Source organism: Xenopus tropicalis, chromosome 4 (assembly GCF_000004195.4).
Source record: "Xenopus tropicalis strain Nigerian chromosome 4, UCB_Xtro_10.0, whole genome shotgun sequence".
Taxonomy (NCBI): Eukaryota; Metazoa; Chordata; class Amphibia; order Anura; family Pipidae; genus Xenopus; species Xenopus tropicalis.
In genome coordinates, this window is record NC_030680.2 from 24,063,911 (window position 1) to 24,208,089 (window position 144,179).

The following is a 144,179-nucleotide window of genomic DNA, read 5'->3' on the forward strand; positions in this document are numbered from 1 at the left end:
GGTATGAATCCCTGCTCCTCTGTCTGGGGGGATATGAATCCCTGCTCCTCTGTCTGGGGGGTATGAATCCCTGCTCCTCTGTCTGGGGGATATGAAACCCTGCTTCTCTGTCTGGGGGGATATGAATCCCTGCTCCTCTGTCTGGGGGGTATGAATCCCTGCTCCTCTGGGGGATATGAATCCCTGCTCCTCTGTCTGGGGGGTATGAATCCCTGCTCCTCTGTCTGGGGGGTATGAATCCCTGCTCCTCTGGGGGGTATGAACCCCTGCTCCTCTGTCTGGGGGATATGAATCCCTGCTCCTCTGTCTGGGGGGATATGAATCCCTGCTCCTCTGTCTGGGGGGATATGAATCCCTGCTCCTCTGTCTGGGGGGATATGAACCCCTGCTCCTCTGTCTGGGGGGATATGAATCCCTGCTCCTCTGTCTGGGGGGATATGAACCCCTGCTCCTCTGTCTGGGGGGATATGAATCCCTGCTCCTCTGTCTGGGGGGATATGAACCCCTGCTCCTCTGTCTGGGGGATATGAAACCCTGCTCCTCTGTCTGGGGGGTATGAATCCCTGCTTCTCTGTCTGGGGGGTATGAATCCCTGCTCCTCTGTCTGGGGGATATGAAACCCTGCTTCTCTGTCTGGGGGGTATGAATCCCTGCTCCTCTGTCTGGGGGATATGAATCCCTGCTCCTCTGTCTGGGGGATATGAAACCCTGCTCCTCTGTCTGGGGTGATATGAAACCCTGCTTCTCTGTCTGGGGGGATATGAATCCCCTGCTCCTCTGTCTGGGGGGTATGAATCCCTGCTCCTCTGTCTGGGGGATATGAATCCCTGCTCCTCTGTCTGGGGGGTATGAATCCCTGCTCCTCTGTCTGGGGGATATGAATCCCTGCTCCTCTGTCTGGGGGATATGAATCCCTGCTCCTCTGTCTGGGGGGTATGAATCCCTGCTCCTCTGTCTGGGGGATATGAATCCCTGCTCCTCTGTCTGGGGGATATGAATCCCTGCTCCTCTGTCTGGGGGGTATGAATCCCTGCTCCTCTGTCTGGGGGATATGAATCCCTGCTCCTCTGTCTGGGGGGATATGAATCCCTGCTCCTCTGTCTGGGGGATATGAATCCCTGCTCCTCTGTCTGGGGGATATGAATCCCTGCTCCTCTGTCTGGGGGATATGAATCCCTGCTCCTCTGTCTGGGGGGATATGAATCCCTGCTCCTCTGTCTGGGGGATATGAATCCCTGCTCCTCTGTCTGGGGGATATGAATCCCTGCTCCTCTGTCTGGGGGGTATGAATCCCTGCTCTCACGGACAGCCCCCCCCCCCCCCCCTGTAAGAGTCTAACAGCTGTGATCCACTAGGGGCCAGTGACAGCTCTCTTTTGCTCTTCTCTCAGGAGTTTCACAGCTCTGCTCATTCCTAGGGTCCTGCTGTGCAATAGCGGCCAGACTACATGGTACAGACTGACAGCTCCCATCCCCTGGTACAGACTGACAGCTCCCATCCCCTGGTACAGACTGACAGCTCCCATCCCCTGGTACAGACTGACAGCTCCCATCCCTGGTACAGACTGACAGCTCCCATCCCCTGGTACAGACTGACAGCTCCCATCCCCTGGTACAGACTGACAGCTCCCATCCCCTGGTACAGACTGACAGCTCCCATCCCCTGGTACAGACTGACAGCAGTTCTGCTCTTGGGAAATTCACCTCCCTGCCTCTCTAAGTAGAAGAGATGTACAATAGGAGTTTAATAGGTTTTATCTCCTGGAGTTCTCTGTTTCACTAAGGGGGATTATCACAGCTCTATTCCCCAAAAGGAATACAATAGTTCACATTTTTCACAGATCATCTCTCCCCTCTCCTTCCCCACAGCTCCGCATCTCTCCCCCCTCCTTCACTACAGCTCTGCATCTCTCCCCCTCTCCTTCCCTACAGCTCCGCATCTCTCCCCCCTCCTTCACTACAGCTCTGCATCTCTCCCCCCTCCTTCCCTACAGCCCCGCATCTCTCCCCCCTCCTTCCCTACAGCCCTGCATCTCTCCCCCCTCCTTCCCTACAGCCCTGCATCTCTCCCCCTCTCCTTAACTACAGCCCCGCATCTCTCCCCAGCTCCTTCCCTACAGCCCTGCATCTCTCCCCCCTCCTTCCCTACAGCCCCGCATCTCTCCCCCCTCCTTCCCTACAGCCCCGCATCTCTCCCCAGCTCCTTCCCTACAGCCCCGCATCTCTCCCCAGCTCCTTCCCTACAGCCCTGCATCTCTCCCCCTCTCCTTCCCTACAGCCCCGCATCTCTCCCCAGCTCCTTCCCTACAGCCCCGCATCTCTCCCCCTCTCCTTCCCTACAGCCCTGCATCTCTCCCCCTCTCCTTCCCTACAGCCCTGCATCTCTCCCCAGCTCCTTCCCTACAGCCCTGCATCTCTCCCCAGCTCCTTCCCTACAGCCCTGCATCTCTCCCCCCTCCTTCCCTACAGCCCTGCATCTCTCCCCCCCTCCCCCTTCCCCCCTACAGCCCCGCATCTCTCCCCCCTCCTTCCTACAGCCCCGCATCTCTCCCCCCTCCTTCCCTACAGCCCCGCATCTCTCCCCAGCTCCTTCCCTACAGCCCCGCATCTCTCCCCCCTCCTTCCCTACAGCCCCGCATCTCTCCCCCCTCCTTCCCTACAGCCCTGCATCTCTCCCCCCTCCTTCCCTACAGCCCTGCATCTCTCCCCCTCCTTCCCTACAGCCCCGCATCTCTCCCCCCTCCTTCCCTACAGCCCTGCATCTCTCCCCCTCTCCTTCCCTACAGCCCCGCATCTCTCCCCAGCTCCTTCCCTACAGCCCCGCATCTCTCCCCAGCTCCTTCCCTACAGCCCCGCATCTCTCCCCAGCTCCTTCCCTACAGCCCTGCATCTCTCCCCCTCTCCTTCCCTACAGCCCCGCATCTCTCCCCAGCTCCTTCCCTACAGCCCCGCATCTCTCCCCCTCCTTCCCTACAGCCCGCATCTCTCCCCCCTCCTTCCCTACAGCCCTGCATCTCTCCCCCTCCTTCCCTACAGCCCTGCATCTCTCCCCCCTCCTTCCCTACAGCCCGCATCTCTCCCCCCTCCTTCCCTACAGCCCTGCATCTCTCCCCCCTCCTTCCCTACAGCCCTGCATCTCTCCCCCCTCCTTCCCTACAGCCCCGCATCTCTCCCCCCTCCTTCCCTACAGCCCCGCATCTCTCCCCCCTCCTTCCCTACAGCCCTGCATCTCTCCCCCCTCCTTCCCTACAGCCCTGCATCTCTCCCCCCTCCTTCCCTACAGCCCCCGCATCTCTCCCCCCTCCTTCCCTACAGCCCCGCATCTCTCCCCCCTCCTTCCCTACAGCCCCGCATCTCTCCCCCCTCCTTCCCTACAGCCCCGCATCTCTCCCCCTCTCCTTCCCTACAGCCCCGCATCTCTCCCCCTCCTTCCCTACAGCCCCGCATCTCTCCCCCCTCCTTCCCTACAGCCCCGCATCTCTCCCCCCCTCCTTCCCTACAGCCCTGCATCTCTCCCCAGCTCCTTCCCTACAGCCCTGCATCTCTCCCCCTCTCCTTCCCTACAGCCCCGCACCTCTCCCCCTCTCCTTCCCTACAGCCCCGCATCTCTCCCCCCTCCTTCCCTACAGCCCCGCATCTCTCCCCCTCCTTCCCTACAGCCCTGCATCTCTCCCCAGCTCCTTCCCTACAGCCCCACATCTCTCCCCCCTCCTTCCCTACAGCCCCGCATTTCTCCCCCCTCCTTCCCTACAGCCCTGCATTTCTCCCCTCTCCTTCCCTACAGCCCCGCATCTCTCCCCCCTCCTTCCCTACAGCCCCGCATTTCTCCCCTCTCCTTCCCTACAGCCCCGCATCTCTCCCCCCTCATTCCCTACAGCCCCGCATTTCTCCCCTCTCCTTCCCTACAGCCCCGCATTTCTCCCCTCTCCTTCCCTACAGCCCCGCATTTCTCCCCCCTCCTTCCCTACAGCCCCGCATTTCTCCCCTCTCCTTCCCTACAGCCCCGCATTTCTCCCCTCTCCTTCCCTACAGCCCCGCATTTCTCCCCTCTCCTTCCCTACAGCCCCGCATTTCTCCCCAGCTCCTTACCACATCTAGCAGCTCCAGCCCCTCCTCCGCCTCTCCAGTCCCTTCCTTGTCCCTCTCTGCTCATTTTCCCACCCTGTGGCGCTATAGCCTGGGCTCCCACTTCCGAACCCCACTTCTGTGCCCCCTGTACCCCGTTTCCTTTCACCCTCCCGCTCCAGTGTCACTGCCCGAACCCTGCGGATTCTCACTCCCCCTTCCCCTCCTACTGGGCCTCTCCCCATCACCCTCCTCCCCCGGCCTCTCCCCGGTTCCCTCCTTCCTCGCTGCCGCCTCTCACCCCCCTCCTGTCCGGGCAGGACTCGGAAGATGGCGGCGGATGATCGGTACCGGTCGGACGCGGCGAAGGTGAAGCGGAAGGAGCAGCTGAACCGATGGATGGGATCAGAGACCGAGAGATGTGGGGGTCCCGGTGTGTCCCGCCGCGCTGCCCGGGTCCGCTTTGCCCAGGGAGCTGTATTTATGGCTGCTTGTTCCGCCGGGGACCGGGACGAGGTTCGGGAATTGCTGGCTGCCGGGGCCCCGATCAACGGGACCAATGTGGATGGACTGACGGCTCTGCACCAGGTACTGTGGCTTCTCCGAGCACCCCCATCATAGCCCACTCACCCTAGCCCACTCACCCCTAGCCCACTCACCCTAGCCCACTCACCCCTAGCCCACTCACCCCTAGCCCACTCACCCCTAGCCCACTCACCCTAGCCCACTCACCCCTAGCCCACTCACCCTAGCCCATTCTCACATAGCCCACTCACCCTAACCCACTCACCCTAGCCCACTCACCCCAGTCCAGTCTCCCTAGCCCACTCACCCCTAGCCCACTCACCCCTAGCCCACTCACCCTAGCCCATTCTCCCATAGCCCATTCTCCCATAGCCCACTCACCCTAGCCCACTCACCCTAACCCAGTCTCCCTAGCCCACTCACCCTAGCCCATTCTCCCATAGCCCATTTTCCCATAGCCCACTCACCCTAGCCCACTCACCCTAGCCCACTCACCCATAGCCCACTCACCCTAGCCCACTCACCCTAACCCACTCACCCATAGCCCACTCACCCTAGCCCACTCACCCCTAGCCCACTCACCCTAGCCCACTCACCCATAGCCCACTCACCCATAGCCCACTCACCCATAGCCCACTCACCCTAGCCCACTCACCCTAGCCTACTCACCCCTAACCCACTCACCCTAGCCCACTCACCCCTAGCCCACTCACTCTAGTCCAGTCTCCCTAGCCCACTCACCCTAACCCACTCACCCTAGCCCACTCACTCTAGTCCAGTCTCCCTAGCCCACTCACCCTAGCCCACTCACCCTAGCCCATTCTCCCATAGCCCACTCACCCTAGCCCACTCACCCTAGCCCACTCACCCTAGCCCACTCACCCTAACCCCACTGTTTGAAGGATTAAAGTTTCCCTCTAAAACTATAGGAATGTATCAGTGAAGTCCTACCTGCCCACATTCAGCTGTTACTACAACTCCCATCAGCCCCTCAGAGTCCCACATACAGACTGGGCAGCCCTGCTTGGCTGCTTCACACCCTGGTACATTTATCTCAGCACCTGCAGCTACTCAGGCCCCCAAAGTCCCCCTGTAACTTTACATTATAGCTCCACATCCCACTCTTTATTCATTTCCAGTATTAAGGGAAATCACCTCAGCCTCCCAAATAATGAACAAACGGGAATGCCCCTAATTCTGTGCTTTGGCTCATAGTGAGAAACAACACGTGGGGGTTCATTTATAGGGGTACCCATGGTATTGACAAGGTTGGGGGGGAGTTGTTTATTTGAAAAAAGGCCATGCTAGATTAAACTAAAATTTCTAGCAAACTGTCTCCTGATCCTGTATCTCCTGCCCCAAGCCCAGCTATTCCCTAGCAAACTGTCTCCTGATCCTGTATCCCCTGCCCCAAGCCCAGCTATTCCCTAGCAAACTGTCTTCTCTGCTAAAGCTGCCATCTCAACCCCAACTATTCTATTCTATCATGGTTATTTCCTCTTCTTGGGGCTCCAATATCAAATGTAACTATTCCACTAGCAAACTGCCATCTCTTGAGTTAAAGTCTCAAGCTCAGCTCCTCACACCCCCCATCATCGCTCCCTTCTCCCCATTATCACTCCCTTCTCCCCATCATCACTCCCTTCTCCCCATTATCACTCCCTTCTCCCCATCATCACTCCCTTCTCTTCATTATCACTCCCTTCTCCCCATTATCACTCCCTTCTCCTCATTATCAGTCCCTTCTCCCCATTATCACTCCCTTCTCCTCATTATCAGTCCCTTCTCCCCATCATCACTCCCTTCTCTTCATTATCACTCCCTTCTCCTCATTATCAGTCCCTTCTCCCCATTATCACTCCCTTCTCCCCATTATCACTCCCTTCTCCTCATTATCAGTCCCTTCTCCCCATCATCACTCCCTTCTCTTCATTATCACTCCCTTCTCTTCATTATCACTCCCTTCTCCCCATTATCACTCCCTTCTCCTCATTATCAGTCCCTTCTCCCCATTATCACTCCCTTCTCCTCATTATCAGTCCCTTCTCCCCATCATCACTCCCTTCTCTTCATTATCACTCCCTTCTCCCCATTATCACTCCCTTCTCCTCATTATCAGTCCCTTCTCCCCATTATCACTCCCTTCTCCCCATTATCACTCCCTTCTCCTCATTATCAGTCCCTTCTCCCCATTATCACTCCCTTCTCCCCATTATCACTCCCTTCTCCCCATTATCACTCCCTTCTCCCCATCATCACTCCCTTCTCTTCATTATCACTCCCTTCTCTTCATTATCACTCCCTTCTCCCCATTATCACTCCCTTCTCTTCATTATCACTCCCTTCTCCCCATTATCACTCCCTTCTCCTCATTATCAGTCCCTTCTCCCCATTATCACTCCCTTCTCCTCATTATCAGTCCCTTCTCCCCATCATCACTCCCTTCTCTTCATTATCACTCCCTTCTCCCCATTATCACTCCCTTCTCCTCATTATCAGTCCCTTCTCCCCATTATCACTCCCTTCTCCCCATTATCACTCCCTTCTCCTCATTATCAGTCCCTTCTCCCCATTATCACTCCCTTCTCCTCATTATCAGTCCCTTCTCCCCATTATCACTCCCTTCTCCCCATTATCACTCCCTTCTCCCCATTATCAGTCCCTTCTCCCCATTATCACTCCCTTCTCCTCATTATCACTCCCTTCTCCCCATTATCACTCCCTTCTCCCCATTATCACTCCCTTCTCCCCATTATCACTCCCTTCCCATTATCACTCCCTTCTCCTCATTATCACTCCCTTCTCCCCATTATCACTCCCTTCTCCCCATTATCACTCCCTTCTCCCCATTATCACTCCCTTCTCCCCATTATCACTCCCTTCTCCCCATTATCACTCCCTTCTCCCCATTATCACTCCCTTCTCCCCATTATCACTCCCTTCTTCCCCATTATCACTCCCTTCTCCTCATTATCAGTCCCTTCTCCCCATTATCACTCCCTTCTCCCCATTATCACTCCCTTCTCCTCATTATCAGTCCCTTCTCCCCATTATCACTCCCTTCTCCCCATTATCACTCCCTTCTCCCCATTATCACTCCCTTCTCCCCATTATCACTCCCTTCTCCCCATTATCACTCCCTTCTCCCCATTATCACTCCCTTCTCCTCATTATCACTCCCTTCTCCCCATTATCACTCCCTTCTCCCCATTATCACTCCCTTCTCCCCATTATCACTCCCTTCTCCTCATTATCAGTCCCTTCTCCCCATTATCACTCCCTTCTGCTCATTATCACTCCCTTCTCCCCATTATCGCTCCCTTCTCCCCATCATCACTCCCTTCTCCCCATTATCACTCCCTTCTCCCCATTATCACTCCCTTCTCCCCATCATCGCTCCTTTCTCCCCATCATCGCTCCTTTCTCCCCATCATCGCTCCCTTCTCCCCATTATCGCTCCTTTCTCCCCATCATCGCTCCTTTCTCCCCATCATCGCTCCTTTCTCCCCATCATCGCTCCTTTCTCCCCATCATCGCTCCTTTCTCCCCATCATCGCTCCTTTCTCCCCATCATCACTCCCTTCTCCCCATCATCACTCCCTTCTCCCCATCATCACTCCCTTCTCCCCATCATCGCTCCCTTCTCCCCATCATCGTTCCCTCCTCCCCATTATCGCTCCCTTCTCCCCATTATCACTCCCTTCTCCCCATTATCACTCCCTTCTCCCCTTCTCCCCATCGTCACTCCCTTCTCCCCATTATCACTCCATTCCAGGGCCGTTTAAAGGTACCAGTGGGCCCAGGGCAAACATCTGATTGGTGGGCCCCCACAGCTACCCCAAGGTGTTTGTAAAATAACTACCCTGAAGCAGTAGAACTTGAATCTATTATGGCAAGGAATAGCCTATAGTCAGTGAAGCAGAGATGAGATCCAGGCGCTGTCCGGGACCAACAACATTGCAAGCAGGTAACCCATAATCACAAATACCTGCCACTTATTAATAAATAAAATCCATAAGGAACATTTGTTGTAATAGAAAATTAAAGTAAATGGTTATGTTGAGCTTTCCCAGCTGATATGCTTTAGTCAAAAGATATAGCGATGGAAAGGTTTAATGGAGGGCCCTGGACAATTTATTTATTGAAACAGCCCTGCCCCTTCTCCCCATTATCAATTCCTTCTCCCCACTCCTTTCCTTTCAGTTCTACTGTACTCCATCACTCACTGCTTAGTCCATTTGGCTGTACCCCAATCACTGCACCCCAACACTGCCTGCCCAGCAGTGACATACACTATATATATATATATATACATACATACACTATAAGTGCACCTCACTGATGCCTATGTCCTACACTATACACTATGTATATATATATATATATATATATATATATATAAACACTATAAGTGCACCTCACTGATGCTTCTCTCTGACCCGTCTGCCTACTTGTCTCATGTTTTGTCTGCAAAGTACAGTTTTCCCATCATAAAAGTGTTTGATCAGGGCTAGAGCTGCCCTCCGAGGTCAGGAGGAATTCTCCCTAATGATATGGTGAGACCTTGCTTCCGCCATGACTGTAGCCTCGCACATACATAGCCTCTCACTGGTCTGACCTCCCTGCCCCCCCCCAGGCCTGCATTGATGAGAATATAGAAATGGTGCAGTTCCTGGTGGAGAATGGATCGAACGTAAACCAGCCAGATAATGAAGGGTGGACGCCTCTCCATGCAGCAGCATCCTGCGGCTTCGTCAGTATTGCACAGTGAGTTCTTCCTAAACTAACCCTCCCCCCCCCCATTCCTGTCTGTGTGGCCTCTCTCAGCGTATCATTAGTGTCTGTACTGACTCCTGACACATCTGCTTCCATCGCAATTGCCCTGTTGCCTCTGTATTTACTGTAATGTCCCTCTGGCAGCAGCAGCATGAAAGAAATATCTGTAGCCCCCGTTGTCTGGAGTTGTACTTAAACATGTGGGGCTTGATTGAACCATTTTCTGCCCCCATTCTCAGTATAGGAGCCTCATTCTGCTGCACCTTTATGGTTCTGGCGCCCCCTGTAGGAATGTAGAACACCATAAATGCAGCTCCAGACACCAATGGATGTAGGGCCTGTTAACCCTCACACACAGCTGGGGGACTGGCCCCTGGAAAGGTTAAATTCATAATCATTTCACTCATATTCACTCTATATTTCTATTTAAATAAAAGAAAGCTGACAGAATGGAGCTTGCTAGATGCAAGCATTAGGGTAGCTCCCGCCCATTATTATTTCTATTATACATTTAACAGAGATGACATGTTGTGCCGCACTTTAAAGGGGTTGATCACATTTAAATTAACTTTTAGTATGTTAGTGGTATTCTGAGACAATTTGCAATTGGTCTTCTTTTTTTATTATTTGTGGATAATGAATTATTTAGCTCTTTATTGGGCGTGTTTACTAAGATTGGAGACAAATGTGATGTTGCCCATAGCAACCAATCAGCAATAAGATTTGAACAGTCACCTACAAGTTAGAAATCAAAGCAAAGACCTAATTGGTTGCTACAGGCGACATCACCGGTGATATTTATCTCCATTCTTAGTAAACATACCCCTATGTAGCATCTTTCTAGTTTGGAATTTCAGCAGTTATCTGGTTGCTAGGGTCCAAATTATCCTAGCAACCAGCCATTGGTTTGAATAAGAGAATGGAATATGAATAGAAGAGGGGCTGAATAGAAAGTTAAGTAATAGAAAAGGAACAGTAACAATAAAAATGTAGCCTCACAGAACAAAAGTTTTTTGACTGCCGGGGTCAGTGACCCCTATTTGAAAGCTGGAAAGAGGCTGAAGGTGAAGGCAAACTATAAAAAAAGAAAAATGAAGACCAGTTGAAAAGTTGCTTCGAATTAGCCTAAAACATACTAAAAGTTAACTTTAAAAGTTTAAAGGTGAACTACCCCTTTAAAAGGGTTACTTTAATTGCCCCTGGAGTAGCTTGCAGTCTGATTTCCCTGTTGTAGGTACACAAACATTCTTATATTACATATACAAATAAGCTGAGCAGGAATATTCTCTGCATGCAAAAACACAAGCTATTTACATGTATCTGGTTGTTTATATGGACAGCCGCCATAGCTGAAGTTCTTTCTATGTAAGAAAAGCCATTGTTCTGATACTGTCAATGGAGAATATTTTAGTATGGCAGCTCCAGTGTAAATACAGTTAGAGTGAAGACACACAGAGCTACTAGTAGCAGCTACAAAAACAGACAATGCTGATCATTTACTGATAATTGTCTCTGTGTGTTTTAGCAGAGGCAATTCTCAGTATTGTCTATGGCAGGGGATTTGCTGGCGTTTAGTAGCCATGGAAAAGTAGCTGCTACTAGTAGCTCTGTGTGTCTTAACCCTTAAGGAGGGGATTACGGATGAAGACACACAGAGCTACTTAGTAGCAGCTACTTGTCACAGCTACTAAATGCCAGAAAATACCCTGCCATAGACAATACTGAGAATTGCCTCTGCTAAAACACACATAGAGACAATTATCACTAAATGATCAGAATTTTTGTAGCTGCTACTAGTAGCTCAGTGTGTCTTCACCCTAAATGTTCTGTGCCCTTTGTTTAAGGAAAGATAGTCACTGCCTGTACCTGGGTCAGTAACCTCAGGTCGGTTGGTTGGAACAGATTTGCGAATGGCTGTCTGCTTACAGTACTGTCATGGCTTCCCCCCCTCTGTACAGATTTCTGATCACCAATGGGGCCAGTGTTGCTGCTGTGAATAGTGAAGGGGAGCTGCCTCTCGATGTGTCCCACGAGAGCGCTATGGAGAAGCTGCTGAAAAGCGAGGTCAAAAAGCAAGGTGAGAGTGCCGGCAATACATGGGTGTGTTGGTCACGTACCTAGGGTGGGGATCTGCAGTCCTGCGGCTGGTATGTACCTACAGCCCCCAGCATGCTTTTTAGTTTTCGGGTTCTACCTCAACTGGAGGCCTCAGGTTGAACCTTGCAGCTGGTATAGGTATGGGATCCGTTATATGGAAACCCATTATCTAGAAAGCTCTGAATTATGGAAAGGCCGTCTCCCATAGACTCCACTTTAATCAAATAATTCAGATTTTTAAATTTGATTTCCTTTTTCTCTGTAATAATAAAACAGTACCTGTACTTGATCCCAACTAAGATATAATTACCCCTTATTGGGGGCAGAACAGCCCTATTGGGTTTATTTCATGGTTAAATGATTCCCTTTTCTCTGTAATAATAAAACAGTACCTGTACTTGATCCCAACTAAGATATAATTACCCCTTATTCGGGCAGAACAGCCCTATTGGGTTTATTTAATGGTTAAATGATTCCCTTTTCTCTGTAATAATAAAACAGTACCTGTACTTGAGCCCAACTAAGATATAATTACCCCTTATTGGGGCAGAACAGCCCTATTGGGTTTATTTAATGGTTAAATGATTCCCTTTTCTCTGTAATAATAAAACAGTACCTGTACTTGATCCCAACTAAGATATAATTACCCCTTATTGGGGGCAGAACAGCCCTATTGGGTTTATTTAATGGTTAAATGATTCCCTTTTCTCTGTAATAATAAAACAGTACCTGTACTTGATCCCAACTAAGATATAATTATCCCTTATTGGGGGCAGAACAGCCCTATTGGGTTTATTTAATGGTTAAATGATTCCCTTTTCTCTGTAATAATAAAACAGTACCTGTACTTGATCCCAACTAAGATATAATTAATCCTTGTTAGAGTTGAAACAATTTGGAGATCCAAATTACGAAAAGACCCCTTATGCGGAAAACCCCAGGTCCCGAGCATTCTGGAAAATGGGTCCTATACCTGTCCCACCTTGCCTTAGCATGCACCCATCTTGCCTCACTATGCACTGTCCCACAGTAGCCACTTACCAGAAAAGCAATAAAGCAGTGTAACTGCTGCTCACAACTATTTGTTGCCCTTCATAGCGCTGGCCCTGGGGCCATAACTCCCTGCGTTTTGCTGCTAAATTTACCAGAAATACCTTTTCTCTTCTGCACATTAATGGGGTTAAAGAGGTGGTTGACCTTTAAGTTAATTTTTAGTATGTTATAGAATGCCCTATTTCTAGCAACTCTGCTATTTATTTTCATTACTTTTTTTTATTGTTTTTAAAATACTTGCCTTTTTCTTTTGCTCCTTTCCAGCTTTTAGATGGGGGTCACTGACCCCGGCAGCCAAATACTATTGCCCTGCGAGGCTACAATTTTATTGTTATTGTTACTTTTTATTACTTATCTCTCTATGCAGGCCCTTTCCTATTCATATTCCCATTTCTTGTTCCAACCACTGCCTGGTTGCTAGTGTAAATAAGACCCTAGCAACCAGATAGCTGCTAAAAATACCAAACTGGATAACTACTGGCCAAAAAAACTGGAAAGCCATAAAAAATTAAGTCCAGTTGATAATTGTTTGAATGTATCAATGTCTGCATCATACTGAAAGTTAATTTAAAGAAGAACTACCCCTTGAAGCGTTGTTCGCCGTGTGTGGCATTTGGATAAGCTGAGCTTGGCAAGGGGCACTGTTGCTGACTCCAGCTAGAATGAGGGGGCTGTGGGCTCCCTTGGCCTAACATGGTAGGAACAATCGCATTTTGTGCACTGCTGTCGGCAAAAAGTAGGTGATATGGGAACAATGAGGCAAAAGCATCTGCCTCAGGCGGGGACAGGTGTGTCTGACAAGTTTGTCTCCAGAAGACATTCTGCATTGAGGAGCAGGTAACATGACACCGCCATGTAATGGTATTTAACTCTTGGGAATGCTGTGATTCTGCTGGCTTTGTCACTCACATTTACCCATCTATTTTGCTCTAAGGCGTGGACGCAGATGTAGCGCGGAGGGAGGAGGAGGAGGTTATGCTGAGAGACGTGCGACATTGGCTAAACTGCGGGAAAGCCGAGGACGTCAGGCATCCAACGACCGGGGCCACCACTCTGCATGTGGCTTCAGCCAAGGGCTACAATGAGGTGATAAGGTGAGCCTGAGCCACTAGCCTTGGGGTTATACAGGTTCCAAACCATTTCCACTTCAGCTCTATTTATTTAGCGTTCTCTCAAGTTCAGCATTTAGGGAAATGGCACATTCAGGCATTTCAGGATTTTTTTTCACGTTGCCCAAGCACCAATCGGCAAAATGGCAAGAAATATGCAGTGCTGAGATGAGATTCAGCCTAAGAGTTTCTACAGTGTCTTAAAAGTGTTTCTCATGGTGGGCAAAATATCCTAAGGGTGAAGACACACAGAGCTACTAGAAGCAGCTACTTGTTGTGGCTACTAAAATAGACAATGCTGATCATTTACTGATAATTGTTTCTAGGTGTGTTTTAGCAGAGGCAATTCTCAGTATTGTCTATGGCAGGGTATTTTCTCACTTTTAGTAGCCATGAAAAAGTAGCTGCTACTAGTAGCTCAGTGTGTCTTCACTCTAAAGCTTGGCCATACACAGGCAGATTTAGCTGCTGAATAGTCACAGCCAGACTTAGTTGGCAGCTTATTTGCCCATGTATGGGCCCATTCCTAAACAAAATCTGCTCAAAGATAACCTGGACAGGTTTGAAAGTCCTGCTGGGTGAAGATCACATAGGTGAGTTGATAAGGTCCTCTCCTAACAAGCATAGCCATTATGATCCGATCGGTGCCCCAGTGGCTAAATGATCAGCCTGATTGGCACAGCATGTAGGTGGTCAAGTCAGCAAGAAACATATCTTTTGGGGTATAAAAAAAATCGTTAAAGGGGATCTCCAGCTTCCAAGCCAAAATTTGCTAGAGCCCCACACAACGCAGAAACCCCCACTATACCTATCGTTATCATCTGTTCTTTCAAAAAGTGTGAATAAATACCTTTTATATATGCTGAAATTCAGCTGCAAAACAGTTTTTCTCTTTCTACATCATTTGAAATCCTGGCAGGGGAGGAGGGACTAAAACATTGATGTTAAAAATTGTAACAACTTCTCCACAGCTTAGAGACAGCATGCAGGAACTACATAACCCACAATGCATTGCACTGTGACATTCCTTTCCTTACTGAAATTATATTTACTTTTCAAAAAGCTTAAGTTGTGATGGGTGGAGTTCCCCTTTAATTTAAAGGTGAACAACCACTTTGATTCATAGTATTTACTCTCATTCAACTCAGGTTGCTTCTACAACTGGGCTTTGACGTGGATGCCCGAGACTTTGATGGCTGGACACCTTTGCACGCGGCCGCTCACTGGGGCCAGGAGGAAGCATGTCGCCTGTTGGTTGAGGCTCTCTGTGACATGGAGATCATCAACAAAGTGGTAAGGGGGGGGGCGTGGTCAGTGGTTTTTATTCTTAATACAGAATTCAAGATGGCTGCGCCATTGCTGTGCCCTGTGCCTATAAGGGAATCTCATTGCAATAAATGGTTTGTGCCTTTTCTCTGTTGCAGGGCCAGACTGCCATGGATGTTGCTGATGACAGTTTAGAGTCAGTGCTGGAAAAATTAAAGGACAAACAGAGTGTGGTGAGAATACTGTGGGCTTTTCCTTGTATGTAGCAATTCTACTATTACTTCACTTTGCTTGCCATGTACAGATGGAGCGGGGGCTATTGCAATGCTGTATACTGATGCAGAGTGAGGGCACCATTCATTAACGTTAAAGGGAAACTCCAGCTTCCGAACCAAAATTCGTTTTAGAGCCCCACACGGCACAGAAACCCCTAATACACCTATCACTGTAATCTGTAGTATGAATAAATGCCATTGTTTTATGCTGAAATCCAGTTGCAGAACAGTTCTTCTATTTCTGCATAATTTGAAATCCTGGCAGGGGAGAAGGGACTAAAACACTGATGTTACAATTTGATGTATTCATTTAAATTGATGTATAATGCTTGAAATTATGTTTATTTTTCAAAAAACTTGTTGTGTTTGGGTGGAGTTCCCCTTTGACATATCCCTAACCTATCCAGGGTCAGACTGGGCCAACCCTGGTGGGAGCCTGGTGGGAGGAGGGGTTGGTGGTGGGGGTCCCAGCGTGAGCGCAGGGGGGGTGTGAAGCCCGCTGTGGGGGTCCCTGCGGGGGGGGGATGTGAAGGCCACTGTGGGGGTCCCTGCGGGGGGGGGGGATGTGAAGGCCACTGTGGGGGTCCCTGCGGGGGGGGATGTGAAGGCCGTTGCAGGGGGCCCTGCACCCTTCAGTCTGACCCTGAACCTATCCGTTCATATACATGGGAGTAGGTATGTTGCTATACCTTGAGCTCCATCTCTATCTCTCTGTTCATGATACCCTCAAGCCATTTGATTTTCCCATAACCCACTTTCCTCATTCCTGTTTTATATTCCTAATTCAGCTACGTTTGGAGAAGAAGAAAATGGCACCCCAAATTATGAACCAAACAAGCCTGAACCAGAATGCAGCGAACAAGAGCCGAAGGTTTGTGTGTGTCTGTGTGAGTGGGGGTATGGGGGTATGGCCTAGTGACTGAGCTGTTGTGCTTCTGATCATGCCACAGACTGGTTTTTGGGTTTTGCTGTGAGTTGCACATGGGATGATTTGTGGTTGGACGTCGCACTGTTTTATATCACGAGGGGAGTTTGTTGTGCACCGTGTGTATGCTTGGATTGCTTCACAGGGGAGTGTGAGTGACACATGGTGTGTTGGCCCCAGACACTTTTTGCACACCTTGCACTGATCCCTGCACGCTCCCCCTCCCTTGCCCCTTGTTTATCTAGGAGTTCTATTTCTCGTATGAGCAGCCAGGAGAAAGTGGCATTACGTGTCCAGGATAAGGAGCGTCGGGCGCAACCTCCCCCACCCGTTGGGCTTCCTTCTATCCCCACTGCTGTGGGATCTGATGCAGAGTCTGGGTCTGACACAGAGTCACGTGAGTGTGCCCTTTATTTCCACTCTCCCATGTCTGTCCCGGGTCATCTCTCTTGCCCTCTCTCCACTTTTACAGATAATTACTGCTAAAGTGACCGTGACAGATCTGGGCTCATTAAATGTCTGACACACTGTAACATTACTTAAAATTTACTGCTTGATTGACCAATTAGGACAGTGTGGAGGGTATATTGATAGTATACACAGAGCTGCCTGTTTCTGATTGGTCAACCATGATGTGAAGCAGTACCCCTTAATGAGCTACTACTGTATACTGCATTTTGTTCCCATACTTTTTCTTCTGTGTTGGCAGTGGCCCTTACGATTATCCACACCATTTCTTTTTCAGAGAAAGTAAAAGCTCAGGAAAGAATAAATAACTTAAACAATCAATTGCGGAATCTTCCGGAGCCAGCAGCAAAGAAGGTGAGAGAAGCCAGGGGCGGACTTTGTAAAGGAGATAAGCTTATATCATGTTTTCTTTGGCCTGTATGTTTCTATTACCTATTTCCCTTACATCTGTGCTCCTTTCATGGCTGATTGTTATTGTGGCCTGTGTGTTTTAGATAACTCTGTTTTCTGTATGCTGTGTAGACTAGCAGTTTGCAGGATCAGGAGAAGTCCGAGCCGGCCTCTGGTTCCTGGCGAGCCTCTCTGAGGAAGACTGGAAGCACTGGCGCACTGAGTACAGGAACTGCCCCTGAGGAAGGAAGAAGGGCGGCATTGCCAAAATCAGCCTCTAGTTCTCAGCTATCTGAGAGGGTATGTGCCTCTGGGGGTTTGCTTATCCCTTTCTCCTCCTTTGAATGTCATGATTTGTTATGCCACTGGTTGGGGACCACTTGCCCTAGCTGTACCTAGTGAAGGGTTCTCATTCTGACAGACTGATATCTTCCATAGGAGAAGGCTGGTTCTGAGCTTCGTCTGGCCCGTGTACCTCCAAACCAGAAGCTGTTTAGTAACCAGGAGAATGCTAGGTGAGTATTTGAACTGGCAGGGTATAAATGGCAGTTGCTCAGCATTTAAGGGAAGGATACCATTAAAATTAATCTCTTTTAATCATTTGGCAGAGACACAGTGCTGGGCCAAAGATCATACTTGCGGCAGCGTACCGATGGGGAGGATAGTATAAGCTCTTTGCGCAGACAGCGAGGTGAAACCCTCGCAAATAAAACTGAAAATTCCATCCCAAGGAGAGAGCTTTTGACACCCAAACCAGAAGCTCCTGTGCCAAACAAAACACCTATAGCTGCCAAAGAAGAGAACCAAATTTCTACACCTGATGCACTTGGAAGGTAGGGCAACCTGTAACTGTGTTGGGAGGTGTGGCGCCATACAGGTCACGCTCTTGCTTACTTTTGGGTTCATGGTGACCAGATGGCGTATGTTCAAGTAAAATGAGTGGAGCTATGGTACTAATCACTTCATCTCTTGCCTTTACGCACACAAGTGAAGCCACCAAAATTGAAACACCAAACTGGTTACAATGAAAGCAGATGAAAGTCTAGATACATATTTAGATTTCTTTCTTTGCTAGTTTGAGTAAGAACTGTTATCCTTTCCTATTCCAGACGAACTGGGACTACTAATGCTATCACCACTAATACAGTGCCAGTGGTCAACACTGAGACGAAGGAGAGGCGCAGGTGAGGGTGATATGGAGGAACAAGTGACATCACAATGGGAGTGGTCCTGGTCCGGATTAGGCACACAGAGGCCCAAACAGTCCCCACAGGTCCACTAAATAGTGACTGTCTATGGCATCTTATAGCAGCCCCTCTGGCATTTGTCAGAATCCACAGGTTGCCAGCCCAGGCTTGGTGGGGTCAGATTTTGGTGCAATAAGAAGGGATAGGTTGTTTCGGGAAGGGCAGAGGGATCCCCATCCCAGCAGTTACTGGAGCAGAGGGACAGGCCAGACATTGGTGCACCAAAGGAAGGGGACAGTTTTTAATTTGGGTGGGGTGGGTGCAGTTCTTGGTGCAGCAGGGGTAGGCTCCAGGTTTAGGGCAGCAGTAAGGGCATGCTGTTGGCATGGTGGCGGGGAGAAAGAAGAGAAGAAGCTACACATCACAGGAGGGTTAAAGAATTAATACATTATGAACTGCTGCTTGACTCACCTTCCCTATATTAACAGGTCTTATCTGACACCAGTGCGAGATGAGGAGGCTGAGGCTCAGCGTAAGGCAAGGTCTCGGCATGCACGACAGTCTCGAAGGTCCACTCAGGTGAGCTGCACTCTGCTCTCTCAGCATGTCTATTGCCTTACACTTATCTCTAGTGTGTCTTACATTCTCTGCTTTATTCATAACTTCTTTCATATAACTCTATATAAATATATGTAAAAATGCCCCCTTTATTAGGCATTGCCCTTTCTTTATATCCATCTTCCTTTTCCTTTGCTGTTCATCAGGGAGTGACTCTTACTGACCTGAAGGAGGCAGAAAAGGTTATGAAGGGTCAGCAGGACAATAAAGAGGCTGAGGCAACCCCAGAGCCAGTCAAGGCCCAAGAGGAGGAGACAAACAGAGAGAGCCAAGTAAAAGCCAGGACTGGCCGTGGAGCCAGCGAGGAAGGGGTGAGTAGATTGCTTTATAGTTAGGAATCTTATCTATGGGACCTAGATAAAAAAAAAAAAAAAAGATTTTAAAGTAATGTTTATCATATATATACTGGTTATATGGTTCTACTATAAATGATACAGAACAGGCGCCCACAGTGCAAGGAAACGCTGCAGTATTTTATGTTGGACTGATGCTCACCAGCCTGGTCAGACTGACTGTCAACAGTTAAAGACAGCTATTTTGACTGTGGGAAGGCCTACATGGAAGAATAAGGGTCAAGAGATAAGATGACAAATTCAGAAGAAAAATACTCAGACATAGTCTATTAAAGGGAAACTCCAATTTTTGAAAAGTAAACATAATTTCAAGCAACTTTGCAATATATATCAATTAAAATATGTAATAATATGTAATAATACGGTTCCCTGTTCCCTGATCTGGCTGACTACTTTAAGATTTAAGAAATGTAACAGTAGGCAACTGCCCTAAGCCTGCCTTCAGCCTGCATCCTCCCAATCCCACAATTCCCTGCACGTGTCAATAAGAAAAGTAACATCACAGTGCAATGCATTGTGGGTTATGTAGTTTCTACATGCTGTCTGTAAGCTGTGGAGAAGTTGTTACAGTTTGTAACATCAGTGTTTTAGTCCCTCCTCCCCTGCCAGAATTTCAAATGTTTCAGAAAGAGAACAAATGTTTTGCAGCTGGATTTCAGCATATAAAGATTGTATTTGTCCATGCTTTTTGAAGGAACAGATTACAGTGATAGGTATATTAGGGGTTTCTGTGTTGTGTGGGGCTCTTTAACAAATTTTGGTTTGGAAGCCAGAGTTCCCCTTTAAATGGTTTGAATAGTGGTTATTATCAGCCCCAGCATGCAGTCAAGTTAAAATCTATGGCCAATCACCAGATGGGGAACATTCAGGAACACAGAGTACAGGAATGCCACTTTCTTCACCTTTCAAGGACTTGGAGACTCGCTGCTTCTCCAAAATTCGACTAGAATAAAGACAAAAACCTGTATCAAAGTATTTCAAGATCTTATCTGCTCTCAAAGCAAAGTGTCTGGCCAATCTGTTATTTTATTTGCCCAGTGAATTTGAATTTGGAGCCAGTGTATGAACTTGTCGCATTGTTGTTACAGACGGAGGTCAGTTGGAGGGCTCGCATTGCCAGCTTGCAAAAATCTGACCTATTAGGGCTCACTACTCCAGACTCAGCACCCACCTCATCAGGGTCCCACAGGCGAACAACCGGAGGCCAGAGCTTAGAAAGCAAAGGTGAGACCTGCAGGAAAAGAAAAGGAAAGGTCATCTTTATAGATGATTTTTTTTTTGTTGGTTTGGTGACACTTCATTCTTTACAGAGATGCAAAAGTCACAGGAGGATGAGAAGGAGAGTGATGAGAAAGGTGGGAAAAATAAAGCAGGGGTGAAGGATAGGAGAAGACCACGAGGCAAGCGGAGATCTACAGGCGTTCCACTGACCACTAGAGATGTAAGAGCCTGCTTTGTGGTGGTGCTGCAGGGAAAAAGAGGGTCCTGTATCAGGGACTTTTTATATGTCATACCTATAGCGAGAGTGGAGACTGTCTCACAGATATAGATGGTTATGTAATAACATGGGCAGTTCAGCTGACTGCAGGTTCCTTGCTTTGGGTTACTGAGCTGAAACAAACTTGCTTGTGTTGCTGCACAAGGCCCATGGTGTATTTCCCTGTCCCCGCTAGGCGGGGACAGGAAAAATCAGACCTGCCCAATTGACATATAGCCAATTTTAGGTCAGATATATGTTGGGTAGGCCTGTCAGGGGTCCCCATATACGGGCAGATAAGCTGCCAAATCGGTCTGAAGGACCTGAATCGGCAGCTTAAATCAATCTGCCCATGTATGGCCCCCTTAAGGCTAATGTCTCACTGAGTTATTTAGTCACCTGCGATAGATCTCTGCTACCGCGGGTGACTTAATTGCTCCAACATGCCTTTCCACTGTCAACAAAGACATTCACCATAGGAAAGGCCTACTCATGGTTTCAGTTTTCCAAAGTCGCGCAAAGTTTCCTACAGGCATCATCGCACAATTACCAAGGTGATGTGCAGGCCTTGCCACCTATGTTTCCCTTTATTGACAATGGAAAGGTATTTAGAAGGGATTACTTGCCCGCAGTAGCAGAGATCTATTGAAAGCAATTAACCTCTGCATTGGAACATCAGTCTATGGCCTGGTATAATATGTGGGGCAAAAATCCTGCTGTACTGGGAGTTACTGTTATTCTTATGCTTTTACAGAGCGACGAGGAAGACTCTGAAGATGAAGAAGGAAATGGCGAAAGCACACAAACTCAGGTGCCTTGGCACAGACATGCAATCCTTCAGTTTGATAGAGTTCATGGGCATCATATAATAGTAGATGTGGTTAGGAAATGCTTCCTATATAAATGGCTGAATACAAGCTGTCCCTTTATTACTGTGTAATATTGGTTTTATTTTTCCATTTGCTGCCTGGCTGAGCACCTGTCTTGGTAAGTAACATAACTATGGCACGTGCAATCATACACCGGCTGTAAATCGTGGCTACTCCCACTGTGTCTGTGTCTTAAGCTGTGATTGGAGATATACACATTTGTCATTGTAGCCCTTTCTGCTATAAATATACAACTGATATATAGTTTGTGTAAAGAGATATATGGCAGTGGGACCACCCATGTTACTCCTATGTCACCGCTGCCTGATATGGGTCTGTACTGGCCTATCTATCACAGTTTGTAAAATGGTCAATAATGCCTGTTCCACCATCTGGCTGTGTGTACTAAAGAGGCTTTAGTCCGGTCACGGTATGGAACATTTATACATGTATCTGCTATAGAATTCATCTTTGTGTTGTGCTTAAGCCGCGCTTTCCGTTTGAGTTACGTGACACAATGCCTTTTGTTTTTTTTCCCTCCCAGGTAGACGGGCTTGTTTCTCGGTAAGAATATTTGATTGTCTGATGGCTATTGTGTTAATAAAGGTGTTGCGCCTGTGACACGCATAGTGCAACGTTCTGCAGCGCCTAAAATGTCACTGTGGGTTCTGAATAGAGACGTTTGTGGGATAGCAGATGTGCAGATTGGTGAGGGACGTGGGGAGTGGGTGTGAACATCAATGTCGTAATCAGGCACTGGATTTACACTGGCAGCAAAAGGAACATTGTAGCTGGAGCTGAAATCTATCAGACATGCCAGGAAATGATGCGGATAAAACACAAAGAGACTGATAAAATGTTATTTTTTTACTTAAATTGCACAGCTCTCTTATTGCCGGTTGGGCACAGCATGTCTGGTCAGCGTCCAAGAGAGGCTAAGGCAGTGGTTGTTGGACCTTTTAAGTTCAAGCCCCCTTGGACTCTGTGCCTTTGGTCAGGCTGACTATAGTTTATAACAAAATTACAGATAAGGGGAAAACATTGGAAACATAGGTGTATTTGTCATTTAGCCATAGTGTCAATAACAGCCACTCTCATTTACCTTCAAGCTGGGCTTTCGCCATAGCAGGCCTTTAGGCTGAGCCTCTTGTCACTAATCCAAGCCCCCAGGGGTTCAAGGGTATTGCTACTATTTACTTTTTTGTAAATTAAGGATATACCACCTATGGCTTATCTATCTATCTATCTATAATTGAATGCTGAGACACTGCAGAGAAAGACAGGACTTCTGCTTCACAGAAAACATTGTTACTTATGTAATAGAGATAACTAATATTATCTCATTTTGACCTCAGTAGATTCTGTTTTAAAGGAACAGTAACATCAAAAAATGAAAGTGAAGTGTATCAAAGTAATTAAAATATTATACAGGTTTGGGACCCATTATCCAGAATGCTCGGGACCTGGGGTTTTCCGTAATTTGGATCTCCTACCTAAAGTCTGCTAAAACCGTTATTTAAACAAAAAAGGATTGTTTTGCCTCTAATACGGATTCATTATATCTTAGTTGGGATCAAGTACAGGTACTGTTTTATTATTACAGAGAAAAGGGAATCATTTAACCATTAAATAAACCCAATAGGGCTGTTCTGCCCCAATAAGGGGTAATTATATCTTAGTTGGGATCAAGTACAACGTACTGTTTTATAATTACAGAGAAAAAGGAAATCATATTTAAAAATGTGAATTATTTGATTAAAATGGAGTCTATGGGAGATGGGCTTTCCGTAATTTGGAACTTTCTGGATGGTGGGTTTCCAGATAAGGGGTCCCATACCTGTATACTGTTGCCTTGTGATGGTAAAAGTTTATAAAAACAAAGCTGCTGTGTAGCCTTGGGGATAGCCAGTCATATTGAACTAGGGCTAAATAGCACAGGTTACATAACAGATAAACTCCGTAAAACACCATTGTATTTTACAGAGATCATATCATATCTGCTGTGTAACTTGTGCCTTTTCTCCCTTTTTCCAGCTTGAATGACTACCCCTGTGGCTACACAGCTGCTTATTTATATAATTTATAGTAGTCTCTCTGACGCAAACACACCAGTGCAGGGCATCAGTTTCACTGTATTTTAGTTTTAACCACTTTCATTTTTTGGTGTTACTGTTCCTTTAATTGTTGTTTGGCCTTTACTGAGAACTGGAGGGATACCTATTAAACTTCTTGTTAGTACAAGATAAATCTAACAATTATAAGGTCCATTTTTGGCCAAGGATCCCACTTCCCACCTTCCCCATTAGGCCAGTATTAGGAGGTTATGTGTGGGGCAGCGTGATTGGCACATACTGCTCTCCATCTAGAGCATTCTTCTCTTAGATTAAAAAAAAACATTATTTTACAAATGTCTCTTTAGGGCAGATAGTCGGTTCCATACACGCACTACAGTCCAAGGAGAGCCATCGCTAGCGTCTGAGTATCGGGATACAAGAGATTTTAAAAAAGTAAGTGTGTGGAGGTCTTTGATATTGCCTCACTGTTACTGGCACTTGATTGCCATGGCTGCCATCAGTAATTATGGGGTCCAATACTACTAAGTTAGTTAGCATCCCCACCAGGGGGGCCTTATTATAGCATGCTGGCCACCTGGGCCCCCTAAGAGCTGGCCCTTGCCAACAAGCAGAAGAGGGCCCCAGTGTAAAACAGCCACACTCCATTATGTCAAATCCCCACCAATCATCTGCAGTGGCGGCATTACATATAGACCCTGCGGTTATGGGGGGCATGGGCAACAGGGGGACCCGGATCGTGGGGGCTTATTCTTTTAAAGCTATAAAGTCTTCCCTCCCCACTCACAAGTAGTAGAGCAGCTGGGGAGGGAAGACTCGGGCAGGCAGAAGACACTTGCGGGGGGTGGGCAGATGACACCCACAGGTGGGAGGCCGCTTATGGATCATTGTGCACCAGGCTCCTCCTAAGATTTTTTTGTAAGGGGGCCTGCTGCATATTAGTTACGCCACAGATCATCTGCCAAATCTGTGCCACTTTTGCACCCCATGAACCCCACATTTGCCACTGTGTCCTGGGGCCCCTGACTGAAGTACCCTCCTGACGATTGCTTTGTTCAGAGGGAATGGAGCTCACAAATAGAACTCACAATCCCAACAAATCAGATAAAGTTTCATCTGTACTATTTCATATGTAAAGTTTCTGATATATATTTTAATGTGTGATCAGAACTCCCAGCATTCTTAGCTGGGCATTGTGTCATTCATATTATTACTTATTGGTTTGTCTTGCTACCATAGCTTTATGAGGAACTAATGAGGGACAATGGACGCCTACGCTCCCAGCTGCTAAATACCCAGAACTTGGTTAATGAGACCAAAGCTGAGCTTGAAAGAGCCCAACAGGTGAGGAAATAAAGTTACAGATGTTACAGGGGATTCAGGGCGTAACAGATAGACTTAAGTTACATATCCAGGTAACATAAGGCTTGTTTCATAACCATCATTAGAGGAAGCAAAATGAAATGGCCAGCTGGAGTAAATAAGATTTCTGAGCATTTTCATGGTTATTTGGCCACCTAAATTGATGTAGTATGTAAGTCTATTGCAAAATGTCATCTGGAGTCAGTCTGCACTCAAAACATGACCAATGTCCCAGTGCTTTAATGTAAACTCTTCTGTTTTTCAGAGACAAGAGAGAAGCGTTGATAGATCGTTTCTGATTGACACAGAGAAGAAGGTACATGTGCTGTATAATGATATTATTCTTAAATATTTCCTGCAGATTTGTGTTAACTACTACAGCCCTTTCCATTGGGCTGACCAAGCTCCTGAGAGAGTAATACCACCCCACTCCCCCTTTTGGCTTCTTGTAATGGAATTATAAACACAGAACAGGAGACTGGTGATAAGGAGCTTGTGGCCACCCTGTAGTGAGGCAGTGTCTGTTCAAGTAAGACCAGACCTGGACTGGGATTCAAAATAGGATACTAGAATACTTGCCTTCCCAGCCCCGTATAGAGACATCAGAGATGGGTGGATTGGGCACAGGTATAAGTGAAGATTGGCAGAAGGAAGGTTAGGGTCATCAGTTTGACGACCCATGTGTTATGAACCAGATGTGAGTGCCCCCACTGATAATTCCAAGCCACAGCAGGTTGAAGCAACCTGATGGAAATACTGTGCTCTCCTGATTTCCTGTAAATGATACTGGAATACCCTTATAAGGGCAACCTTTCCAGTTCACATAGTAAAACCTAGTTTCCCTTGATACAAATATTGTCCACTTGATACTGATTTGAGATCTAATTACACTGCTATGATTCTCATAGGAAAAGGTTATCTTGGAACGCAGACTGTCTGAGTTGCAGGAAGAGTTGAAGGTGAGAGCAATACCAAGCATACCTTTTGGCATCTGTCAGACCTATATATACTGTATATACATAATGGTCAGATCAGCCTTATGTGGCCAAACGGCCTGTTTTAGTTGCTACTGACTACCTTTTTTATGTTGGTAAAAGCACTGCTTTTGATTTCATATTATATATTCTTCTCATTAAAGGTTCTTGGGGACCTTAAGGCTGATAACCAGCGTCTGAAAGATGAGAATGGAGCACTGATCCGTGTCATCAGTAAATTGTCCAAATAGCACAGCTGCTACATTGGGGATACTTTCTCGCCCACCTGTCACTAGCATTGGGACCGTCCATTCGGGCATACATAGCATTTATGGAGGATGTGGGAGAATAGAGGATGTATCTATGTAACGTATTTACACTCAGCCACCCCTGAATTTGTCCAGGAATTGTCACATTGGAGGTTTGTTGGCACATAAAGGAAGGGATGGGGAAGCGTTTTCATGGTGTCTCCAGCTGAAGAAACACAGAGCGTATGTCTTGGACCATTTGCAACTTAACTGGGAACATATATTCTACCTATTTCACCTGTAAATTATATTATTTGTTCCATACACTATGGATTCATCTGCAGAAACCACCTCTGCTGGACCTGACCCAAAATCCATTTTCGAATTTATATTGGGTTGACGACGCGTGTCATGCAGACCTACCTAATGTCTGGTGAAGAACCCAAGTGCAAATGCACTGCAATGCAGACAAATGAGAACTTTCTGGAAAACCGACACTAGGTCAGCTTTTTGATGCCGTTCATTCTTATTCCCCTTGGGTCCAGTAGAATTGTGGGAGTTGCAGCTTGAGCTGTGGGAAAGACGGCTGGATTATTTGGCGCACTGTCAAGCTACTGGGACCTCGGATGTGAGGGGTGGATGATGTGTCCTGTCCTGACAAGTGTGTTCCACCCACAACGTGTGCACAGAAAGAAAGTCACAGAAGAAACACTGATTTTTGCGTGGGGCAAACACCGTCTGATCAACCGAAATTGAATCTTGGAAAGAGCACAAATTTGTACGGCCATTATACCCCCCATTCCCCCTTCCCAGTATATTTGTTTTCGCAATGGATGTCACTTTGCTGAAAGAGGCTGCAGGGTAGGGGTAGGTATCATACTATGTTGTCCAGTACTTGAGCACATTTTAGGCACCATAAAGAGGACGTTTTATGTCTTCTAATCACTATTTTTTTCTTTTGTTCCCACCCCCACCACCTGCACTGGTGTTTTGTTTGTTCCTATGGGAGAGAGATGCTATTTATTATTTGGAAAAAAATATATTTCCCCTTAATCGCGCCTTAATTCTAGATCATCCATTCTCCTCAGGGAAAGGTTGGTTGACTTTATCCAGTCCTGTGTGATACTCTCAGTGCAGTAGTTCATCTATAGTCAGGAATTAGCTTTCACATGTCTATGGCTGTCAGACTGCTGATTGGTTGTTATGTGTTGCTGCACTGATCAAGGTGTCTGTGCTCGTCCCAAATCCATTACTGCCAGAGTGGGAGTGCCTACTGTAATGGCTTTTTCCTCTGCTCGGCTGTGTCCAATAAGCTCACGCGGGCACCATTTAAACCCTTTTGTAGCCAGAGTGTTGAAATGTTCTGTACACTACCAAGGCATTAGAATTAGCAGCAAGATATGTGCGATGTGCACACACATGGTGCTCGGAGAGGGGGATTTGCAAATCCTGATATCCTGATATTTTGTTTACACTGGTTACAGCTATACCATGTAATATTGTCCAGACTGGGATTGATTTATAGGCCCTGGCATGTCAAATACACACAGCCCCCCACAGGCACAATAAATAGTAACTGTCTATCTTACAACAGCCCCTCTGGCATTTGCCAGAATCCATAGATTGCTAGTCTGGGCCTGCCTGTAAGTGGTTGGAGCATGTTCATTGAGAACATATGGACGGGCCAGTAAGAATGACTTATCAGGTGGGTTCAAACCTTTGGCAAAAACACTACAAATACATTAGTTCTAATAAGCTACATGATACAAACCCTTCACTTTACGAGTACCTATAAATAAGCTTTGAAACTATGAGCCAGAGAGGATACCCAAAGCATGTGGACATTTCTACAGTGCTGATCTCGCCTTTCCCACTACATCCCTATTCAAACCATCCCTTTAAGGGGTCCTGCACGCAAAAACTGAAAACGCCACTTTCCAGTGTAATTTTTTTTAAAACATTTTAATTGGTTTTAAAGTTATTTGTAGATTGCAATTGCTATGAAAGGGATAGTGATACCTTTCAGTTTTAGCAGGAATATATCAGTATGCCTATATAAAAGCATGTATACGCCACATTTGAAAGGTGCCCTCTGCCTTCCTCTACAGACCTGTGTTTGTACATTGCCTGATGTTATTCATTTTCTTGTTCTTGAAGGGGAATCATAGATTGACACAGACTAACGCATGGATGGGGGAGAGGCAGGGGGCCTTTTTTAAATGTAGGGTTAATGCTGACCACCTTTATATAGGCATAATGACACCTTGCTGATAAAATCTGGAACATGTGCCTGTAACTTTAAAACCAGCAGGGGCCATTTAGTACAACCAGTGCTCCCTACGTGTACGTCTAAATGACACACAATATAGGGACCTGGTAAGGGGCAAGACAGAGTATGCCCTTGTGCCACCCCCAACCCGCCCCTTATGATTACATCGCTGCTGAACGCAGGCAGCACTGTATTCATGGAGAGAACATAGGTCTTTGAACATGAGACCTGCAGAAATTCAGAGAAGTGCAAAACAGGGCACAAGAATTGAGCTCCTTTTAGCACTTTGTTCCCTGCCCTGCACTCTGTATGACTTATGTTCTCTTCTGCATCTGACTCCTGAAGCCACCAGATTAACAAACCCGAAGGAGCACTGACTTCTGCTACATGGTTTCGATAGTCAGGATAGTCAGATGCAGAGAGCAGAATAAACAAACACTGCTTTGTTTTCAACATGTACAAATGACCATAAAACCACTGACTTTGCTTAATTGATGTATAGCAGTAAGTTCCTTACAATTACACTTTGCAAAAATCAGTTCTTGGGTGGAGTTCCCCTTTACTAGTCTAAATAAATCTTGTGACAAAGTGTGTTATTATTTTTATCTGGCGGATTGGCGAGCAGTGACTGTACCACTGGCCTTATATAAAAACACAACAGTCCCCAGTCATTAAGGGCAAGGGTTTGCCGGCATCGTTGGCAAGCAAGGGGCTATCTTGTGACATGGCAGAATTCTGTCCTCGTTCCCAGACCTTACAGAGGAAAGGAATTCTTTACACTGCGGCAGGAAGCAGCACAGGGGAAAAAAAAGCAGGAGGCTGGAATCCAGTCCATTTCCTGGCAGGGACCCAGCTGAGGCATATCAGGGTCTGTAAAGTTGAGATCAGCTTGAGTTTATCCACTTATATACTGCCTGTTCCTCCTACAGCCCCATAACCAAACTCCTTCCCCCCAGGCGTGCACCCTATCTCCCTCTCCTGCCTTTGTGTTACCTTTTCACTCACGTTTTATTATTTTTGTGCAATATATAATATTTATAAATGGTTTTGCCAAACACTGCCTTCTGTTCAAGCTGCGGATCTGCCTTTATTTTTTGCTTTAATATTGTTTATATAATTTATAAATGCACTGTTTTTAAGGCACTAATTTGTGTGTGTGTATTTTGCTCTTTTTTGACTTTTTTCATGTTCTTATGTGTTATTTGGCAATTTGTCACCTCCTATCCACCTGTGTCAGGAATGTGGTTATTGTGTGCCATCCCTTCCCTCTTGAAACCATGTCTGTGTCTTCTCTGTTGCACACATTGCTGTGTGTCCTACAAATGATGGGATTCCCTCCTGTCACTCCAGACTTGCAAATAAAAACTCACTTTGAAAACATGGATCTTGTTCCCTGTGACTCCTGTTAGAAGTGTGATTTAAGGGACCTTGCACATGGTTTACAACAGTGACCCTGTGCGTGCCATTGCATCAAATGGCCATTGTAAACCCGCCGGCCTAATTGTGGCCCTTAGACCGATTTGGCAGCTTATCAACCCGTGTAGGGACACCCACGACGGGCCTGCCTGACCGACATCTGGTCTAAAATCAGGCAGATATCGATCGTGCAGGTTAAAAAATTTAGTAGGATCGGGGACCGCATCGGCTCGTTTATGCGGTCCCCGAACCGACTGCGCCTATTACCGCTGTTCTAATTCGATCCCCAGGGCCAAACGACTGAATTAGCCTGAATTCACCCGTAGGTGGGGGATATCGGGAGAAGATCCGCTCCAGAGCCCTAAAGCTCACTATGGAGTGAAGAACGCACAAAAAAGGCCATTGCACAGGGTCCCCATTGTAAACACCCTTGTTTAAGAGCCCTACAATGTGAATAAAATAAGGGTAATACTGCTGTAAATCATTCAGCCCAAACCAGATCTTGGTTGTTGGCCCAGATTTAACTAGGGACACCCAAAAATAAGATAAGAAACTTTAACATAGGACGCTAACTGGAAGATGTATGTTTCAGTTTCTAGTTGTCCTTTAAAAGTCTTGTTAAAGGTTTTTGTTTTTTTTTTGTTTTTTTTTAATTCGTGTTCTGTTTTTACTTTAAATGGCAGCTCTCTTTTGAGCAGGTAGTGACCTTCTATAAGCTGAGGTAGTTTGGTACCTGCTTCCTGTTGTGTAGAGCAGGAAGAGGAAGTTCTAAAAGTTCAAATATTGCTTCCATGGTAACAACAAATGGCATTTGTAACAAGGACTTGTGGGTTCATGCCTTATAACAGAGATTCCCAAACTGTGGGGCTTCCCCCTCCTTGTGTTGGCTGGGAGACCCAGACTAGAGGCCGGCCAGGAGAGAGCTATTAGATGTATTATGTATTCTCAGTTTGGGGCAATGGCACGCCTCACAGGTGGCAAAACAGTCGTTGCCCTTGAAGCCCAGGTCAATGAGAGTGGAGGTGATCCCTTATCTGCTCCCCTGATATTAATAAAAAAGTTATATAGAAAAAATGAATAGTTGATACGGTCATGTTTACATACATCTGGCGCTTTGTTGTGGATTAAGGGAGGGCCCTGCAAAAGGGAATTGTCACCTGAAAAAGTCTGGAAGCCGCTGCCTTAAAGGGAGAAACAAACAAATATTAGTTGCCTAGGTGCATGCATTAATGCTTACAGGATCTGGGTATTATTAATCAAGTATTCCCATTGTTTTGTGGAATTTTCCTCACTGACCAGGGCCTTATGGCACCCCATGTGCTATATTATACACAAGGGCCATGTTTAACCTGTCAGATATCACCTTTCATATAGTGCTTAGCGATGTGATGTAAAATATGAGGATATTAGAAGTCATCTTGGAGTGCCATGGTCAGTGTTCCCTTGAAGCTGTGCACTTGTGTGTGAAAACAAAAAATGTTGTATTTATTCTGACCTGAGCTCATAGTTAGCAAAATGTCCAGAAAATAATTTCTATGCACATGTAGCCAAGAAGGAATTAGAGGCAACAGTGGCCATGGCCTTTATAAAAGTGGTTGTCCTGCAGCCTCATTACTCTATGTGGTTATGGAACTCCCTAGTGACTTACCCTGTTATTATATTTTACAACAGTGGGGTACATAATGGAGTACATTGAGGGAAGATGTATGGCTGCTTTGCCCAGATGACTAAAATAGAGTTTTGCATTGGCTGCATTGTACATACCCACTGTGACAGGGATGGGCACGAGGGTGGAATTTGTGCACTGAGTGTGCATGGGATTGGCAGAATTTCTCCTGCCATGTGTTCTGGATTTATAAAATCTATCTATCTTGTAATGTGGCCTGGGGTATTTAGGGTCTGAATAGCCTGCCGGAGCATTGGAAGAAAACTGGTGGGCCACACCAGCCCTAGCGCATAGGCAGGCATTGGCAGTCATAGGCAGGCATTGCAGCAGTGAACGATAGGGGGGGTAGATTGTGTTGACAATAATAGCAGTGCTAACTATTGGTGCTGGAAATCATTGTGGTGGTGTTTAAGGTTATTTGGTGGGCCCTGGTCAGGGCTCCCCTGTCTGTTATGTATGAAACTGGCACTACATCTATTCTGCAAGGTGTTCTGGGTTATTATACTGATATATATATATGAAGGCATCTGTGCAGAAAATGTCTTTAATTTGCTTCCACATAGAAAAATGATTGCTTTACATAAATGTATTATTCTGATTTCATTTGCATGCTTTACAGGGCAAAAACTAATCTGCACTTGCATTAGCATTTTTATTTGATGTATCATTAGCAGAAATGAAAGGAGCGTATGGGAGTGTATCGGTATCACTTTTTGAAGTGGACTGGCAGCACTCGATTGCTAGGGGGAGCAATGTGGGTGAACCCCCCTCCTATTCCCTATTCACCCATTGTAAGTGGCAGTTCCGGTAAGTACAGGGCTAGCTGCGTCTCCTGAGACAGCACTCGTGATTGGCCACAGGATATTTCCATCTGGCGCTCAGTTCTTTAGGAATGAGCAAATTCCTGCGTCCCCCCAAGAGACATGAAAGATCAGTCATTTAACTAGATGTTACTGGGCCCCACAGCAGATTCATTTTAGGGCCCCCAAAATGTGCAGAAATTTTACTACCATGTAATGAAATTGCTCATTAATAGGGCCTCAGAGCCCCCTTTGTGGGTTATTCTGTAGGTCAGGGGCGGCCAGACCTTTCTCATCGGTGATCCACCGATGACCGGGGAATGCAGAAGTGCAGCGTGATTGTGTAGGTACGCGACGCAGTGTACTTATGCATTCACACAGCACTTCCGCATCCCCGTCTTCATTACGGTCCACCAGAAATCCACGGGGATCGACTGGTGGACCGCAATCAACGTATTGGCCACCCCTGCTGTAGGTAATTCAAAATGGTATTCCGTATCCACACGTAGTGTTATAAAAGCTCTTGATTGGCTGCCCGTTCTCAATGAGATATTGTAGAGTAGCTATGCGAATATTACAGAATTCAGGGCTGCTTGTACTTTAGGTATTTTCATGCTTTATTTATATAGCACCAACACACACACACGGTGCCTGAGAGAATTTACTTTAGCATGCCTTTGGTACTTTGCGGTGTGTACGCATCAACTCATTTGGTGCCAGCGACTCTCTCTGGGTTTCAGGGTGGAATCTCTCACTTCAGATTCTGTGGGCTGCAGCTTCTCGGCAAGTTGTTTGCAATATATCACAAGCGCTCTACATTCAACAAGTCCCTGTCTCTCTCCCACCCCCACTGATTTGTTTTTTCCATTTGCCTCTGCGTTCCCTGTCCCAGGGCTCAGCATGCAATGGCCTACTTCTCTCTTTCCCACAGCACTTGTTACTAATATTAGTCCCAAAAGCAGATAAGGGCAACTGGAGTTTTCTCAAAATATCACTTGATTGGGAACCTAGGGATCATTTATAGATGCAAGTGCAATGCCCTAAATCGGGTGCAAATGTAAACATGCATTAATGCTATTCAGAAAGGCACTTGAGTCCACTCTGGCTCATTTGCAACTTGTGGCGCTCTGTGGACGCTAATAATGATATTATTATTAAAGATATTAAATAAAAATGCTGTTTTTAACTCTGCACAGCAGAATTAAGACCATTACAATGGAAGTGCAGGGAGAAAAAATGCGTTGCAACTTGCATGTAATTTAGCAAGCCGGATAGGAATTTGCTCATTCATCTTCATGGCAGTCTCCTGTAGGTCGGAGGCACTCTCCAGCCCACCAAGTGTTGCTTGAAAATGTGACAAAGTTGGCAATCAATCAGGTGACAGGAACTCCCTGAATCGCCCATGTGTCATTGCCTTTATCCCCCCTTGAAAGCTAATAAGGTTACAGGTATGGGACCCATTATCCAGAATGCTCGGGACCAAGGGTATTCCGGATAAGGGGTCTTTCCGTAATTTGGAACTCCATACCTTAAGTCTACTAAAAAATCAATAAAACATTAATTAAACCAAATAGGATTGTTTTGCATCCAATAAGGATTAATTATATCTTAGTTGGGATCAATTAAAAGGTTCTGTTTTATTTCTACATAGAAAAAGGAAATCAGTTTTAAAATTTTGAATTATTTGATTAAAATTGAGTCTAAGGGAGACGGGCTTTCCGTAATTCGGAGCTTTCTGGATAACGGGTTTCTGGATAAGGGGTCCGATACCTGTACCAGTATTAACAGGGGTAACAATCAAAGAAGCCAACTTGGCAGCAGCTGGTGTGGCCCAGGTATACGGAGGGCCCATGAGGGGCCATGACTTGATGCACAATTTCATTAAATGTGAAGGAGGCAGGAACCTAAAAACATCTTGCTGTGAGGCCCAGTAACGTCTGTGCCAGTGGGTACAAGTGAGTTTCCCAGCTGAGAGTGCCAATGTCCTAAAATGGAAACAATTAATCAGCGCACCACAAGGAATGCCTGTAACTGCCGAAAGGGAATACTGTCCATTTAGAATGTCAGGCCGGCTGCTCCTGGAGAGCAAACAAGTACAAAGCGTTTATAGCTGTGTTTCCCAAACAAACAGGGCAGTAGTAGTGTAAATGCACATTGCTCTTCGCACTTATTTAGTGATAAGGCAGCTATTTATAATCTGCAGCTCTTGTGCTCTTGTCGGCTAGGACTCTTCAGCCAGAAATGGAGCAGGCAGCACACTTTGTGGCTGCTGTAGGGATTGGAGCTTTGAGGGACAACCAAGGCCCCCAGCTGTGGGGCTCAGAGTACTGAGGTCCCCCAGCTTGACTGCAAGTGTGGCCAATACATATCTATGTGGCTTGGGGGGTCCAGTCATTTTAGGTGTGCCTCTGCCAGGCAGCATTTGGATAGCAGAGAATACAGGAATTTGGAGCTTTCAACAGCAGAATGGCACTTTACACTTTCTTGCATGCATGTTTAAGCAGTTGTGGCATATGGCAACATAGTGCCTATACTGACAAAATCACTATCTGGCACACATTATCGATACTTGTATGAGCAAAGGTGGCAATACATCATGCCCGATTTAGTTGAGCATTTGGCCCACATTGGAGGCCAGTTGTGACAGTCTTGCAACCCTATTGGATTTTAGTAAATCAGCATGCACAGAGCCCTGGGGGTTCTAACGGCCAATCCTCCAATTCACAGAGAGCCGACTTGAAATGCAGGTATGTGAGAGTGATGGGCATTTAAAAACCAGCTGGACTGGAACCGAGAAGCCAGAACTGGAAATCCGCTTGTCCAGCACCGGTGGCAAGGATGACCAGGAAACGGAAGAAGCTGCACTCCTCTATACTTCCTATATAATTCCATCACTTTTGGCTATGCACATAAATAATATTGCACAAAATGTCGCCATTTATCCTCCAAAATTTGTTGAATTACAGGCATGGGACTTATTATCCAGAATGCTTGAGACCTTGGGTTTTCTGGATAAGAGGTAGTTCCATAATTTGGGTCACCATACCTTAATTCTACTAAAAATCATTTAAACATTAAATAAACCCAACAGGATTGTTTTGCCTCCAATAAGGATTAATTATACCTTAGTTGGGATTGAGGACAAGGTACTGTTTTGTTACTACAGAAAAAAAGGAGATCATTTTTAAAAATTCAAATTATTTGATTATAATGGAGTCTATGAGAGATGGCCTTCCCATAATTTAGAGCTTTCTGGATAACAGGTTTCTGGTTAACTCATCCCGTACCTGTACTATTCTGTATCATGCATAACATCTTACTCCACCTGCTATGTCCACTACCAGACAGTGTCAGACTGGCCTACTGGGATACCAGGAAAACTCCCAGCGGGTCCAAGTGTCAGTGGGCCCTCCTGCTGCTACCATTTGCTTTATTTCCTCATTATTCCATATTTCTGTATGGGAACAAAGAGGCAAAATATGTTGCAGATGGATGGATAGATTATGGTATGTCAAAACTAGAGGAAATAAAGGTATGGAGAGTTGGTCTATGGTCTAAGTGCTCAGACTTCGTCCCCCTGAGTTCTACTTTTGGCTCCTCCCCCAAGACGCAGCGTACGTACGCATTCCCATTAGACGCACCGCACTTCCACATCCCCCAACTTAGAAATTCATGGGGGATCGACAGGTGGACCGCGATCAACTTATTGGCCACCCCTGGTCTAAGCTTTTCTGATAGGCCCCTGGCATCCCAGTCTGACATTTTGTTCAACTCATTTACTTATGCACCTCTGGTGAAACTGGGAATGAAATTGCGAAATGCGTGGAGATGTCAGGTTGAGTACTATTCAAAGGGCTTCTGTATGTGGCAATTTGTAAAGCTGCTGCCAGCATTCATACACTTAAAAAATGCTTAACGTTAGCAGAGAGAACAATTCACCAGTGTTACTGTTATACTTTAAAAAAGCAGAATTTTTTTTTTTTTTTAAAAACTACAAGTGTAAGTGCTTATTATATAGGGTGCTGTTAGTGAGGAAGGGTGCCCTCCTTCGGTTTGGCTGTAGTTTCCCATGCCTGCGTTGAGAGAGACAAGTAGGCCTCCTGCCATTCTCATCTATCAATGGGTGGAAAAGTTAAAATCTTGATATGTAAAGAGCTTTTTGGATTTGTATCAGGGTTTGTCTGGGCTCAAATGTTCACTGTGTGTGTGTGTGGGAGACTTGGTGGGGGTGCGTAGGGTAATCTGCCTCCTCCTTGGGACGTTAAGTAACATTTTGCTAGAGATGGTTCTCTGTGCATCCCCCTCAAGGCAGAAAAAGAGGAGTTTGATCTCCCCCATCGCTTCCTCTCTCTGGCAGACAGCTAAGAAACAATAAACAGCCAAGCAGTGTATGCCTTAAAAGGCCGCAGTTCAGGGAGCAGCCTGTGCTTTCACATGAGAAGAATCCAGCCAGGCTGCTGGGATCCTTATAAGGCTAAATTCCCAAACACACAAGAAGCAACATTCAACTGGAAAGAAGGCTGAAAAAGATCTGCACCAGACGCCATCTAGTGGCGAACATGGGGAATTAAGCAAACTCACAAATTAGAATTAAAAAATAAAAATGATGACAGTTTCTGACTGATTTTTTTTTTATTTATAGTATTCCTTTCATGAAGGAGACCTCGGAAAGTGCTGCTAACACTAAGAAAGTCTGAACAGTAAAATTTATATTAATGACTGATGCAGAATAGTATATTGGTAACTGCCATTCAGTCCTGGATTGGGACTCAAAATAGGCTCCGGCATTTCAAGTACACAGAGGCCCAAACAGCCCCCCACCAGCCCAATAAATAGTGACTGTCTATGGCACCACAGCCCCCCACCAGCCCAATAAATAGTGACTGTATATGGCACCACAGCCCCCCACCAGCCCAATAAATAGTAACTGTCTATGGCACCACAGCCCCCCACCAGCCCAATAAATAGTAACTGTCTATGGCACCACAGCCCCCCACCAGCCCAATAAATAGTAACTGTCTATGGCACCACAGCCCCCACCAGCCCAATAAATAGTGACTGTCTATGGCACCACAGCCCCCCACCAGCCCAATAAATAGTGACTGTCTATGGCACCACAGCCCCCCACCAGCCCAATAAATAGTGACTGTCTATGGCACCACAGCCCCCACCAGCCCAATAAATAGTAACTGTCTATGGCACCACAGCCCCCCACCAGCCCAATAAATAGTGACTGTCTATGGCACCACAGCCCCCCACCAGCCCAATAAATAGTGACTGTATATGGCACCACAGCCCCCCACCAGCCCAATAAATAGTGACTGTCTATGGCACCACAGCCCCCCACCAGCCCAATAAATAGTGACTGTCTATGGCACCACAGCCCCCCACCAGCCCAATAAATAGTGAGTGTCTATGGCACCTTACAGCAGCCCCCCTGGCATTTGCCAGAATCCACAGATTGCCAATCCAGGCCTGTTGCCAGTTAGAATGCAATTCCATGCCATTTCATCCATTCATTTTTCTTGTCAGGTTCTGTCTTATTAAGAAAAAATAATATATATATATATATATATATATATACTAAACAGCCCCATATATATATATTGAACAAGCCCCAACAAGAGATAAACTGTTCTGCTCAAAACCGAACAGATGGTAACCCTACTCCCTGTACCTAAACCTAAATCTGCTCAACCTGTTCAACAGGGTTGGGGGCCTCCATGTCTTTTACCTCCCAGGTTTTACCCTTGTGATTGGCAACCAGGAACATTTGCATTGGAAGCAGATCCATGGTCCTGACCCATTTTATATGATCCTGCTGGCCAACCACTGGGAACCTTAGAATGGAATTAACCATGCCAAATATGGAACTAATTGTATCTACTTCTCAATTATTATTATTTTTTTTATAGCTACCCCCCCCCCCCCCCCCCACTTCCTACATGCTCAGTCACTTGCAGTGGTGCCATGGGATTGGGGAGAACCCTACAGCAGACCCTGTGTCTTGGCCCCCTCTGCCCCTGCTGTATGGTAGTTATACTGCTGTTTGGGATGCCATATTATGCCTTTACATACCTCCCAACATTTACAAATAGTAAACAGGGACAAAAAGAAATGCTGCAGTGACTTGTGACCCACTTTGTGACCACACCCCCTAAATGCCACACCCCTTTTGCAGATTATATAAAGTTTGAACACATTTCTGAGGGTTTTGGGATATTGGTTTTTGTGTTATTAAAGGTGAAATTGCCCTTTTAGCTGCAAGTCTCAGTTCCCCCAAGAGACCTGTTTAGCTTATTAGTTACAATTGTATCTAAGTGCAGGGGTTGAGTATACTGGCCTCTGCCAAAAGCTACTTATCTAATTGAGTTTGAGAAACTTTGTATGTTTTTGGGATTCAGTGCAGGAGATCAAAGGGAAATGTGGGACTTTTAAATAAGAATCCGGGACTGCGGGAAGTTGTTAAAATCGGAACTGTCCTGCAAAAATCGGCACATTTGTGAGGTACTCATTTAAAGTCAGATGCCCATAAACTACACAGGTAAAACTCATATGAATTTAATGCGTCATACATGCCTAAAATAAGGGCATAACTAGAGTGCCAAATAACATCCTTTGTCTCAAAGTGTGCAGATAGCATCTTTCTCTTAACCATCCTAAGACCTTTCTCATAAAGGATAAGTAAACCTTTAAAATAAGTTGATATACCTGGAATCCTACTGAGGGGAAAGCAATACCGCGAACTAGGAGCAAAAAACATATGTAACAATGAAAATTAAGTTAGAATAAATCAACGGGAGCGCAACGGCTGTGCGACCTATCAGGTTTTTGTTCTTCTTTCTTTTTCTTCTTTAATTATTAATATGACTTAATTTTCCTATTGAATGTTATTGTTTCCCCGTCCCATCCACATGTGATGACATAACAGAAGACTAATAGTAACTGTTCCAGAATGGTAGCATACTATATCGAAAATCCCAACAAAGCGGACTCTACATGACTAAACTGGTTTCCCTATGTAGTCTTCAGAACTACTTTTCCCAGCGACTGGAAGGAGACAGCAGGGGACATACAGTCTATGGTCTTGCTACCAATAACACAACAGGTACCCAGAGAGGACTATCTGGGGCCTGAATGGATGCATTATGTTACACGTGTTTTCTTTCTCTACCCCCCTTTATTTTGTGAATAAAACTGAAAAAATGTCTATGTTTATAAATAAAGAATATACAAAAAAAAATAAGTTGATATAAAATTGATGAGTGCGCTATTCTAAGCACTTCTGTAATTTACATTCATTATTATTATTTTTTTTTTAATTCCAATATATTAGGGTTAAAATACTGTTAATATAAATGCATTTTGTTACAACAGCACCACCTGCAGGTCACTTTCTGAATATGAAGTAGTTGAGAATGTTGTGGAGGAAGTTGTCAGGAGAAAGAAAGACTGATCTGATGTTCTTCTGGTTGGTAAAAACATTGGAAACCTCATATTACTTTTCTCCCATTTTTTACTTATGTCAGGGACATAAGTAATCCAACCACGGAAAGATGACATTGCTGGCAATTCAAAAGTCACAGATGAAGAGAGATAGATACCTCTGGTGATGAGAAGAAGGTGGGAGTTACCTGAATTTTTGAAAAGCATCAGCTATGACCCTTACTGAGCATGCTCACTGAGCTTTACTAACGTCAACCCTTAAGCTGGCCATACACGGTCAGGTTTTAGTCTTCTTCTCCGAATGTTCCGATGTCGGTCGTATGTTTAAATGCAATAATCTAAGACTAACGTTCAGACTGAAATTGTAGGATACAGCCCTAAAAATAACAAATGGGAGGATGTTCTGAGCATGAAATAGTTGGCAGGCACCAATCGTAGGAAAGTGACTTTCATCGTAGGCCCCCAAGGATATGTGTCCGATACACAGTAAATGCAGTTTTTATCATTATCAGACTAAAATTTTCTTACCTGTCCGACTGACTAAACGACCAATCACCATGGTACAAAAATTATTGGAATATAATTGTGAGCGCATACGCGGTTTCCTATGATTTTATCAGTGCGTGTATAGCCAGCTTTACAACTGATGTATTACTTGCTGCTGAGAGATCTACCAGTAATGTAGCAAACTGTAGGTAGCCTGGCCTAACTGAGCTGCTGCTGGGAATCACAACTGAGAGGAAAATGAAGCACAGTCAGTACAGTCATTAGTTCTGTGGAACTATTCAAAAACAATTGACAATGAAAAATGTTTGGAAAGTGAGCTTCCCCTTTAATTCCCAGACGTACATAACTACCTCTCTTCTTCTTTGTGAGTTATTACCACACACTATAACTAAGATCCTGTACAAGAGAGTTGTCAACTTCAGTCTTCACCACTGCTCTTTGGGGGCCCTGCTTTCTGCTTTGGTGCCCATATGGAAGCTATCCTACCTAGAGTATGATAAGGCTGATAGTTTGCAATACTAAAAAGTGGTGTGTAGTATGAACTGCCCTACCCTGCCTGTGTGTGCCATACTCTGCCTGCCCTATGCTGCCAGTGTGCACTATACTCTGCATGCCCTACCCTGCCTATGTGCGTGCCATACTCTGCCTGCCCTATGCTGCCTGTGTGTGCCATACTCTGCCTGCCCTACCCTGCCTATGTGCGTGCCATACTCTGCCTGCCCTATGCTGCCTGTGTGTGCCATACTCTGCCTGCCCTACCCTGCCTATGTGCGTGCCATACTCTGCCTGCCCTATGCTGCCTGTGTGTGCCATACTCTGCATGCCCTACCCTGCCTATGTGCGTGCCATACTCTGCCTGCCCTATGCTGCCTGTGTGTGCCATACTCTGCCTGCCCTACCCTGCCTATGTGTGTGCCATACTCTGCATGCCCTACCCTGCCTGTGTGTGTCATGCTCTGCCTGCCCTACCCTGCCTGTGTGTGCCATGCTCTGCCTGCCCTACCCTGCCTGCAGGGCCGGAACTAGGGGTAGGCAGAAGAGGCAGCTGCCTAGGGCGCAACGATTGGGGGGCGTCAGACAGGAGCCTCTCCTGCCTACCCCTAGTACGCGATCAGCAGTTGTGCGCAGCACTGCTTTGCATCGCACACCACGCCGGGATGCAGGTGCAGGGGCGAGGTAGCTGACCGGGTTGCCTAGGGCGCCCGGTCGGCTCGGCCTGCCCCTGCCTGCATGTGTGTGCCATACTCTGCCTGCCCTATGTTGCCTGTGTGTGCCATACTCTGCCTGCCCTATGCTGCCTATGTGTGCCATACTCTGCCTGTCCTATGCTGCCTGTGTGTGCCATACTCTGCCTGCCCTATGCTGCCTGCGTGTGCCATACTCTGCCTGCCCTATGCTGCCTGTGTCTGCCATACTCTGCCTGCCCTACCCTGCCTGTGTCTGCCATACTCTGCCTGCCCTACCCTGCCTGTGTCTGCCATACTCTGCCTGCCCTACCCTGCCTGTGTCTGCCGTACTCTACCTTACTCTAGTTAAGCTCCATGTGTATGCAAGGTGAGATACCCTTCTTAGTTGAGCTCCATTTGTTTTCATGATGAGTTCCCCTGCTTAGCTGTGCTAATCATGTTCCTGTTCACTGTCTTGGAAATGCTGTAATACAGTAACTGTTTGATAAAGTACTAGTGCGCACCAGTCTGCATACCTTGGGAATGCGCTCCATTCTCTCTGTATACTCACAGTGATGTTGGATTAGATGCATGCGCCTTTATTTTGAAGCCAAGTCGTAAACTGTTTTTATATTGAGCCCCAGAAAAAGTAGATGTGTCCTTATAAATATAGTTATATACCCCCTGGCCCCATCTATCTGCACTCAGTATGTCATTTACAATTTTACTTTTTTTTTGGGGGGGGGGGTGAGAATTCTGTAGCTCTGAGCTGTACAATAAGCTAATAAAGGTGTCACGTGGCAAAGTGCTTTCATTTTTCAGTAACTAATGGAGATAAAGGTGCCTTTCTAGTGAATCCTAACAATACCACATCCACTCCAGATTCCTTGGCTCGGTCATACCTGCCTTTTATGGCCGTGCACATTAAAACCTAAACGCAGCCTGCATGACTTCGTACACTGGATATATAAACAGGCAGGGCAATGGGACACAGAGCAAAACTGGAACATGTAACTCTCACTATGGGAGCCAAGTGCAGTGCCGCAGCCGTTCCTTCTTTGGTCTCTGGGTCCTGTTCTGTGTCATGTTATCTCACGGGACAAAATCTCTCTTGATCCCATGCTGTTCTATACGGCATATTTATTAAACAGTGAGGCTTTTTTTTTTCTTCTAGGGGGTGATAAATGGCCAAGGACTCTTCTTGGGCTCTTTGAATCTCCAAGGGCTTTAAAGTATGGGAACCAGACCTTTCAACTGTTAGATGGACTGAGGGGCCTAAAATTTAATTATGCAAAAAAAATGTATCTTTCTGGTGTTTTGTGGGACCCTAAAAAGATTCTGCAGGGCTTGGGGCAACTCTTAATTATGTTACTGGTAGATCCGGCTGCTATACCATCTGACGGGGAAGAACAATGCTCCTGGGGTCTGCAGTGCATATATAGTACTCACTATGGACTCAACTGAACCATGTACTTTGACTTCATCAAAAGTTCAGGCCTCCCTTTACCTACTTTGGGCGCTAGGGGAGAGGGTAAGAGAACGCCCAAGCTGCGCTATGTGATTCCCATCCTAAAGTGGATGAAATACTTGCATTTAGTAGTGGTCTGCCAGGGATAGGGTTGCCACCCATCTGGTATCTGACCGGCCTAGCCAGCAAATTATATACCAGCATTATACCTGATGGGTATCTGACCGGCCTAGCCAGCAAATTATATACCAGCATTATACCTGATGGGTATCTGACCGGCCTAGCCAGCAAATTATATACCAGCATTATACCTGATGGGTATCTGACCGGCCTAGCCAGCAAATTATATACCAGCATTATACCTGATGGGTATCTGACGGCCTAGCCAGCAAATTATATACCAGCATTATACCTGATGGGTATCTGACCGGCCTAGCCAGCAAATTATATACCAGCATTATACCTGATGGGTATCTGACCGGCCTAGCCAGCAAATTATATACCAGCATTATACCTGATGGGTATCTGACCGGCCTAGCCAGCAAATTATATACCAGCATTATACCTGATGGGTATCTGACCGGCCTAGCCAGAAAATTATATACCAGCATTATACCTGATGGGTATCTGACCGGCCTAGCCAGCAAATTATATACCAGCATTATACCTGATGGGTATCTGACCGGCCTAGCCAGAAAATTATATACCAGCATTATACCTGATGGGGATCTGACCGGCCTAGCCAGAAAATTATATACCAGCATTATACCTGATGGGTATCTGACCGGCCTAGCCAGAAAATTATATACCAGCATTATACCTGATGGTAAATATGTACGGCTGGTAACCCTACATATAAATCCCCCCATTCCTGACTCTCTCTGTACCTGAACAGCCTTTTTAAACACAAACACATCTACCTTACCAATTTCTCCACCCCACATGCCTATTTCCCTGCCCAACACACCCATTTTCCTGCCCCTGCCCCATAATGTCATTGCCCACCCCCAAACTCAAAGGCCAGTATTTTAAAGAAAAAAGGTGGCAACCCTAGCCAGGGGACTGTCAGGGGAATGCTGGGTTTTACTGTCCTGTTGGTCCCTAGGCATGGGCCCAGGCATTTGTGCTTTGATAAGGAACAACCCAATGATCTAAGGTTGAAGGTTGGATTACACGTGGCTGTGACCATAAAAACTACTCGCAATAAAAGGGATGGTGGATTCTTCTACAAAGAGGCATTGACCTCAATGCAGTTATGCGGGTACTATTAAGCTTAATAATTATGGAGGCCGATATGTTTTTTTTATAATATTCAGAAGAGAGGCAGATAAAAGTCAGTTTTTTTTACACTATAAAGGAATGACGTATGTAGGATAACGGCATGGGGGAGATAAGGTAGAGAATGGGATGCACAGGTAGCTGCTCTTTATAATAGAAGTGACAGGGTCTAGCGTCTTACAGGTTGGAGTTGGGACCAAGCAGCTAGTGCAAAGACTAGGCAGGAAATAATCTAGTTTGCAGTAATCAACGGGTTAAGAGAATTCATTTCCAGGCAAAAGATCAGGGCAGGCAGCTGTCAATCATAGTCAGGAGCCAAATCAGGAAATCAGTCAATTATAGTGCACCCAGGAACACTCGGGCACTGAAGCCGGAACTTTAGTGTCTATGTATGTAACATTTCCACTTCACACGCAGATGCATCGCAATGACACCGCCATCTTTAATACTACTGGCTCATCTACTTTATCTACTACTGGCTAAATAATACTGGATAAAACACTTGGCATTTGTGGTCTTAGAGAAAATGAGTTTATTTGTGTTTTAAAAAACTCTAAAATCATGAAAATCCAAATGCTGATAAATCTGCTCCTTCTCCCCTTCTCAGTTAATATAGAGAGGCTGATAATAACTTCTTGTTCACTGTATTTGTTGCATACAGAAAGAAAGATGGACAGTCTGGCGCCCCCTTCCGGTTCAACAGCAAAACACCAGCCCTGCATAGATACAGAATAATCAAATACTGTACATAGGGGAGGATTTAAGGCCGTTTCCCCTCTCTTGTACTGCAATAGATATCTTTGTGCCCATACAGATGGCTGATTAAGGCATTGAACTGGGTCCCTAAACCCTCTCAGGTTGACTCCCACAAAGATAAATGTTCAGTTTGGGCAGCTGGCCATACACGCACCGATAATATCGGGAGAAACCTTGTTTTGTACGATACTCGGTGCGTGTATGGTGGCTACACAAGGCTACTGGTATCGCAAAAGGCTGTGGATATCGGTCGACTCGTCAATCGGCCAGGTTAAAAGATTTTGAAAAAATCTACATTCAGGGCTGAATCGGGAGAAGGAGGCAGAATTTCTATTGTTTCTACCTCCATATGTGACGATTCAGCCCTGAATGTCAGTGGAGGGTAGGAATGATGATCTTTAACTGCAAACTTGGGACCCGGACTTCTTTAAAAAATGCACCGTCCAGGGCAGAGTTTACAGCTGGCATTTTATTTATTTGGCATTGCCACCCATCTGGTATTTCACCGTTCTAACTTTATACATAAAAAATGAATACCATTTGCAAAGTTGCTTAGATTTGGCCATTCTAAAGGTTAACTTAAAGGTGAACTACTGCTTTTAAATAGAATTTCAGCTTTTCTAGTCGAGAGAACACTCTCTGTCCCCTGATGGAGTGCAACATGATGAGGAGGTGGCATCAGGAATGCCACATCAGGGTGGCAGCGAGGGTGGCAGCGAGGGTGGGGGGGGGGGCGGATTCCAAACAAACTGGGAAATATGGGTCCATAATAGACATTGACTAGGGCTACCTTCTCACTATAAGGGGCAGAATTCTCATATGGTCCATAACAGTCACTGAGGGTAACAAACTGGCACCCCTCTTTCTTAGTGAATTTGGGGTTCATTGTCCTTCCAAATATGGAAGGGCAAAAACACTAGTGAAAGAAAAAATGATATATAATATAGTCTCTCTGGGCTGGCAATTCTACTAACACAAGGGCAGAACTGAACCCAATATACAGTGAAGGGAGAGAGACCCAACTGGTGAGGTAGGTGATAGAATGGCAGGGTTGGCAAGGAGACATAACAATACAGAGACCCTTGGAGTAGAGGAGGGGGGGCATGTAATGGGTGAGCTATAGAAAGTGACAGTGAGCAGAGGCTTTACACATTATATTGGCCAGACACCGCGCAGATTAGTACAAAGAGAGTTATGGGCAATGATAATGTAAATAAGAGATGCATTATAGCTCTATTTAAGTTCAGGAGATGGGTGTGTGAGAGAGAGATGGGACTGGCGCAGGGCTTGAAACTATTTGCAACAGACAAGATGCTGGAGAAAAAGAGCAGTTATTTTTAAAGGGGCACAGGTTCTCACAAATGTCTTTGTAAATGTTTCCATTTCTTCATAAACATTCGAGAGAATTATATTACTTTTAAATACAGGATTTATTTCCATTTCATTTTCCATAAATAGGAAAGCAGGGTGAGAGGAGAGCATCTGGTTTCACAGAGCAAACGTCTCTGTTATAGTCACATTGATACAAGTGAGGGCTAATGGTCGGACTTGGCCTCCTAGGGCTCGCCAGGGAAGCTCACATCCATGGCTATGAGCTATAGATAGTGCTACATGGTATGAATACATGTATTATATAGGCCTATGGTAGGATTAAAAAGGGTTCATGGGAATTCTGCTTGGCTGGGACTTATTAGGTTCTGACCCCGCTGGAAGATTCTGTGGTTATCTGGCTGGCCAGTCTGATCCCAGAGAGCCACCTTATTGCTTAGCCCATTGAGGTCCACCAAGGAGATTTGACCTTGCTGTATATGGAGACATCTAAGGTTCTTCATAGCATGTTTGCAACTCTCACTCATGAATAAATGCAGGAAAGGAAGAAAAATCAATTTCTGAATAAGTCATATCAGATATGAGGGGAATTGGTGCACTTAGTAGTAGTCAGTAATACAGTATATGGGGCATATTTATTATAGTGTTTAAGCCAACATCACCAGTGATGTTGCTCATAGTCCATGGCTAAAGTCTAATTGCTGATTGGTCACTATGGGCAACATCACGGGTGATATTGGCTTAATCACTATAATAATTATGCCCTATACAATGTTCCCTCTAATTTCTTCTTAGTTTAAAAAACTGGTGTGCACAGTACAACATTTCACACAAAACTCTACAATTTATTGTGCACGCTGGTCGTAATATTTGTGGGCTACTGGTGGTGGAAGAGTTAACTTTAATTAGACTATTATTTGCGGCTGGATTGAGGGTGTGGGTCACTGAGTACAAACCAAACCATTGATATTATCAGCCAATCCCAAGCCATACTACCCCTTGTGGCTCAACCCGGAGGAGCAGTGGCCAGTAAACACCAGGTCTCTGGTTCTAAATCATGGAGGTCCTGCCCATGGGATCCAGATACATATGCCCCAGACATACAGTTTGGGGAGGTAGACCATACCAAAGAACAGCAGGCACTCCCAGATCCCAAGAACAGGTTAATTACTGGTGATCTGAGGCTTTATATTCTATTCTTAGTCTAATGCTTATTCTATGATTAAGTGCGTTTTTGCACGAAATGCGTGAGGCTATTTTTGCACCTTATGTTTCTGTAATAAAGCATAATTTTCCTTTACAAATGCCTGTTCCTGGAATCTGCGAGTTCTGCCTGTTCTTTGGGACGCATCAGAAAGAGGCATGGGTGATTCTGAGTGTGGCTTAAAAAGTATAGAGTTGGAATGTTGGGAGATAAAAATTGTCATGGAATTATGGGAATGAGGGACAGAACTAGGGGTTGTCACATATCAAGAGTTCAACATTTGGGGGGGAGCACATAATTCTACTCTCTTTTCTAATTCCGGCACAGCTGTTGTTGATGGTGCGGGAGAGGTGGTGAGTGGGGTATGGCGTAGAGGTCTCCAAGTTGAGAAGTTGGCGAGTTGCGGTAGTGGTGACGGCTAGGACTTAAGGTAGCCATACATAGTAAGATTCGCTCATTTGGTAAGGTCGCCAAATAAGCAAATCCTCTCCCAATATGCTTTGGGTGGGCCATATTGTGCTAATGAGATCGTTTGGCCCTAGGGGCAAACGATTATGTTACAATGATGGGGAAATTAAAAGTCAGAGCACGGACTACAGCAATAAGCCAATGTGGCCCTTATTCCGACAAAAAAAATCAAGCTGCCCGCAGGACATCTAGCCAGAAATCAGTTAGGGAAGCCTTCCGGGGGGCCCCATACACAGGCAGATAAGTTGCAGAATTCATCTAAAGGACCTAAATCAAGCTTAAATCTGTCTATGTATGGCCCCCTTTAGGCAACCATAGGTTTTGGGCCATCGCTGACAGGAATTGCTTGTTGTAGTCCAACAGTAGCTGGAAGACTACAATTTGGGCAACAAAGATGATGTTGCACCCTGTCTGCAACCTATTAATGCTGTTGCTGCGTCCCTGTCAAACCTATAAACATGGGGAGGATTGATAGCCCTGGGGGAACCCCACTTCTAGGATTGCAACCTCTTCTGTCCCATATTTTTATTTTACTTGCCTAGTAATCCCTATTGCATTGTAAGGAAGGGGTTACTATGTGTAGCTTGTATAACCCTTGCCAAGCTGTACACACATACATGCACACACACACATAGTCTGCAATGTATAAAGTGGAATTATTACAAGATGTTCCTTGTAGGTTTTCAGAAACCCTTACATGTACGGTGTCCTTATTAGGACATTATCAAGTGTCAGGATCAAGCATGGCATTCACACGGAAAGCTGCATTAGGCTAAAGGTACATACAACATCTTCACCATCACAAAACCCCAATACTGCTCCAAACTGCCACTGATTGCTGTAAGGGACTTCCAACTGTTACTGTAGACAGGGAATGAAATTTTAAAGGAAAACTATACTGCCAAAATGAATACTTAACCAACAGAGAGTTTATATCACATTAAGTGGCCTATTAAAGAATTTTACCAAATTGATATATATATTAGTAAATATTGCCCTTTTACATCCTTTCCCTTGAGCCACCATTTTGTGGGCTGTGTGCTCCCTCAGAGATCAGCTGACAGGAAATAATGCAGCTCTGACTGTTACAGGAAGTAGTGTGGGAGCAAAAGATGGAACTCTGTCCATTAATTGGCTGATGCAACCTAACATGTATGTGTGCCTTGGCTTGTTTGTGTGCACTGTGAATCATATGATCCCAGGGGGCGGACCTTAGTACTTAAAATGGCAATTTTCTATTTAGGATTACCCAATGGCACATACTACAAAAAAAGTATATTTTTTATGAAAATGATTTATTTAGATGATGCAGAGTTTTATATATAAGATGTTTTATATGATATATTGTACATTGTTCAGGGAGTATAGTTTTCCTTTAAAAAGAGGTATCCTGGTGCCTATAAATCCACTGGTTGGAGACCAGGGGTCGGGTAGTTTATAAAGTCACGGATGCAGTAGTAGCCTTATAAAGGTTTGTGGCATCATTATTAATATTTTCTTCAATTGTTACTTCTCCACCTTAACCCAATATGGTTCAGCATTACACAGGCGCCCCCTGCTGCCTTCCCCAAGTTATGGCTCTGCGGAAACTGACACCATTCTGTACTCCATTGCCGTTGTCTCCAACTCCCATTATTGTTGTCTGTTTAACATATTCTAATGTATAAAAAGCCTGTAGTCACACTGACACAATCTGGCTTTGCTGTAAATGGGACACGTACTCACTTGCAGAATATCATTTAAAATTGCAGAACTTTGCAATACATGAATATTGTTTATTTTCTTTTTTCTCTAATAATAGTCATAGTTTGACACTGCTAATATCCTAAAGGCATAACAAGAGTGCCTACTACTGTTCAGTAATGGACAGATGGCTACTGATGCAGAAAGCATCTCTTGCAGCTTCTCTGCTCGATTCTATTGCTCAGTGGGCATCAGTAATTTAAGCTGGCCATATACCTATCGATCGTTTGGAGAGGTTACCAAATGAGCAGATCTTTCCCCAACATGCTCACCTTGAGCTGAACAATACAGGGATGATCCGATCCTTTGGCTCTTAGGCCCATGATTGGATCATATTGGCCACCGATGTTCCTGATGGGAAAATCAAACCTGCCCAACTGATATCTGCTGAATGTCTTAAGGTGGCCATACACGTTAAAATCCGCTCTACCTACGGGTGGGCGATATCGGGTGAATTTAGGCTAATTCGGTCATTTGGCACTGGGGCCAAACAGTCAAATTAGAGCGCCGGTAATAGGCACAGTCCCCGATCCGACTAAATTTTTTAACCTGCCTGATCGAGATCTGGTTGATTTCAGGCCAGATGTTGGTCGGCAGACCCATCGTTTGTGCCCCTACACGGTCTGATAAGGTCTAAGGGACCCATATCTGCAGCTACAATCACCCCGTGTATGGGGACCTTTAGCTGCAAAACCCAGTCCATATTATTTACTGACATGCAAACCAATCAGGTTTATTTTCCTCATTCTATCCACGCTTCATGGATGAAAGTTAATTTCTGATTGGCTGCTGTGAATTCTGCACTGATGTCGACTTGCCAAGTGTTATAAATAAGCCTCCCTATCAGCTTTTGAGATTCCATTTGGCATGTCGGAATCTTTGTTTCCTCTCTTTTTCACCCTCCATGCACTTGGTGGCTTCTGGTAACCGCAATGAGTTTTTTTATTTTTTATAACGGGATGGGGGGGCGGCAAAACAATCTGATCTAAAATTAACCAGCCTTCCCACAGAGCAATCTCCCATTTGTACTAGAGGAAATGATTCAGTGCATTTGGATGCAATGTATGCCAAGTCTGAGGCACGTTCCTATATAAGGACTCTAGGGTGCAAAGGAGGGGGGCAGAGGACCTGACAGGCTCCTCCTGTCAAGATCAGAGGTTTCAGCTTCTTTGGGAAGCACTGTACCATCTACACAGCTGCGGGCAGGGGGTCTCACTCCTCCCCCCCCCCCCCGGGGAGTTTCCACTCTACAGGCGGAAGCTGAGGGATCCTTTATCCATCAAGGAGGTATCAGATGTGGGGGTCATGGCCCCATCACTGAACCTATTTTATCTGTTCTGTGTCACCAACCTCTCTGCACCAACTCTGTTAGTATCTAGATTGTGGCACCAAACTTCTGCCTGTAGCTGCTGCACCATCAGTCACCCACTCTGCACGCTTGTACCGCTCCCTGCCTGTACTACCTTACATGTAAGTATATGGCGTCTGCTACCTGCACCCCTAAACTCACCTCTCCGCCACTATAGCTGCCTCTCTGCCTGCTCGAATCTTTACCAGTCCTTTAGCTGTGCATTATTACACTATGTGTTCTGCCTGCTTTCATCCCATAATGGCACACAGAAAGGGGCATTTACAGGGACCCCAGATGCAAGAACACTAAGGGGTGCAAAAGTGCTATGTTTTCTATATACAGGGGGCCCACAAGGGGGTTGTCATGGGCCAGCAATGCATGCGAAATTGAGGCTGACCATTAGAAAAATTTAGAGGGGGCCCACAAAGTTACACCACTGCCTGTCTGTATCACCTCCCACAGGGAAGGTAGTTAATAGAAGGCTTCATTATGGCCTGCATCCTAAATGGCATGTCTGAATGACGTGCAAGTTATGGGATGAGTAGGGGGGGCAGGATGCCTCCCGCCACTGTTGTAGAAACAAATCTCCCCCCATGGAAACAGTGCTGCCTGCATTAGCCAGTGTTCTGGAGTGGTTGGTGGGGGGGGGGGGCTCCTAAATTGAGTGCACCCTGCTCTGCACTAGATGTATGATCAGTGGAGATCAAATTGTCACAGCCCATCTGTCACTGCTCCTAATGCTATTGAATGATAGGCACCCTACTGGACGACATGGAGCAGTGTGGCGGGTCACCTGTCATTGCTCCGAGTGTGGCAGTGCCATGACTGATAGTAGAACTATACAATCACTGTATCTGTATGTAAGAAGCACTATGTGTCTCTACAGATACTCCACTCCCTATACCTGTATCTCTGCAGCCATTCCTGTCTTAGCTATCTTAGCTATTCCAACTGTACCCCTGTAAAGCAAATAGGGCAATGCCAAAACAGGAGCAAAATATGGTTCAGTTCTACTGTCCCACAGCAACCAATAAGATATTTACTTTCTAACAGCAGGTGGCTGCTTGCCTCTTTTATTAAATGGGATCCCCACCCAAAATGCTTTTTGCATTATAGAAATACAATTTTTAGCAACATGCAGATATGTAATTACAATCTGACACTGGTTTTAAAGTTATTTGTAAATTTAAATGCTGTTTAATTGGGTATCTGTCTGGCTGTCTGTAGTCTCTGCACTTCTGACTCCTGAAACCATGTAGCAGAAGCCAGAGGATTAACAAACCTGGAGGAAAACAGACTTCTGCAACCTTGTGTCAAAACCTGAGAGCAGAAAGGGGTAAACAAATACAGCTATTTTAGTCTAATGCCAGATGGGGCTAATTATTGGTCTGTGGATAAACCCAGGCTGAGAATCAGCCCCTACTCTGGCATAAGCCTTTCCCTGTTCCTCCACCTAGAGCCACTGTGTCAGCCTGAGTGCAGGCACGCAGAGTGGATTTTGGTGCTGAAATGCATACTCACATGTTTTGGTGACAAAATCCACTCCATGTGTCTGCATCTGGGCTAAAGTAATAGCTCTGGGTGCAGCACAGGGAAAGACTGATGCCAGTGTAGGGGCATTTACCTGCAGCCCTGTCTGGCATTAGCCTTATTTACCTTTCTCCAGTGCCCCCTTCAGATGTAGACTCTACAGTTTGCAATTTTTTCCCCATAATTTGAGTGTCATTGCGGACTAGCGCACCTTTGCATTCCTCACAATTGCAGCCAATGCCCCAAAACAAATGCAATTGTGGGTGTACTTTTTAACAAACGGGGCAGAATTGTATACAGGGTTAGTCAGAGTGAGATTTGCATCATTTCTGGTGTTAAAATCATGTTTGCACGTCATTTATTGATTTGCTGTGCTTATTGGCACTGCACTGGTAACCTTTGAATTATCAACACCTTGAAGGTGGTGGTAGTTCCAGGGTTTCCCTGTATTAATAAGTGCATGCAGGACAGGACTGGCAATCTGTGCTTTCTAGTAAATAACAGAGGGGCTGCTGTAAGATGCCATAGACAGTCACTATTTATTGGGCTGGGGGGGCTGTTTGGGCCTCTGTGTACTTGAAATGCCAGGGGCTATTTTGAAAGGGGAAAGAAAATGAAAATACTTTTTTCCTGGTTTGGTGCCTTTTATTTTTCTAAAAAGGAGCTCCAGCCCTTGGAAACAAAATAATAATTGGTATGACTGGGGTGTGCCTGATATTTTCTCACCCCCACACAGACACAGTGACAGTAGTGCTGACCCTGATGCAGCAATTTTTGGGTCAGGAAAATCTACTATGTGCATTTTCAAGTAATGCAGCAATTGCACCAGCAGCGCCAGTGCCATTTTCCAGCAATTTGTCCCTGCCCATACTGCCCTGAATCAACTTACGTTTGCACAGTGCACCAGTCACACTATTCAGTGCCATAACTAGAAGGTCACTAAGGGTGTGTATTTGCACCCCTTAGTGCTCTTGCACGTCTCTCCATGATTACACCTATACCAGCCATTCTACCTGTATTCAACTGTTTGTAAGATGACAGCAGCCATTCTACCACTCATCCTACCTGCAACACTTGACTGGACAACTACCGGTATTTATGCCTGGAAAAACTCTTTCTGTGGCTTACAATATGTATATGACCTGTAAGCCTTCATCTGTTATATCTGTAATGTACACCATGTGCACATTATAAATATTTGTAATGTTTTTAGAATGACGTTGCTACCAATGTGAATTAGTGCATGGGGAAGGCATACTAAGAGGCGACTGTGCCGGAAATAATTATTTTCATTAAGAAAAATTCCAGTTGAGAACAATTGTGGCAGAGATTTCCCAGCTCATGGGGGCAATATTGCTGGGAGTGAAGGGGGTAGAGCCACAGAGTATTTCTTCTGAGATGGGGGAACAATTTATCCAAACATATAAGGGGTTATTTACAAGGCTGAACATAGGTATGATGCCACCCAAGGCACCAGAGCTAAATGCACCCCTCAGTTGCGGAAGTGACCACTGCCTATGGTCGCCCTCTATCCCCCCAGCTCGGCCATCAGATTTCAATTTGTGCCCACAATATTAGGGCAGAATCCAAGCATCATTAGCGGGTATGCAGCAAGGTGGCATTGTAAGATTTGAATATTTGGGATCTTTCACGAAATGCCTATCCTAGGGCCAAAGGATCAAATTACAAGGACGGAGATAGGAGTGAGAACCACATCAATTATCCAAAAGACGTTTGGACATATATCAGTTGGGTAGGGCCATCAGGGTTCCCCATAAATTGGCAGATAAGCTGCTGAATTGGTCTGTAGAACTCGGTTAAATCTGCCAGTGTATGGGCATAGGGAAGATGCCAAGATGTCCATAGCTAAATTACAGCTCAATTTGGACACCAAGCACAGGATCATTAGATTCTACCACAGCCAATCATTCTAAATATTCTTGGTATGGCATCACTGATATCATGGGAACTCCCTCACTGATATGATCCCCTCGCCTTTCCCTAGTTTATAATGTACTGGAGCAGAGTAACCTGTATCTATATTAGATAGAGCCACAATCAGCAATGTAGGCACCAGCAAGGCCTCAGTTTCTATGTACCTACATAATGTTCAATTAGCAGCAGGAAATCTTTTTGAAAGAATGGCTGGCTACAACTTGCTGCTGGGTTCTGAGGTGCAGAATATTACAGTAAGTGCCAAGTACATTTAAAGACTTCACTATAGGCAAGTGTGCCAAGGGAAAATAAAGCAAAACTTCATAGCAGTGTAGGTTTATTTCTGTTTTAGAGAAGCCTACCTTTTAATATCAGCAATGGGGGGCTAAGCCCTTTCGATGCAATCCATTACCGTCTAGTATAAGTGGAGCTTTAGCTTATTTAGCTTCACTTGAACTGATACGTCTCAAGCTCCTCTTTCACAGGTTGTCAAACTATATGGGTGCATAAAGTCCATCATTTCTGGGTTGGACAAAATACCACATCCTCCACAAAAGATTTGGCTGTACACCGATCCAAATTTGACCCCGAATTTGAGTCCTTCAGGCATGGGGTGAGGGTAAAAATCCGAGACAGGACTCTATGGAGCGGGAATAGAGACTGGACATGCAGAAGTAGACAGGACTGAGACAGGACTTAGACAGGACCAAGGCAAGAGGAATGGGAGCTAGGGGCAAGCCACAGCTGCAACAAACCTAAGGAAAACACCAAGTTCTGATATTTCTTTATGTTGACATAACAATCCATTTATACTTTATTTTAGATATATCTAGAAAAGGATGGTACAACAGGCTGCAATACTCTTTCCACACTATACATCCTAGACAGCTGCCTTTATTTTTGGGAATCTTTTTTTCTGCATTCTAAGACCCAAAAATGTCCCGAGATGGAAAATACAGCAGCTCTGAACAGGCGCCTTTCATGGAAGAATGGAAAGCACGAAGGGAGAGAATGAGACTACGCTCTTCTTCCTCCAGCCTTGTGGGGAGTGTGTCCATAGATGCCAGTTACCCCCATCATGTCAGGGAGCAACAGGCAGAGCCTCAGAACTTGCATGTTACCAAGGAGAAGGGCACAGAAGCAGAAGGAAGAAGGCCTGTAGAAAACACAGCTCGTACTTACGTGACTGTAGAAAATTCCATACATGATTCCACTGTCTCTAAAAACAAAGAGAAGAAAGGAAGTGGGGAAAAGAAACACCGTACCCAAATTGAGAAGAGGAAATTGAGAGAAAAGAGGAGGCCTACAGGAGTAGCCTATTTAACTCAATTAGAAGTGAGTTTTATTCTACAGTATTTGTCTGTCTGTCTGCCTGCCTATCACTGTTTCCTACTGCTCTACCATAGCCCTGGAAAATGGGCCCTACCAACTAAAATAAATGCTTGTTTATATAGAAAACACCCCAAATCTGCCTGCCCATGCCTCATTACACTATTTCCCAATATACCAAACCCCACCAACCGTCAGGGTTGGCAATGTCCATCCTCTTCATTAACCTTGAAACAGGATAAGTGCTTGTGCTCATAATGACCTTAACACAGAAAGAAATCGTCAGCGCTCGGTCTAACCCACGCTGTAGCGTTGACCAGCTGCTAGAAACACACTATTGTGCCAGCGCTCGGTCTAACCCACGCTGTAGTGTTGACTAGCTGCTAGAAACACTCTTGTGCCAGCGCTCGGTCTAACCCACGCTGTAGCATTGACTAGCTGCTAGAAACACCCTTGTGCCAGCGCTCGGTCTAACCCACGCTGTAGTGTTGACTAGCTGCTAGAAACACTCTTGTGCCAGCGCTCGGTCTAACCCACGCTGTAGTGTTGACTAGCTGCTAGAAACACTCTTGTGCCAGCGCTCGGTCTAACCCACGCTGTAGTGTTGACTAGCTGCTAGAAACACTCTTGTGCCAGCGCTCGGTCTAACCCACGCTGTAGTGTTGACTAGCTGCTAGAAACACTCTTGTGCCAGCGCTCGGTCTAACCCACGCTGTAGTGTTGACTAGCTGCTAGAAACACTCTTGTGCCAGCGCTCGGTCTAACCCACGCTGTAGTGTTGACTAGCTGCTAGAAACACTCTTGTGCCAGCGCTCGGTCTAACCCACGCTGTAGTGTTGACTAGCTGCTAGAAACACTCTTGTGCCAGCGCTCGGTCTAACCCAAAAAGCCATTATTTATACACAAAGAGAAAGAAAGTTTGCCAGCGCTTAGTTTGTCTTTAAAAATAATTTTTCCAAAAAATGAGGTGTTAGTACCACACTTTGGCCAAAATATGTAAGCTCACGTGCCACGTCAAGGCCCCTCATTGTACGTGAGTCCTACACTGTCTAATGACTTTGAGTCTGTGATGCAATTAAAATAAAGTCCCCCAGCAAACAATGTGACTGAGTAGTAAGACCTATTGCACCTACCTTTAGCTCAAAAAGGCTCTAGTGAAAAAGCAGGGAGCTTTTAAGCCCCAGCTCATTAGCACACACATGAAAGTGATTCATTGGTTTAAAGGCTACATAGCAGCTAGAAGCAAAATTTGGCTAAAATTTGTACACAGAAAGAAATCGCCAGCGCTCGGTCTAACCCACGCTGTAGCGTTGACCAGCTGCTAGAAACACAATATTGTGCCAGCGCCAGCTTGCCCCGACCAAGCACCCACCTCTCCCACTTTTTGGTCCTAAGCAGCACAGGCTGCCATTTGGGGGGAGAAAGATGGGAGTCTCAGGTGCCCTGTAGCAGTGGGGGCTTGGACAGACAAAACAGCCTGATTTGTGGACCCTAAAAGGGCCAAGGCTTACAGGAAAGATGGGCAGGGTTTAGGTGTAATGGGGTGAGGATGGGGCAGATTATGGGCATAGTCAGGCATGTTCCATTTGGATGAGCATTTTTTATGTGCTACTAAGTAGTACAAAACCCCACCATTTTTGATGGTGGCCCTGCTTGTTGTCCTGGAAACCATATCAGCCATTTGACCAACCCTTCAATACAATAAAAAACTGAAAGTTGTAAACCATCCCTACATAGTTACATTGTTACATAGTTACATAGTTACATAAGGTTGATGAAAAAAGACCAGAGTCTGTCAAGTTCAACCCTTCCAAGTAAACCCAGCACACACAACCTATACTTACCAATCTATACACTCACATACATAAACTATATATACAACCAGTAATACTAGCCAATAGCCTTGGATATTCTGCTTGTTCAAAAACTCATCTAGGCCCCTCTTATAGGCATTAACAGAATCTGCCATTACCCCATCACTAGGAAGGGCATTCCCCAACCTCACTGCCCTCACCATGAAAAACCCCCTACGCTGCTTCAAATGGAAGGTCCGTTCCTCTAATCTAATGGGGAGGCCTCTGGTGCGTTGATCGCTTTTATGGGAAAACACAACACCCCCCATCTGCCTATAATCCTCTCTAATGTACTTGTACAGAGTAATCATGTCCCCTCGCAAGCGCCTCTTTTCCAGAGAAAACAACCCCAACCTCGACAGTCTCACCTCATAGCTTAAATCTTCCATCCCCTTTACCAGTTTAGTTGCAGTCTCTGCACTCTCTCCAGCTCATTAATATCCTTCTTAAGGACTGGAGCCCATACAACTTGCATGGGATTCACAAGAATGCACACGTGAAATAGTGCACAGTGCACAGTGGCTGCAGGCGCAGACCTATGGTTGTAAGGCTTTAACTATGGCATTTCTTCTGGGGTTCGACATGAGAGCTTTATATTTACAATTTCTTTGTCTCACCAAGGATGCTGACGAGAGCCCGGATCATGTAGGAGTGCAGGATGGACAAAAGGCAGAAGTCCCTAATCAGGTGAGAATAGTGACTGACTGGAAGAAGGCAGAACTAAAGGGGACATAAACCTTCCTTAAAACACTCTATTTTGTGTCCCCTAAAGATGACCATATGCAGGCTGATAAAAGAAGGTTATTGGATTGTGTATAGGGCCCCCCATATCTGGCCCAACATTGGCCAGTCAATCATTGATGTGGCGACTGGCAAAATAGGGCTCAGATCTGCTCTCCACATAAACAGAACTTGGCCACCTTTACTCCCCAAATTAGGCCCAAGCCTACATCTTCCCTACATCTGCTTGTGGGGTCCAGTAACTGCTAGCGACGCCCCAAAAGTCTGTATATTCATTATATTCATGACTACCATTCTTTTTGATTGTGCCTTAATATATTACAGGAGCTGAAGAAGTCCCAAGGAGTTAACCAAAACAGGTATGCATGTAGTTCCTGCCGTGTTATAGATATTGACAACTGGAAACCCATCACTTATCTTTTAGATACTATTCTATGACTATTTCTGCTGTAAAACACTAATGTTACACCATCACTTGCCTCCATTCTTTCCTTGCAATGGCAATTTAATGTACAATATCCCAGAACAAATGACAATGTAAATGGAATGCCATTTTATTTATTATAATGTCACCAGAACCCACTGGCAGGATACAGACAGCGCCCTGTATACTTTTAATACCCCAGACAAGGCCCCCTTATGAAGATAAAGATCCAGACAATCATAGATGTGTGCCTCGGCACTGAGACAGTGTGCCAAAAAGTGTATTGATGAAAGTATCTTTTTGGGTAGAAAGGTTTGTGTGGGATCTCTGGTCACATATTTAGGGCCCAGTTCAATTTAGGGGGCACCTCAACCCCTCTAGCACTTCTGCCACTGAAATAAATGTATTTTATTGCATTTTATATAAACTACATTTGTGGGTTGTGCAAGTCATTGAGCAGCCGATTCCCCTTTCAGGGCACATTCATGTCCGGAGTCTCCTTATCAAGACGGCAGGCAGAAGACAGGACAGGCCTTGGCAGAGGAGCTACAGAAGGTAATGTCAGGAGCATTGGAAGGTATGGTTTGGTCGCTTGTGGGGAGTTCATTCTCCGGAGAGATTTTGAACAGCTGACATTTGATCTAATGTAGCAAAAGTCAGCTCTCCTGCAGCCAAGAGAATTGCCAGTAATGTGTCCCAAGCAATAACTCGACTTATCTGGGCCCTATTTGTATTGAACAGGAAGTGGCGGGGAAGCAGCAGGACAATCACAACCTCACCGTGCAACTAAAAGACAAAGAGGCAACACTGACCCTTCTGCAGATGGAGATGAAGACTGTGACTCGAGTAAGAAACATACACAATATTAAAGGGATACTTGATCTGAATACTGGGACAGCAGTAATGGGGAGGATAGTGGGAAGTTTAAAGGGACACTAATACTTTTTTGAAAACCTTATATACCGTATATACATTATATATAGAAACGAGTTGCTGGAAAGCTGCACACCGTAAGAACAAGATAATACCTGGGTGCTCGTGTAGGAGGTGTAGATACTTAGGCAGAGGCGGGCCAAGCCGACCGGGCGCCCTAGGCAACCTGGTCAGCCAACTCCGCCCACCTCCTGCACAGGGGGCGGGGCGATTAGATCGGTCATTGCCTCCGCTGCTAATGACAAGCGGCGGAGGCAATGACAAAGTAGCACTAGGGGTAGGCAGGAGAGGCTCCTGCCTGGCGCCCCTCCATCGTTGCGCCCTAGGCAGCTGCCTCTTCTGCCTACCCCTAGTTCCGGCCCTGTACTCAGGGTAGGATTGACAGCACACGCAGGGTTTTCATATGAAGAATCACAAAGGGATAGATGAATAAATGTGAGGCTTTATTCAGTCCGACGTTTCAGTTCCTATCTGGAACTTTCACTGTCCCTGATGAAAGTTCCAGATAGGAACTGAAACGTCGGACTGAATAAAGCCTCACATTTATTCATCTATACATTATATATATATATATATACAGTGGTGTGAAAAACTATTTGCCCCCTTCCTGATTTCTTATTCTTTTGCATGTTTGTCACACAAAATGTTTCTGATCATCAAACACATTTAACTATTAGTCAATGATAACCCAAGTAAACACAAAATGCAGTTTTTAAATGAGGGTTTTTATTATTTAGGGAGAAAAAAAATCCAAACCTACATGGCCCTGTGTGAAAAAGTAATTGCCCCCTGAACCTAATAACTGGTTGGGCCACCCTTAGCAGCAATAACTGCAATCAAGCGTTTGCGATAACTTGCAACGAGTCTTTTACAGCGCTCTGGAGGAATTTTGGCCCACTCATCTTTGCAGAATTGTTGTAATTCAGCTTTATTTGAGGGTTTTCTAGCATGAACCGCCTTTTTAAGGTCATGCCACAACATCTCAATAGGATTCAGGTCAGGACTTTGACTAGGCCACTCCAAAGTCTTCATTTAGTTTTTCTTCAGCCATTCAGAGGTGGATTTGCTGGTGTGTTTTGGGTCATTGTCCTGCTGCAGCACCCAAGATCGCTTCAGCTTGAGTTGACGAACAGATGGCCGGACATTCTCCTTCAGGATTTTTTGGTAGACAGTAGAATTCATGGTTCCATCTATCACAGCAAGCCTTCCAGGTCCTGAAGCAGCAAAACAACCCCAGACCATCACACTACCACCACCATATTTTACTGTTGGTATGATGTTCTTTTTCTGAAATGCTGTGTTACTTTTACGCCAGATGTAACGGGACACGCACCTTCCAAAAAGTTCAACTTTTGTCTCGTCGGTCCACAAGGTATTTTCCCAAAAGTCTTGGCAATCATTCAGATGTTTTTTAGCAAAATTGAGACGAGCCGAAAATGTTCTTTTTGCTTAAAAGTGGTTTGCGCCTTGGAAATCTGCCATGCAGGCCGTTTTTGCCCAGTCTCTTTCTTATGGTGGAGTCGTGAACACTGACCTTAATTGAGGCAAGTGAGGCCTGCAGTTCTTTAGATGTTGTCCTGGGGTCTTTTGTGGCCTCTCGGATGAGTTGTCTCTGCGCTCTTGGGCTAATTTTGGTCGGCCGGCCACTCCTGGGAAGGTTCACCACTGTTCCATGTTTTTGCCATTTGTGGATAATGGCTCTCACTGTGGTTCGCTGGAGTCCCAAAGCTTTAGAAATGGCTTTATAACCTTTACCAAACTGATAGATCTCAATTACTTTTGTTCTCATTTGTTCCTGAATTTCTTTGGATCTTGGCATGATGTCTAGCTTTTGAGGTGCTTTTGGGCTACTTCTCTGTGTCAGGTAGCTCCTATTTAAGTGATTTCTTGATTGAAACAGGTGTGGCAGTAATCAGGCCTGGGGGTGACTACAGAAATTGATATTGAAATTGAAAATTGAAATTGATAAACCACAGTTAAGTTATTTTTTAACAAGGGGGGCAATCACTTTTTCACACAGGGCCATGTAGATTTGGAGTTTTTTTTCTCCCTTAATAACGTAAACCTTCATTTAAAAACTGCATTTTGTGTGCAATGATGTTATCTTTGACTAATAGTTAACGGTTTTTGATGAGCAGAAACATTTAAGTGTGACAAACATGCGAAAGAATAAGAAATCAGGAAGGGGGCAAATAGTTTTTCACACCACTGTATATATATCTTGAGAAAGGTCCTAATATGTGACCGAAACATGGATCTTTCACATTAGAATTCATTTGATTTTTTGAAGTCCTGTAGTGCTGAGTTCAAGATTTCCTCCATATTTAAAAGGTGGAATTCCTTCCAGAATCATAAATTTCAATTGGTCTGCATTATGGCCCATACCCAAAAAAATGTTTAGAAACTGGCAGCTTAGTATTCCCCAGATTAATAGAGGACTTCTGTTCACAAGGGCAAGTCAATGCATATATCACATATTTTGAGATACAGGTATGGTGTCCCCATAATTGTACTGTATAATGCGTACCAGGGTGCGCAAACTCCTTTCCTTTAATTGCATTGTAACACTGTGAGCAACCAGAGCAGGTTAATTATGTTGTCAGTGCCTGTTTTAAGCTTTATAATGGAAGGATACACCTGCAGCTTGTCATTGCTTGTTTGAGCTCGATAAAGGAAACGTGGCTGGATGCTCTATGCTATGCAGGTTATTGTACGATGCGTTTTATTATTATGGACTCCTGGATTCTTACTGAAAACACTCTCATTTCCCTTTTATCTCCTGCACCTAAGCTAAAAAAGATACAAACTTAATTAAAAAGTAGCTTTTGGCAGAGAGCCCAGAAATCTTAACAAGGTTCACTTGCACTTAGATACATTGTTTCTCACACTTAATTAAATAAGTGGGCTTTTGGCAGGGAGCCCAGAAAGCAGATTCGAACTGGGGGGGTGCAGGGCGCTTCTAGATAATAAAACTTACCTGCAGCACATGGGGGGTGAGAGACCGGTGGATCATGGGAGCGCCCTGGGGAGGATTGGATCTGGGCCACCGGGGCTCAGCCGGTTTTCCTCGGTACCCCGGTGGAACAGTCCAACGCTGACAATTGTAACAAGACAATTGCCAATTGTAACTAATAAGCTAAACAGGTCTCTTGGGGGAACTGAGACTTGCAGCACAAATTTCACCTTCATTAACAAAACTGTAATAACACATAAAATGACCCCAAAATGTGGTTGCAAAAGTGGGCGTGGTCAAAAATTTCCCCCCGTTTCTTTTTAACCCTCTTTCCATTTTTCAAATGTTGGGTATGCTTTATGATATTGAGTGCCCCCTATTCTTGTCTAATATATATATATAAGTAAAAAAGATTCCTAGCATGATTAAAAAGCTGTAGTTTTCTTTTCTTAAAAGTGGGTGGGCTTGTCTACACCGTAGCTTGGGTGTCATTAAAGGAACTTGCATCTAAAGCCGTTCCTTGCATTTCAGCATAGTTGTGCTGGGTGTTGCTGTTTCAGTCCCTCCTCCTCTTGTGAATTGCACGCAGTGCATCATTTACGCATGGACCTGGACTGGTGGAGCCCAAAAAGGCTGCGGCCCACTGGGTTTTTCCCAGTGTCCTGCTGCCCCACTCCGACCCTGCCTGGATTAACTGATGCAGAGACGTTTAGCTTAGAAAGTCGGGCACAGACACCAAAGTATTCATCTTGGATCACTAATTATGAGTCCTATTTCCTAGAAAATGAAAAAAGCTGAGGATGAGAATAAGAGGTTAAAAGAAGAAAACCAAATGCTGCTGAAAGTGATGACCAAGCTGAGCTAAAGAAAACAGCACTTTTCCATTTCTGGAACAAAATGACACTGCTGCCACCATGATGCACCAAGACACACAACCGAATGGAATCGGCAAAGAGGATATAAAGGTTCTTGATCTGAGAGATGCGGAACATCATGGGGTTCTATTGTTGTGCCCAGTCACAAGAATAAAATAGAGGCACTGATTTGTAGTCATAAAACACACACAGGCATATATATATGTATATTTTAGTTATGAGCAGTGAGTTTGGAAGTATGGGAGAAAGAGGGAAGGTAGAAAACACATTACTGTCCACTGTTTACTGAGGAGCTTGACAAATTCAACTATTCAACTTGTATTTCCAGTAAGAGACTATAGATGGCGCTCTAATATAAAGAAGGGAAAAATAGAAATTAGAATTATGTGTACACAATCATCTGTTTCATTCATTCGTTAATAAAATATTATGAACCACTCTGCAGAAATGAAAAACTACAGCGGAATGTAAATGACAGCCATACAGACAATCTAAAACCACGACACTTAAATTGGTGGTGGCTGAGGTTATGGATATTGGCCATGGGGCCCTCACTCCTTAGGTCATATTAATTAATCTGACATGATGATCCATGATGCACATTAAACATGAAGGGTGCAGCTGAATTTGTGGGTGCTTTTGCTTTCTTGCTATCCTTGTAACTACAAAGCAGCTTGGCTTCTCTCATTTAGTGGTCACATTTGCTCTTTGTGGCAGAGATTTGTAGATTGTGCAAATAATATGCTTTATAATTAAAAACAAAAGAGATACACAAGTCTGTAGGTCCCCCACATGTTTATATACTGCAGCTGTTTTGGTGCTTTGCAACACATAATATTAATGCATTTTGGGTTTCATCACTGTTGCTATATTTCACTTAATGTGTTTTTCTTATGTTGGTAAGTGCCATAAAGCAGAGATCTCTGTGCCACATATCTGTCTGATTTCCTTAATACCAGTAGCTATTATGTATATAAAGGCCCCCCTAAATAAAGCTAGAGCTTTGTTGTGTTCCTTGCTTCTTTCTTCCTTTATAATTATTATTCTTTGTAACTGGCTGAAATGGCCTTAGTTACTGAGTATCTCATTGGCCTCTGTGCAAACCAGAACTCAGTATAGAAGCTATGTAAAGATTATGTATTAGGTGGGTATACTCCCTAGTAGTTGTCAGTGAAATGCAGGGATCCCCTACCTTTTTAACCCCTGGGCCACACTCATGTAAAAAGTGTAAAAAGGAGGTTCTGCTTGGAGTAAAACTGTGTCTTTGTTCTTCCAAAACTTGCCAAGCCAAAGATTTAAAAATGGGCACCTAATTTGAGGCCACTGGGAGCAACATCTAAGGGATTGGTGAGCAACCGCTGGTTGAGGATCACTGCTGTAGTGCAAAATATCCCATAACTGTAGGTCTCCATTGTTCCAGACTTCTGTTGTGCTAGAATGAATCCTTTAGATATTGCTCTATTGTTTGTTCCATGGTTGTTCTCAAATACCCGATGAACCAGTTTTCTTAGGAGATATAACTATTGGAGTGTGAAAGAGCACGTAGCAAGTAGAGTTGCCACCTGGCCAGTATGAGATAAAGATATAGAAAGACTGGTATTTTTTACAGAAAAGTTGGCAACCCTAGCTACATGGATAAAGTCAAAGAAGAGCAATCTATTTAACTCTGTTGCTAACTCCATAGTAATGGTCAACTAATTTTAAGAGGTCTAGAGGCTTGCTTGGATACTTATTGGAGTTCTATGCCAAAGTTTCATATATATATATGTATGATATACACAAGCCTCAAGGTACAACAGCCTATTGACAGTGAAGATCTAGCCTGAGAATAGAGGCTTTGAAGATCCATAGAACTTTTGTCTAGTGCAGGGGTCCCCAACCTTTCTTACTTGTGAGCCACAGTCAAAAGACTTGGAGAGCAACACAAACATCATAAACATTCATGGAGGAGCCAAATAAGGGCTGTGATTGGCTATTAGGCAGCCTCTATGCACCCTATCAGCTTACAGGGGGCTTTATTTGGAAGTAAATCTTGTTTTTATTCAAACAAAACTTGCCCCCAAGTCAGGAATTCAAATATAACTCCCTGGTTTGGGGGCACTGAGAGCAACATCCAAGGGGTTGGGGAGCAACATGTTTCCCCTGAGCCACTGGTTGGGGATCACTGATCTAGTGTTTGTCATTGTGCCATCACTGAATTTGCTCAGAATGTGCCCCATAGATCCCAACAAGAACACACAGAGTCAAGAAGATTTCTGAAACTTCATATACCTCTCTCTTCATGGAGGAGTTGGAGTCAGATTTTGATTGACAGTTAGGTCCAATATATTGTTTGGAGGGTGGTATCATCCATTGCCTAGAATATGTATTAGAGCTCAAAAATAACCCTGGGGCCCAAAACCTGGCACTTGTACTAGCTGCATGGCAAATAGAAGCTACTGGAAAAAGGTCACTGCGGAAACTCACTGCTGTACAGTAGTAACCAAGCGGCCAAGCCTGACTCTGATGGAAATCCTGTTCCTCTACATGCAGAATGTGGCAGTGATTTTGGTTGACCAATGTCTTCAATAGCCACCTATCACCCCCATATTGTTTCCCCCACTGGAAGTGTGGGCTAATAGAGCCCATACTCTGGTTGGGGGAAACAATAGTTTTTTTAAAAAATAATAATATAAATAATAAAGTTTCTACATGTCCGATCCTCTTTGATCCGTATCCGTATTCAGTGCAGCTTGGCGGCATGCCGCCTCTAAATATGTGCCGCCCTAGGCCTCGCCACAAATCTGGGCCTGTACTCGGTCCCCTTCCCTAAGCCCGCACATGTCCCCCTGCCTACTTGTGCATAAATCCCTGCCTACTTGTGCATAAACAATAGAGGGAGCAGACTATGTAGTCCGGGCCCCCCACCATGACTGTGGGCTCTGCTTTCTCTATTGATATGCCACTGCCTACTTTTAGTCATTTCTTAAGGTTAAGATGCATTTTTTCAAACTTTGATGATTATGTCAGTACCATAACTATGGTGCCCCCCCCAGAATAAATCTTTGGTGGAGCCCAGCGCACACCTCCCCATCCCTTGCCCCAAACACAGGCCTGCCCAGCTGCTTGTGTTTTCCGTTCCAGCTGCTCACACTACTCACACATGAAGGATTCGGGGTACGTTAGAACCCCAGTATAGTGGATTCAGTGTATCCCCACTTATTTAAAGAACAGCTAAAATACAAAAACAGGTATTTTTTAAGCAGATATAGAGTGATGAGATTGGCCATTCTGGAGCTATTGCAAAACCTAGTTGTCAGGTTAAGGATATTACTGCAAGAATGAAAGATAAATCTGAGGTCCTGCCTTGTGTTCTAACCTACCATTCTCATTACAATAGAATTAAATGTATTGTATAAAAATAATGACACACTATAATCTTCTGACCCCATTTTGAATACTCAGTATCAGAATTCACTTTTGTTCCATATATAAGAAATACTGAAACAACTGATACTTCCTGGTTAAGTCTGGCTCACACAGATGCATTACATGTAACCGCGTAAAGAAACCCACGTTTAATCCTATTACTTCTGGCATGACCAATACAATACAACAATGTAGTAACTGCCATTCTGGAAACTTAATATATATAATTACCCTGCTGAAAAAGGTCTCAAACAATATGTGGCACCTTGGAAAGGATTAAAGAACACATTCTTAATTAGAAAAAAAGCACATAATGAAACTGCTATTGAAAAACATTATACAGAATGCAACAACCACATAAAGGACAAGTGGATACGGTATATATACAAGTGCAAAACCTTAGCTGGGCAGGTACCTAAAACTGAAATCACTAGATCATCATAGGCTAAATGTATAATGAAGCAGTAGAACTCGAAATGAATTAGATCAGGGATCCCCAACCAGTGACTCAGGGCAACATGTTGCTCCCCAACCCCTTGGATGTTGCTCTCAGTGCCCCCAAACCAGGGAGTTATTTTTGAATTCCTGACTTGGTGGCAAGTTTTGGTTGAATAAAAACAAGATTTACTACCAAATAAAGCCCCTATAAGCTGATAGTGTGCATAGAGGCCCCTAATAGCCAATCACAGCCCTTATTTGGCTCCTCCATGAACTTTAATGGTGCTTGTGTTGCTCTCCAAGTCTTTTTACATTTGACTGTGGCTCACGAGTAAGAAAGGTTGGGGATTCCTGAATTAAACTAAAGTCAGTGTAGGATTGGCCAGACCTTGGATGATTTCAATTATTATTTCAATTAATTAAATATTTCAGTATATTATTGTATTCCAATGTGAGATCTGCTGTGTTAGGTGGGACGCCAATAAACGTGGCGCTGAACTCAATAGACAATGAAGGAGTAGTAAAAATAAATAAGCAGTAGTGCATCAGACGAGTCATTAAATAATTTTATTAGAAAACTTTTCTGAACAGTCACAATGGGGTTAATGAATTACATTTTTTGGTCATGGGGTAATTTTTTGGAAATTGAAATAAGGATCAGCTGCATCATCTTATTATGCTGTAGGATCCCAAAAGGTAAAAAATGTAAAGATCTAATGTAAAAATCTGAATTACAGTTGCTTCACACCACCGAGTAATGCCCTTTATATCTTGCAGTGGTCTAGAGATCAGAGTTTGTAGGTGTCTCTAAATTTGGGATTTATTTCCCCCACTCAGTGACAATGGTTTGGGACGGGAGGGAGATCTAGTTGATCACCTACACCATGCCCCGCGCACAGTGGGAGTAGGGTTGGACTGGCCTACTGTCTGTAAAATCCTGGTTGGCACCAATCCTGTTGAGCCCTGCCACCTACCCGCAAGCAAGCTTCCCCCAGTCACAACCACTCCACGCTCCACGGGGGTTTCCAGAAATGGTAAAATATTGAACTTGTGAGAAAAAAACTCAATTAACAATAATCATTTCACTTGCCATTGCTAAAATGTGGCATAAGCATGAACATGGTAGTTGGTGTTTACCTTTTACTACATAATCAAAAGTCTTTTGTACCTAGGGCAAACTAAATAAAGTTTAGTGTTCTATGTAGGTGACTCCTGCCTTGGGATTATGGGTAAGCCCTCAGACAAGACCACCTTATTCAAGCGGAAAGTAAAATTGGCATTCATTAGATACAGAACTGGTGCTTCATTAAGGATTCCAGTGTCATACATTTGGGACGGTTATCTCTCAGTTCAAATAACTTGTATATGCACTGGGATATATTGACACTATGGTAGGCCTTCAAATAGTCGACAAGGCAAATAAGGTAGTGGTAAGAACCCATAGGTAAACAAGGCCTTGACACTAGGCGACCTAGCATTTTCATGTAAACCATTTCTCCAGGCTTGTTACAGTTCTAAATTCTGGGGCATCTTTTAATACTTTACATGCTGCACAGTAATAATCAGCCCACCCAGTAAAGTGTTTCGACTTATATCTTGACCTCCATTTGAAATATTGTTGGTATTTCTTATCGTCTTTGTCCAGCTGCAGAAGGTAGTCAGCTAACTGCTTTGTATTGGAAAAATCATCTACGTGGATAAAGGCGTCGCGTGGAATAAATCTTTCGTAGTTTTCCCGAGGTGGCCCAAGAACAATTGGCACAGACCCAGAGAACAGTGCGTTTCTCCAGAACTTTTCTGTAATATAGTCCCTGTGGACTGAATTCTCAAAGGCTAAATAGAACTTGTACTGAGATATTTTTTCAAATAGCTTTGCATTTGATAGAATACTATGCTTTCTCCCATACACGTCAATATGTATGTATTGCTTCAGCTGTTCATAAACCTGGACCCGCATTGAATTAGGATTCCAGTTACTCACTGCCCAAGCCACAAGCTTCGACTTTTCTGGAATAGTAAAAGTTTTGTTGCTATTGTGTCGCGTAATAGATCCATAAGGGGTAAAGATGTCAGAGTCAGCTCGGTAGGACATAGTGAGATTCATCAGATCGTTCATCATGTCCAGGTTTGGAGTGTTGATTGGCGATTCTAAGTTGAACCACACCCAATACTGTCCTGGAGGTCTGGGCATCTGGGGCAACTGACTTTTGGACTTATACACATCTCTGTGATGGAAAATAACAGCGTTTGCTGAGGAATACATATTCCGGTCATCCGTGTACCAGCATCCTGGTTCTGGGCATCTGTTTAAGGGAAAACGGGAGTCAAATGGCCAAGTCCACAGCAAAATAACCACTGAAGATTTTTTTCTAACAGCTGGTGCAGGTAGCTCATAATCTGTATCGGGTACATAGGGGCAGTATGACTTAGGAGTTTTGTAGTAGGAAAAGGCAGCAATGACAAATATGGCCTGTAAGAAGAAGAATGTAGCATAGTGGCGATAGTGTGCTGTTGGCTGCATGTTCACTGTCTCATTGCTGGAAAAAAAAAATGGTAGATTTTAGTGTATGTCTATGGAGGTGTATAATTAAACATTGCAATGAAATATATAATGCATATCCAAATGCAGCTGCAGTGTGCACAATTTCAGTCACAATTTTCCTATGATTCTTTAGTCACTAGGAGCAAGTCAGTGCATCTATTGGCTCAGCCCGCTATGGCAGGGGCAGATTGGGGGTGCAGGGCCCACTGGGGCTTCTGTCTCAGGGGCCCCTACACCCCCCAATGGCCCCCATCATGCCCTTCACACACCACCCCGTAGGGGCGCCCCTTGCAGACTGGAGGATCAGTGGAGCTCTCTGCAGGGATAGGGTCTGGGCCGCTGGGGCCCACCAGAGCCAGGGACCACTGGGATTTTTCCCGGTGCTCCGGTGGCCCATTCCAACCCTGCACTATGGGAACCATGGAGCTACTGCCAGGTCCAGGATGACAGTAGCTCCAGTGTTTCTCAGTATCAGTAGGTGCAGTTGTGCCTCATTTATCAGAAGAGGCAGGATGGAATCAATGGCAACCATGTGGGAGCACCTTAATGAATTGCTAATTAAGGACATAGTCTAAGCAACTTCATTTTGTGTGATCTCTTTCTGGGCTGCAACTGAAAATCCTACCTGGTTCCTATTCAAACCCAGCTTCCATTCCAGCTGCCATGCTATAGTCAGTTGATAGAATATGGAAGCCAGACAGCAGTAAATATTCCAACCAACACATTTTAAAAACACATACAAATAAAAAAAAAATAAGATCAACTGCAAATTGTCTTAAACTACCATTGTCATACTAAAAATTGATGTCCACCCAAATCACAGAATATTGCTAGGGTGCCACACACTCTACATAGCAGAAAGATAGGCGAGATCAGCTATAGAAAGATAAGAAATAAAAAGTTAATTCATCATGTGGTTGGATAAATACCCTATAAAGGATAAGTAAAATAAGTAAATGTAAATTCCAAGTACTTTTTGAATTTACATACATTTTTTTAACATTCCAAGATATTGGGGGCTAAAGCACCGTCAACATGAATGGATTTTATTACAACAGCGCCACCTGATGGTCACTTTCAGAACACAAAGTAGTCCAGGACGTAGTTGAGGAAGTTGTCAGGAGCAAGAAAGAAGGCTGATCTGATGTTCTTCTGGTTAGGAAAACATTAGTAACATCTTTCATAGCCAGAAGAAATCCCTATTTCTGTCTCCAGATAACTTCCTCCAATACTTCATGGAACTGACCAGCAGGTGGCGCTGTTGTGATAAAATTCATTTACATTGACAGTAACTTATCCATTAAATATCTTGGAATTAGAAAAAAATGAATGTAACTTGCAAAAGCACTCTGGGTTTTACAATCATTTATTTTAAAAGTTTTCTTATCCTATAATCACCACTTGCACAGTTTGCCAGTTTGGGTGACAAAGCTGATTCCCATGCATAATGTGAGTCCCATAAGATTATTTGTCACATTAATTTTCTCTTATTTATCAGTAAAGTGTATGGAGATAAGATATTGTGTGCCTGTTTGCATGTAGGAGTGAAACCTGCTGTAATGCCATTCTTATCATATTGTTACTAGATACTATAGTGTTGGCCATGGCCCAATAAAAGCATTATGCCTGCTCCCACTGATTATTTAATGATTTTCCCTTTATTTATAGTGCCAGAACATTAAAGCAGAGCTTGAAAGAATTGTTGATAATTCCCACATGTCCCAGCCTCAGTGGAGCCTCAGTGCAAGGTGCCTATCAAACACATTGGGGTCAATTTTATCATGGTGCCTCTGGGTTCTGAGGTGTGGAAAAAAACTGGGGGTATCCCTGGCAAACTTCTTGCAGATATTACCCAGGTGAAAACTGCAACTGAGGGCCCCAATGTTACAAGTGATAGACATTGTGCCATGGTTCCTTGCCCTCTATTTAATGTTACAAGTGATAGACATTGTGCCCTGGTTCCTTGCCCTCTATTTAATGTTACAAGTGATAGACATTGTGCCGTGGTTCCTTGCCCTCTATTTAATGTTACAAGTGATAGACATTGTGCCCTGGTTCCTTGCTCTCTATTTAATGTTACAAGTGATAGACATTGTGCCGTGGTTCCTTGCCCTCTATTTAATGTTACAAGTGATAGACATTGTGCCCTGGTTCCTTGCCCTCTATTTAATGTTACAAGTGATAGACATTGTGCCCTGGTTCCTTGCCCTCTATTTAATGTTACAAGTGATAGACATTGTGCCCTGGTTCCTTGCCCTCTATTTAATGTTACAAGTGATAGACATTGTGCCCTGGTTCCTTGCCCTCTATTTAATGTTACAAGTGATAGACATTGTGCCCTGGTTCCTTGCCCTCTATTTAATGTTACAAGTGATAGACATTGTGCCCGTGGTTCCTTGCCCTCTATTTAATGTTACAAGTGATAGACATTGTGCCCTGGTTCCTTGCTCTCTATTTAATGTTACAAGTGATAGACATTGGCCTGTTCCTTGCTCCTATTAATTACAAGTGATAGACATTGTGCCGTGGTTCCTTGCCCTCTATTTAATGTTACAAGTGATAGACATTGTGCCCTGGTTCCTTGCCCTCTATTTAATGTTACAAGTGATAGACATTGTGCCCTGGTTCCTTGCCCTCTATTTAATGTTACAAGTGATAGACATTGTGCCCTGGTTCCTTGCCCTCTATTTAATGTTACAAGTGATAGACATTGTGCCCTGGTTCCTTGCCCTCTATTTAATGTTACAAGTGATGGACATTGTGCCGTGGTTCCTTGCCCTCTATTTAATGTTACAAGTGATAGACATTGTGCCCTGGTTCCTTGCTCTCTATTTAATGTTACAAGTGATAGACATTGTGCCCTGGTTCCTTGCCCTCTATTTAATGTTACAAGTGATAGACATTGTGCCGTGGTTCCTTGCCCTCTATATAAAGGCCACTAAAATAGCAAGTAATGGGATCTTCTGCTTTCCACATTCATGGTAGACTTGAATCCAGGCCCTGCAGGAGCTAAAATGCAGTCACTTTCAGTGATCCCCTATGCACCAGCTGCTGATGGCACCCATTTTACTTGCAAAAAATAGTTGACTGACACAACGAGTGTAATGCAAACAGGGCTTAGCCCCTGCGTGTTTATTCAAAAAATAGCAGCAATGTTTCGGCGTGTACCCCTTCTTCAGGCATACAAACCAATGCAGTGAACATGATTAACATGAACATGATCGTCGTATGCCTGACGAAGGGGTACGCCTCCAAATGTTGTTGTTATTTTTTGAATAAATGCACAGGGGCCAAGCCCTGCTTGCATTACACTCGTTGTGTAACTATTTTTTGCTGGACTGTGTTGGGAGTGCCGACTCTCTGGGCTGTGCACAAGAATTGTTGAAGGAGGTAAGGGTGTGCTGGGTGAACTTTCTCTGTTGCCCATTTTACTTGGCCCGGCCCTGCCAAGAGATAATGGGAGATATAAAGGGGTTATTTACAATCACAAGTGCAGAGAACAAAGTGTAATTTTGCCATGTAGCACCGATTCAGCAGCTTATCTGCCCATGTATGGGCACTAACAACAGGTCTCCCTGACAGACATCTAGCCTGAAATCGGGCACGTTTGATTTTTACATCAGATCGGGGACCGTGTTGTCTCGTTGATTTGGTCCCTGAACCGCCGATGACTATGCCCGCCATTTTAATTTGATTGTTTGGCCCTAGGTTGAAACAATCAAATTAGCCCAATATTGCCCACCCATAGATGAGCATATCGGGAGAAGACCTTGCCAAGTGTATAGCCAGCTTTAGCTGAGCACTTACTCATCTATCAGACTTGGTGGGTACGTGACTCTTGTACTTTTGTAATGTCTGCAACTTTTTCAACATGGACGCAACTTATTTGACGCAATCAAAACTTTTTCCAGCAAATTTTTGCAGCAATTTCACACAAAAAAAATTTCCAATGGCAAAATGAGGACTTTCACTGTGAATCCATGTCTGGCAAAACAATTTGCTCATGGCTACCCACAAGGAGTTAGTATTTGAGGTAGAGCCCCTGGGTGATTGTGAACCAGAAAGGGATTGTGAGCTTGTGGGACTAGGGTAGGACTAGGGTAGTGGCAGCCTAGTGGAGCTGTAGTGAGACAGCCCAGGTTAAAGCTTGGGTCACTGTGTTTTGGACATGGCAAAGAGAAGGGGGACAGTCAACTAGAAGAAAAGGTATAAACAGCCATACATAGTTCTATGCATTTCTGTAGATAGAAAGCCTAATGATAAGGGCTCATTGATCTGGTGATAATTCCAGGCATGTCCCCCTTCCGACCCTTGTGAACTCTAAGGGCCGTGATAGACGGAGAGATTAGTCGCCCGCGACAAATCTCCCTTGTTGCGTGTGACTAATCTCCCCAAAATGCCATCCCACCGGCTAGAATGTAAATCGCTGGTGGGATGGGATACGCGGTGACACGATTTGCCAAAATCGTTGAAGTTGCCTTGAGAGGAAACTTCGCCGATTTCGGGCCGCGTATGCCATCACACCGGCGATTTACATTCTAGCCGGTGGGATGGCATTTTGGGGAGATTAGTCGCATTAGTCGTATTTCGGGGAGATTAATCTCCCCGTCTGCCACGGCCCTAAGCCACTGCCTGATGAGGGAACAATGCCCATGCAAAGTATTTATTTAATGATTTAACGCGCCCATGGTCATGTGGAGCGATCGCTAATGGGCTCTTGACACTTGGCCGGCACTGATTTACATGCAAGTATTTCACACACACACACACATCACTGCTTGATAAAATGAACCCTATAGCCTACATTTTTCTCATGGGCTCATTTATAACATTCACCATTTATTTCCTAACAAACTAGATCTTCCACCCATACCTTTTGTAAAAAATGATCCCCCCTCCCCATCTGGGCTTTCCATGAAAAGCCAAACATCCTGAAACATAATAGGTTGCTTCATATATAGCTTAAGTTCAGTGAGGGCATCAACGTATTTTATATTTGTCTAAGCGAATTCCCTATTATTCACCTTGCTATATATATACTCAATAGAATGTACATACAGGTCATTGTTGACACAGGGTCAACAAGACATACTATGAAAAAAGAAAAATACTGCGCCTGGTTGCTACTTATCTAGTTAACCATAGCAACCAGTCAGCAGATAGCATTTACTGATCACCAGTTGCAAAACAAATATCTGATTAGTTGCTAAAGGTTACTAGATATGAGCAAACTTAAGGCTTTCCATTACATTATCCTTACATTTCTCATGATAAAGTCATGTTATGAATCATGTGACTTAAAAGCCATCATCAATAACCATTTATATAGGGCAGTGCTGTCCAACTTGTTACATGTAGTGAGTCGTTTATTTCTCATACAGCTAAATTTAAACGATGATGTTGTACAATGAAGTCAATGGAGCCTTTGGGCAGACTGGGGGACATAAAAATCTGCATCTGACCCAGAGGCCTCCAGTTGGACAGCCCTGATATAGGGAATAATGTACCCAATGTTGTTAAATATACAGATTTTCAATTAATGGCCCATTGCCCATAAACGTACTGATAATATCACACACACTGATTTTTGGTACTAATATCCGTGCACTTTGTACTATCTGAGAATTATCTGAACAATAGAATGCAATGTACTGTATAACCCCTCGTATGATCGCTGTCCATTCGGCCCTAGGGCCTACCAGTCGGATACCTACAAGAAGCAGTCGATGTATGGCCGATGTTGGAGGTCACTGAGCATTTCCATAACCATATAAAGCATGAAATCACAATAGAGGGAACATTATCTTCTACATATACATATATAATTATATAATACACAAGAGCCATGAATATCCTGTATATTATATAGTGAATAAAGTACCCCATTTTGTTAAATATAAGGATATTATAAGTCACTGAGGCATTCCATGACCATATAGAAGCACAAGGCTGAGTGCTTTTATACAGGTCATAGATCTCCGAGGTGACTTCTAATATCCATGATGATATAAAGCATGAAGTCACATTAGAGGGAGCATTATCTTCTATATATATATATATTAAACAGTGCTTATTGATATCATCATTTATAATCAGTGCTTAGTAGGGATGCACCGAATCCACTATTTATTCTTTGTAAAAGATTCAGCTGAATACCGGACCAAATCCTAATATAAATTTGTCATGGACATATGATCCTTATATTTTACAAAACAGGGTACAGGTATGGGACTTGTTATCCAGAATGCTCAGGACCTGGGGTTTTCTGGATAAGGGATCTTTCCGTAATTTGGATCTCCATAACTAAAAATCATTTAAATATTGATTAAACCCAATAGGCTTGTTTGCCCCCAATAAGGATTAATTATATCTTAGTTGGGAACAAGTACAGGTACTGTTTTATTATTACAGAGAAAAGGGAATCATTTAACCATTAAATAAACCCAATAGGACTGTTCTGCCCCCAATAAGGGGTAATTATATCTTAGTTTGGATCAAGTACAGGAACTGTTTTATTATTACAGAGAAAAAGAAATCATTTTTAAAAATTAGAATTATTTGCTTATAATGGAGTCTATGGGAGATGGGCTTTCTGTAATTCTGACCTTTCCTGGATAAGGGATCCCATACCTGTACTTTATGCACTATATATTTACACTGTATATGTATATACACATTTTTGCTCATGGCTTGCCTCCCTTTCCTGCTTTTTACCAGGTTATGTTGCCATCACAAACTGGGCTAGAGACAGAACAGAAGCAAAATACGAATTTCCATATTGACATTTCAGCATCAGTGACCCGAATAAAACGGGAGCTTTTGCTTTCAGCTGCCCAAGGTGCAAACAGAATTTTTTTTCCACCTGTATGGAACATCCTAGAAATATGGAGAAACGTGTAGGGTTTTACTGTTTACAGAACATAGCAGGCAGCCCCTATACAAACAGACAGGTATTGCTGTATAGGCAGTGTAAGATTCCTATTGGAGCTGGATAATATGGAGTTAATGGAAAGTAGGTGACATGTAAAGAGGTACATATAGCGCAGCACATGATTCATCAGAAAGTTATTTACTTCTCCTAGCATAATTATTATAATATCTTTACTTCTTCTAGCATAATTATTATAATATCTTTACATCTCCTAGCATAATTATTATAATATCAGAATAGGAACTGCCCTCTAGAGCTGCAGAACATTGTTTCTATATCAATATTTGAATGCTAAGAGTCACATTGAGCGCAGCACATGATTCATCAGAAAGCACTTTACTGCTCCTAGCATAATTATTATAATATCAGACTAGGAACCATTAGATCTGCAGAACATTGTTTCTATTTGAAGACCAAAGGGATTCTGGGAACAAATTCCTTAAGGCTTCTAAAAAAATCCCATTTACATGGGTTTATCCTATAGGCCAGTGATCCCCAACCAGTGGCTCGGGGGCAACATGTTGCTCACCAACCCCTTAGATGTTGTTCTCAGTTTTGGTTGAATAAAAACAAGATTTATTACCAAATAAAGCCCCTGTAAGCTGATAGTTTGCATAGAGGCTGCCTAATAGCCAATCACAGCCCTTGTTTGGCTCCTCCATGAACGTTTATGGTGCTTGTGTTGCTCTCCAAGTCTTTTTACATTTGTCTGTGGCTCACAAGTAAGAAAGGTTGGGGACCCCTGCTCTAGGCTACAGCTCACCCACTGGGTTTATAGCAAAAGCCAGGATAGCAGCTGATCAGATTCCCAACTACAGACCGGTTTCGCTCTTCTTGGGGCTCATCAGTGTAATGCAGGGTTTTCTGATCAGCTTAGGTAGCGCCACACGTGGGGATTCACAAACAAGTCAAAAGGATTGAGGAGACCGCCTCATACATATGCAAATGGACCAAAGGGATTCTGGGAACAAATTCCTTAAGGCTCCTAAAAAAATCCCATTTACATGGGTTTATCCTATAGGCTAAAGCTCACCCACTGAATAAACCGTTGATATGACCTCTTGCAACTGACCAAAATACAACAAAATCTTACAAAAGAAATCCTGGGCTTTGGTCCATCCCTTGCGTTAATCTAAACCTTTATAATTGTAATTTTATTGTATTCGGGCTTTGAAAATACAGCAGGAAAAAAATGGTGTAAAATCTGGGAAAGTAGAAAATCAGGGAAATGCATTATATGTTGGTGGGACTAGGGAATGTAAAATAAAGGTGTCACTGTACAGGTAAGGGATCTGTTATTCAGAAACCAGTTATCCAACAAGCTCCAAATGACGGCAAGACCATCTCCCATAGACTCCATTTTAATCAAATAATTAAAATGATTCCCTTTTTCTATGTAATAATAAAACAGTACCTGTACTTGATCCCAACTAAGATATAATTACCCCTTATTGGGGCAGAACAGCCCTATTGGGTTTATTTAATGGTTAAATGATTCCCTTTTCTCTGTAATAATAAAACAGTACCTGTACTTGATCCCAACTAAGATATAATTAACCCTTATTGGGGGCAGAACAGCCCTAGTGGGTTTATTAAATGGTTAAATGATTCCCTTTTCTCTGTAATAATAAAACAGTACCTGTACTTGATCCCAACTAAGATATAATTACCCCTTATTGGGGGCAGAACAGCCCTATTGGGTTTATTTCATGGTTAAATGATTCCCTTTTCTCTGTAATAATAAAACAGTACCTGTACTTGATCCCAACTAAGATATAATTACCCCTTATTGGGGGCAGAACAGCCCTATTGGGTTTATTTAATGGTTAAATGATTCCCTTTTCTCTGTAATAATAAAACAGTACCTGTACTTGATCCCAACTAAGATATAATTACCCCTTATTGGGGCAGAACAGCCCTATTGGGTTTATTTCATGGTTAAATGATTCCCTTTTCTCTGTAATAATAAAACAGTACCTGTACTTGATCCCAACTAAGATATAATTACCCCTTATTGGGGGCAGAACAGCCCTATTGGGTTTATTTCATGGTTAAATGATTCCCTTTTCTCTGTAATAATAAACAGTACCTGTACTTGATCCCAACTAAGATATAATTACCCCTTATTGGGGGCAGAACAGCCCTATTGGGTTTATTTAATGGTTAAATGATTCCCTTTTCTCTGTAATAATAAAACAGTACCTGTACTTGATCCCAACTAAGATATAATTACCCCTTATTGGATGCAAACAAGCCTATTGGGTTTAATTACTGTTTAAACAATTTTTTAGTAGACTTAAGGTATGGAGATCCGAATTACGGAAAGATCCCTTACCCGGAAATCCCAAGTCCCAAGCATTCTGGATAACAGGTCCCATACCTGTACTGGCATTGAATCTATTCTCCTATTTATTGCAAATAGTCACAATGAAAACACACAAAAACCCCAGTAGAATTCGTATTGGTCTCTCTATTTTTTTACCCTCAGATGCACTTCATTGTTACAATGTTCACTGTTGCTGGGAAAATGAATTCTTTGATTTTGATGAACAAATACATTTTTTAATTAAATCCAGGGTGCAATTATCCACCCATTGCCTTCAACTGAAATCTCCCCCACCCCAAAGACAGTAGAATAGACCGTATGCCTGAGGCGTAAATGAGGAGTTAGCCTATTTGTATTTCCTTCCAGCTGCTTTAAAAAGTTTTAATATGTATGTATCTGGCACATTAACCCATGAATCCCCGGTGTGGAATGCAGTAAAGCATGGCAAGTGGAGCTTACCTGTAGTGTGATGTCCGAGTCTCACTGGGGAAAGCATCTGCCAGCTGAGGTGATAAAGGGACTGGTTTGTGTGTAAGAAGGAGGATCAGAGAGCTTTTATGTCCCCACCTTCTCCAGCCTTATTCACAAATCTCTGTATGAGCTCTAATTTATATGGGCGTTGGGCCAAACTGAGCAACCTGAGCAGCTTTCTGCTAAAGGCAAAGGGAAGTAGCTGTACATGGGATAGCGCAGTGAGCGACTGACCCCCTAATACTCCCAACAATCATGTATACTTATGTGCATGGAGACAGAACTATAGCACACAGGGGCTATTAAGGTTGCTTCCAGCCTGTTATGATTCTTTCTGTGCTTTATTCACATACACCTGTTCCGCAGATTTTCAGCAATAGCCAGTTGTGATCCGATGGCACCAAAAGCTTCTGATTGGATCTTCTAGGTGCAGTAGGTGCCCCGGTTTAATTGAAAGCCTCCCAGTGAATTGTGGGAATTTTTATTTATTAAACATGACAGTGTTGAAAAGTTGAGACCACAGCAAGTGATGTGAGAGTATCATTAGGGGCATAACTATAGAGGATGCAGACCCCATGGGGGGCCCAGGGGATGGGAGGGGGGCCTGAACCACAGGGTCTGCTTCCTCTATAGCAGTGCTGTCCAACTGGCGGCCCGCTGCCCCTCTCTGTGTAGCCCCCCACCTGTCTGGCTGCTTTGATGGCTTACCTTTGTGTTAGCTTTAAATGGTATCAGTACTGAGTTTAACTGCCCCCCTACAGGGTTCTCACCTCAGATTCAGGCTGTAATCCCTCTGTATTGTTTAAACATGTAATCCCCTATACTGTTCACACTTTTTAATCCCTACATTGTTCACCCCCTGCAGTGTTCACACCTCAGGCTCAGGCTGTAATCACCCCCACTGTTCACTTTTTCACACCTCAGACAGACACCTGACCTAAGGTTCTTATTTACCCTAGCAACCAGGTAGTGGTTTAAACAAGAGATGGAAATATGAATAGTAAAGGGTCTGCATAGAAAGATAAGTAGTAAAAAAGTAACAAAAATAATAAATTTTTAGCCTTACAGAGCAATCATTTCTGACTGTCGGGGTCAGTGACCCCCATTTGAAAGCTGCAAAGAGGCAGAAGAGAAAGGCAAATAATTAAATAACTTTAAAACCCATTGCAAAGTTGCTAGGGTACAGGATAGATATGAACGCCAGGGGTCCGCTGAACAGTTTGATGCCCAATATGTATAGGTTTACCCAAGTATGTGGCATGTAGGGGCCCCAATGTGAACATACCCCCATATGTACTGTCATTTCTGTCATTTCAGCTCCTGCAAAATCAACACATTTACTGCATTTTATGGGGGGTAAAGTCACAATAAACGAAGTGTACTCCAAAAAAACATATATTTTTGGAAATTACACATTCCTCCGAATCTAAAATGGGTACCCATGTCTTTCTACTCCAAAGTACCAAGCTGTAAAGCTTTCCTAAAATTGGTGATTTTGAGGAGATTTCCGAAATTCACCTCAAATCTTTTATTTTGTGGCATCTTTTCTCCCACATACTATTAGGTACCAAGATAAAACACCCTAATTATGTACCCCAGGGGTCCACTATACAGTTTGATGCCCAATATGTATAGGTTTATCCAAGTATGAACAGTTTGATGCCCAATATGTATAGGTTTACCCAAGTATGTGGCATGTAGGGGCCCCAATGTGAACATAACCCCATATGATGTGGGGTAAAGCTATAAAAAAAAGTACATTCACCCCAGAAAACTATATATTTTTGGAAAGTACACATCCCCCGAATCTATAATGGGTACCCACAAAGCTTTTCTAAAATTGGTGATTTTGACAAAACTTCTGAAAATCACCAAAACTTCTTCTTTGCACCATCTTATCTCTCACAGGTCATTAGATAACCATATTAAACCCCTTAACATATTAACCCCCTAAATATGAACTCCGGGGGCCTACCAAACAGTATAATGTCTAATATACGTAGGTTTATCAAAGCACATGGCTCTTACAGACCCCAAAATATACCTTGTGCTTACATTTACCTAATTCATAAACACATGGCAGTTTTGTGTGGGGTAAAAGAGGCAAAAATGTAGGGTGACCCCTTAAAACCATATATTTTTGGAACACATTCTGACAAATCCAACAAGGGTAAGGATGCCTTTCTACACCAAAGTACCAAACACCAAATTAGTGTTTTTTATGTCATTTCTGACAATCACCTAAAAATGTTGCAATTTGCTGCATTTATCTCACACAATTTTTTACATACAATGGCAAATCACCCCAAATAGGAACACCAGAGGCCTACTGAACAGTTTGATGCCCAATATGCAGAGATATACCAACGTATGGGGTAGGTACGGACCCCAAAATGAAAATAGCGCATATGAATTTTCTTGCCAGCCAACTCAGCTTCTGCAAACAAGACCCCCTACTTGCATATTATGTGCCGTAAGACCCCCTAACTGTACAGAGACCCCCTGAAAACCATATATTTTTGAAAAGTACACATTCTGAAAAATCTAATGTGGGTAAAGACAACTTTTTTACACCAAAGCACCAATCTGCAAAGCTTTCCTAAAATTAGCATTTTTTATGACATTTCTAAAATTAACCAAAAAATGTTGCAATTTGTCACATTTATCTCACACAATTTCTTGCGTACAAAGGTAAATCACCCCAAATATGAATGCCAAAGGTCTACTGAACAGTTGATGGTCAATATGCATAGATTTCCCTAAGTATGTGGTTATGTACTGACCCCGAATAAAAATAGCGCATATGATTTTTCTCACCTGCCAACTCAGCTTCTGCAAACAGAGCCCCCGACTGCACATTATATGCTGTAACCCCCCTAACTGTACAGAGACCCCCAGAAAATCATACATTTTTAAATAAGCACACATTCTGACAAACCTGAAACAGGTGAAGACGTCTTTCTACACCAAACAACCAAACAGCAAAGCTACGCTAAAAGGAATGCAAAGAACAATGATGCAAGTGTAAAACTGCAATAAAATTACAAAAATGAAATACAATTAGGTAAATTCCCAAGTTACATCCTGTCATAGTGCTCTATTTACTTTATATAACAATGATTAACAACATAACCCCTAGATACTAGCAGCAAGGTTAAATAATAACCTTGTATGAATGTGGGGTGACAGGTGGCATTTGGGGGATGATTGATGAGATTAGTAAAGGGGTGCTGCTGCCATGGGGTGAGTTGAGAAAGTTGCCTCAGGCGGCAGCGCCCCCAAAGTTACCAGGGGCGACAAAAAGCCTCTGTGGTTCCGGTTCCCCTGGACCCCCTCCAGCACAAGAGAAAGTAAGTGCTGGGGAGGTGACATCACAGGAGGTGACATCATGGGAGGTGACATCACAGGAGCTGCCTCGGGGGCCTCAGAAATGCCCCTTATTTGTTACCCTTGCAGGGCAGAGTTTTCATCCATTTATATATGAATATTTAAATGTATTTCCAGTTCAGTATTATGTTTCATGTGAGTAATTAGTGATGAGCGAATTTTTTCTCGCCAGGCATGAACTCGCAGCGAATTTCCGCCATTTCGCATTGGGAGTGGCCACGTAAAAATGAGCGAGGTTGTGTCAAAAAAAAGTCATGTGTAACAAAAAAGTCGTGACACCCGCGTTTAGACTTACCTTTTTATTGAGCAGGAGAGTCCCTTTCCAACGATGAGGATCGCAGAGTCTCTGCAGCAGGAAGTGAGTGGGCGGGCTCTGGGGGGCTGCAGGAGGAAGCTCAAACAGCAGACATGTGTGATCATCATCATCTCTGCTGTTAGAAGTCAGGCCCTACGATAATAGCATTGCAGGACTGACTTGCCAGCCCCCTTTGCTCGTTGCCTAGTGGGGATGGGGGTGCACCGGACTCTCTGCACTGGGACAAAAGCCGCCAGTGCAGAGAGAGGAGCTTGAACTGAGAAGCAGGTATGTGATACGTGCTTGGCAGATAGAGCCTTTTCTGCGAAGCACGTATCACATATGTGCATGGCAGGAAACGCGTTAACAGTCTTTCAGACTGAGCCCCCCTGTCACTGCTCCAGGCACTTGGCTGGTATTTCAGTGGCCTAGCTGGTAAAATACCAGTCAGTGCCAGTAATGCTTTTGGTGGTAAATTCCCTAGTTGTTACATCCTGTTAGAATTCATAGCGCTCTATTTAACTTTATATAACAATGATTAACAATATAACCCCTAGATACTAGCAGCAAGGTTAAATAATAATCTTGAATGAATGTGGAGTGACAGGTGGCATTTGGGGATGATTGATGAGTTTAGTAAAGGGGTGCTGCTGCCATGGGGTGAGTTGAGAAAGTTGCCTCAGGCAAGCCTCTGTGGTTCCGGTTCCCCTGGACCCCTCCAGGGGGGCAATATGGCAGGAACTGCCTTGGTATCCTTGTAGGGCAGAGTTTTCATAACTTTATATATGAATATATATTGTTTCCAGTTTAGTATTATGTTTCATGTGTATAATTCTATGTAAGATATACAGTACAGTAGCTGTTTATGTCATTTTATATAAAACACAGTATTGGGTCTTTTGAGTTCAGTATATTAACCTGTCATAGGAATCTGCAGCAAGTGGGACAACATTATTATGGCTGAGAACATCCAAGAAAAGAAGCTAAAAGAACCTAATTATAGTCACTTTATGGGTGTATTAATGTGAATTAAGGGATTATCATTAGTGATGAGCAAATTTTTTCGGTCGGAGCGGTTAGCAGAGATCAATTGCGGGCAAGTAACTCGCTCCGTGGGTTCTTACCCTATTGTGCATTTAAACTTTAACTTTTATGCGCACAAAACGTGCTTATACAGTTTACAAGGAATTGAAGGGAATATGGATAGATTATCTTTAGATAGAAAATAGGTATGCAATTATATAGATTCAGGGTATATATATATGTAGGGATCTCCAAGATTTGTGGCCCCTAGGATGGGTTCTCCATTGACAGGCACTAGAGGGTGGCCTTAGGGAATTGGACACCTAAAGGTGGTCCTAGTTGTTTTTGTGTTAAGAAAGGGAGTATCTCTGCAGTTCAGGGTTATAACCACAGGGTGGTACAGTTAGTATATAAGGCTGTGCAGCCATGCGCTGCCAGGTCTTCCTGCCTGGGACCCCTCTTGGTATAATAACAGGCCAGGGCATGGAGAGAGAGTTAACTGTTATAGGCCACTCTTGGAGTGGCAGACAGGTTATTTAGCTGGGCAGCTTGGCCCCAACAGGAGCTTATATGAGATTAAGGGGTATTGCTAGTATCCCAGGAGAGAGGGCCTCCTAAGGAAAAAGAGTGTTTCCTGAGTGTTTGTGACTTATGCAACGCCTGTCTGTCAAGCTACAATAAAAGACATCACTTGGTTCATCATAACATCTGAGTGCAGTGTCTTACTATCAGGAGGATCCACTCTGCCTGGTAAGAATCTACCCCAAAGGGAGGGGGCAAGGTGCCAGGAGGGCTGGGAGTCCCCAAGCAGAAGTATAATATCAAGTTCTCAGGAAGGGAGTTACAGTTCAGTCTGTCCCTATACTGAGTGGAGGCACGCCAAATAGTACAGCAACATCTGTTCCCCAAAGTAAGCGGGGCTCAGGATCCTGTTAGCGCCATTAGATCTCAGCAGGTAGCAGCACATTCTCTAAAGTGGGCTACATATATATGGAATATATTGTACTGTATAATTACAAAGACCTTCACTTTATTATTTGTTTAGTCAGTTGAGGAAAGAGGGTGGGAGAGAAGATACTCCCAGGGGAGAAGGCCGGAAGAAGCATCAAGGCCTCAAAACCCTTCAACATAAGGGTCATGTAAGATATTCGACCAGGCAACTTAGGATATCTTATTTACAGTATGTGCCAGGTTAATAACTGGATAAGTATAAAATATAAAATATGAATTAATCAATAATAATTTTACACATCCCTAGCCCACTTCTGATCCACTCAGCCCCCTCTCTATACCCCAGACACCTCTATAACCCTGCCTACTCACCGATTCCCCTGTCAGATCTGCCCCTCTGCTTCTCTAGTTCCCAGCCCTCCCAGCCCTGATAAAGGTGGCAACCATACCCCCAGGAGGGCAGCCCTATGCTTTGGGAACCACTGCCCTATAATCTGAGGCTTAACTAAGGGTCTGGGTACACAGAGTGTTTGGTCTGCTTTTCTGTTCAGACTAAGAGGAGCGCCGGTTGGCCGGCCTCCCCCCCATGTGCCTGCACTCAGGCAGAAGCTGTAGTTTTCAGTGCAGATGGTGTATGGGAGTGGATTAGCTTTTCTCAGAAAGTAGAAAGAATGCAGGCTGAGAGAGGTGGACCAGGCCCTAAAGGCTAACTAGGGAACTATGCAATGGCTGAAGCAAATATACTAGATTCTGCATTCTTGTATAACAGGAACACCCTTATATTCTAGGGAATCTCCTTCATCAGAGAGAATTCCTAAAGAATGCTTCATTCCTCACAGCTAATTAAAGGTAAGAAGAGAGAGCCAAAATGTCATCTGTTGGCTGCCCTATGGAGTCATTATAGTCTTGGCACATATGCACGATGGCACCATGATGCCAATAGTGATGTAATACCCTAACCCAGGGGTCCCCAACCTTTCTTACTCGGAGAGCAACACAAGCATCTTAAAAGTTCATGGAGGTGCCAAATAAGGGCTGTGATTGGCTATTAGGCAGCCTCTATGCACACTATCAGCTTACAGGGGGCTTTATTTGGTAGGAAATCTTATTTTTATTCAACCAAAACTTGCCCCCAAGTCAGGAATTCAAAAATAACTACCTGGTTTGGGGGCACTGAGAGCAACATCCAAGGGGTTGGCGAGCAACATGTTGCCCTGAGCCACTGGTTGGGGATCACTGCCCTAACCAATAGTTATCTTATTGTAAATAACTGTAATAAAAAGGGGTCACTAAATGAGATTTTTGCCTGATTTGGCTTGATTTCTCCCCTGGTACAACGATTCCATCACACAGGGACCATACAGACCTACTGGTTATCTCCCTACATTGTCAGTCTATTGCAGTTTTTACTCATGAATACAGCGGCAGAGGGTAAAAGTCATTGATGTAAACCGCCAGGCCTAAACCCCACTGCCTCTTGTGGCTCAGCCTGGGGGAGCAGTGGGCAGGGCCAGTGCAATAATCTGTTCAGTGAAGAACTGCATTGGCCTCTTCATGCGGGGGTTAAATAACTGGATAAATTCAATTTGACCCAACACTGTGTTTGGGTAAAGTTGGTTAAAGATCGACATGGTGGCAACCTCCCCAGATGATTGGGTCTTCTGTTGTATGGAAAGTTTGGTGTGAGCCGGGACTCACACACTGACAATAGGCTGCCAATGGCCAATTCTATGCCATGATTAAAGAGGTGTGAAATTTGTGAAGCAATAAAAGAATTAATGCTGCTCTCCGGTGATAATAAATCACATTTTTGTGACCAGGGAAACACCAAATTTGTTTTTTTATTTACGTTTGGCCAAACACAAAATCCAAGGACCCACATTTGCACCAATGCATCATCTAAAAGAAAATTGGCGCTTTCAATTCTCCAATATTATGAAGTTATTATTAAGGGATCGGATTTATTAAAATTGAAGATTTCACAATTTGGGAGAAAAAAAACACACACAGAATGTAATAGATTTGAGTTTTAAATCTCGAATAGTTGCTATTTATTAAAGAAAAAAACAGCAAAAATACAAATGAAAAACTGACGAGATTCAAGTCAATGGGAAGTCAATGTATATTTAGATTTTACATTAAAAATAAATGGAATACTGAGATTTGCTGAAATATGGTAGTGATTGACAACAAACAAATATTCATTTTGTTGCAATTTTTATGTGATTTTCTTTTTATTGAGCTTGAAAATTGAAAAATCGTCCCGAGCATTCTGTTTCTTGTCTGTTGTATCTGTTATATTGCGTCCTTAAGGAGAAGGAAAGGTAAAAACTAAGTAAGCTTTATCAGAAAGGTCTATGTAAATACAGCCATAAGCACTCACAGAAACGCTGCACTGAGTCCTCTATCAAAAGAAACACAGGATTTCTTGTCTCCTTTTTTGTAAACATGTTCTTAGGGTACCTGACTAACATGAATCCTTCATTCCTGGGGCAGAGTCTGCGCAGCTTTCTCCTCTCTCCCTTCTCCTGCTCCCCCCACCCTTAAGAATTCATAAAACTTACTCCCCCTCCCTTAGGAATGTGTAATCTGAGCTATAATGGCTAGAGCTGCAGCAAGAAGTGATGAAGACCAAGCTAAAATGGCAGCTGCTATCTTAAACAAAGAGAGGAAGCTTCTAGGGCTCTTTACTCAGGTATGGTAAAGCCTTTTGCTGAATAAGTATAGCATTCTATTGGCAGTTAAATGCCTTTCCTTCTCCTTACATACATGTACATTTTGATAAATCTGCCTTCTTTGAAATCTGCATATGCTTGAAGGAACACTAAACCCTACAGTACTGTACAGCTCAATCACACTTTGGGCTGCTGGACTACAAATACAGCTATGGGTTCTATTATCTGGAAACCTGTTATCCAGAAAGCTCCAAATTACGGGAAGGACATCTCTCACAGACTTCATTTTAAGCAAAGAATTCATTTTTTTTTTCTAAATGATTGCCTTTTTCCCAGTAATAATAAAACATCTTAATAATATCTTAGTTGGCCCCAACTAAGATAGAATTCCTATTGGTGGTAAACAATCATATCGGATTTATTTAATGGTTAAATGTTTTTTTAATAGACTACAGACCAGGGGCGATTCTGAACATATCGCCGCCTGAGGCGGCTCCTGGATGCCGCCCCCCCCCCCCCCCCCTCCCCAGCGCTTACCTTCTGAGCGCAGGAGCGGGTCCGGGGGCGGTGAGATCGTTAGTGCAGAGAGCGCAATTGCGCTCTCTGCACTAGAAGAGCCGAATTTCCGGTTTAAAAAACGGAAATTCGGCTCTTAAAGTTACCAGGAGCGGCTTTTTGCCACCCCTGGTAACTGGGGCGCTTCTGCCGCCTGAGGCGAGTTTCTCAACTCGCCTAATGGCAGAAGCGCCCCTGCTACAGACTATAGAGTATGGTGATCAAAATTACAGGAAGATCCCTTATCCAGAAACCCCAGGTCCCAGGCACTCTGGATAACAGGTCCCATACCTGTACAAGTAGTGTTGTTAACCATAGCACTTACCTCTCTGACTTTGCCTTTACTTGCTTATATAAAGGGAATGCAGGTTTCCAGGTTACGCAGCACGGGCACCAATACATCCCATGTTACACTGTAGGAGAACTTTATCTCACAAAACCATAAATCTACATCGGGACCAAATAATGACCCAGGCATCAGCGTAACATGACTGACCCACTAAAGTACATATTTACTTTCCCATAAATCATCCCTCAGACGTGAAATGACCTAAACTCCAAGTCATCTTATGCAATATTATTCCAGGATACATTATTGCTCCTTGTAATTCCTTTGGTTATTGATTTCACCTCCCCCTGGAAAGTCTCCTTTAGGCACACATGCCTCGATGTATTGACTCAGGTAGTTTGGAAGAAAACAAGACGCCTCCTGCATGTTTATTTCACCCCAGTCCTCCGGCTCAGCAGCCTATTTTAAAATAACTAAGAAAAAAATAAAGGGGAACTAAACTATCCCATGAGTATTAAATTGTCACTCTACTGCTGACTCCCCCTTGCTCCCTTCCAAAATCTACACTATACCTACACTGCAGAGCTGAGCGGGGGTAGGGATTAGTGGCTTTTGTTCCCAGCTTCCATTGCAGTCATTTATTGAAATGGAACCAATCAGGGCAGTTCGGCGGTTCAGTAACAGGGATGGGGAACCTTATGGTACCTGGCCCCCTAGCAAGATGAGCTTTTTAAAAAGGGTTCATTCTGTTGTAAAAAAGGTACATAAACTCTATCTGAAATAGCAAAAATAAATATAAATGCATATGTGTACATTTAAATGTACCTGACTCCATAGACTGAAAGGGAATCATAATACTCGCCCAATGGAACAAGGTATGGAAGGGGTTGCAATACACTGTGAGCCTAAGGGGGTGGGGAAATAGTCCATTCAGCACTATCATGGTTTCCTTTCAATCTATTAAGTTAGGTATGTCTGTGTATAAAAAAATAGATGGTGGTTAGACAATTTCCTTCTGTAACACAGCAGCTTGTTGCTCTTTGTTCACCAAAATAACTCTCTATCATGTGTTGGGTTTTTCCATGACATCAGAATTTATGGTTTTACTTTATAAAATATAAGGGCACATACACTAAGGGGGGCCACTTACTAACATCAGATTTATTATTCAATTTAGATTAGCACTAAAAGTTGCAGAAAAAAAAGGTTGCAACTTTTCCAAGATTTACTATGCGTTCAAATGGCTAAACATCCAAATCACCAGCTAAATTAGCAGCTATTGTTTCTCCTACTCCCATGTAACTGGAGGAGTCCCAAACTGGACCTGGATTTCTTACTATTGAGTGCTAAGGTGGCCACACACATGGCGATTTGCGATCGCACGAAAGATCGTTAAATCCGCCACTAACCTTCAGGGCTGAAACGGCAGATAAGGAGGTAGAATCAGTACGATTTCTACCAGCCCTGGCGGCGAGTCGACCGATATCAGCAGCCTCCTGCGATATCGGTCGACTCGCCGACTTGACATACACGCACCGAATATCGTACGAAATGAGGTTTCCTACAATATTATCGGTGTGTGTATGGCCAGCTCTATTCTGATACCTACTGGGAGCTGCTATCTTGCTCCCTTCCCATTGTTCTGCTGATCGGCTGCTGCGACGGGAGGGGCGGATATTGCTCCAACTTGCAGCTCAGAAGTAAAGTGTGACTGAAGTTTATCAGAGCCCAGGTCACATGGCTGTGGCTCCTTGGGAAATGAAGAATATGGCTAGCCCCATGTGAAATTTCCATTGGGGCAGATATTTCCAAATGTGAGTTTAGACCTTAATACATAAAAAACTCACCCACGTTCTGTTCATTCCTATGGGATTTTAACTAGCATATTTATTAATTGGTGAATGCTAACTTTCCAATAAACTTCTAAAAATCCCATAGGAATGAATAGAACGTGGGTGAGTTTTTTATGTATTAAGCTCTAAACATTTTGATAAATCTGCCCCCAAACCTAATTTTTCAGCCATTTTTCTGAAGTTGCTGAAAACCGAAGCGATGCGTAGTCCTTCCCACAGGGGATTCCCTTGGGCCTAACAGGGACTGACAGAGGGATTACTCCCCCGAAAGCAGCTGAACTTGCCATTGCTAATTTCTCTATGGGGATGTTCTATTGCGGCAGGCTGGCTATAATCCAATATGGAATCTGAGCAAAGAACAGTAATTATAGATTGTAATTTGCATTCATTCTGAGCACCTATCTGTCATTAAAATTGCTTCAAGGACTTGAGGAATTAGTGAAGAATTACTCTAAAGAAAGAACAGGGCAGGGATATGTACTGCGCAGTTCTCTGGAAATAAAAAAAGAACTTCCCTAATACAATAAATGCTGACAAGTAGGTCAAAAGTAAATGGGTTAAAGGAGAACTTAAGCCTAAGTAATACCTGAACCTCCCTCCAGAGACTTCCACCCCGCTCCCAAAAGGCATCGCTGGAGACCCCCTGAACATGGGCCTTTGCGGAACATTTTTTTGCAAAGCAGAGCAGCTCAGCAGGGTTGGTGGCTGCCATCTTGAGGTCAGATTTGGATCAGCTTCAACTGTGATTTTGTTTAGTGTTTCCTTGCAATCCTCTCCTGAGAAACTAGAAAAGGCATGGACTACATCTGAGAAGCCAGCGGCCATAATATTATATCCCTGGGGGCCTGAGCAGCAGAACCAAACACAGCAAGAACATGGATTGTAAATACTGCCTTAATTATAATTATATCTGCTGGCAGCAAATAGCAGCAGGAATTTGACATAATAACAAAAGGAACATGGGGTGTATGAAACTCATGAAGAAAATATGTTATGGGGACCAAAATAGAAGAAGGCAGGTAATTAAGTAGAAAGAACAAAAGCCGAAAATTGTCCATTAAATTAACTGGGAGTAGGTTGTTGCCAAGTGAAGCCGTCAGCTGTAGAGTTGACAAATATTCAAGAAGGGTGTGTCTGTTGCTAGGAATTGGTTACTACAACTGATTTACATAGTGATTCAAATAATTTCATTTAAGCACATTTCACAATATGGCAGCCAATACCCTGATTTGAACTCATCTATATGTCAGTACAGATGCAAAGTCAGACTGATTTGTCAGAACTCCACGGAATCTCTAGGAAGGCCCAGGCCATTGACAACCAAAGCCTAGGAAATTACTATCAAGCCCTTCTTATTCCCACCACAGGCCTATACAGCACCACTATCAATCAGCACTTATTACAGCTAATGTTTGTGAGACCCTTTGATATTGGTAGGGATAGACCCTAGGGCACCCACACCGTACAAATGAAACAGAACTAAATTGCTTAATAGTGATGAGCGTAATTTTCGTCAGGCATGGATTTGTGGGAATTTCCGTGTTCCACTATTGCCATTTTTTTTGTGTGAAAAGGGCTCAAAAATTAGCCGCGTCAAAAAAAAGTTGTTGTGTGCGTCAAAAAAAATCACACTCACCAATAGACATTTTGGAAGTGTCAATTTTTTTGGAAGTGCGCAGCAACTTTTTTTGACGTGTGTCATTCCTAAGGAAGGGGGGAGTGACTTTTATGAATTCTTACGGGAGGGGGAGCAGGAGAGGGGAGACAGCTGCACAGACTTGTGCCCCAAACCTGAAGGAGTTCTAAAGGAGAGGAAGTCTGATACCGAAGAACATGTTTACAAAAAAGGAAACAAGAAATCCTGTGTTTCTTTTGATAGAGCACTCAGTGCAGCATTACTGTAAGTGCTGTATTTACATCGACCTTTCTGATAAAGCTTACTTAGTTTGTACCTTTCCTTCTCCTTTAACGCTGTGCGTTTAGAGGCAACCTCTTTCCAAGGTTCAAGTCTGGTTGATGCAGTAGTTCCCTTTATAGTTTTGAAAGGAAAAAACGTCAGTTTCTGCGGCTGGCACGGGCACACCAGCATCACTTTAATGCCCATTCCATCTGCTTTGTGTACGTCAGCTTCTACCTTTAAGTTGAGGTCTCCTAAGACTTTTCGGCCGATGGTACGCAGGGTATTTTCTCTGCTGGTGCATTTTAGCTACAAAAAAGTGGATACTCCCTTTCACGTAAATGGGATGCATGTTATAGCCCCAGTACAGGGTTTTCAACCCAAAAACGCTCACTAGTACTGGTGCTGTCAGATGGTTTCCAATAGAGGAGAAGATTTGGGAGCACATTTTAGCTGCTGGATGAACACCCCTTGTACCTTCACTGCAACTGCATTTTGGCCAAATCATCCATATAAGTCATTGGTCTGTTCTACTGCAGGACTATAGTGACCCATCAGCCAAGGTCTGCATCTGTGTGCCAAAGCGGCCTGGGGTCTAAGGACTCAATGCAAATACCAAAGGGGCTGCTCTAAATCCAAATAGGATTATTTCTGGGACTTTGACTACACCACCTAGTGCTTTCTGGAAACCAGTCTAATATGTTATAGGAATTATTATCTGTATACGTGGGGAATCAGAAATGGTGTCCAGGATGTGTCATCCCTCAGCGGCTTTGTCTGAAACTCTATCAGGTATCAGCAACGCCTAATAATAGCACCTCATAAAAGCAGTCATTGGAATATTCACGTTCAGCTAGCTTCAGGCGTTTATACCTGTCCCTAAAAGGGTGGTTAACCTTAAATGCCCTATTCCTAGCAAACTTACAATTGGTTTTCATTATTTATTTATTTTTTTATAGTTTTTTAATTACTTTTCTTTCTCTTCTGCCTCTTTCCAGCTTACAAATGGGGGTCACTGACCCCGGCAGCCAAAAACTATTGCTCTGTGAGGCTACAATTTTATCATTATTGTTACTTTTTATTACTGACTTAAGGTCCGCTCGCTTGGCAAGGTCGAATTAGAACGGCGGGTATAGGCGTCCATCGGTTTGGGGATCGCATCAACGAGCCGATGCGGTCCCCAATCCAACTAATTTTTAAACCTGCCCGATCGAGATCTGGGTGATTTCAGGCCAGATATCAGTCGGGCAGGTCCAACGTTGCCCATACACAGGCCAATAAGCTGCTGAATCGGTCTAAGGGACCAATATCAGCAGCTAGAATTGGCCCGTGTATGGGGACCTTTACTCTTCTAGAATTTTATTTCATCCCTTAAGCATCACTACTGAACTATAATACCTACCCCCTTTGAGAATTGGCCTCATCTCTCAGCCATTGGACCTTCCACCCCCTACATGTGTCCTTATGTCATAACATCAATCCTCATCTTAAGTATCTCTCAACCATCAGTACTCAGCCAATATGCCTGCATCATCAGAAATTCCCCCTTCAGCATTTGTCCTCATACCTTCAGCCATTACTCTTAACCCATGAGTCCTACAACCACAAGACCTGTCCTATTCCCTCAACCATAACCAGTTCCCACTAACATTACTCATCATGGCCGCATCTAGTAGGCCATCTGAGACATTTGGTCTTAGTAAGTAATAATGACTAAACATATTTCATTTTATAGTTCCTCAGTCTGGACCTCAAACTGCTCCCTATTATTATGGTTACTGAACCTGTCAGGCAGAGGCCTGAAAGTCAAAATGGTATGACATAAATATAAGACAACCAAAGCAAAAATAAAAATACCAGTCTAGTCTCACAGTTAATATGCTTTCTGGGGTTATTGGCAAATATAATGGTCTTTTAAGTCAATATAATTTTATGGACGCAATCCAAGACTTGGAGATCAAAAATTCCTGGATTACATGTGATACTTTATATTTTACCAAGTCCAAAGTAAATATAGTTGATATAAAGTATTTGCTTCCCCCAAAGCTCTCAGTCAAGTCTGCCTGCTATTAGTGTATGTTGGCCAATGACACAGAGGGGAAGAACTGACCAATGATAGCAATGGTGTTCTTTCCCCTCTGTGTTGCCCCCAGCCCCCATGAGGAATGATTAGTTGTTTGCAGTTTAATGGGACAATATGGATTTACAAATTTCAGGATGTAGCAACACCCGGATGCCCTTTATTCAGTGTGTTATTTGGCATTATATAATGGCAGAAACTACAATGTAATTACAGTGTAGCTTTGTGCCAACATACCTACTGCTGGCTTAGTAACACCATTCCTAGTTTATTATATTCTTTACGTCACTCTAGTTGGCAGCTTACTGGCCCATGTGGGGGGCCTTCCTGGCAGCCTACAATAAATCAATTGGTTCACAGCACTTAATTTAGGGATTAGCATGCAATATACTCCATGAATAGTTAAGGATCCCCCCTGGACTGCTCACCGGTTCAATACTCTGGTCAGGGTGCAACTTGCCTCGGGCCCCGATCCTGCTGACCCGGGCGCTCCTGCCCCAGTCCGTAGCCAAGGGGAGACACGATCGTCAGAAATCCACACTTCAGCAGCACACTCCAGGTATTATAGAAGCCACAACAGTTACAGCTTAAAAACATTCAATCTTTATTGGTACATCTATGTAGTACAGCGCGAGGCCTAACGCGTTTCATGTCAGCGAACTTCCTCAGAGACCTCAGTTGACTAAGCGAGGGAGGTCTCTCAGGAAGTGCGCTGACATGAAACGCATTAGACCTCGAGCTGTACTACATAGATTTGGCGTTGCGCTGCAAGGTTACTTTACTTTTTGACATCACATGTGCTGGGAATTGTGGGATTGGGAGGATGCAGGCTGAAGGCAGGCTGAGGACAGGTGACTAAAAATTAGCACAGTGATGTTTTGGGCAGGCTATGTACCCTTTATCAAGTCATATATAGTTCAGTGATATGCAACTTAGATTTAAAAGTATAAACAGGAAGTGACCACACAGAATTAGCAAATGAGTATCCCACATTAATTAATAAGCAAAAAAAAAAAATCATAATTATACACCATATTAAACTAAAGAAAAAGAAATAAATCATAATCTTTATAGGATATAATGACTTTCTTAAGAGTTTATTAATCCACAAAACTTCTCCCCACTGTCACCTCCCCTTTTCTGGTTATTTGTGCTCTCAACTGGGATCCCCATGGGGCCATAGTTCAGGTAACAATATGTTTCTCCCAGGTTTTCTAGGAGTTTTAACATTGTTATTAGACTGTGTTCTTACATGGGACTTGGAGCTTTCTGGACCTGCCAAACTTACTATTTTGGGTTTTGCTCCATTAGACCACCGGGAGCAACAGGATGTAAATAGTATTGATTTTCCATCGTCCTCTTCCGGAAATCCACGGCAAAGGCATAAGGGCCGATTCACTAAAGTATGTTAAAATGTGTGTTATTTATAGCATGCGTTAAAATTTTTATTGCGTCTAATTTTTCGCGTCTTAACGCACGATTCACCAAAAGCATACTTGCGTTAATTTACGCGAGATACTGCTTGTGTTATTTTAGTCGCGAAGACTATTTTCGGGCGGTATTTGACGAAATGAGCGCTAATCAACGCACCGTGTATAAATAGTTGCCGCGTGCGAAAAAACACACGCCATGTTAGCCATATATGCCAATACTTGCGGAAAATTACTGTACTGAAAATGCCCATTTCCCTGCAAACTGGCGGCTGCATCACTCTAGGGCCAACACAGACTTGAATAAATCCCACTGCAAAGTCCATATTGTGTTGCCAAAAGCTCATTAACTGTACTTTTCTATAATTACCGCCTGCCTCAAGTAGGTGTTAATTTTCGCACAGACTAATGCGATATTTAGCGCGTCTAAGTGTTTGTGAATCATGCGTTAGTATTATTTCGGCGCACAATTAACGCATGCCTTGTGCGACAACGCACACGGTAATACTATAGTGAATTGTGCGTTAATTTTTCGCGTTTATTATAACGCAAAAAAGCGTGCAATAAAAATTAACGCACTTTAGTGAATCAGCCCTATAGACTCTTCCCAGAACTGAGACTGCTTGTGTCCATTTGTCAGGTTCTTCATCGGGACATTTGGCCAGTGGACTGGGGGGGTGAATTTTGGTTATAAGTTGTAATTATTGGCCGGCATGTCGGTCTGAGTAATGTTAATTCTTTATTGTGAAGTTTTTAATAAAAACACATAAAAACCCTTTTCAATGGGGGTATAGTTTCCAACACCATGAATCTTAATTGGACTGAGGTATGGCCTTTATCCAAAAAGTGTTTCAATACAGGTAGCGTAGCATTGCCTAAATTTATAGCTGAATGATATATATATATGTATATGAGACCACAAGGACAGGTCAATATGTATACCACAAATTTGGAGATAAATGCATAGTATCCACGTAGTTGTGTCCTTTATCCAGTGCAGGGATGGATAAACTCCTTGTCTTTAGAATGTAATGACTCTGAGTACATCGTAATTATATATTTACATCCTATATTTATATATAATTAAACACCGACCACAGGTGATTCTAAAGTGCAAAAATGGAATAAGATTGTGCATAGAGGCCCTCTAGTGACAGAAATAGGTAATTAAAATAACATAGACACTTGCACAACTTAATTAAAAAGTCATTTTTATTTCAAATACATTAAAAGCTATATTCACCTTGTGCCAGATTCTTTATCCAGCATGAAATGTGGAGCTCAGCCAGATGCCAGACACAAGTGATTTTTTTTAAATGAGCCCTAAGGGGTGCACATTGGCTCTTGCACTTGCGGCCAGGGGTGTCTTTAAATTAACCCCCCCACTTATAATTATTACTTATATAGCGCCATCAATTTATGCAGCGCTTTACAGAATAGAGGGGTACAAAACACATAACGGTTAACATGTAGATATAAACAATTTACAAAAATGGTTTGCAGTTACATTGGATGAAGATCGGAGACACTAGGAGGAGGGCCCTGCTCGCAAGAGCTTACATACACACTGATTTGAGTGGCAATTACTTACAAATAACTGAAAATACGTTATGAGTGGATATTGTTTTGAATTAAATATGCTTTCATTAGGCTAAATTTGTCTTTAAAACCAGAGAGAAATTATACTACGGCAGCCTTTTAATTGTTATATTTGTAAGGAAGTGGATTTATGAAAACATCATTGTGCATGGAATGTTGATTTGCTGCTGGATAAAGGAGACCTATGCAGTACAGTAATATGTAACAGGCAACTCCATACGGGGTTGGACTGGGATGTATAAGGCCCACCAGTGTTGCTACCCCAGGGACCCCCACGCCCCCTCTGGGGGAGCGACAAGGGAGGGCAGGCAGAGATAGGGTCTGGGTCGAGTGGCATGTAAATACTTACATAGCTTTAATATCAAGCAATGAAAGCGCAAACCAGAGAAAGGAAGGAGTGTAGGGTTTAAGCTTAGGGCAAACTCCACTGACCCCCTATAAACTAATCAATAGAACTTTATTATTATAGAGTAACAGCAGCTATTTATATTGCACACACAAGGGGCATGGCCAAAATGTTGGTACTGCGCACTTGTGATCATTTGGAGCCCTATATAAATAACTTGTACAAGGCCCCAAAGATTCTGATGGGGGCCCTGTCCTCGGCTGAGGGGTCTGCTCCCCACAAGTTATGACACTCGTCAAGTTATGATATTATAATATGCCATGAGAGTATAGTACTGCTGCACTGCTGGTTATTAGTTTCTCTCCTGAGGAGAATATCTGGGATAGCTGAGACCCAATGTAAAGTAGAAGGACAGGAGGGACCTGGGCCATGTTACTTTACCGTTATTAGGATAGGGAAAGATGGCAGCCACAGTTTAGACCCAGATAGGGTTGCCACCTTTTAGCAACAATAATTATTCATCACCAGTCGGATTGCAGAAGACTTTAGTGGAATCTGAGGGCTAGAGAGGGACCTGGGAGAGGGGATTGGGGGCCTTGGCTAATATTTTACTGGCTCTTGCAGAGGAATTCATTACAGGCTGATGCATACAAATACCTTCAGTTTAGGCCAAGCACTTGGTCAGCCCTGAGCTTTCCCAGTCGCATTCAGGCACCGTCTTCTGTAGCCAATATTTTAATGATAACTGGGGCCAATGATCATAAGGACAGTAAATGCAGTCTGTGGGGAGAGAGAACAGCATCAATGAGATGATGTGGTCCTTTCCATGACAGGATTTTAAAACCTGCCAGACAGATAAAAAGGCTGCTGTTTGGCCAGATATCTGTCAGGGAGGTTCTATTCTTATGAATTCATCCTAAAAATAGTCGAAGAACCTTCTTTGAATAATGTACCTACCGTAACTAATTTACTGTTACATCCAACTAAACGTTATGTTCACCCTTTATAAAATGTAGCAAATGGTCTTTATTTAAAGAAATCTCTCCTCAAATGCTTATCTCTTCTATTAAAAATGACAAGTGTATCGATTGTGAAAATTGGAGAGATTAACATTTCAGTTGAATTCATTTAAGTTATAGTGTGTCCTATTTTACAAACACTGATGGGTCATCATACTTACAGAAAATATTTCAAATTAAACTAAAGCTTTCCCTGCATTTAGCTCTGCCAGACTTATATGAAAAAGCAACAGTTTAATTGTTATTATTAATTTATATTACTTATTGTTCTATTCAGGCCCTCTCCTATTCATTCTTTCATTCAAACGTCACCCTGGTTGCTAAGGTAATGTGGATCCTAGCAACCAAATGGCTGCTCAAACTCCAAGCTGGAGAGCTGCCAAACAAAAACTGAAATAATTAAAAAAACTACAAATAATTAAAAATGAAGACCAATTGCAAATTGTCTCAGAATATTACTCTCTACATCTTAATAAAAATTAACTCAGAGGTGAACAACCCATTTAAAGACGATCCTCCTAAACTGAAAAAGAGATTCTGAGGTTTATGTACAATTCTACTGTGCAACTTGATTTACTTCATTCCTTGAAAATAACACCCTTAACTACTATCTTTTCCATGCAGAGAGAAATAGATGCCTTCTTGATTCACTTATGAAACAATAAGTTTCCTTTTGTTTCACTGCTACTATTTGTAGACTGTTATAAATTGTTATTTAATACCTTGTCTTGTTTATCACTATTTTGTGAAATATCTAAATGTCTTTCAATAAAAACAATTGACACGGAAAGGGAGGGCCTATACAAGGGCAGAAAACCAACAAGGTCTGAAGGGTTCCAATTGGCAGCTCAATTCTGCATGTGTACGGCCAGCTGTTTATTACACGCTGTTTATCATGCTGTGTAAAATTAGTTAGTTTGTAAGAAGGGTGTAAAATAAATGGTGGATTTATAAAGCTGCCCAATAACCATGTTTTATGCTGTTTTTACACAGCCGTGTCTGGCAATCAGATTCAGATGTATAGAGTACTTGGTTACCTTCAGGAACCAGCCGGTAACGGTAACTGCTTCCTTTTGGTACATTCAACCCAAGGGGGAATGATCCATTCTCCCAAGCAGATAATATCTAAAACTTCTCTAGTGCCCCCTTTACAGCCAGGCATTGTTTATCACAACATGCCTTTATCATGATCATTTCATTTTCTATTAATATATAGCACTGATTTCTCCAACTCCCCATTCAGTAGCTGTTAGAGAATAGCACCAAACCCCGCATCTGATGTGTCCCTTTGCACAAAAAAATCTTTGAAAAATCAGTTTCAATGTGTGGAATGTGTGTATATATAAATATTATAGGTCCAGGAATGGTGCACACAGAGAACTCCAGGTACTGCCAGGGTGCATGGTTAACATAACATAATTAGTAAGCACAAACAAACCGCACTCACAGGACTTGTATGAAGCAAAAAAATGGTGTTTAATTCAATGTTTTGGTTTAGACTCAAGCCGTCTTCAGGACACACAATTACAATGTAATCAAGTGATGAAATCTATAGCTAAAAAGGGCACCAAACAGTGTGTGCAAAGCCCTCCCCAACAACCTCATTCCCTGATCGTCACTTAATGAGACAACTTATTATTATTATTGATAATCACTGTGTAACATACCCAAAACTTGTTTCTTTTTGATTCTGCAGTTGTTTATCTACATTTGATACATTTTGTTAATGAGTATTTGTTGTGCTTTATTAACAACTTTACCCTTTTGTAGCTTTTTTCATGGTATATCTCAACTGAAACCCTGTACCTTAATAGGTTGATTTTTATTCCTTTTTTGCTTTAGGATGCTTGCTAATACACATATGGAGTATATGGTTACCGGCACTAGGAGTTACTACAGAACTGCTGCTCTGATGCTCGCTCAGGTACCCCAATATCACGCTCCCTGCAATAGTCCAGTGTTGCAATGATTTTACTAAGCGCACAGATTCCCCTCGTTGGTTGCCGAGTAAACTCTAGCGCATAAGTGACTATAATATTCGTTGACACCTTGTCGCTTCTTGCTTACCTGGTGCCCTAACACTCACTGTAACTTTAGCCCCGTGGATACGGTAGCTGCTGTGAGGCAGCACCTGATCCAGAGGTAGCTATGGTTTAAAGGTTGGAATGGGTAAATGTGCCTAACGTGACTTGCGGTTAAGTATAGCTCTGGCAGAAGGTGTCTGAGAGATGATGGATAGTCGCTATGGCAATATTGGGAAGTGCGGAGTGAGCGATGATGGTGCACATAAGTACGGAGCTTCAGTACCGTATGCAGCAGTTCATTTTTCCAAAAGGGCAATATATGAGCGTAAGGGCTCTTGAGCCCAAGAGAGTTTCCCCTATGTGTTTCTACACAGGTCTGACCTCCTTGGGCAGATTTACAAGTCCTTCATAATTGTGTGAGGCTTGTACGGTACTTTTGCTTTTTAATTTGGTTTTCACTTTTATTTTTTATGTTAGGTGGGTTACGGTCACAGCTATGTAGGGCTAGGGAACCCTTGATTTCTATTGCCAATGCACATGTGGGAGGTCTTTCTACACAGTTTTTTTTACGTTGTCTCATTAAGTGATGTCACGATCAGGGAATGAGGTAGTGTTGGGGGAGGGCTTTGCACAAACTGTTTCATCACTTGATCACATTTTAATTGTGTGTCCTGAAGATGGCTTGAGTCTAAGCCAAAACGTTGAATTAAACACCATGCACCATGCCTGGGTGCATGGTTAAGATAACATAATTAGTGAGCACAAACAAACCGCACTCACAGGACTTGTATGAAGCAAAAAAATGGTGTTTAATCAACGTTTCAGCTTAGACTCAAGCCTCAAAAGGGCGCCAAATAGTTTGTGTCATCGGACCTTAATACAACCCTGGGTCATGGGGAGCTTAGGGGACGGGGGGGCCTGGACCACAGGGTCTGCTTCCTCTATAGTCATAGAAATCCCCCCTTTCCAAACATTCTTACCTATTCTGGCGAAAGTGGGCAGGGAGCAGGGGGCACAATCAATTGGTGCGGAAGGAGATTCTGTGATTGCTTGGCCACTCTGAAGATTTTTTTGCAGGGGGGCCCAGCGCATAGTTGTTATGCCACTGCCTATGTTAGTTATGAAAAAGAATAACTCCCATCATACACAGATTATCCTGCCTTTGGTAAATGTAACTAGTATTTGTTGGGGCCCTGCTGTCCATGACACCATTACTGTCACAGCAATAGGAGGAGAGACATATGCATTGACCTATTATGGCAGCACAGTTACAATATTTATAGAAAAGAAGGCGTTTAACTTCATATTTCATGAAAGACATGGTCTATTAGTTTATAATTAACTTTCCCTGTAAAAGCGGCAGATGCATAAGAACATGTCCCAGTTCTATTTTTATTGGGATGGTGGTTTAGCAGTTCTTGAGCATATTTGTCCTTTATTTGAACCATTTGGCCAAGTCTGGAATAACCTGATAACCTTGGGATTGGTGTAGAACTTTGCAAGCTTTGCAGTAATGGCTGTCCCAGCCTACATTTCTAACAACTTCGTAACTGGATCTCCAGTTGAAATACTGTCTGTATCTGTGGTCATCTTTGTCTAGTTCTAGAAGGAACGCAGCCAGATCCTGAGGACTTGAGAAATCATCCACGTGAATAAAGGAATCAGGGGGTATGAATTTTTCATAGTTTTCCCTGGGGGCCCCAAGCACTATAGGCACAGCGCCTGTATTAAACGAGTTCTCCCATAACTTCTCAGTGATATAGTCTTTGTGATTGACATTTTCAAACGCCAAGTAAAATTTATATTGACCAATGGTGCTATAGAATTCTTCCCAGCTCAGTTTCTTATGCATTTTTCCATACACGTCAATGTGGATATGCTTCTTAAGCTCCTCATAATACTGAGTGCGCCTTATGCCCGGGTACCACTTACTGACAACCCAGGCCACCAACTTTGACTTTTTGGGGATGTCAACTCTTGGTGGCTCCTTCAATGTTTTCAGCCAGCCATAAGGAAGAGGGATATCAGAGTCTGTCCGGTACGTCATGGTCATGTTTATATGGTTGCCCATCATATTGAGATTCTTTATAATAAGAGGGGGTTCAAGGTTGAACCAAACCCATCGTTGATGATGAGGTCTTGGTTCCTTTGGCAATAACCCTTTGTCCTCCATTATATCAAAGTGATGGATGATCAAAGCATTTGCCTGGCTATACAAGTTCCTATCAGTGGTCAGCTTGCACCCTGAGATTCCATGAAGAGAGTGGCAAGTGTCCAAAGGAAAGGTTTCTCCAAAGGGCCAAGTCCATATAAGTATGAGAAGTTCAGGGTCATTTTTTACAGGAACACTTGGTAGCTCAGGGCAGTGCTGGCCTTCTTTCTTGGTGGAGTATGGAGAGGAACTTGGTTTCCAAGAACCAATGAGCAGAATTAAGAGGAAGACAATTATTACAGTTTGGATGTTGACTGATTTTAGGATCCTCCACATTGCACTAGGAATAAAAATAAATATATATATAAGAAACATTTTCATTCTAAGAACTTAAAACCACTAACATTTATACCTAAAAGGACACTAAACCCTTCTGTACTGCATTTTACTGATATTATTCTGGCTCTAGCTATGGGGGAGCTGTGCTATCAAATCTAGCCCTGAGTATTTTGAGGTGGGAGCACAGAGACATGGCAGCTGTTGGTGAAATCGGCTGATACCGTGTATGTTATTTACCATGGAGTTTCCCAGGTCGGTGCCTGTGCAGGAGTTAGTGTGATTTCACGTCAAGGTTCCCTTTACATTCTGTGAGACTGCCGTCTGTTAGGGAGCCATCTTTTTACATAGCACTTGGCCTGTCAGAGGGAGCCATGATGTGAAAGTTATTGGAAGCAAAAGGGACCCCTGCACAGAGCACTAAGCCTGAAGCAAATATTCCAGCTTTATTCATTTCCAGAACTGCACTGGTAGGGTTGGACCCAGACCATATCCCCGCTGTGCTCCCCCGGGCTGATCTCCCTCCCCCGGAGCGGTTGACCAGGTGGCAGGGGGGCTCCTGGGAGGTGGTGGGGGCTGTGGGGGCCCCTGGGGCAGCATCCCTAGTAGGCCCTGCACCCCCCAGTCTGACCCTGTGCATTGGAACTATGGTGGAGCACTAATGGTATCACAAGTTACAGGAGATCAACATATGGTAGGCATTTGTCGCTGGGCAGGGGGTGGGCAGTGATATCACGGGGGCGGGGAAGAGGTGGGTGGGGCTGTGACATCATGGGGACAGGGAAGAGGCAGGGTTGTGATGTCACTGGGCAGGGCTATGATGCAGTGATAGGTGAATGGCTGATCCTTGTGTCAATCTCAGTGAGTCCTGCCCAGTTTTCCTAATTTGTAAAACCAGGCAGGAGGTTTTGACCCGGACAACCCTTCCGAAAGTCAGACTGTCCAGCTCAAAACCAGACAGGTGGCAACTCTATATGAAGTAAATATTAAAAGCAGTGCATGACAATAGTTTTTACATGTAAACACCATACTTTTTTGTAACCTTAGCAAGATATATCTTTCTTACCTTTAACTCTATGGGTACTGTTGTACAGTGAAACCTCAGTTTTACATACCCTGATTTTGAGTGTTCCCTCATTTTACGCCGTTGTTTTGTGCTCCCAATGAATAATATATTTCCTGGATTTACATTTTTTCAGAATTCACATAATTATTTTCCCTAAAGAAACATAAAATAGGAGTTTTACGGTATTATAATTATCCTGCACAGCGAGTGTTCCAGTGTTTGGCCACAAAGTAATAACTGTGGTTCTGTGTTAGTCAGTGGCAACAATAACAAATACAAAACAAGTCCAAAGTATTGTAGAAGTCAGTGCTGTCCAACTTCTGCGGTGCCGAGGGCCGGAATTTCTCTAGCATACATGGTGGAGGGCCGCTAATGGAAGCTAGTTTTGGCCACTCCCCCATTTTAAACCACACCCACTTCAAACCACACCCATTTTATCACAATGGTCGCTGCAGGGATATCAACCATCATTCATATGTTAAAGAATTATATTATGTCATATTAAAACACACCCTTAAATCCATATGCCTCCTCCTCCCCTGTGGGTATCACAGCAACCCCCAGCATATAATTACACACCTTAGGGACCATTTAATGTCTATTTCCAACTGCTAACAAACTCCCAGAACAAACCCCTGCCAGGTTCACCTCCCACAGGCAGCATAGGGTAGGCAGAGTATGGCACACACAGGCAGCACTCTGCCTGTCCTATTCTGCCTCTGGGTGCCATACCCTCCCTGCCCTATGCTGCCTGTGTGTGCCATACTCTGCCTGCCCTATGCTGCCTCTGGGTGCCATACCCTCCCTGCCCTATGCTGCCTATGTGCCATACTCTGCCTGCCCTATGCTGCCTGTGTGTGCCATACTCTGCCTGCCCTATGCTGCCTCTGGGTGCCATACCCTCCCTGCCCTATGCTGCCTATATGCCATACTCTGCCTGCCCTATTCTGCCTCTGGGTGCCATACCCTCCCTGCCCTATGCTGCCTATGTGCCATACTCTGCCTGCCCTATGCTGCCTGTGTGTGCCATACTCTGCCTGCCCTATGCTGCCTGTGTGTGCCATACTCTCCCTGCCCTATGCTGCCTGTGTGTGCCATACTCTCCCTGCCCTATGCTGCCTGTGTGTGCCATACTCTCCCTGCCCTATGCTGCCTGTGTGTGCCATACTCTCCCTGCCCTATGCTGCCTGTGTGTGCCATACTCTCCCTGCCCTATGCTGCCTGTGTGTGCCATACTCTGCCTGCCCTATGCTGCCTGTGTGTGCCATACTCTCCCTGCCCTATGCTGCCTGTGTGTGCCATACTCTGCCTGCCCTATGCTGCCTGTGTGTGCCATACTCTCCCTGCCCTATGCTGCCTGTGTGTGCCATACTCTCCCTGCCCTATACTGCCTATGTTCCATACTCTGCCTACCCTATGCTGCCTACACACAGGCAGCATAGGCCAGGCAGAACAATGTGGGTGATTACAGCATGAGCCTGAGGTGTGAACACTGCAGGGGGTGAACAATGCAGAGATTAAAAGGTGTGAACAACACAGGGGATTACATTTTTAAACAATACAGAGGAATTACAGCCTGAATCTGAGGTGAGAACCATGCAGGGGGGGCAGTTAATCACAGTACTGATACCATTTAAATCTTACACAAAGTTAAGCCATCAAAGCAGCCAGACAGGTGGGGGGCCACACAGAGGGGGGTCGCGGGCCACCAGTTGGACAGCACTGGTAGAAGTGATAGCTGTATTAGCTAACAATAAAAATACATTGCAAGCTTTCAGAGCACCAAGGCCCCTTCGTCAGGCAAGAACTTGAACATTCAAAAACGTATTTGTCTTCCTCTCCTATTCATACTCCGTTATCTTATTTATGACTGGTTGCTACTGTAAATAAGTCCCTAGCAACCAGACAGCCGTTAAAATTCCAAGCTGGAAAGCTGCTGAACAAAAAGCTAAATAACTGAAAAACCAAAAAATATAAGAAAACTAATTGCAAGTTGTCTAGCAATGTCTACATCATACAAAAAGTTAAGTTACAGATGAACAACCTTTTCTTTTTTGTCTTTATTACAGGAAGACAAAAAATACATGAAGTAAGGATACATTAAGGATATGTAGGAAGGCGCTGACTGCTCTTAGTAACAACAACTTGCAAATGTTGTGACTTTCGTATTAATATCGTATTAATACCCCACTGCTGCCGAAACCCAACCTCACACAACTATAACCTGGTACAGCAGATGAATAGGTTTTACCTTCCCCACCAGGATACAGCTCCGTGTCATCTGAGCAGAAATGCAGGCTGAAAGCTCAGCCGGAGTGAGACAGACGAGCCAGTTCCCCCAGTTTACGCCCAGTTACATACATGTTAATACGCCCTTGTCCTCTCAGCTGCCTGACTGTACAGACGCTACTCTCTAATTACTATGTACTGTCAGAACAAGTGATTTATATACAGGGCAATGTTCCCTTGTATTAATTACTACTGTATATTACAGTACATTTGAATTAACCTGACCTTTATTGTCAAAATACTGGTTAAAGTAAAGACAGGCTAACAGGCACAGAATTTGCCCCAGTAACCCATAGCAACCAATAAGATGTTTATATTTAGGGGGGCATTTACGAACATTTGGATTTTTGTGGTTTTAGAGTTTTTTTTAAACCATGACAAAACTCATCTGCATGAAAACCTCAAATGTCTAGTCATTCAGGGTCAGACTAGGTCCCGGCGGCCCAGACCCGTGCCAGTGCCCCCCTGCTGACCGTTCCTCCCCTAACGCGTTAAACTTATGCACGGTCAGGGAAGGACGCCAGGGGGGACCCTGCTGGGGGGTAAGGGACACTCAACGGGGGCCCTGTAGAGGGTTAGGGGGTGTGGGGGACACGGCCAGTGGGGGCACCTAAAGGGCCCCTGCTGACCGTTCCTCTCCTGACGCGTTAAACTTATGCATGGTCAGGGAAGGACGCCAGGGGGGACCCTGCTGGGGGGTAAGGGACACTCAACGGGGGCCCTGTAGAGGGTTAGGGGGTGTGGGGGACACGGCCAGTGGGGGCACCTAAAGGGCCCCTGCTGACCGTTCCTCTCCTGACGCGTTAAACTTATGCACGGTCAGGGAAGGACGCCAGGGGGGACCCTGCTGGGGGGTAAGGGACACTCAACGGGGGCCCTGTAGAGGGTTAGGGGGTGTGGGGGACACAGCCGGTGGGGGCACCTACAGGGCCCCTGAGGAAGTAGCCCTGGTTGGCCCTGCACCCCACAGTCTGACCCTTTAGTCATTTATTAAACAAACAAAAAAATATGCAGAAAAAACACAAATACCACAACTTTTTTACATTGTCACACAAATTTCAGTGTAAAAAATAAACCCACTAAAGTCACAAAGCAAAGAAAGATCTTCCAGTCATAAAAAAGGACAGCTGCCATTGACTTCGACATGATCTTGACAGGTTTTAGATGGTGTATTTTTGTGTGATTATAAAATATGTAAGTTATTGTTCAGTAGCTCTCCAGCTTTGAATTTTAGCAGCTTTCTGGTTGCTAAGGCCCAATACACGCTAACAACCGGTAATGGATTCAGCGACAGACTGGAAGATGAACAGGAGGGGACTTGAATAAAAAGATAAAAATAGAATTTTAGCCTTACAGAACAAGACTTATTTAGCTGCCGGGTCAGTGACCCCACCTTGTGAGAACAGGAAAGCGGCAGCAGAAGATGGAAGATAATTTAAAAACAGTAGCAAATAAAAAAAGAAAGAATAGGAAAAAAGAATAGGATATAGTATATAGTTGAGCAAAACAAAAGCTAATGGAATATGTAGTATTAAAAGACATAATCAATATGGAGAGTAGAAGGGGCCACAAAGATTTATAAGCAAGAGGAGCATTGGGGCTGAACTACAGGTCTAGATTATGAGAGTGAAGGAACAGAAATAGTACATTTTAATAATGAAATATTTGTGAGTCTAAAGAACCAATCACAGTTAGTAGCTGGGTCTTTGCAGTGATAAGTAGGGCATGATGTGAGCTATAGTTTTTGTCCATCTCAGGGTTAATAAGGTAGGGGGCTATATGGTGGACACGGGTCAAGTACAGTATATGTATTCTAAGGAGGAGCAACAAAGGGTGCAGACTAAATGCTGCTTGGGGCAAAGTCTAAATATAAAGCATGGAAAGAGGAAAAACAAACCAGGACAGAAGCCCAGAGGATCCAAATGTCTGATGATGGAGCAGTTATGTGGCCTACAAGCAAGTGAAGCCAATGGCTTTATCCTGGCAGCGCAGCAGGAGAGCTGGAAAGTGTTACTTCAGTTCAGCTCAGATGTGTAATAAGAGCCACTAATCTGTAAAAGAGAAAATTATTTCATACTTACCGTAATTTTCTTTTCCTGGCCATCCCCATAATAGCATCTCAAAACCCCAGGGTATTCCCTCCTCCCACAGTGATGACAGAAGGAAAACACCAATTTGCCCTATAAAGCCTCCTCCCCCTTCCTGCTCCATGTCTTAGTAACAAGCTTCTGGAATATAAACACATGGTTAGAACAGAAAAGGGTTGGGGAGATGCTACTATGGGGATGGCCAGGAAAAGAAATTTACGGTAAGTATGAAACAATTTTCTCTTTTCCTGGCCATCCCCTCATAGCATCTCAAAACCCCAGGGTAAGTACCCGAGCAATAACAACAGGGGGGGAAGAATAAATCACACTAATCAAAATTGCTGCATCAAAATTTGAAAGCAGGTTAAACAGGCTCTGGCTTCAGCAGCAATATCAGGATTCTCAGGGGTGAGCGACATACTGCAACAAAACAGCAAGGGAAACTTGCTTAACTTCCACTCTCTCTCTGGTTGTTTAAATAGGGCAAACACTAAAATATAACTTTACCTTAGGCAGGGTGGCACAAACGCACGGTCAGCACAGGGACAGGAGAGCTGTAACCCATAGCAACCAATTAGCAGGTATGGTCACGGTCACATCAAATAAGTTGTGGTCTGAACTGTGATTTATTTGTCATGACCGTGACTTTTCCCTCACTCTGCCAATTTTTGTTGCTGTGAATTTTTCGCATAAAACCTCACCATGTTCTGTTTAGTGCTATGGGATTTTTAGAAGCATATTAATCAAATGGTGAGTTCAAACTTTCACCCATTGATAAATACACTTCTAAAAATCCCATAGGAATGAATAGAATGTGGGTGAGTTGTATGTATTAAGCTCTAAACTCACATTTTGAGAATCTGCCCCATAGTGATTTGGCGACATGTAGGGTGCAGTAAAAATGGGCCAAAATAAGCATGGGATCCTTTATCCAGCAACCAGAAAGCTTCAAATTACAGGAAGACCATCTCCCATAGATTCCATTTAAAGCAAATATTTCTAATTGGTTTAATGATTTCCTCTTTCTTTGTAATAATAAAACAGTAGCTTCTACTTGATCCCAACTAAGATATAATTACCCCTTATTGGGGGCAGAACAGCCCTATTGGGTTTATTTAATGGTTAAATCATTTCCTTTTCTCTGTAATAATAAAACAGTACCTGTACTTGATCCCAACTAAGATATAATTACCCCTTATTGGGGCAGAACAGTCCTATTGGGTTTATTTAATGGTTAAATGATTCCCTTTTCTCTGTAATAATAAAACAGTACCTGTACTTGATCCCAACTAAGATATAATTACCCCTTATTGGGGGCAGAACAGCCCTATTGGGTTTATTTAATGGTTAAATGATTCCCTTTTCTCTGTAATAATAAAACAGTACCTGTACTTGATCCCAACTAAGATATAATTACCCCTTATTGGGGGCAGAACAGCCCTATTGGGTTTATTTAATGGTTAAATCATTTCCTTTTCTCTGTAATAATAAAACTGTACCTGTACTTGATCCCAACTAAGATATAATTACCCCTTATTGGGGGCAGAACAGCCCTATTGGGTTTATTTAATGGTTAAATGATTCCCTTTTCTCTGTAATAATAAAACAGTACCTGTACTTGATCCCAACTAAGATATAATTACCCCTTATTGGGGGCAGAACAGCCCTATTGGGTTTATTTAATGGTTAAATCATTTCCTTTTCTCTGTAATAATAAAACTGTACCTGTACTTGATCCCAACTAAGATATAATTACCCCTTATTGGGGGCAGAACAGCCCTATTGGGTTTATTTAATGGTTAAATCATTTCCTTTTCTCTGTAATAATAAAACTGTACCTGTACTTGATCCCAACTAAGATATAATTACCCCTTATTGGGGGCAGAACAGCCCTATTGGGTTTATTTAATGGTTAAATGATTTCCTTTTCTCTATAATAATAAAACTGTACCTGTACTTGATCCCAACTAAGATATAATTACCCCTTATTGGGGCAGAACAGCCCTATTGGGTTTATTTAATGGTTAAATGATTCCCTTTTCTCTGTAATAATAAAACAGTACCTGTACTTGATCCCAACGAAGATATAATTACCCCTTATTGGGGGCAGAACAGCCCTATTGGGTTTATTTAATGGTTAAATGATTCCCTTTTCTCTGTAATAATAAAACAGTTCCTGTACTTGATCCCAACTAAGATATAATTACCCCTTATTGGGGGCAGAACAGCCCTATTGGGTTTATTTCATGGTTAAATGATTTCCTTTTCTCTGTAATAATAAAACAGTACCTGTACTTGATCCCAACTAAGCTGCATGAATCTATATTGGTGGCAATACAATCCCATGGGATTTATTTCATGTTTAAATATTGTTTAGCAGGCTTAAGGGGAGGGGGGGGGCTTTGGGGGAGGCTCAAGTCCCAAGCATTTTGGATAATATATCACATACCTGTAATGGTCAGCAAACAGTGTCCATGGAGCTGATTTTCTTACCTTGGTTTTCTATGACTTGTCTATTTTTTCCTGTGAGCCGGAGAGTCCAAAGTTCTACTGATCTAGCTATCAAGAAATTACCTGGTTGTCATACAAGGAAGAAGAAAAAGCAGGAAAAACAAGTCTAATATTAGTATGCTGTAGCTTTTAGATGCTTATATGTCTGTGCTGTGGCAAAAACAGTGATGGGCATATTGAATGTTTGTAGTGTGAAATGCTGTATGTACTGCATCTGCCCACATAAAAATGTGCCCCGAAGTCTTTTCATTTATATTGACTCCCTTTTCCCGTCAGGATTTTTGGATGGTGTGAGCAGGATAATGAAGGAAATGAAGGTGGCAGCCCAGCCCTATAACCCAATTGCCTACACCTTTTGTTCTCATAATAAAGCTAATAAAGCTATTGTTAATTGATTTCTATAAAATCTATATATATTCCTACAGCTCTATTAAACCGCTCCCATTAAAGGTGTAGTTTTGATTCAACCTTAGGTATGTTAAAGGATGCCCTATTCCTAGCAATTTTGCAATTGGTCTTCATTATTTATTTTTTTGTTATAGTTTTTAATTATTTACCTTCCTCTTTTATCTCTTTCCAGATTTTAAGTGAGGGTCACTGACCCCGGCAGCCAAAAACCTATTGCTCTGTGAGGCTACAATTTTATTGTTGTTGTTACTTTTTATTAGTTATCTAACCCGTACATTTTTGCAAATGGGTATATATTGGCCATATATAGAAGGTAACTTGTGTGGAGGTGATTTGATTCCTAATGTCTCCGAATGTGCATGATTGATGAACATTTCATTTTTTTTCAAGCGTGCCCTTTATGATCACACATTTGGGGACACAGTGTGGCCCCCCCAATCACTGGGGGTGGGGCAAAATGTCAGCTTTGTCACTCTACTGAGTATGGTGCCGGGATCTAGGGGTAGGCAGAAGAGGCAGCTGCCTAGGGCACAACGTTTAGGGGGCGCCAGGAGCCTCTCCTGCCTACCCCTAGTCCTCCTCCTTTGTCATTGCCCCCGCCGCTAATGACAATTACCCATCACATCGCACCCCCCCTAGTACTGCGCATGCGTCTGTGCGATGCGATGGGTCATTGCAGGTGCAGGGGCGAGGTGGCCGACCGGGTTGCCTAGGGCGCCCGGTCGGCTTGGCCCGCCCCTGGCCGGGATAGACAAGAGAAAGGAGTTGATCGATCGTTCACAGCTACCCTGGGTAGGTGCGGTTTTCACTTAACTGGAGAAATTACAAGGCAAGTGATTACAATCACTGGGGGGGGTACCTAACATTATGGCACCCCTCCAGTGATTTTACCTTTCCTTCTCCTTTAATAGTATATCTTTCCAAGCAATGAGGTATATTATAAAGCACCAGAAGAAAAATGTATGTTACTAAAGCACTTAGATCTTGTGTTGTACTATGTACTATATTTGCTTAGTCCTCAGTCATAGTTCGTATAATAACTATTTATTGCATGGAAAAACAGCTCATAAACTCTGCTAATAAGCCTAGCAAATGTCTGGTTTTGGCATAAACCAAGTCGAGAACTGCTATACTCACTGCTAGGATACAGTTCAGGGTTGAATTAGCCTGCCAATCCTATTGGTCACCGGTCTTAGAAAATTCCCATTAGGCAATTCTTATTCTCACCATAACTCTATATAACTTCTTTACCATTTGGCACATTTTCCATCTAACTGTTGTGGGGTCCAGAATGTTGGGCCCTAGGACACCCAGTCTAATGTGACCATGATTGCTTCTGTTGGAATTCATTAGCGGGGTTTCTGGATGGACATGAATATGAAGCCAAATACAAATGTACAAAAGCGTAAACTGTAACCAAAGTTCACCTCTGTGTATTTCTAGGAAAGAAGTCACATGATCACTCATAAATAACAGATAAACTGATAGGCTCGCTCAAAGGAGAAAGCACTTTGTAGCTCACAGTTCCTAGTTAGCTGGGCTTCTAAGAGCCAGTGGGTGAACGTAAGCTCATAGGGTTTTCCACATAAATTGACAATTTGAAGCAAAGTATAGCTTGTTTCCTGAGCGTGGTACATCACATTTACCAAGAGAATAGAGTCGGGGTTGGGATAAATATGTCAACTATGTGAGAATACCAGTAAAAGTAGGGTGTGACTCACATAAAGATCAGTTTAGGTAAGATTTGGGAAGAATACCCACTTGCGCTCTACTCCAGGAAGCTCAGACTAAAAGCCAATGAGGTGAGATATGAATGTGTACAGCAGATAGATATTTTTGCAACTATGTTTAAACAATAGGAGGGGGCATTTACTACTTGCAGAACAGGATATAAAGTGCAAAAAAAATCCCCAGTCCTGCATGGTTTTGCACTTCTGCTATGCCCGGCAGCTAGAATCATTGTTGCAGGTCTCTGAGCTCCATAATAAAGTGCAGAGACCTGTTAACTCCTGAATTCAGAGCTCCACCAATTAGGCAGCACTGTGTTCATGATGGACAAGCAAGGGTAGGCACTAATCAATTTTTGAGTTTCTTTTTTAAATCGAATAAACAAGCATATCGAATGGTTGCTCATTTATTAATAAGGAAAATTCGTTAGAATAAAAAACTCAAATATCACAAAATTTGAGTTCGAGAATATCGCTTGAGTTAGCCTATGACAACTCCTGTTGACTTCTATAGAAACTTGCACGTTTTTACATAGCAAATTTTTTGCATTCGAGTTTTTGAGGGTTTTGCACTTAATAAATACCAGGCATTCTAGTTTTCGAACTATAAATAGAATTTGAGTTTTTTAAGCTCACTTATCGTTGATAAGTGTCCCAAATCCAAGCTGTTCTTGCTCTCCCTTTATGTCCTGCCCTTTGTCCAGGGTCTCAGTAGATGTTCCCTTGTGTCTTGCCCTTTGTCTGGGGTCTCAGTAGATGTTCCCTTGTGTCTTGCCCTTTGTCCAGGGTCTCAGTAGATGTTCCCTAGTGTCTTGACCTTTGCCTGGGGTCTCAGTAGATGTTCCCTTGCAGTGTCAGACTGGGACCCCAGGGGCCCACCAGAAAACCTTGAACCCTAGGCCTGCTTTCCAAACTATTTTTTCTCCTTTCATCATCCAACCTTATTCTCATTGTCTCTTTTATTTACATGCTAGCATCTATTCTTCTATCTATTTCTCCTCTTTGTTCCCATTCAGAAATAGGGAATGACCATGAAACAGGCCAAATGGTCAGGAACAGGAGGGCCCACCGGGAGTTTTCCTGGTATCCTGGTGGGCCATTCCGACACTGTTCCCTTGTGTCTTGCCCATTGTCCAGGGTCTCAGTAGATGTTCCCTTGTGTCTTGCCCTCTCTCCGGGGTCTCAGTAGATGTTCCCTTGTGTCTTGCCCTCTGTCCGGGGTCTCAGTAGATGTTCCCTTGTGTCTTGCCCTTTGTCTGGGTTCTCAGGAGATGTTCCCTTGTATCTTGCCCTTTGTCGGGGTTCTCAGGAGATGTTCCCTTGTATCTTGCCCTTTGTCTGGGTTCTCAGGAGATGTTCCCTTGTATCTTGCCCTTTGTTGGGTTCTCAGGAGATGTTCCCTTGTATCTTGCCCTTTGTCTGGGTTCTCAGAAGATGTTCCCTTGTATCTTGCCCTTTGTCTGGGTTCTCAGGAGATGTTCTCTTGTATCTTGCCCTTTGTCTGGGTTCTCAGAAGATGTTCCTTTGTGTCTTGCCCTTTGTCCAGGGTCTCAGTAAATGTTCCCTTGTGTCTTGCCTTTTGTTTGGGGTCTCAGTAGATGTTCCCTTGTGTCTTGCCCTTTGTCCAGGATCTCAGTAGATGTTCTTTTGTGTCTCGCCCTTTGTCCGGGGGCCCCGGTAGATGGCGTAGTGTATTCATATATCTTTATCTTATTATGAACTAAGGGGAAACTTGAAAAAATATTAGACATGGTAGGGGGCAAAAAACCACTGCACTAAAGCTACTTATGAATCTTACAGTACATAGATATTCACTGTCCTGTTTATACATTAACTGCAATGTGACTCGAAGAAGATATATATGAACTACAGTGTGGCTAAAAGGAGAAATATACACATGTTGTATCTGAAAAACACTTTTATTATATGAATTTTTATTTTCAGTCATACAGTACATTTTGCATATAGAAACTCCATGTTAGAAAAAAAATTATTTCTCTCATACAATAAAAAAAGTCTTATAATCGCGAATACATCTGTAACATTCATATGCAACCAAAACCGCCCTTTTTATGAGGTGCAGGGATATGGCACGTTATCTATATTAACTAGTGGTTAGGGCCCTTGCCATGCGAAAGAAGAGGGATAAAGAAAGATATTATTGGGTACAGTGGTCAATAGAAGATACATGGGACTCCCTCTATAATATGTTCTATATAGTGCTGACAGTGTCTGTGGTGCTGTATACAGAACCCTCTGGCAGTTAGTCGCTGCCCTGCTGTCTGGCATCTGAATCCCTGGGAATTTCATGTTAGTTTTTCAGAAGCCACTGACGCAGGACTGAGCCAAGACTCCATGCCAGTCAGACCCATCCAAGTACTGGCCATCATTATTATTATTATCATACAACACTATATAAATAAAAATTAAACACTTCAGCAGGTGGCATCAAATTCCTATGTTCAATAATGAACTGCCTGGGCAGTTTCCTGGTTGCTAGGGGAAGTGGGATTTCGATTGATAGTTAGGTCAAATATATTGGTATGGGCTCCCTTTGCCACTCTAGACAATGTATTACTGTCTTTAAAGATAACTGACTCCGACACAAATCTGCATGAAGAGAGACAGACTGAGAAGGGTAGTGAAGAATCACTTGATTATTTGAGCAACAGTATTGAGAAAGGTACTTGTGTCCATACCTGCTCCATTGCATCACGTGGGGAGCTCCAATCATGAACAAACTGAAATGCTACAAACCTTAGTTTCAATAATTCGACTGTTTTATCCTATTGCCCATTTTATTGGCAGTTCCTAGGATCACATCTGGCTGAGGAAGCAGTTCAGTAGTTTTTAAAGCCTATGATGTAGGGGAAACATCAACTTTTCAGAAAAATGAAAATTGTAGCTGCCATTCCGCAATCACATTTTATGGCCACAAATAGACTGCATTCGCTTCATGCAGTTGATTATTCCTGGCTATTTAAGTAGAAAACAACAAAAAGAACACCCAGATTATTAATAGGTTATAATATTTGCAAGTTAAGAGCATTAAAAGGGTTCCATATTTGGGAGCTTATACAACTATATGGGTTAATGATATGTTTTTACATTTTGTGTATGTGCCTCAGAGATGATAATCACTAAAGGGGATACTAACATGTTCCGTTGCTATTCATACTTACTAAAACAAACCAACATTGCTGCTAATTCTATTCTAAAATAGTGGGATTGGGGCTGAATTGCTCAAGACACTGTTTACATTGTTGCTTCTTGCAGTCAGGTTTCCCCAGCCCAATGTCACAGCTTTAGGAAGATGGAGGCTTCATATCTTTAAGAAAAAGGAGCCTTGATGGTGCTTGGAAGGGTAAGCAGGGAGTATTAGTTGATGGTAGGGCTTCCGACATGGATTGGTGGGAGAGTCACCGCAGAAAGTAAGGCCAACACTATGAAAGATATTGGGGCTGTGAAGGAAGTATAGGCTCTTTACCTGCTGGGCAGCCAGGAAACATCATCCTGCCTCCCTCCCTTAGTGTCAGAGCAAAAGGAGATTAGATTATATTTCACAGATTGCCAGGGGTTTTTGGACAAGGGCCTCAGGTGGGTTTTATGGTTTCTGGTTTGCCTTCTCTCACTACTGGCATGGCAGGCAGCTGCCTAAATGATTTTAAACTTTAACCTATTGTTGATGAATATATGTATCTCTTATTGTCAATAAAAGCCTATTACATCCCAACCTGGAACTCATTAATGTTTCCAAAGAAAAAGTTTGGGTAAGATGTCGGGGTGAAATTGGGAATGGTGGGCCGAACTGGCAATCTGTGGGTTCTGGCAAATGCCAGGGGGTCTGCTATAAGATGCCATAGACAGTTACTATTTATTGGGCTGGTGGGGGTTGTTTTGGCCTCTGTGTACTTGAAATGCCAGGGCCTATTTTGAACCTCAGTTCAAACCTGATGGTGAGGAGACCTGCCAGACCTGGCAGCATGTTGGAGCTTGACACACTGGTTACAAACAGGGATCTGGATTGGAGGGAGCTAGTGGTTTCATTTTATATAGTAGGAATAGCATTAGAGAGTCTTTTAAAGTGATACTAACACATTCCATTAAACAATACATTGGGAAAGTATAAAAGCCACAGGCACACTTGCTATAATGGTTCTCCAGATGTTCTTGTATCAGTCTCCTCTTATAGTTCTGCTTCCAGCCACTAGTGAGATCAGGTCTGCATAGAAAACCGCCTTGTCTCACCATCAGCCGAGAAAGGTTGCTCTGTTTACTGTCAACATGCCTTGAATTACTAGCGAAGATTGTGTCGAGGCTGTACATTAATAGGGAGGGTGAGCCATACTGAATTTCAAGTCTGTTTGGTTCTTCAAGATGACCTTGTTGAACATACTCATAACTCTTATTATTTATTGAAGGGGAACTTCAGAGCTCACCAAGAGATGAAACCAAAGGTTCTGCAGTGCCATTCCATCCCCTTATTAGATGTGGAAAGAGAAACATAAATAAAATATTGCTTAGTATATTAACTAGATTACATGCATACAACACTGGGCTGGATACATAGTTGGGGGTAATGTATATCAGATGCCATGTAACCTATTAATGTTGTGGTTGCTATGGGTTACTAGACCTGGAGCAAATGTAAAATTGCTATTATATTATCTTTAAAGGTGTAGCTCTAGATATACAGTAGATATGAGGCAAACATTTGCAGTTTCAGTGAAAATTTATTATGGAAACCCGTTACTTCAATCGTCAGGTGGAGGTAGAATCCCTATTGTTTCTACCTCCCCATCTGATGATTCAACCCTGAATGTCAAAGGAGGGAACAAACGATCTTTCCTGCGACCAATGGTCACAGGAAAGATCGTTATTAGTACGTGTATGGCCACCTGTCCCATGGAGAGATTTAAACCCCTGTTATAGATCTCTGCTACAGCAGGCGACTAATCTCTCCAAAATTTTTCCACTGGCAACAATATGAATTGCTGGTGGAAAGCCCTACGCATCACTTTGGTTTTCTGAAAAGTCATGCAAAGTCAGTAAACCGGAATGATGCGTAGGGCTTTCCACCAACAATTCGTGTTGCCGGTGGAAAGGCATTTTGGAGAGATTAGTTACCCTAGTAGAAGAGATCATAGGCAACTGAATCTCTCAATGGGACATCAGCCTTAAATGGGATATTCTAATTAGTATATGTACAACCACAGAAGAAGATCTACATGAAAAGAATTTTTAGTGAGGGGCCCTTCTCCTTCTTCACATTTTACTTGTTCCATGGCATCAGCTACTTGCTTCTGAGAAATGTTTTAAATTACACTGAAGGCACTTCATTGCTTTTTCTGTGGTGATGTGATTAATGCGTTGTAGCATGGAGGGATGTAGGATGTATACTTCCCTATATGTTAACCTTAACCATGGAGTTTCTTTGTTTTCACTCAAATGGGCTTTAATCTCACCTTGAGTGGTATGAAGAAGCTGGGATGAGAAGACAGTAACATCATAATAAGCTTCCTCTGTTTCTCTGCTCTAGTTATTGATGGTCTCGCAGATTTCATCTCTGAGGCTCAACATCCCCTTCAAATATAAGTGGAGCCCAGTGGATGTTCTCAGGTAGTTGTTCTGAAAGGATAAGAATAGGTATTTCGGTGTCATCATCATATGAAAAGTCTTGTGGCCTCCAGGTCCTGCAGGAATCTCAGGTACCTTTTATAAGGTATGTCAACATTACTTATCCCATGCTTGACAGAAACATTTATAGCAATTATAATAGGACATCCGATGTCCCTCTGGAGGCCGTGAAATAGACTATACCTAAGCTTTGGTCAGGCTTAAATTTATGCAACCACTAAACATACCTCCCAACATTTGAAAAATGCAAAGAGGGACAAAAAGAACTGACCACGCCCATGTTTGTGGCCTAAATACCACTCTCATTTTACAAAATTTGTCAGGTTAAATAAAGTTTGAACACATTTTTGGGGGTTTTGTTTTATGCGTTTTTAAAGTTTTGCTAATGAAAGTAAAATTTCCCTTTAAGCTGCAAGTCTCAGTTACCCCAAGAGACCTGTTTAGCTTATTAGTTATAATTGTATCTCAGTGCAGGGGTTAAATATTCTGGATTCTGCCAAAAGCTACTTATTTAACTAAGTTTGAGAAACTTTGTATCATTCTTGGCATTCAGTGCAGGAGATCAAACGGAAATGAGGGACTTTTCAATAAGAATCCGGGACTGTGGGCTGAGCTGTTACAATCGGGACTGTCCTGTGAAAAACGGCAGAGTTGGGAGGTATGCACTAATACTCAATATCTATAATTAACCCTGACTCTAAACCTTTTCTATCTATCTAAGGCTAAGCCATTCATTTAACTCAATGGTTTTCCAAGGGTGCCTGACAGGAAGGCTACATACACATGCAATCACTTCTTGTGGGAAAAACAGATAAGTTATTATCACCCATCTAATATCTAACTTCAGCAAATCTTAGAAAACTTGCATATTAATACCACTTTCCTACAAAAGGCCATTGCTTTACAGAATATTACATTTTATCCTAAGGTACCACTATTTTTGTCTCAAAGTCACAACTGATTTCCTTTGAAGAGGAATTTAGTATAAGATGACACCTACTGGCAGAGTAGACAAATAACACAGGAGCAAAATGTACATGGGACAGAATACAGCAGCATATACATACAGTATAATATTGGCAGTATCCATTGTAGGGTACATGCATTTCTTCAAGAATACCTACCCAAAACAAGAGAGAAATGAGTTAAATATTTTGGCCACTTAGTAGAACACACAGTACCTTCCTTGGCGGTTTGTGTAGAGCCATTTCTTCTGCATTCTTCTCTGAACGAGCAAGAGTCACAGTGAAGACTGAGATTTCTGCAATTGCAAAGGTTCTGACTCCTCATACTTTCTGAATGGACCTGCAAACCAAGAGCAGAGAGCAGTCTACAAAGTTAAAAAGAAATATTCTGTATTCCCCTATCCATCCCATAATTTGTGTGTCATTCAGATGTCCAAGTTAAGGAGAGCTAGCAGTAGTGTAACTAAATCTTACTGGGACCTACGGCAAATTATTGGTAAAAATATTGGTAAATTGATCAATTCTACCTATTGTAATTAGGGTCTCAACCAGCTCCCTATGTTACTGTTACTTACTATGTATGTTACAAGTTCAAGAGCGCAGGCAGACCCTGGAAGCAAATGCTCCTTATATGTAGCTCTAAGGGGGTGCATTTTGCTCTTGCACTTAAGTCCTGGTTCTCTGTAAATGGCCCCCATGGCTTCCCTTGCCTGTACAACTAGAACAGTGTAACAAATTATATTTAACCTAGTGTATGCATGTATGTACAGGTATGGGATCCCTTATTCGGAAACCCGTTATCCAGAAAGTTCCAAATTACGGAAAGGCCATCTCCCATAGACTCCATTATAAGCAAGTAATTCTAATTTTTAAAAATTATTTCCTTTTTCTCTGTAATAATAAAACAGTACCTGTACTTGATCCCAACTAAGATATAATTACCCCTTATTGGGGGCAGAACAGCCCTATTGGGTTTATTTAATGGTTAAATGATTCCCTTTTCTCTGTAATAATAAAACAGTACCTGTACTTGATCCCAACTAAGATATAATTACCCCTTATTGGGGGCAGAACAGTCCTATTGGGTTTATTTAATGGTTAAATGATTCCCTTTTCTCTGTAATAATAAAAGAGTACCTTGTACTTGATCTCAACTAAGATATAATTAATCCTCATTGGAGGCGGAACGGTCCTATTGGGTTTATTCAATATTTAAATGATTTTTAGGAGACTTAGGTTATGGAGATAGAAATTACGGAAAGATCCCTTATCCGGAAAACCCCAGGTCCCGAGCATTCTGGATAATAGGTCCCATACCTGTATAACTTTATTTATAAAGCGCTACAAGGGTACGCAGTGCTGTACAATCTTACAATATACAAAATTACACACAGGGAGGGCAAGTGTTATAATAAATACAATAAATAAGTATAAATACACAGGGAGTAAGTGCCATGTGGTATGAGACACAGAAGGTAGGTGGTCCCTGTCCCATAGAGCTTACAGTCTAGTGTTAGGAAGGCATAACTTATGCCCTTGTCTTAGATATCTAATTAGACCTCAACAACTCTCTTCACTTGTATAGATAACATAAAAGCCAACATAATGCTCACATAGGGACAAAACAAGCACAAAATTCTTTTAGAAGCAGATTACCTGGTTTATTTTCCCTGCACAAGAATCAACACCCTGGTGGCTACAGCTCTGGCAACACAGTCCACTGGGGAATAAATCTTGGTGTGAACAGTAGATCTCTCCATTCTAAAAAGCCAAAAATAAAACTGCGGTTAGACATATTTTTGTATTCACTGGAACCAATGAGGTTTTTATACATGGAAATAAAGATAATTACATATATTTATGTATATAAATCAAAATTAAAAGTTTCTTTCTAAAGTAAGATGCCAGAATGCAGAATAAGGAGCCACTGGGTAGAGGTTAATATTAGGGTTACTCTAGTCACTTGAGGTGGTCGGAGAAGTTTGTTCTTGGTCAAAACTTGGCCAAATACAAAATGGTAGAAAGAAAAACACTTACAAAATAGAAAAAGAAAGAAAACTAATATACGCTGGTTAATGGGCCTGTATTTTTGTTAAATTTTACCAAACATTCACAGGGCAGGCAGTAGTCCATGTCAGCAACAAAGATGGAGCCACTGGAAAATTCAAGACCTTTTAAAGAACATCCTAGAAAAGATGACAAGACATTTGTATTATCTGACAGTATTGTATCTGGGTATAATCATGTAAAATCACCTGTAAAGATGACTACCAGTACATGTGTAGTTTTACTATATGTATAAGGCTATGAAATCCCAAGTGTTTTGGCCAAAGCTATTGCTTGATATGCCTTAGACTCATTAGCTGATTTCTAGTATATAATAGTGATCAGGTTGCCACAAACACCCATAGTGAGGCAAGATGCCTGCAGACTGATAGGTCAGATCAATATAGAAGTCTGCCTCTGCAGTGACTGATGATTCTTTACACATTAAGGATAGGGTCATCATCTAACTTGTTCAGCTGGACAATTCATCATACAATTTGGTTGAAAATTATTAAACCATGCACTTGTGGCCAGCTTTATCATATGAACCTATATAACTGTTTCAATAAGCACCCTGTTCCCCGAAGCAGAAAGCACCAAGTCTAGAAAGTGAAGAAAGAGGTTCATTGGGGACTATAATAAACACTCAGCAGAACGCACCTCACCCAGAAACTGAAGAAAGATGTTCAAGCCAGTACACTAAGTTGGCTTTGCATTGGGGGGGCTAAACAAATACTCAACAGAAAGCACCAAGCCTAGAAACTAAAGAAAGAGGTCCAAGCCAGAGAAATCTACAGAGTAAGTTGGCCTTGCACTGGGGGCTTAACAAATAAAATAAACACACAATTATCCTTATGTACCAGTTTGGTTTCTAACTACAGAAGTTAAAATGTTATAAATAATAATAAAAATGTTATAATAACTTTTTCTACTTTGCTTAAAATTTAATAAAGACAGAACATTCTTTAGGGTTCAATACATTTATGTATTGAACCCTAAAGAATGCTCTAAGTCTTTATTATATTTCAAGCAAAGTAGAGGTAGAAGTTGTTTTACATATGGTGTTCATTTTCCTCACCAATTGCGTGTCCATTCCCCAGTTCATCACTCTCTGACTCTCTGTGGTTTAGCTGCATGAGAGGAATCCCAGAATCACTCGGGATGATGTTTGCAGAGGTTGGGAAGTGAGCAGCATGGGGTGCAGGGGCCGAGGTATAGCCTAGAGTGTTTTTGGCTAACAAAGAGAATTGAGTGGTATCTGCATGGATAGATGATATATCAGAAGTGCCAGAAGAGAGGGGTCTTTGTGAGTGGGTAAATAAAGAATGTGAGTCCGGTGTATGGGTGAAAGAAGAAATAAAATCATGTGCTGGTGACTGAACAGAACTATCTGCATTCCAAGCAGGTGGATGAAGGGCAGCGCTGTCAGAAGTTAGTTTGGATGGACCAGAAGACATATCAGAAAAAGGAAACATTTGAGGCATTAGTGTTGAGGTAGAAATAACTGCTGAAGGGAAAGACTTATTAGGAATGCCTAAAGAGGAGGTAGGTGTAGATAACTTTTGTGTATGCAAACCCAGAAAAGATTCATGCAAATATTCTTCAGGTTGTGGAGATGAGTTTGATGATGTAGCTTCTCTTTGAGGCAATTTTGAAGAAGGCATAATAATGTTTCTGAATGGCTCTGATGCTGAAACAGACTTTATTTCTCCTGTGTGGGTGATTGTTGTGTGTGCATTTGGCAAAGGGTCAACAGGGTTTGTAGTTAAATAATCCTTATTATAGCCAGGAGGAGTTGAGTCTGCAGGTGTTTTTCCATGAAGGACAGTAGTTGGACCAGCTGAAATTGTTCCTAAGATCTCAGTATTTCGCCTGGATACTAATCTTTGGAAAAAAGGAATATAGGTGGGTTGGGAAATCACTGCATCATTCAGTAGCTTCAGTGCGATATTTGGACTGTGGGATCCAGCAGACTGATGTAGATCCGCAGGCATGATTTGCAGCTGATTATAATGAAAAATATCTGGCACTTCTGTAGAGAGTAACAAGAAGGATTTTAGTACACACAAAGCGTAAGGAAGTAATGCCCAGCCCCATCCAGTTTGTGGAATTCCTATGGACATACCATTTAGACAATCCTGTGTCTTCTGCACACATGGAGTACAGGAATTATCCCTTTGCTCACATTGAACATTTCCACCCTAAAAAAAAGTTGCATTACAAAAAAAAAAAGTTACAAATACATAAAAGTTGAAAAGGACATGCTGATCTTGCAAAACCCAAAAGCAGGAGGCTGCAGAAGTAGTAGGTATTGGACAGACAGGAATAAGCTCAAATATGGGGCTGAAGTTAAACAACCCCAAGACTGGCCATATCGTGGTTAGACTATACTTACAGAACAATGACACACAATGCAGGGATCCACCTTTAATATGTAGGAGCCTCCATTCTCTAAAAGATGGCCTTCAAAGAGACACTCTGAAAGGGGAAGCAGGTTATGGTATTAAAGAGATCTTGTCCTCTATTGAGAAGGACATGTTTATCCTTAGAAGATATTAAATAAGAGGGGACAAGTGAATGTGCCGGGACACGTACCTTCACAAGAGGAGCAACATTCCCCAGGAAAGACATAAGGATGTGAGCAGGAAGCAGAGCACACGATTGCCTCACAATGCACCTCTCCAAGCTGAGTGACAAATACAACAGAACAGTCAAACTGCGCTCACATCAAATATGACTGCGCCCAATTGCATGCATGGACACTAAGGACCCCCAAAATTGCCACCAGCCTGGACCTGGCTTGTGTCCATATAAGATATATCAATACCCTCATATTTGTCAGGAGTCTCGTTGATTTAAGCACTTCTCAGCGGTTTGAGAAAGATGCTTTGGAGTGTTTGCTAATGGCTCTCTTACTAAAATGGTATGCCTGGGTCCAAAAACTAAAAGTATCTCACCTGACAAGTGCACTGAGTGCAAGGATCACTCTCGAGGTAGAAAGTCTGTTCATTCAGAACTTTTCTGCCATCATATGTGCAATCTATAATAACACAGACACTTTATTCAGAATTAGACTGTAAATAAACATGCAACTGGTTGCCAAATTGCTCATCCTTGGCTCAATCAGCAGATCAGGGCTTAGATATTGATTGGGGAGGCTGGAAAGTCCTGCTGGGAGAGTTAAGGTGGTCATACACAGGCTGACTTTAGCTGCCGGTATCGGTCCATTAGCCCAATTTGGCAGCTTATCTGCACGTGTATGGGCACTAACGACAGGCCTGTCTGACATCTGGCCTGAAATTAGGCAGATCTCAATTGGGAAGGTTTGATTTTCACATTGGATCGGGGACCGTATTGGATCATTGATGCGGTCCGGAACCAATGGTGCCTAGGCCCTAGGTCTAAACGATCGCATTATTCCAATATTGCCCACCCGTAGGTGAGCATATCGGTAGAAGATCTGCTCGCTTGGCAAGGTAACCAAGCGAGTGGATCTTACAGTGTAAGACAGTGTGGCCACCTTAAGACATTTATTGTGATTGTAGGTCTTGTTCAGCAAGGACTGCACTGGTCACTATTGGACCTGATCGTTGGCCCAAAGACCACACAAATAGTTCAGCTCATGTTGGTACTAAACTTGTTCTTAATCTGCTGATGAGACAATCTCTGCTACACTCAACTAAAGGTGGAGAAGCATGATGATTTCATTATATGATAAGGAGGTACTTACCTCGACAAACAGGGCAGCACTCTCCTTCATCGTGGAAAGGGTACGTGCAGTTTACTGCACACTCAATTGGAGAACAGGCTACAGTGCCCATCTGTAAGCAGCAAGAGACAACTGGGTGTTATCCTACTTGTGTACAACTCACATTCAGTGATAATGATGTAACCCACTGCCTATCACATGCACACTAAAGATTCTTGCTCATTTTCTAATAGACTGCCTGCATGATAAGGGATAGTCTGATGCTGACCACACTTACCAGACAAATGCAAGTGAGACATGGGTCTGAATTAGAGGGGAAGCTTTCATTGTTCCTGAATGTTCTTCTACCATAAGAACAACCTTTAAGGAGCAGAAAGAGAAATATTCGGTAAGTGTACATGGAATACTTAAATGGCAGTGCTAGTGTGAACTGTACTGCTTGTTATGAACCCTGAAATGGTTCTCAGTTGACTGCATAAGTGGCATGTCAAGGATACATTGCTTTAGAAATCCATGCAGAATATTGTCCACTTTACTTTCAACAGGGCTCATTCATAAACAGCATATGGTGCAAAGTGCACTTTTAAGAGGCAAATTGCTATGCTTTTTCCCACAATACAGCATTTTCCCCATAGTTCCCCAATATGGACTCAAAAGTAGCATCTGTGTGGCAAATCACACCCAAGAAGGACACCATTTCAACACGATTTGAGTTAAAATGGCACCATTTCTTCCACAGAGAGTTCCTATTCACAGCATTCCTATTTACACCTTGCGTCAATGTACGCTTGCACAGGAGTCATTAGCTTAGGCAGGTCAGGTAGTGTGGTCCACCAGGTAATTACTTGCAAGTGCAAGAAACATGTGCAAGTTTGCATGCATTTTAGTGCCCCGCTCTTGCAGTTGCCTTTGTAAATGAGCCCCAGCATATTTAAGAGTGATGTGCAAATAATCTGCAGAATTAACTGTTGTATTTCTGATTATGTTTTGATTTTCCCAAGAATTCCTACATCTTTTGCCTCTGACTTAAAACCTCACACCTGTTATTAGGGACAGGTCCTACTTGTATACAGATACTAAACTTGTGCCTGTTTGCAAATGAGAACAACCATTTACAAAGTAGTTTAGACTGGTTCTTAAATGCAAGAGATCATTTTAACGGTGGCTTTTGCCAAATGAAGAATGCGTAGGTGCATAGTACAGCAGAATAGGGAGCACCACAGTTTAGTTTAGGCTGCCACCATAACTTTAAGCATACCGTAATACAGTAAATAACACATAAAGATATGGCTGCCCATTCTACATTCTCACCCGCTGAGCAATCTGGGCAGCATTGCCCTGGCACTGTGATTGGATGTGGACAGGTCTCCACGCAGTCTGTTTTCTTGCACACGATGGAGCTGTCTGCCTGAACAAAGACATAAAGCAACATAGCTACTGAGAAAAGGCAGAACAATATACCCAAGTACTCATTACTGAGACTAGTTTCTAGGCACCACACTATAGCCCTAATGCCTTAAATTTTTACAAAATTTAAGGTACAAAACAAAAGATTTTTAACATTAAGATCCTTGGCACTAGATGCAAGACTACGGCCTGTGCCCCAATCCTTCTTGTTACTAACTCCCAATTACATTCCTCCTCTATTATTCTTAATACCAGGTTCTTTATCCACCCATTTCACTCAACCACCATGTAAGGAGTAGTTATTTTATTAAAAGATTGCTATTTCAAGTTCAGCCATTAGGTGGTGTTCTTAAAAAAGCATGGCTCCAAAGAGAGGCTCTATATGGGAGGGAATAGGGTTTTACAGCCTTATTGGCCAATGAGAAGGGAATAGCATATGATGCCAACAAACCTGAGGTACGCCACCTCAGAGAGGTAACCTGTAGACTCAGGGTAGGTTATATGGAGCTCACTGCAGGTGGTGAGGGTCACTGGAAGTTTAGGAGATGAGCAGTTGAGGCTCCAATGTGGAAAGAGAGAGGGACCAGTGTCCTGGCAGTACCTCACTAGAGATGTAGCGAACTGTTCGCCGGCGAACTAATTCGCGCGAACACCGGGTGTTCGCGTTCGCGAAAATTCGCGGACTTTTGCCGATGTTCGCCACTTTGGGTTCGCCGCGTTTTTTTTTGGCGCCGCGTTTTTTCGCCTTGGTTTTCCCGCCGCGTTTTTCCGCCGCGTTTTATCGCCTATGCATATACATAGGAATAGCTTGCGTTTTTTTTTTTTGCGTTTTTTTTTTTTTTTGCGTTATTTTTTTGCGGTTTTTTTTTTGGCGCTTTTTTTTGGCATTTTTTTTACAAGTATTTTTCTGAGAAGTTTTTGCCCTTGATCCCCCTCCTGCATGCCACTGTCCAGGTCGTGGCACCCTTTAAACAACTTTAAAATCAGTTTTCTGGCCAGAAATGGCTTTTCTAGGTTTTAAAGTTCGCCTTCCCATTGAAGTCTATGGGGTTCGCAAAGTTCGCGAATATTCGCGAGTTTTGGCGAAAGTCCGCAAACGGGTTCGCGAACATTTTTGCGCGGGTTCGCTACATCCCTATACCTCACCAAGTTAGGGACCCAGTGAAAGAGGGGCTAGGCTAGTTAGAGCGAAGTGTGCCTTGAACACAGAGGAAGTCTGTAAGAAGGTACCAAACGAGAACAAAAGAGCAGAAAAGTAGGCATCAGGCTGGGCCCAGTGGCCTGGGGGTGTACATTCCTTGTACACTGATTGAGGCACGGTACCATAATCTGGCATCATTTTATGAAAGTCACAGTTTATTGAATGGAGCAGAAGTGAAGCAAAATGAAGGAAAGCTGGATGAAAACATTTCAGTCTTTAGTTTTACATTTTTAATTAAGAATTCATATTACAATAAATATATTAACCTTATTATGGTTTTGCCCATATGGAATTGCAGTAACCTCCCCTTAATGAGTGTTCTGTGTTTAAAATATTCATACTTTGATATTTCACGAGCAATAAAAGCAAGAAAGTGTTTTTAAAAGTAGTAAACTTGTTTCTTTTAATGGACAAACGCCCATTAAGAAATCTTATTAACTTTATGTCTTAATTTATAGGGCTCGTTTACCTTACCCCACATTTCCATCTCCATAGTTCTGCCAGGTGCTGGCTAACCTAATGCCTCTACACATAAGGATTGGATAGGCTTATCAAACCTCACCCTCCAGCTTATCCAATCGACATGTGGCTTTACCAGGGCTTTTGTGCCAAACAAGCAGTACAGAAAGCTGTGTAGGGGGTGGAACATTCAGGCACCCAAGCTCCCACCTTCCCTTCCTTAAGAGATGAGAGATGTGGGCACACAAAACAATGGATGTAAAGTCTAAAGAGCCCAGTCCCCTGGCCACCAATATATATATTGTTTTTTAACCATTAGGCCTCCGTTGGAACCTTATAATTTTTTGTACAGGGCCCTTTCTGATGGCAACCCTGACCACATTACAACCATATGTATAACTGGCCATTTACCTCTTTATACAGAACTTTTAATGGGAAAGAACTCTTGGTGCTCACATTTCATGTATATCTGCTGTGATGCAATCCCCTTCAGTGTCTGTGGGCAAAGCTTCTTATAAGCACAAAGGCTGGCAAAACAACATTAAGGGCCACAAGACTGCTGGGGGAGCCACGAGATGTTCCACATACCTGACAAATGCAGATTGCACAGGGATCTCCCGGCGACCAGATCTGCCCAACAGGAATTTCAATTCCATTATCATCAAAAGGACACCCTACAAACAGTGCAAAAGACAAAAAAAAATACATTTACTGTATATAACAGAGCTATGGGTTCTGTTATTTTGATTGTTGAGACCTGAGCTTCTCCCCATGATGGATCTTTCCATGATATCATGAATAAAAGAAAAACCTCGAGGGCACTAGTGTCTTGAACATGGATTTATTTTGGCTTAGTTACCATCAACTACAAGTCAGTATGGCAGTACGGAGTATTTTGAATTCAACTTCCAATAAATGGGATTTCAAATGAAATTTTTAAAACCACTAGGGGCCATTTATTTTGTCTTTGTGATTTTTTTTGTCTGAAAAGTCATGAGTTTTTCAAGATTTACCAAAGAGCTAAAAATCCAAATCCAATAATTTGCCAGCTAAAACTTGCCGAGATCATGCAGAATTCAATGGCAGATGTCCCTTCCCTTTCCTGAAAGATCCTTCTTTTCTATCCTTCCTTTTTTTGTACGACGATTCAAAATATTTGAACTTTTGAGGTGACAATTTAAACAAGTTGCAGTTTCTGTGACTTTTTTCCGCACTGAACTTTTCAGTTCTGATTATTTTGTAAATGACAGACATTTGTGGAAATGAGTTTAATCGAATTTTTAAAAATATGAGAATTGTTAAAGTTTTAGTAAATCTGCCCCGTAATGTCTTGAAAATACAGTACAACACTGCTCATTGCTAACACTGTGTGCCAAAAAAAAAAAACGCAACTATTTTATTTAAGAAGAACTAACAGTATTGAGTTTTGGCTTCTTTACCATGGCAAGGTGACCACAGCCCCTTATCAGTGAATAGTATGCTTCTGTAGCTTCTGTAGCTGCCCCCAGTAGCTCCCCATTATTTTGATCTCTCATGTGCAACACATGCTCTTGGCTGCTACCAGATCATCAGATCATCTCACAATATACTGCTGACCCTCTCTCAAGCACCTATATATATATATACAAAGTCAGTAGGAGAGGCACTCTCGATTCAGGGAGGTAAAGCTTGCCTGGGTGCAGTCCCGAAAAAAGTTTATGCAAAAATCCGTAACGAACAGGCCGCTCACACAGGACTTATGTCAAACAAAAAATCTTTATTGTACGAGTATAACTAGAACTGACGTTTCGGCTGGCGTTTCAGCCTTTCTCAAAGTTACAAATCAACCAGTGTAGTGGGCCTAAATACATAAAGTGGCGGGAAAAAAAGAGATGGAGAGAGACAACCCAGGAGGTCCCAAATCAAATGGAACTATCAGCTGTCACAGGTACAGCTGATAGTTCCATTTGATTTGGGACCTCCTGGGTTGTCTCTCTCCATCTCTTTTTTTCTTTTCTTTTTTCTTTGACTTACCTGTCTCTACACTATACTTTCCTATGTCACTATGATGTATTATATCTGAGTCCATTTTCCGCATACGTTACTATGCGCCGATTTCCGTAGTTACAGCATCACATCTTTAGTTTTGTTCGTGAGCTGCACTATAGCTCTGCTCGTGCAGAGGCTTATTTTCATTTGATCTTAACCTGACTTTAGCTTTACACCGTATATTGACCTACGGGCGATATCTCCCGGCTCACACGATAAGTGTCTTGCAATACCTCCCAACCCGATGGCTTGCCTTACATTTATTTAGGAACATATATGCCTCGATTTAACTATATACTAGGGAGTATATCTCCACTGTTCATATCCTACTGTAATGTTGTTATCTCTATTTTTATTTGTATTTTTATGTACACTTATTTAATTTTTTGAACACATTTGTTTGCTTTGATTACGTCACGTCCTCGTCACAGTTTTTGTTTCCCGCCACTTTATGTATTTAGGCCCACTACACTGGTTGATTTGTAACTTTGAGAAAGGCTGGAACGCCAGCCGAAACGTCAGTTCTAGTTATACAATAAAGATTTTTTGTTTGACATAAGTCCTGTGTGAGCGGCCTGTTCGTTACGGATTTTTATATATATATAAAAGTCACAATACAAGGCTAATTAGTAATTAATACAAATTCATGTTACATGGCAGCTCAAAAAGGTGGTGGACGCCACATCAACATGTAATCAGCCCTGAAGCATCAGCTATTATGACAGATGACCCTTGTTTTCTGATTTATTTTTGTCAACCCCTAAGCTCAGTTTCCCAAGAGTTGCTTAGAGCATACTGAGCATGTGCAGAACCCCTGGCATTCAAAATATGGTCTAATGAGAACCAAGATGGAGCTCCTGTGAGCAGCTTTGAAAGCCTAGATCATTACTTTTATAGGGCTGATGAAATCAAATTTGAATGGATTAGCGCTCCATTAATGGATTAATGTGTGTCACAACATGTATGCCGACATGATACGATAGTGACAATATAAAAGTTAAATGCCCTCCCTTAGATGTGGCTGAGTTGTCAAGTTTTTTCTTTCCTAGGGGGTAGAGTTGCCACAATTTTTTCTTTGTAATACTGGCCTTCGGGTTGAGTCATTTGGGGGATGTGATATGACGTAATGGGCAGGATAATGGGCTGGCTGGGCAGGGGAAAAGGTGAATTGGGTCAGTAAATGGGCGGGGAATGGGCAGACTGTGCAGGTAAATAGCTGGTCAGCAGCTGACCAGGTGAGGAAAGGGAGGAATTTATAATTACAAATTTGTCAGCAATAATGCCAGTAAATCTGTAATTCCATACCAGCCCTAACAGGTGATAAGGGCTAGTCAATACCAGCTAGTTGCCAGGGGCTATAATGTATGGGGAAGTACATTGCCAGTAAATTTGTAATACCAGTGCTGGCCCTAGCCGGCTAGGCCTGTCAAATAACAGCCAGTTGGCAACCCTAGATAAGACATTGGCACAAACTGATCTATAAGGAATTGCTGATTAGCGTATATATACAGGAAATTGCAACATGTATCTGGAATACCAGATGTGAACCTGTAAGTAATCTATGACTTTAACTAAGGGAACTTGAAGAAGTTTTTTTGAATACACCTAGTGGTGAAAAATGGATACAGCTCTGTAGAAGCAAATGCACTGAAGAGAACTTATGTTACAGACTTGGTTTTGTGATGTTATTTGGTGTCAATTTCACATCTAGAGGTGGGTATTGGAACTACTGTATCATTCTTGAGAAAGATCCCTAGTGTCCTCAACAATGGCAATAGTTTTACCCACATACATCTGTCTACAGGGGCATTTGATAAAGTAGATGCCAAACTCGGATATACAAGATGCCCCAGATTTAGCCTTATGACTGTGCATATGGGAACACCATGGTGGCAGATAGTCCTATGGTTATGGCTGAGCATGCATATTCCTATGGTTATGGCTGAGCATGCTAACTTTGAATTTAAAGTGCTTTGACCATTGGTTACGTGGTGGAGTTTCACCTATGACTGGTCCATTTATGTTATTATTGTTATTGATGTAAACACCAGTTTATACAGTTCATCAGTTATATAGTTCATCAGTTAATAGAGCTTTTCTAACAGAATCCTGCATTGAAATACACTTTTCAAAAACACAAACAGATTTTAGAATAGCAATCTCATTAATTTTACATGCACTTATTTTAAAGCTTTACTTTTCCTTTAAACTAGTGGCTATTTTGTGTCCCATATTATGGCCATTCTTTTTGGTTAATTGGTTCGGTATTAGCTTTACATTTACATTAGTGTAGTACACTGCTTGCCAGTTAGTAAGGGAATAAGAACTGTGTTAGAGCCGAACAGGTTTAGGATTTTTTTGTTTTTTTTTTCCTCTTGGAAAAGCCTCAAATAAACTGGTCAAATACCAGTTATACTGAATTGACCTGTCTGTGCTTCTGCTTTGAAGCATCTGAAAGTGTAGTCAAAGGTCTATTCCCCAGTGAAACCACGGTCCAACTGCCTGAAATCATTACAATATACAGTACATATACATTATGATCTGCCATTTTAATCTGCCAAACATCACTTCTGTTACCTGTCCTTTGCATGGGTTCCTGGCATTTAAAGCAACACTGGCCGGCCTCCAGCACCCAGTTCTCTCTGGGACATTCTAGACTGGGACATGGAATAAACGAACATTCAACAGCGCCGTTCTGAGGAGAAAATGAGATAAAACAATCACGTTTTGTGGAATTAGGAGAACAGATCTTTACTAACTCTCTTATTTGGATGCTGAATATGATCAGGAAGAAGACTAGGAATCCATTCAATTTTATATTCTTAGATTTTGTATATTTATATATTAAAAGACAGGCTACCAGTGGTGTATGACCATTATCTTTAAGCCTAAAGAGTTAGGTTCTGAATACAAGCCAAAAGGCTGTCTCTGCAGTCACTGAGCAATGAGACCCAAGACCTTCTGCTGAGATTGTATAATCTTCTGGAATGAAATGTATTATATTAATCATCTTCCAAATAAACTGGAAGTTTGTACTAGAGTTTGTACAGGGAGCATGTGAAGTAGGATGTGAAGAACAAGAGCAGAAAAGAGAAAATATGATGATGCCAGATGAGCCAAAGTGCCAGCCCCCTGTGCCAAAATCATGCCCATTGGTGCTTAACTCCTTGTCTAATCTTTTCCTCTACCAACGTAACAGAATTAATAGGTATAATAAAAATAATATAAAAATATCTCCTTCGCATTTTTGTCTAAAAAAAAAGAGACCTCCAAATGCTAGTGGTACCGCACAGTAAATGCCAGTCTCTAGCTGTTTTGGGCCTCGAATTGAACATTATTACGGTCTTCAGACCATAAGGATCAAATGATGACACTGAAAGGTAGAAAAGCAAATAATCCCTGTCTGCCTCGCTTCTGGTGCTGCGCTTCATGTCCAGTTCTACCTGAGCCTGAGGTAGTCAGAACTCAAAGAAACAGGAACTTTGTATACCTGACATAAACAAGAGGTGCATCCATTATCATCCCTGCTAAATTTGGATCCATGGGGATAAAAATGATCTTGGAATTCACATCCATCTGCAAAATAAACACATCTGTTTCCTCAGTATTAGGTCATGGTAAATGGCAATAAAATGTTGTAATGTTACAATAATATAATCAGCCCTAGGATATTTATTCCAGGATTGTTACATGGTTTCCAACTGAGCAATGCTCAATGGCATAGGTTTCCACAGGGGAGCCAAAGCATGAGGTGGTGGGGCGCAGCCTAAAGATAAGGAAGCCAGAGTTATTTCAAATAATTGTTTACCCTCACAACTCATTCTGAATGGCTGGGCCCCACTATCCAAACCTTTGCCGCCACCCCCCCAGAGGAGCAAACCATAAAGTTTTGGAACATATGCCATAGAGCTATATAAGGGCTGTTGATCACCAACAACATGTTGCTCACCAACTCCTTGGATGTTGCTCTCAGTGCCCCCAATCCAGGTAGTTATTTGTGAATTCCTGACTTGATGGCAAGTTTTGGTTGAATAAAAACAAGATTTACTACCAAATAAAGCCCCTGTAAGCTGATAGTGTGCATAAAGGCTGCCTAATAGCCAATCACAGTCCTTATTTGGCACCTCCATGAACTTTTATGGTGCTTGTGTTGCTCTCCAAGTCTTTTTCCATATGACTGTGGCTCACGAGTAAGAAAGGTTGGGGACCCCTGGCTTAGAGGGAAGATAGTCTATATACATAAAGGTATAAGACCCCCAGTGTATATAAAATATTACACCTGGTAATGAATGACAGCATGTTCTGATTTTACTGACCTGGGCATCTGAGGCAGCAGTCTGATAGGAAGGGGTCAGTGCATGTAACAGGAGGGCACACAGGAGGGATACATGTGACATTTCCAGCCTGATATAACAACCAACAGACGAAGGAGTAAATTTCACAATTAAGCATTTTTTTTACAAATAGATAGTTATAATATAAATGATTTATTATGGTGCTTCTTTACCTAAACTTCTTTCTTAGTGCAAAAAAAAAAAAAGAAAAAATTGTTGTGTGTCAGTACTGATTCCCTGTCAGTAGAGCAGGGGAAATCTGCCGGTGATCAAATGATCTTTTGCAAATAGAGATTCCTCAGTAAAGGAGTCACTTTGGTTTGTTGTTTTTATTACTTTTTTTAAAATTCTGAACATCAGAGGGACAAATTATCCCCTGTTGTAAAAAAAAGGGTATTAGAAGTTACTAGTGAGTTCCATGATTATATAGACTTTTGGATAGTGAGGAGCCTACGATTAAGTGGATTGCAATAAATAAACATTTTTTTAACTTAAGCATTTGTGCACGATTATATATTTAATGGTATTTTTCCTTTTTGGCCACTAGGGGATATCCTTGCAATGGTGCATGTTGTCAGTTTATAGTACAGGTATAGGACCCGTTATCCAGAATGTTCGGGACCAAGGGTATTCCGGATAAGGGGTCTTTCCGTAATTTGGATCTCCATACCTTAAGTCTACTACAAAATTAATAAAACATTAATTAAACCCTATAGGGTTGTTTTGCATTCGATAAGGATTATTTATATCTAAGTTGGGATCAGTTACAAGGTTCTGTTTTATTACTACAGAGAAAAAGGAAATCAGATTCAAAATTCTGAATTATTTGATTAAAATGGAGTCTATGGGAGACAGGCTTTCCGTAATTCGGAGCTTTCTGGATAACGGGTTTCCGGATAAGGGATCCCATACCTGTATATATTATATATTCAATGATTTCCCCATAAATTGGCTAACTCGTTTTGGATAGTGAGACCTAAGTGCTTTTATATCCCAGGTGAATTCAAATATCATATTTTACAAATGAGATTGCTAAGCATTGAACTGTTTCCAAGGATTTTGGCTAATGCCGCATGGGGCTGATTATCAGCCTGTGGAAAAATGCATTGGGTCCAGGTACAGGCAAGGAAAAAAGCTGATGCCAGCACTGGACTGGGGTGTCCAGGGTTCACCGGGTCTGGCACCTAAGCCCCATTTCTGAGCTGACTCATACCTTATACTACTCAATTGCGGCCACAATCAGGAGGGAGCACCAATACAATGGATTTGGGCTGGCGAGGCCCAGGAGAGCTGGAGCCGACCAGGTTTTTTCTGGTGTTGTGACCCTGATAGAGGCTTATTCTTGGCCTAGAATCAGCCCCCTGTGGCATTAGCCTGATTATCTTCATACTGACCCAATTTGAATAGATTCTTAGTCAAATGTTAATTAAAAAGTCTGGATCTTTATATTGGTTACCTGGGGGGTTCCTGAGCAATGCAATTTTCAGTATATGTCTGAGAAACAGATCATGTTTCCTTAGATTTGGGCAGAGAGACCTTAAACAGATTTTACTGGGAGGCCCAGTTTTTTCTCAATAGGTGTCATTAGAATCTCAGAGATGTGTTGCTTACCAGGCAGATGCAGATTGTGCAATTGTCTGGAGAATTTGGGAAAAGCTCTCCATCTACCCTGGAAACTCCCTCAAAAAGGCATCCTGCAATAATGAAGTAGAAACTTAAATGTTACAGCCCATATAGATACCAGCATCTGCCACCATATGTCCTTCATACTCACCGTCACACATAGGGCAGCAGCTGTCAGGATACATGACGGGGTGTGAACAGTTTGGGGTGCATATCCTTTTTTCACAAGATATATTTCCATCCTGAGAAATGACTTAATTTAACAAACAAGTATGCATTATACAAAGGGATTGCATTTGGCTTCTGTGTACGGGTACCTACCTGGCAAGTGCAGTCAGTACATCCCAGTGCTGCCCATGTACTACCACTTAAATGCAGCTCCTTGTTATGCCAGCAGTGGGAATCTGGCACGTTAGTGAATGATACAGTGGTGGTACCTGATTGGGCTATCATGTTTTCTTTCAGAGGCATATGGGAAATTCCAGAGGCTTTCTGAGCTAGTGGAGGGTGGCCAATTCTGAGGTGCTGTGGACGTGGTATGATGTTTGTGTTTGCCAAAGTGCTTTGTGGCGCTGAGGTAGTAGTTGTGCTGAAAATGCCTTGTGCTAACTCAGTGCTGGTCCTGAGAGGGTGAGGGCCACCAGTAGTCAGTGACTCAGATGTCTGGGGCATTACTGATGTTGGCTGGAATGGCATCCAGTTCCCATGTGCTGCCTGTGTTTCCCAAGGGAGGCCTGTGGTCTGCATTCCCGCTGGAATCTCTGTAAAATAGATAATATTCAATAACCACTTAAAGAATATGTACAGTATGCATGAGGCATCAAAGTTCACAAACACTTATAGAACTACATTCTACTACATTGGACAGCCCTGCTGTAAAGTAATTGAGTTTCTAAGCATAATGTATAAGAATGGTACCTGCACAGAAATAGGACCCCAGTGTGTTCACACAGCTTCCCAGAGGGCATATGGTGGCATTTTCTAAACATTCATCCACATCTAGAAGCAAAATATCCACAAATTATAGAGAAGAAAGTCTAAATGTTATAAAATAGCTAAATAAGATACAGATAAATCCAACTGACTCCCAGCAAATTACCTCTCCTCTCCTTACTACAGAATATGCAGAATGAATAGTCAGGGATAAATATTCCAACCCCTTGGGCTCCATCTGCATTTACTTAAAATATAACTTAAACCAGTTGTTTAAAGTTTTGGTGTCTACCACAAACACAAATAATTTCAACCATGTTTGCTGCAATATGGCAAATCTCAGTGATTTTTAGATCTCTGGGAAACATCATACATTTGCAGGATACAAACATTGTTTCAGTACCATAACTATAGGAGGCATTTTATCTCACTTTCTTAAAAATGTTCTACCTACATTTTCTGGCTTTTGTCTGGGTGCTTGTGATTCTCTACAAGGACAAGCAATGGATAATAATTAGATATTCTACAGTAAATCTTTCTCATTAAACCATATTATAGTCATTATTGCAAGACCCTATGCTCACATCACCTTAAACAAAGGGGAACTTACCAATACATGACACCTTATCTGGATCAAGCAGAAACCCAGCCCGGCAAGAACAGAAGAAACTTCCATGAGTATTGTGGCAGAAGTGTTTGCAAAGATGGGATGTTCCTGGCCTCCGACATTCATTTATGTCTGTGCAAGAGCCAAGCAAGAAAGAGTGAGCAATAAACATACATTACTGCTGTTTTTTAATATGAAATCAATAAGGGGAGTAACACAATGGACACATCACCATAAGAAGCTTGTAAGTTCTCTCCTATCAAGGTGGGTTCTGAATAAATGGGGCAAAGAAATAAGTTCTATTAGACAGGAACTGACGTGTCTGATGATCACTCTCTGAAAAGGCTGGATAGCATGCTAATGATAGATAAAATATATTAAAGAACAAGTAAACCTTTAAAATAAGTGACTGTAAAATTGGTGAGAGTGCTATTCTAAGAAGTTGTCAGAAGAAAGAAAGGGCTGATCTGGTGTTCTTCAGGTTAGGAAAGACATGAGCTTTCTAACATCAGAGCAGCCCTCTTTCTTTCTCCTGATAACTTCCTCAACATCATGGTTGAAAACTGACCAGTAGTTGGCGCTGTTGTGACATATTGACTACCTTATCCCTTACTATCTTGAAATTAAAAATAAAAATAATGAATTTTTATATTGTAAAAGTGCTTAGAATAGCACTCTCATTAATTTTACATTCACTTGTTTAAAAGGTTTACTTATCCTTTAGTAATAACTGTGGTTATGCATGTAAATAGAGATGTAACATAATAGGACACCATTGTCTCATCGGTCTCCACTCTTAACTTCCTACACCCTTTTGACAAAGTCCATGGAGTTCTGAATGTGGTGTACTGTGTTGCCAACTAAGGGAGTGAAGATCTTGGCCACATATTTAGCGATTTATAAGAGGTAATTCTGAGTTTCAAGCAAACTCAAAAAGTCCAATTGCTTTAGACTTAATTCTACACATATAACTTGAATCCATTCAGTTGCACTAAATACCTGCACAGGTGTGTCCATTGCTCTGAAGGACGAACCCCGTCGCACACAAACACCTGTAGCTGCCCTGAAGGTTCTTGCATTTTTGTTGGCACAGGGATCTTTTAGAGGAACATTCATCAATGTCTGCAGACAAAGAGAAGGAGTAGCTAAGTATAGAATTATAGAGCAGTAAGAAATAAGAACAGTAAGAATACAACAAAAAGGGCATCGTGATCATCTTACATTTTAAAGGTCACCAAACTATTCCTGTTCATGTTTGTATTTAGCTACAAAATATTAGGTTCATATGTACTTTATTGTGTAGAGCAGGGATCCCCAACCTTTTATACCTGTGAGCCACATTCAAATGGAAAAAGTTTTGGAGAGCAAGACAAGCATGAAAAAAGTTCCTGGAGGTGCCAATGAGAGCTATAATTGGCTATTTGGTAACCCCTATGTTGACTGGAAGCCTACAGAAACTCTGTTTGGCAATTCCACTGGGTTTTTATGCAATCAAAACTTGCCTCCTAACCAGAAATTCAAAAATAATCACCTGCTTTGAGGCCACTGAGAGCAACTTCCAAAGGGTTGGGGAGCAACATGTTGCTCACGAGCCACTGGTTGGGGATCCCTGGTGTAGAGCATCTCTGTCTTCTGTAGAGAGGTAACTGACCCTGCCCATAGATTAAGCTCTGTTGTGTGTCACCATTTGCCTTTTGCGTTTTAGCAGAAATCTCCTTCCAGAACCCTGTGGTCTTTTTACTAATCCCTTAAAAAGGGGTCTGCTGTTATGAAAAATTCTGATCTTTGTATTCCTCTCAGGCTTGGGATTTTAATTGCTGTCTGGTTGTTAGAACTGAATTACCCTAGCAACCATGCAGCAGTTTAAAAAGCCAGAGTGTAGTATTAATAGTTATATAGAATAAAAATATAAAAAAGTAACAATTGAACCTTCACTGTCTGTTTATTTGTTGCTGGGGTCAGTGACCCTAACAATGAGGAGGCAGAATTAACCATGAAGACCAGTTAAAAAGTTACTTAAATGAGTCCATCTAACCCAAAGGTTAACTTTTCTCTTTAAAAGCAAAGCACAAAAATAACTAAGGAAGCAGGAAATGCCTTTTGATGAGCAAACTTGAACTTTACCCTCCCTTTACTACTGTATCCACTAATTAACAAATTCTGAATAGTTGGTGTTAACTTCTCTTGCCCCAGGGTAGAAATTCTCTGGCAGATTAAAACGTTTTCATCTTGAGGCGGAACGCTAATCTGTCATTACCAAGGATTGTTTATATTAACGTCTAATTCAACAAATGCATTAAAGCGCAGGCATCCCAGAAGCAGAATATATGTATAACATAGGACCTTTTGTCACATCTGGTCTATTATTGCCTTTCCACATCATCTTTCAATGTTGCTAATTGAACCTCCTGCAGTCCTTGGCTACAGTTTTGCTATATTTCTCAGGGAGACCTCCTGTTGTTACATAGATCGGATGCTCACAGAAAGCTCTAACTTTAGGGGGATGCTCCAAACTGGAGACTTCAGAGAAAGCACAAGTTCTCACCGTAGCAGCTCGTCCTGTCAGTAGATAGCTTCATGCCTGGCCCACAGTCACACACGAATCCTCCCTCTGTATTTATGCAGGTTCCTTCACATGAAGAGGCCTCACATTCATCAATATCTAGTAGGGAGGAAGCACAAGGTTTGATATTTTAATTCAGATGCTTTCTCAGTCTAAAATATTAAAAGAATTTGCACCCCATCGCCGATATCCCTCCCCTTCACCCTAGACCAGACCTCCCCTGCTTGTTTCCCAATCTCTCCCTGACCCTCACTTCGCACATCATCTCAACCCCCCTCTCACTTGCTCTTTGGGCAATCGCCTCCACTTTGGACTGAGTGGGTGGGAAATTGAAACAAATTCAATCAAAAATCTGCCACCTAGTACCCAGTGGGGAGGCAGCTACTCGGTGGCATGCCGCCCCAGATTTCTTCTACCATTTTGTGGCCTGCCCATGAATTCGAGCCTGCATTTAACACATAAAGCCATCCAGTTTTTGTTGCTGAAATCCAAACTAGAACATTTTATCTGACTTATCTATAATGCTATGCTAGCTGGTATATGACCTTTATTCATGCCAGGGAATGTAAAATCTATGGAACTGACACACAATATCAATAAGCCAGCGCAATAGGTTCTGTGTTTTATTTTGATTTTTTTGGTTCTCACTTTGATCAATACCTTGGGTTTGGCTACATGTGACTTGGAAATCAAAGTGGCCTGGCAAACATTCTCTTGTTTTATTGGTATTATGGCACAGGGCTGCCATGCCACAAAGCCAGTAGCCCAATACCGCTAAGCCCCAAGATAAACCCTCATTTACCTTCTGGGGTCCTCCATCAATGTCCTTCTGATCTCCATCAAAGTCCACAGTAAACCGCACAATATGACAGGCACCTTAGGTGCATTGTGAATATATTTCACCCATGGAGACAATGATAAAGAATCCCATAGGCCCCAGAGAGTAAGTGGGTGTAAAACAGAAAGCAGTCACTTAAAATGCATAGTGCTAGCATATTGCAGGTTGGAAAATATATTGCTGTATTGCAGGCTGGGATGCCATGTTTTTACCTGTGCAGGTCACTCCATTTACAGTCTCTGCCATTCGGAATCCAACAGGACACACCCTTGACACGTGCTCACAGCCGCCATCATTGCACATTAATTCACAGCCGTATTCTCCACAAGGGGAAGGAGCTATAAAGGAATAAATACTATATAGTAGCAACACTTAAAGGTAAACTATACCACTGAGCAATGTAAGTCTCTATAAAAAAAATCACGAGACAGCTCATATATAAAACTCTCCTTCATCTAAATTACAAAAAATACAAAATGGTGGATCAAGGTAAGAGGTAAAAGGGCAATTTACTGAGATATATTTTCCAGTTTGGTAAGATTCTTTAATAGTCCACTTAATAGGATATAAACAATATTTTGTATTCATTATATTCTAGGGGTATCATTTTCCTTTACAACATCAAATTATATCTGCCTTTCTAGTCTAGGGAACAAAGCTTTAGTGAAGGCCCCAGTTGGGTGTCTCCTTGGGGCTGATACAATTAGTTTTATGTGTAAACCCAGGCTCATATTAGCATGTAATATTGATATGTTTGTATATGCATGGTCCATTAGCAGGAATAGGACTTACATCTGTCATTAGTAGATGAGCCCTGTTATCTTCTGTTTATTAAAGGGGTCTCTGTTCCAAGTACACTATATAATACTGTAGACTGAAACTAATCTACATGTGTACAATCCAATTCTTATACTGTGTTAAAATAATACATTTCATATATTTTGTAACAGACCGATTTTCTAAAATTCTTCATGTACCATTCAATAATTAAGTGAATTTTTCCAACATGTGTGGGGCTCAGGCCAGGAATGATTATATCTAATGTATCCTATACATATCCTGCAAGCCTGTCACAAAGCTGTTGCCTCGTTTCCAGGAGTGCTACACATTTAACATTATGTACTTGCATTGCAATTGTAGATATATGACTCTCATTAACATCCTCAGCAGTTCCTAAAACATCTGCAGTGCAGAAGCAGGAAGAAAAGATTTTTTGGCAGATAAATGTAAGAGGAGAGGCAAGCCAGAGATCTGTTTAGGGGGTCCAAATAGGGGAGACTACCAAAGGACACAGTGAAATCCAGAGCAGCAGCTGTAGATAACAGCAGTGGGGAGATAGTAAGAACTGTAGCTATTAAAGCAGAGAAAAGACAAGGGTGAGACAGTGGAAGTAGGACAAGATAGAGACATTAGAACAAGGCAGAGACAGAAGGTAAAAGTGGTGAAAGTAGTGCAAAGTGGAGATATTAGATCAAGATAGAGAAAGTAGACTGTAGACTTTAGGAATGTAGAATGTAGACTTTAGGATAATGCTGATAAAGTAACATATAATCAGGTTTGCCCATTTACTTTTTTTTATTTGGCGCACAAAAGAGAAGATGCTGGGAGTTGCTGAAGACCTTTAGGTTGTAAACTATTACTTTATAGAAAGAATAAACAATGTAATATACAAAGTGAAACATTTTTAAATCAACCATTTCTAGGGAAAAAAAGCTTTCAAACGTTTACTTCATGGCTGGAAGCTTAGTGGATTAATTCTATATGCAGGAGACTACACCAATTAAAATCTTTGCCCCTTTGATCTCTAACTTGTCACTGTGTTAGATTTTGCAGGGAAATAGTAGCCTCCAAAGCCCAGCAGACCCTTTCCCATCCAGTAAACAAACAATACTTATTGAGTGTCTCCTATTTACCTTCATGTTGAAGGCACAAAGCAACTTACCTGCAATGCCTGCGATAAAGTTTAGGTTCTTGGTTGGTATACAAGAGCGACCATTGGGTGATATTTGATACCCATAGAAACAGAGGCATCTATAGCTGCCAATACTGTTCTTGCATTGCTGTTGACAGAGGCTGGATGCCTGTGGCCTGGAACATTCATCAACATCTGGAAAAAAATACAATTGTTTTTATTAAAAAAAACCACAAAAATACGGCTGTACAAAG

General features: G+C 43.0%; 5 protein-coding genes across 15 annotated transcripts in view; 2 read left to right on the forward strand and 3 right to left on the reverse strand.

Annotated features, from left to right (window-relative positions):
- Positions 1 to 4,040: 4,040 nt before the first annotated feature.
- Positions 4,041 to 29,759, forward strand: LOC100487727 (protein phosphatase 1 regulatory subunit 12A). 3 transcript variants are annotated; one of them, XM_031900555.1, is made up of 24 exons: positions 4,042 to 4,652; positions 9,226 to 9,356; positions 11,324 to 11,442; positions 13,450 to 13,609; positions 14,773 to 14,917; positions 15,049 to 15,123; positions 15,954 to 16,036; positions 16,336 to 16,487; positions 16,836 to 16,912; positions 17,081 to 17,248; positions 17,387 to 17,463; positions 17,557 to 17,781; positions 18,058 to 18,132; positions 18,624 to 18,714; positions 18,900 to 19,064; positions 20,195 to 20,330; positions 20,417 to 20,547; positions 21,338 to 21,394; positions 21,997 to 22,016; positions 23,872 to 23,959; positions 24,764 to 24,868; positions 25,152 to 25,202; positions 25,795 to 25,845; positions 26,025 to 29,759. In XM_031900555.1, the coding sequence occupies exons 1-24, from the start codon at positions 4,395 to 4,397 to the stop codon at positions 26,109 to 26,111; spliced, it is 2,727 nt and encodes a 908-aa protein (XP_031756415.1). In that variant the 5' UTR covers positions 4,042 to 4,394; the 3' UTR covers positions 26,112 to 29,759. The 3 variants fall into 3 exon arrangements, 2 of the variants coding, with proteins under 2 accessions (XP_031756415.1, XP_031756416.1); XM_031900556.1 differs by having other exon boundaries at positions 16,360 to 16,487; XR_004222286.1 differs by lacking the exons at positions 25,152 to 25,202; positions 25,795 to 25,845; positions 26,025 to 29,759 and having other exon boundaries at positions 4,041 to 4,652; positions 21,338 to 21,570; positions 24,764 to 24,817.
- Positions 29,760 to 50,766: 21,007 nt separating this feature from the next.
- LOC100487884 (PRKC apoptosis WT1 regulator protein) lies at positions 50,767 to 64,561 on the forward strand. 2 transcript variants are annotated; one of them, XM_031900557.1, is made up of 7 exons: positions 50,767 to 51,094; positions 55,264 to 55,775; positions 58,244 to 58,309; positions 58,688 to 58,722; positions 59,264 to 59,342; positions 59,529 to 59,633; positions 63,455 to 64,561. In XM_031900557.1, exons 2-7 carry the CDS (start codon positions 55,377 to 55,379, stop codon positions 63,536 to 63,538), a joined length of 768 nt encoding a protein of 255 aa, XP_031756417.1. In that variant the 5' UTR covers positions 50,767 to 51,094; positions 55,264 to 55,376; the 3' UTR covers positions 63,539 to 64,561. The 2 variants fall into 2 exon arrangements, with proteins under 2 accessions (XP_031756417.1, XP_004913478.1); XM_004913421.4 differs by having other exon boundaries at positions 50,767 to 50,911.
- Positions 64,562 to 67,942: 3,381 nt separating this feature from the next.
- On the reverse strand, positions 67,943 to 79,705 carry LOC100485897 (alpha-(1,3)-fucosyltransferase 6). The gene is made up of 2 exons (XM_002937642.4): positions 79,653 to 79,705; positions 67,943 to 69,931 (listed from the first exon to the last, which is right to left on the reverse strand). The coding sequence occupies exon 2, from the start codon at positions 69,913 to 69,915 to the stop codon at positions 68,875 to 68,877; it is 1,041 nt and encodes a 346-aa protein (XP_002937688.2). The 5' UTR covers positions 69,916 to 69,931; positions 79,653 to 79,705; the 3' UTR covers positions 67,943 to 68,874.
- Positions 79,706 to 102,341: 22,636 nt separating this feature from the next.
- fut5 (fucosyltransferase 5) lies at positions 102,342 to 109,751 on the reverse strand. 4 transcript variants are annotated; one of them, XM_031899776.1, is made up of 3 exons: positions 108,828 to 109,751; positions 104,691 to 104,794; positions 102,342 to 103,579 (listed from the first exon to the last, which is right to left on the reverse strand). In XM_031899776.1, exons 2-3 carry the CDS (start codon positions 104,711 to 104,713, stop codon positions 102,523 to 102,525), a joined length of 1,080 nt encoding a protein of 359 aa, XP_031755636.1. In that variant the 5' UTR covers positions 104,714 to 104,794; positions 108,828 to 109,751; the 3' UTR covers positions 102,342 to 102,522.
- A 5,815-nt stretch (positions 109,752 to 115,566) lies between these two features.
- Positions 115,567 to 144,179, reverse strand: part of vwce (von Willebrand factor C and EGF domains) — a 36,176-nt gene continuing 7,563 nt past the window's right edge. For 2 of the 5 annotated variants that reach the window (XM_018093325.2, XM_031900558.1), the window contains exons 6-31: positions 143,956 to 144,120; positions 142,226 to 142,351; positions 141,158 to 141,274; positions 139,612 to 139,734; positions 138,616 to 138,744; positions 137,991 to 138,071; positions 137,394 to 137,833; positions 137,224 to 137,314; positions 137,061 to 137,143; positions 135,432 to 135,519; positions 134,606 to 134,691; positions 133,693 to 133,810; positions 129,676 to 129,761; positions 127,332 to 127,428; positions 126,298 to 126,380; positions 126,042 to 126,132; positions 125,269 to 125,351; positions 124,907 to 124,997; positions 124,707 to 124,789; positions 124,437 to 124,512; positions 123,390 to 124,343; positions 122,369 to 122,451; positions 121,922 to 122,026; positions 120,482 to 120,605; positions 119,129 to 119,291; positions 115,567 to 118,143 (exon numbers count right to left, since the gene is read on the reverse strand). In XM_018093325.2, the coding sequence (XP_017948814.2) occupies positions 119,224 to 119,291; positions 120,482 to 120,605; positions 121,922 to 122,026; positions 122,369 to 122,451; positions 123,390 to 124,343; positions 124,437 to 124,512; positions 124,707 to 124,789; positions 124,907 to 124,997; positions 125,269 to 125,351; positions 126,042 to 126,132; positions 126,298 to 126,380; positions 127,332 to 127,428; positions 129,676 to 129,761; positions 133,693 to 133,810; positions 134,606 to 134,691; positions 135,432 to 135,519; positions 137,061 to 137,143; positions 137,224 to 137,314; positions 137,394 to 137,833; positions 137,991 to 138,071; positions 138,616 to 138,744; positions 139,612 to 139,734; positions 141,158 to 141,274; positions 142,226 to 142,351; positions 143,956 to 144,120 (3,671 nt within the window). In that variant the 3' untranslated portion in view covers positions 115,567 to 118,143; positions 119,129 to 119,223. Of the gene's footprint in view, positions 118,144 to 119,128; positions 119,292 to 120,481; positions 120,606 to 121,921; positions 122,027 to 122,368; positions 122,452 to 123,389; positions 124,344 to 124,436; positions 124,513 to 124,706; positions 124,790 to 124,906; positions 124,998 to 125,268; positions 125,352 to 126,041; positions 126,133 to 126,297; positions 126,381 to 127,331; positions 127,429 to 129,675; positions 129,762 to 133,692; positions 133,811 to 134,605; positions 134,692 to 135,431; positions 135,520 to 137,060; positions 137,144 to 137,223; positions 137,315 to 137,393; positions 137,834 to 137,990; positions 138,072 to 138,615; positions 138,745 to 139,611; positions 139,735 to 141,157; positions 141,275 to 142,225; positions 142,352 to 143,955; positions 144,121 to 144,179 lie in introns of those variants that run through there. The other 3 variants (XM_018093326.2, XM_018093327.2, XM_031900559.1) reach the window with 3 other exon arrangements.

Coding starts and splice junctions, on each gene's coding strand:
- LOC100487727 (XM_031900555.1), top strand. CDS start 4,395: ATGGCGGCGGATGATCGGTACCGGTCGGACGCGGCGAAGGTGAAGCGG. Junction 20,331..20,416: donor CCAGAGCTTAGAAAGCAAAG/GTGAGACCTGCA, acceptor CATTCTTTACAG/AGATGCAAAAGTCACAGGAG. Junction 20,548..21,337: donor TTCCACTGACCACTAGAGAT/GTAAGAGCCTGC, acceptor ATGCTTTTACAG/AGCGACGAGGAAGACTCTGA.
- LOC100487884 (XM_031900557.1), top strand. CDS start 55,377: ATGTCCCGAGATGGAAAATACAGCAGCTCTGAACAGGCGCCTTTCATG. Junction 55,776..58,243: donor CCTATTTAACTCAATTAGAA/GTGAGTTTTATT, acceptor TGTCTCACCAAG/GATGCTGACGAGAGCCCGGA. Junction 58,723..59,263: donor CAAGGAGTTAACCAAAACAG/GTATGCATGTAG, acceptor TTCCCCTTTCAG/GGCACATTCATGTCCGGAGT.
- LOC100485897 (XM_002937642.4), bottom strand. CDS start 69,915: ATGCAGCCAACAGCACACTATCGCCACTATGCTACATTCTTCTTCTTA.
- fut5 (XM_031899776.1), bottom strand. CDS start 104,713: ATGAGGGAACACTCAAAATCAGG. Junction 103,580..104,690: donor AGGGAACACTCAAAATCAGG/GTATGTAAAACT, acceptor TTTTATTCCTAG/TGCAATGTGGAGGATCCTAA.